General features: G+C 33.4%; 14 protein-coding genes and 2 non-coding genes across 18 annotated transcripts; 5 read left to right on the plus strand and 11 right to left on the minus strand.

Annotated features, from left to right (window-relative positions):
• Nucleotides 1-1,162: 1,162 nt before the first annotated feature.
• LOC122581908 (acyl-coenzyme A thioesterase 2, chloroplastic) lies at nt 1,163-6,232 on the minus strand. The gene is made up of 5 exons (XM_043754225.1): nt 5,612-6,232; nt 3,933-4,110; nt 2,850-3,313; nt 2,035-2,163; nt 1,163-1,546 (listed from the first exon to the last, which is right to left on the minus strand). The coding sequence occupies exons 1-5, from the start codon at nt 5,981-5,983 to the stop codon at nt 1,385-1,387; spliced, it is 1,305 nt and encodes a 434-aa protein (XP_043610160.1). The 5' UTR covers nt 5,984-6,232; the 3' UTR covers nt 1,163-1,384.
• Nucleotides 6,233-7,653: 1,421 nt separating this feature from the next.
• On the minus strand, nt 7,654-12,498 carry LOC122581248 (probably inactive leucine-rich repeat receptor-like protein kinase At5g48380). Its single transcript, XM_043753431.1, has 3 exons — nt 12,330-12,498; nt 9,277-10,180; nt 7,654-8,860 (listed from the first exon to the last, which is right to left on the minus strand). Exons 2-3 carry the CDS (start codon nt 10,120-10,122, stop codon nt 7,844-7,846), a joined length of 1,863 nt encoding a protein of 620 aa, XP_043609366.1. The 5' UTR covers nt 10,123-10,180; nt 12,330-12,498; the 3' UTR covers nt 7,654-7,843.
• Nucleotides 12,499-19,911: 7,413 nt separating this feature from the next.
• On the plus strand, nt 19,912-27,345 carry LOC122581300 (FRIGIDA-like protein 3). The gene is made up of 4 exons (XM_043753502.1): nt 19,912-20,065; nt 20,801-21,821; nt 25,905-26,077; nt 26,673-27,345. Exons 2-4 carry the CDS (start codon nt 20,813-20,815, stop codon nt 27,096-27,098), a joined length of 1,608 nt encoding a protein of 535 aa, XP_043609437.1. The 5' UTR covers nt 19,912-20,065; nt 20,801-20,812; the 3' UTR covers nt 27,099-27,345.
• A 1,730-nt stretch (nt 27,346-29,075) lies between these two features.
• Nucleotides 29,076-32,215, minus strand: LOC122584035 (glutamate receptor 1.3-like). The gene is made up of 5 exons (XM_043756393.1): nt 31,918-32,215; nt 30,419-31,566; nt 30,004-30,304; nt 29,531-29,916; nt 29,076-29,420 (listed from the first exon to the last, which is right to left on the minus strand). The coding sequence occupies exons 1-5, from the start codon at nt 32,213-32,215 to the stop codon at nt 29,103-29,105; spliced, it is 2,451 nt and encodes an 816-aa protein (XP_043612328.1). The 3' UTR covers nt 29,076-29,102.
• A 2,949-nt stretch (nt 32,216-35,164) lies between these two features.
• On the minus strand, nt 35,165-38,174 carry LOC122583979 (glutamate receptor 1.4-like). Its single transcript, XM_043756347.1, has 5 exons — nt 37,877-38,174; nt 36,540-37,687; nt 36,147-36,447; nt 35,668-36,053; nt 35,165-35,544 (listed from the first exon to the last, which is right to left on the minus strand). The coding sequence occupies exons 1-5, from the start codon at nt 38,172-38,174 to the stop codon at nt 35,224-35,226; spliced, it is 2,454 nt and encodes an 817-aa protein (XP_043612282.1). The 3' UTR covers nt 35,165-35,223.
• Nucleotides 38,175-40,205: 2,031 nt separating this feature from the next.
• LOC122583075 (glutamate receptor 1.3-like) lies at nt 40,206-43,352 on the minus strand. The gene is made up of 6 exons (XM_043755514.1): nt 43,055-43,352; nt 41,445-42,598; nt 41,060-41,360; nt 40,575-40,960; nt 40,352-40,489; nt 40,206-40,304 (listed from the first exon to the last, which is right to left on the minus strand). The coding sequence occupies exons 1-6, from the start codon at nt 43,350-43,352 to the stop codon at nt 40,206-40,208; spliced, it is 2,376 nt and encodes a 791-aa protein (XP_043611449.1).
• Nucleotides 43,353-50,518: 7,166 nt separating this feature from the next.
• Nucleotides 50,519-60,124, minus strand: LOC122583076 (glutamate receptor 1.4-like; the record flags this gene model as incomplete). The annotated part of the gene is made up of 5 exons (XM_043755515.1): nt 59,842-60,124; nt 58,378-59,531; nt 58,000-58,300; nt 57,558-57,908; nt 50,519-50,544 (listed from the first exon to the last, which is right to left on the minus strand). Coding segments are annotated over exons 1-5 (2,115 nt in total), but the record flags the coding sequence as incomplete, so codon positions are not given.
• A 2,427-nt stretch (nt 60,125-62,551) lies between these two features.
• On the minus strand, nt 62,552-65,716 carry LOC122582974 (glutamate receptor 1.3-like). The gene is made up of 5 exons (XM_043755408.1): nt 65,413-65,716; nt 63,956-65,109; nt 63,571-63,871; nt 63,092-63,477; nt 62,552-63,015 (listed from the first exon to the last, which is right to left on the minus strand). The coding sequence occupies exons 1-5, from the start codon at nt 65,714-65,716 to the stop codon at nt 62,695-62,697; spliced, it is 2,466 nt and encodes an 821-aa protein (XP_043611343.1). The 3' UTR covers nt 62,552-62,694.
• Nucleotides 65,717-72,035: 6,319 nt separating this feature from the next.
• LOC122582468 lies at nt 72,036-72,993 on the plus strand. Its single transcript, XM_043754862.1, has 2 exons — nt 72,036-72,187; nt 72,378-72,993. The coding sequence occupies exons 1-2, from the start codon at nt 72,180-72,182 to the stop codon at nt 72,910-72,912; spliced, it is 543 nt and encodes a 180-aa protein (XP_043610797.1). The 5' UTR covers nt 72,036-72,179; the 3' UTR covers nt 72,913-72,993.
• An 865-nt stretch (nt 72,994-73,858) lies between these two features.
• On the plus strand, nt 73,859-73,930 carry TRNAP-UGG. Its single transcript has one exon. It is a non-coding gene; the product is annotated as a tRNA-Pro (tRNA).
• A 9,266-nt stretch (nt 73,931-83,196) lies between these two features.
• Nucleotides 83,197-83,268, plus strand: TRNAP-UGG. The gene has a single exon. It is a non-coding gene; the product is annotated as a tRNA-Pro (tRNA).
• Nucleotides 83,269-83,368: 100 nt separating this feature from the next.
• On the minus strand, nt 83,369-86,921 carry LOC122581530 (uncharacterized CRM domain-containing protein At3g25440, chloroplastic). Of its 2 annotated transcripts, none has more exons than XM_043753759.1 (4): nt 86,605-86,921; nt 85,341-85,656; nt 84,545-84,952; nt 83,369-84,026 (listed from the first exon to the last, which is right to left on the minus strand). In XM_043753759.1, the coding sequence occupies exons 1-4, from the start codon at nt 86,700-86,702 to the stop codon at nt 83,505-83,507; spliced, it is 1,344 nt and encodes a 447-aa protein (XP_043609694.1). In that variant the 5' UTR covers nt 86,703-86,921; the 3' UTR covers nt 83,369-83,504. The 2 variants fall into 2 exon arrangements, with proteins under 2 accessions (XP_043609694.1, XP_043609695.1); XM_043753760.1 differs by having other exon boundaries at nt 85,341-85,634; nt 86,605-86,663.
• Nucleotides 86,922-91,139: 4,218 nt separating this feature from the next.
• LOC122583887 (calmodulin-like protein 3) lies at nt 91,140-91,721 on the minus strand. Its single transcript, XM_043756259.1, has one exon. The coding sequence runs from the start codon at nt 91,622-91,624 to the stop codon at nt 91,151-91,153; it is 474 nt and encodes a 157-aa protein (XP_043612194.1). The 5' UTR covers nt 91,625-91,721; the 3' UTR covers nt 91,140-91,150.
• Nucleotides 91,722-93,612: 1,891 nt separating this feature from the next.
• Nucleotides 93,613-99,458, minus strand: LOC122581827 (serine carboxypeptidase 1-like). Its single transcript, XM_043754124.1, has 14 exons — nt 99,217-99,458; nt 98,841-98,986; nt 98,392-98,459; nt 98,149-98,271; nt 97,538-97,640; nt 97,424-97,461; nt 96,904-97,005; nt 96,412-96,492; nt 96,068-96,313; nt 95,293-95,358; nt 95,095-95,216; nt 94,318-94,431; nt 94,164-94,209; nt 93,613-93,894 (listed from the first exon to the last, which is right to left on the minus strand). The coding sequence occupies exons 1-14, from the start codon at nt 99,360-99,362 to the stop codon at nt 93,811-93,813; spliced, it is 1,485 nt and encodes a 494-aa protein (XP_043610059.1). The 5' UTR covers nt 99,363-99,458; the 3' UTR covers nt 93,613-93,810.
• A 1,420-nt stretch (nt 99,459-100,878) lies between these two features.
• Nucleotides 100,879-106,827, minus strand: LOC122582655 (monocopper oxidase-like protein SKU5). Of its 2 annotated transcripts, XM_043755078.1 has the most exons (10): nt 106,797-106,827; nt 106,506-106,576; nt 104,714-104,823; nt 104,371-104,641; nt 104,144-104,282; nt 103,094-103,448; nt 102,327-102,692; nt 102,155-102,233; nt 101,777-101,967; nt 100,879-101,288 (listed from the first exon to the last, which is right to left on the minus strand). In XM_043755078.1, exons 1-10 carry the CDS (start codon nt 106,810-106,812, stop codon nt 101,180-101,182), a joined length of 1,707 nt encoding a protein of 568 aa, XP_043611013.1. In that variant the 5' UTR covers nt 106,813-106,827; the 3' UTR covers nt 100,879-101,179. The 2 variants fall into 2 exon arrangements, with proteins under 2 accessions (XP_043611013.1, XP_043611012.1); XM_043755077.1 differs by lacking the exon at nt 106,797-106,827 and having other exon boundaries at nt 106,506-106,725.
• Nucleotides 106,828-120,710: 13,883 nt separating this feature from the next.
• On the plus strand, nt 120,711-122,294 carry LOC122582656. The gene is made up of 2 exons (XM_043755079.1): nt 120,711-121,228; nt 121,879-122,294. Exons 1-2 carry the CDS (start codon nt 120,764-120,766, stop codon nt 121,942-121,944), a joined length of 531 nt encoding a protein of 176 aa, XP_043611014.1. The 5' UTR covers nt 120,711-120,763; the 3' UTR covers nt 121,945-122,294.
• The last annotated feature ends 21,885 nt before the right edge of the window (nt 122,295-144,179 follow it).

A 144,179-nucleotide genomic window follows, 5' to 3' on the forward strand; every position in this document is an offset into this window, starting at 1 on the left:
TACCAAGTTATGTCAGAATTATTGAGAGTGGTTAGTTCATGCATGATACATACTTGTATTATATTGTTTGTATATACTACATATATATATATATATATATAGTTTGATACTTTGATACATTTCATAAGCATATGTATCATGTATGTACATATTATGGCGATACATGCACATGTATAAGGATTAGAAAAGACAAATAAAAAAGGGGAGAAAATGACCACATGATGCATCCACCAAAAAGATTTGAAAATTATATCATATCATAGATTAAAAGAAGGGGACATTTTACCCTTGATGCATGTGACTCACAATTCATCATTGTGTAATGATGCTTTTTTAAAAATATCTTGGTTCACTCATTTGTGTTTGAATCATTTTTTATATCTTTGTGTATTATTTTTATTTTCAAAGAAATACTATTTTTTTTACAGAGGAGATTGACTCATGTCTTCGAGTTATATTTAATTATTAATGGATTAATATAAAAAGCTTACTAAAAAATAGAGATTGGCGCTGTTTTGAAAAAAAATGTAGGATAACAAGAAGTCAAGTATTGTTGTCTGTTGAGGCAAATGTGGTGCCTGTCATATTTTTTAAAAAATACTAAAAATATCTTGTTGACACAAATGGACAATTTTGGACCAACTGTTAATAGTTTTACAGGCATTAAAACTTAGTCCACTACCCTCTCAGTCACAGAAAAATGTAGCTCAAATAACAGGCTAAAAACTATTTCAAGTATCACAAGCTACAAAATTTTAATTTTGATAATAAAAAAAAAACTTGTCATGCGTTATCATTTACACTTTGATGCAACAAACAGATTTGGTATTATCAGTTTGGAAAATAACTGTGGTATAAAATGATTCATCAAATTAAAAGTGTACAAGTAGAGTACCAAAACACATGTCGGTATTAGAATCCTTTCTCCTGGAGTACTTTATTAATTTTGAAACAAAAAGAATCTCGTATGACATTTGTTGTCCAGACAGGAATATATAGGAGGGGGATCTTTTATAGTACATCTTTTTTGTAAATCTTTTCCTGTTGATAACGTTATACAGCAACTAGCTCTTACGAATGTGCCTAAAAGACAATAGGCAATTATGAGCACAAAAATTGGGTAATTTCAGAAGTAGCTATGGAAATGATATCAGTACAATGGTTAGAAAGCAAATTACTTTATCTTGCTTGTATTCATTAAAATCCAAAAGACAAGAATCTCATAATCTGATGTTAGTTAGTACATTATTTCCTATTCAATGGCCTGCGAGTGCAGTACAGTTCTTATTTCTTCTTAATAAGTCAGTATTTTCGTATATAATTTCTTTAATACTTATTTGATGTTTTGAAGTATGTGAAGGGGTTCGTGGATGTGATTCAAAATTCAGTTACTTTCTTTTGAACCCAACGAATCAGCATCCATACGTTCAAGGATCCTTCGTGCTTCCTCTTCTGTGGCTGGAACCACTTTACGAATCCTAAACCCATTGTTATTGGCTTTAGCTTCTGGCCGGACTGTGAATGTGAAGTAGAATGTGTTTGAAACCTGCAAAGAAACGAGTAGACGAATGCTTTGCTAAGTAAAATTTCAAACCATTTAGTCTAGTTCTCCAAAACTATCATTTAGGTAGAGGCGGCAAACTGTCAGGTCACACAGGTCCAGTAATAGGTCAAAATTGATAATGATCAAACGGGGTCATATATATAAGAAACTGAATAATGATGAAATCTACTCCTATTCTTTTTATAAACAATCTATCTAGGAGCTATAATCACGCGGGTGCACAATCTTAACTAACTCTTAGTAAAAGCAATTTTGGATAAACCATAATGGTCCTTTTGCAGCTATAGTTCTGCATTTTGCCATTTTGCTCAAGACCCCTTATTCTTGGTAAGCATGATGTTTTTAGGTATATTATGATTACTAGTATGTAATGAAAAAAAAAAACTAGTAAATAATGCTAAAAACTAGAAGGGCAAATAGTGCTATACATATTGGGAATCTAAATTCAAAAGTTTTAGGGTGAAACCAACCTCACTAGACCTGAGCTCGGGCCGCGTAACATGGGCAACAACTTCAACATTAATTAAAGGTTGTTCTGCATGTTCGAATTCTGTATATAGAACACATGACTTGAAACGTAAGAAATCACCAACGTCCACCTGAGAAAACAATCATTAAACACCGCTAGACACACAAGCATAACTGAGGCAGCGGAAAACATGTGAAAATAGAAAACTTATGGCAGTGCAATATTGCAAACTTGCAATGCAAACAAAATCAAGAGTCCACTTGGAATTTTATTACAGTTAACAGTAGATATGGCAATTTTTAGTCAAACTTATATATGGGGTGATTTCGGGAATGTTTTATCTTTAACAAGTCAATCAGATAACTTGGCTAAAACGGGAAATAAGTCGAAAGTCGTCCAAAATGTATTTTTAGCACATCACGTTGCTAAATAGGTTTTGTTCAAAAGGCTGGTTGGTTACTGAAATAATGTAATTTCTTTGATCACATGCAAGTATGTAACACACTAGTTTACAAAGTTTCGCAAAGGACCAAAGGTGTTTCGCGTCAAATATATACTCGTTTGGCCTGCTACCCAACCCATTTCTAGTTGAAAATGCTTGAGTTGGTAATTATTAGATATGATCATTATACACATCTATCACGGGCTGTTGCCATGAAATGTATAATATCTCGAGCATATTAATAGTTCACAGAGGATAGGAATCAGACTACATATCCAACACAAATAGCTTCACTTTAACTGAATGGATTCTTAACAGCTTCAATTCTTTCAACATAAGCGGTAAGAAGTAAAGGGTAGCAATAAGCTACTCACCGGTCTTAGAAAGTCAACATGGTCAACTTCAAGAAAATGTGGCATTAATCCAGCAAAAGTGTAAGCTGTTGAGAAAGCCAACTCAAAGGCTCGATGCATCAAAAATCCTCCAAAGATACGTCCATGTAAGTTTCGTTGTTGGGGTTGGCATATCAATGAATTTTCAAGCCGCGTATCTTTAAGAAGAATGGTATCTCGATTTGCCAACGCAGGCATGTCACAGAAAATACGTCCTTCAGCCAATAATAAATCAAGTCGATTCTTTTCTCCATCAATCTCCTTTCTATTCACGTTCTTTAATTTTCTCAGTTTGTTTCTTGCTTCTGCTTCTTCAAAGAGTAGTTTTTCTGCCTCGGTTTGTGGTGTTAGCCGATTCACAGGAGCAGCTTTCCCAGTTTTGGAATCACGGGCCACAAATATGAAGTTAGCTGTTAGAGCTACTGTTTCTGTTATGTCAGTGCTATCTACAACACCAATATCAGATTGTCAGATCAAGTTGATTCCATACAAAAACGTTATAAGAGATTTGATGTCTGTAAAACCACCAAAATGGGTAATTTTTGTAACGTTAAAATGGGCCAGGCTGAACGTCTAAAGTTGGCCTAGAAAATGCTTTTTGTTTATCGTTTAAAATATTTATTTAGGAAATAATTAGCGTGTCAAATATTTTGGAGATATGATTAAAGAAATTATATCATTGAAATGTAATCTAGCTTTTAGATGGTTTATGAATTAGAAATATATTTTGGGCAATGTTTGACCCGTTTCACTTTAAGCTACTTTCACCCCTTTTGACCTGTTAAAGATATAACATAACCGGAATCCAGCCATTCATAAATCAATGAGAAAAAATGATCACCCCAGAAAAAAGAAAGGTAGAATTGTTCATGACCATTGTCTTTAAAGTCATTTGTTTCATTGGAGTAAAGGGTATGACAGGGAAAAAACCAAAACCATGTCACGAAGAATCATTCCATTTGAAGAACTCAATCCCACTAAATCTAACTTAAACTCTATTTGTAAAACTGACTGTTAAGATCAATAATTTTAACCACATGATGATTGACACATACGATTACATACCAGTTGACAGTTGAATGACTTCAAGTTGAACCTCAATAGAAGACCGCCCAACCCATATAACTGCACCAGCCATTTTGAGATCACAATCAACACTAATTGTTTTCTTCAAGACCATCTTGTCAACAGATGCAGTAACCAGCAATAGGGGCCTTGTCATACTATCGTCATCAGAGCAATGCTTCATTCACATGCAAAATAAACTCAAGATCTAAACATAAAGCTAGAGGTGGCATTAAGTTATGACAGGTAATGTGAACCACGGCATATTTCACCAAACATATAGATTCATATTATATAAAGAAGTTGTCTAATAGTGTGCCAAAGATGATTAAAAATTTTGTTTCTTTTAGCAATAATCTAAATGTATTGCAAAAATTTATACAACAATCTACATTAGGGTTATAAAAAAAACCTAACTTGATTCAACCCATTCACAGAAAATGGATTGAAACTGCCACCTACTCATCTTTACATCATTACATGATGCTGAAACCCCAATATACTCTCTCTTCCAACTTGTTATATAAGACAAGATCGAATAATCTGATGCTCGCTATTGTACTAATACCACCAGGTCCAACCATAGAAAAATGAAAACCTCGACTACAATAACTGTTTAGAATCATAATTTGCTCATTGGAAAATGTTTCACCCCCTCCCCCTCTCTTCCGTTGTTTGATAAGCGTGAAAGACAATTCATAACGGTTTCACAGTTATCTCTTATACAAAAACCTATCACTTAGACAAACTTTGAACACAAAAGGCTTTCAAGAATTATAATTGTGGGATAGAATGTCATAAAGGTTTTAGGAGTTGTTTGGTTCACAGAATGCAATGGAACTGGAATTTTTACCTTCAAAATTGTTCCTAGTTAGGTAACAAAGGAATTTGAAATGGAATGAATTCTTTTAATCACTAGAGTTTTGTACTAATTCAGCATTTCTTAGAAATCCTTCATTTTAATGAAGAAAGTTTTAGAGTCTCTTCCGAATTCGGGAGTCAAAAAGTTTTATAACACGTTCCTGGTGGAAAAAAAATGTGAATGAAAGATCCCACTGAACTGAATTGGGTCCAGGAATCTAAGAAATAGTGAGAATGATTTACAGAAGAATTTTGAAGGTAAAAACTTCCAGAATTTTGAAGGTAAAAACTTCCAATTCCATTAGATGCCACGAACCAAACGGCTCTTACAGTTTTGACCGCCAATGCAACAATTCCACATTCAAATCGATCTAAACCACCCCCTAAATTGCCACATAGAAATATAGAACCCATTCGGAGATTTAAAGTAATTGGGTTACGAGTTTGAAAACGTTAGTCGAAAGTATATTGGTATGTATCTAACTTAAAACGCTTCGTGCTTCCAGCTTTCAAATATTGATAAAACTATCCGGTGGTATTTTTGCTAACTTGACACCTTTATACAGATGCCATCTGGCGACTTACATGGATGAAAAAAACCTATCACGTTGACAAACTTAAAGCACAAAAGACTCCCAACATTCCATTTCAAACCAACGTCAAACCAAACGTCATAAAGATTCCACATTTTTGACCGACAACACAACAATTCATATCCAAACAACCACCCCTAAACTCCTACACAAAAACCCATATGCAAAAACACAAAAAGCAACAAACTTTATAAAAAAAAAACACAAGAATTTATCCAACAATACCTTAACCGAGATAGTACCGGCTAATGCATCAAGATCTTCAAGCAATTTCCCAATTCTAACCTCATTCCAAGGATCCCTATACTGTTCTCTCAATATATAATCAGTAGAAAAGTTATACAAAATTGTTGTCCTACTTTGAGATGGGAATCTTGTAAGTAATTCACTTTGTGGGGGTGCATCTTTTGGTGGGTCAAGAAGTCTTTCAAAGATTTTTGATCTTGTTTCCCATAAAGCAGCAGTAACAGGGGAATGATACATACCTGGCCATAAACTTAGGGGCTTTCTAGATGAGGCATTTCCATCATCTGCCCTTGGTGAATTTTCAAATGGGGATGTGAATGTTGACTTTATTTTTATTGGGCTGAATTCCATATGTATGATATGTATATTTTTGGTTATTAAAAATGATCTTGATTAGGGTTTGGAGAAATTTGGGAAAAAGATTGTTGCTTTTGTGAGAAAATTTTATGGGGTTTTTGTAGGGATATGATTTGGGGAATTGGAGATTGGTTTGGTGAAAGAATTTATTATGGTTTGATCATGCCTTTCATGGCTTTTCTGAAAGAAGAAACTATTTGGTGATAAAGATTCGTTGGTGAAAACAGCATGGTCTATGTCATTTTCGATCCTTCACATCGTATTCGAACTGTTTTTATATGGAATTTTTCACACCAAACGTTTTATATCCACCCAAACTCAATCTTAATCCGTCCGTCATCGTTAGAAATTAGTTAATCATGTTTTTTCGAACATTTAATTTAATAAAACATTATAGGGATCATCGTATAATGATAAAATGTTACAAAGTATTTTAAACAACGAGATATTTACAATGGGATATTACAAATATTTTTACATGAAACTTTTATAACAAATGTTTTTATTTCCACCGAAACTCAATCTTAATTCGTCCGTCATCATTAATATTTAGTTAATCATGTTTTTGCGAACATTAAGTTTAATAAAACATCACCATATAATGATCAAGTTTTACAAGTACCTTAAACAACGAGATATTGACCATGAGACATTACAAATATCGGAAGAAAAAACCCTAAGACTAGCAATCTCTAAAAATCAAATTGAAGACATTGGATAAAACCTGAAATGTCTTTGACCTGGTCATCATTGGCTAATTATACATGTTAGTTAATTAGATAAAATACACTTCATTAATAAAAAAGTTAAAATACATTCTTTAATCTGTAACTACTTAATAGAGGATCAGTCACGCACGATGTAGCGACGAAGGTGATGATGACAACATGACAGTGGACTATGTAAAAAGAGTAAAAGATATATTTTAAAAGTTAAGATATAGATGATGTAAATTTATAAACAAATATGTTTAAAATAGTAAACAAAATACAGTAGTAAATAAAAGGTTGAGAAATATTTTTGATAGATGAGGTCATTACACCCTTACAGTGTTACATGATTTAGCTTAATAATTGATTAAATACTCAAACTTTGATTATTTTGTTATTATATATTAGTTGATGTTTGGAAAATTTTGTTCGGGACTGAATAGTTTTGAAGTCATAAAATAGGATTTGTAAAAGTTAGAATTTTTTTATTATCTTTTATATGAACAATCGATCCATAAAAAGGGAAACAAAAGTATATATGATTTAATTTAGATAAAATCAATTGTACGTTTTGAGGTTTTTATCTTATTATTTAATGTTTTATATACTAGCTTGATAAAATAGAATTGTCTAGTAAAATATTTTAGAAAGCAAGCAAACAAGAAACCCGAACCAATAATCTTACCTAATGGTTTTACATCTTGTTAAGGGAACACGATGTAATTGAATGTATACTACACTTAGGAATAGTTCCACTCGTTTGGTCATCGAGTTTGAGAGTAGTACACTACACCAAGCCATCCAGGCTTAATCGCTTAGCGTCTAGGCAGCAACTAAAACGATTGCAAGCAGAAACTTTTAAAACACCAAGGCGGGTGAATTACCATCTCCTATACCTATCAAAACCTTTTAGGAACTACCTCACACGTTCATAGCAACAACAGTAAGAGCTCGTGGTTTCAAATACATATTCATATTCATCTACGAGTTCTGCCGTTACATACACAAAATCGAAAACCCTATAGTTCCTTAAACTGATGATATAAGCACTATATAACACTTATTCCAACATAAGATCAAAGAAGAAATAAAAACTTGTAATTACATATAGCTTACATAAATCACTTGGGCACTACATTACTGATCACTTCTTTCCTTTTGTCTCACGAGCAACAATGAGTTCTATGTCACCTACATCACCGGTATCAGTTGGCATCAAAATCTCGTCATCCACGGTAAAGTGGTAGTTTTGGCCAATAGCCCGTAAAAGTTGGTACACTTCAAACATTGTGGGTCGTTCCCTGTGAGAAGCCGGTAAAACACAATTACACGCGACTTTAAGAACCTGAAAAACCTCATTATCGCATCCTTTCCCGGTCAATGATTGGTCAATTGACTCATGAAGCTTTGACTCTACAGATAACTCAGAAATCCATTCGACTAAATTACCCTTAAAGCTATCGGGAGCTTTAGCTACATGAGTCGGTTTTTCACCCGTTACCAACTCAAGTAACACCACCCCGAAGCTATAAACGTCCCCTTTAGGGGTGGCCACAAGAGTACGCGCATATTCGGGTGCCACATACCCAATGTCACCAAACTCACCATTCACGAAAGTACTCAGATGAGTATCAACCGGGTTCATAAGCCTGGCCAGCCCAAAATCCGATATTCTCGGCTCGAAATCTTGATCCAATAAGATGCATTTAGAGCTTATATTTCTATGAAGGATCCGAGGGTTGCAGTTATGGTGGAGCCATGCAAACCCTTTGGCTGCACCTATAGCAACTTTTAGCCGTACTGACCATTCCATATGTTTTTTGTCATCGGCTACAAAATGCAAATTATCGTGGAGAGTGCCGTTCGCCATGTACTTGTAAACTAAAAACCTTTCCTTTTTCGTGACACAAAACCCTAGAAGCGGAACAAGGTTACGATGCTTCACATTGCCAAGTGTTGCCATTTCTGATGCAAATTCTTTTTCCGAGTGTTGAGTGTCTTGCAATCTTTTGATCATAAGTGAGCTTCCATCTTCAAGTGTTGCTTTATATAAAGAACCTGTTCTTCCCGATCCAATGATGTTTTCTTTGCTGAAGCTATTGGTAGCCTTCATTAGATCACTTAATCTCATCTTTGAAACTGGGTTATCAAACATCGAAAGCTGGAAATATATCCAAGTTAGTAAATTTGAAAAAATAAATATCAGAAATGAACAGATTTCTTCACCAATTTAGGTCGAGGTAGATCAATATTAGCCCATTTACTTGTGATCGGGTTGATTCGGGTCCTGTACTGTCTCTACGGGGTATTATAATTAAAAAATGGAATAATATAAAAGGAATTAAAAGGAATTGGGACGAAAGTTGCCCAAAGTGTATTGAGATGATACAAGTTTTGTAATCATATTTAATACGTTACATATTATAGATATTAATACGCGTACTTTTATTTGGAAAAAAAGTGATCCGGGTCAATCCTACCCGATCCGTACCAACCTTCCCATAAAGTACCATTTAGACCCGTTACCTAACCCACACCCGCTTTGCCACATGTAATTTACTTAGTCAATCATCTTGCCTTGATTGTTTTAGTTCCTTTGATACTCCGAGCCCATTTATTCTCATCAGGGTCTTCTTCTTTCTTTCTAACCACTTTCCGCATAAAGAATGTCATACCGATTCCTACCACCAATGCGGTGAAAGTAGCACCCCCAATTGCAGCCCCAATAATCACACCTGTGTGTGATTTGTTGCTACCTCCTTGACAACGACGCAAAGGCCCCCCACATAAACCAGGATTTCCTGCATAGGCATCTCGCGTAGCGGTATAATTACTAAAATAAGGCACTTGGCCAGTCAAAAGGTTATTTGCAACACTGAAATCCTTTAACCGATTAAGAGCACCCAATTCTGGTGGAATCTGACCCGTAAAATGGTTGTTTTCGAGCTTAAGGGTATTAAGAAACGAACAGTTTGAAATGCTGGCTGGGATCAGACCTGTAAAGTTGTTTGATGAAAGATCAAGACTAACTAAAAATGGAACAACATCAGTCATGTTGGACGGGAGAGGCCCTTCAAGATTATTGCTTGAAAGATCCAAACTGGTCATTGAGGTACAGTTTTTAAGCCCGGGAGGAAATGGACCCTTCAACCCCATGTCGGAAAGCCGGATATTTAAAACTCTGCTCTCATCAATATGCCAACATTCAACACCTGCAAATCTACAAATGAAACCTTCTGTACTGTTGTTAAAATCCCATGAAGATAAGAGGTTTTCTGGATCTTTAAGTGATGCTTTAACAGATCTTAAGCAATCAACATCGCTCTGAACAGCATTGCTGCAGCTACTAGATATAAGTATCCAGAGACAAACTATTATTATTGTTTGGATATTCAGCGGCATTATCATCGAAAAACAAGCCATTATGTAAAAGATCTTAAAAAGTTTATGTATGGGAAACCTCAGTTTTCAGTAAACAAACCTGGTAAGATAGCAAAATAAACAACATTATTAGCTCTTTGTTGCAAAGTAACAATCTTTCAGTCAGAAATGCCTCACAAGGGGTGCATAAAGTTGTAATAATCATAATCAAATAGCAAGTAGTAATAAAGATGTTGTAGCTATTGGTATAAAATGTAAATGTAATTGTAACACCCAATCCCTTCTTCCACGGGTTTTGGGTCCCAATACCTCGACGGTGTATGGGGGAGGTTGAGATGTAGGCAGCCTTACCTCTACCTAAGTAGAGAGGCTGCTTCCAGGTTCTATCTAAATGATAGAAAAGGACCTCCAGCCATTGCATGGAGTGAGGATTTGCATGAGATGTAGCTATTACTAGTAATTATCTAAATCTATATAATGGTAATTACTAACAGTAGCCTTGTAGGAAATATTGTTTGGATGTGCTTAAAGATGTAATAATCACTTTTGATGGTGTTGATTGTTTGGAAAATGTTGATTATTTGAGGAAGAAAATAAATGAATTAAGTGTAAAAAAGAGTATATAATAACTTCTGTTGCAACTATTTTTCCATTGATTACTCAGAAGTCACTATATGTCTATATGCCGACTAAATAACTATATAACCATAAGCAGAAGCAAGTCATCCAAAAACTATTTAAGTATTAATTAAGGTTACAATAGTCAATAACCATGTTCAAAACACCTGTCCAACATTACCCTAAATAACAAAACAATTTGCAAGAGTGAATCAATTGGTACGAACTACGCACATGTAATGCCTGACAAAAACATTCTGCTTGAAACTTTTGTCCAAAAGTCATTCAATCTTGTAAGACCCAAATATTTCTCATAAAGTCAATTAACTAAAACTACCACCACCAAGGTGGCACTAGTCGCTAAACGTCCTGATGTCCAAATCTCAAGTTTGAACCTCTCTAGGTAAACATCTTAGGGTGGCCAGGAAAAGGGTTCGAAAAGGTCACAGGGATACTTTGGTTCGGCTGCATGAATCTGAGTCAAAGACGCCCTCTCAAGGTAACCTGGGACATGAAGAACCTCTTCCGTTTACCAGGTTTCGATTATTATTAAAAGGCAGATTAAAAAACAAATTACGCTCATCATCTACACTTTCTCAATACTTACATCATGAATTATATAATTACACAATTTAAGATATCATAAACTTTAATTAATAACACTACATCCCCACACAATTAGTAACACAACTAAAAAGCAAAAAGATATTGTTAACTCAAATAATAAAAGGAACCCAAGCAAATTTCATCAAGTTTCATATAAATTCAAGATTTTTACCCGCTATGAACCCTTAATTAGCTCCACAAACTCAACAACACACCAAGAAAACAAAGAACACCATCGGCTCAAACAATTAACATCCCATGTGAATTCCATAAAACCCACATCATATTTCCAAAAGGTCAAGGTTTTAACAACTATAAACGCTTGGATCAAAACTATATTCCCACAAAACTAACAACATATCCAAATAATATATAAAAAAAAAACATTAAGACATCTTTAGTTCAAATAACCAAAAACCTGAACGAATTACATCAAATTTCATATAAAGTCAAAATCTTTACAACTATAAATGCTTAACCAGCACTATATTCTCACAATAACTGATCACCAAGGTGGCCTAGTGGTCAACCGTTTTGATGTTCTCACAAGAGGTCTCAGTTTCAAACTTGACTAGGTAAACATCTGACTCAAAGACTCGGTATCAGACCTCATTCGTTTACCGGTTTATATTCACACAAAAACTTATCTTCAGCTATAATAATCAAAAAACTCATATGACCCACATCAAATTTCACATAAAGGGTTAAAATTCTATACAGCTATGAACCCTTCAGCACTATATTCCGACAAAATTAGACATACACCCAGAAAACAAAACATCATCTTTAGCTCAAATAATCAAGAACCCATATAAATTCCACCAAGCCCACATCAAATTTCACATAAAGTCAAGACTTTTACCAACTATAAACACTTAAATCAAAACTATATTCCCACAAAACCCAGAAAAAAAACACATCATTTTGACTCAAATAACCAAAAAAGCACATCAAATTTTACATAAAGTCAAGATTTTTAGCAATTAAAAAGAACCAAAATGACTAAAAAAAGATGAAAAACTTACAAAACAAGATTCAAGATCTTCAACATGAATGGATGAGAAGGAAAAAAGTGAGTGGATTGTAATTTAATCAAATGGGATGTAAGGAAAAAATGATGCAAATCGGGTCAAAGAAGGAAATATAATGAAGTTCCAAGCGACGACCAAGAATGAGTGGTATGCTTGACTTGCAGTTTCTTTGTTACTATTTGACAAGGAAAGTGATATTCGTGTGTGAAACTCATGACTTTTTTGTGAGTGATGTTAAATTGTAAGTTTGACACTTTCAAAGATGTGATCATTTTCATTTTCAGTGTAATTTACAAGGCTAATTTAAGAAGTTCATATCAGTAGTTTTTAATGTTAATTATTCTAGGTCTACCGAAAAACCCTTTAAAATATTTATAAAGAAGCAACATTTGGTCTAATGAAATAGAGGTGATTTAGTAGTTAGATACGAGTATTACTTTTTCTTTTTTTTAACAAGAAGCTATGGTTAAAATTTCATCTTAAAAAAATGTTTTAGTACTCGTGTCGGATCTTTTTTTTTTAAAGGTGTATTTCGACTCAGACGTGATTGAAGACAATTTTAGTCAGCTATCGTTGGAACTCGCGAGATGCTGCAGTCTCTCAGCTCCCCTCCTTGTGGAAAATTTCTAGATGGGAAACCCAAGTATTGTGTCAGTCGAGACTCGAACCCACAACCTTAGGAGAAAACCCATCGGGGCCTCACATAGTGGGAAGTGTAAACACCCCTAGCCACTGGGGTTTAAGCCGATGGTTTAACATTTTTTTATGGAAGTACAAAGGTGAGTAGTTAGCTCGATTCAAACGGTATTTGACACGTTATCAATTTAACAAATAAAGTATACTGATTTTTAGATTGTTGCTTTTATAATTGATGTTAAAAACCTTTTATGTTGATTCAACTATGTAGTAAGCTTGTCATTTAGTTGCCTAATGATAAAAGTAAGACATATTTGTAGATTGAATTTGTTTTTTTATTTTATTCTAAACTAGATTATTAACCCGCGTAATACGCGGGAGAACATATAAAAAGTATACAAAGTATTCCAATAGAAGTACACTTTATGACGAAACCCTTAAACATAAAAAAAACTTCTCTTGATTAGAATTGAACCTATAACTTTTTGTAAATTAATTAGTAATTTTTTAAAATATCTTAGAGTTCACTTTTTTAAAGATGCAAAACTTTATAAATTAAATATCTAAATTGAAGGCTTAATAAGCCGCATATATGACTATATGTATTTGTTTTATATTTTACTAATAAAAAAACTCATGACATCCTTTTATATACTAAAAGATAGTTGTTCTAATGACTTAAGATCAATCACAAATTTTGATTATTTCCTAAGTTATATATTATCTTTTTAATAATAATTTTTTTTTTTTAAATTATAATTTTTTCGTGTGTGTGTATGTCTTAAAGAAGGGCTTTCGGTTTTTTTCACCGCGTTTTGTGGTCTTGCAGCTATTTAAATAAATAAAAATATAATATAAGACTTTTTTAGATCAAATTAAGACTTTATATAATATTTTTATCATATAACATAGTAAATATTAGTCATAAGTATTTAATTTTACATTTTGATATTCAACATCTGTTATTTATGTTTGTTAAATTATGATATTATCTATATTTAACATGTCATATTCAACATATTTTGTATTTGTCATTTTATAAGTGGTTCTAAAATCACGTTAATGATATCTATCATATAATCAAAAGAGGTTTGAGATACATTTGCACCCCTTAAAACCCTTAAAATTATATTTTTCCGTTCTCTTTCCCATACTTTTTTTTTTAATTTTTTTTTCTATTTCCATCTTTATCTTTTTAAAAATATACCTTATTATTAACAAATTATCTAAAGTCCAATCTATTACATTTTATAATCACTAAAACTATTATTTTATCGTTTAGTTCCTTTTTTTTTGTTTTATATCTGTAAAATTACTATCAATATTATTTTTGTATAAAAATACTGAAACAAATTCATTCTTTTAATATATGAATTTTTTTTTCAAATTTTAGTAATTATCTAACATCTAAATATTCTAATAATTTGTTTCGTACAAAAACTATAAATTATGAAAAGTTAAACGGACTAAAAAATGATTTTGGTTTTTAATTCGGGTAAAAGTTTATTCTTATACAAGGTTTATTACCAGCACGATGTGCGGATGTTAAAAAATTATCTATACTATATTATAAAAAGAATAGCTTCCATGTTGAAAGTTACATGGGGAGAAATGTCTAAAATACCATTAATTATACTACTAGTCCTTAATCTTTTAAAATTTTTCAATTAACTCTTTACATTAATTGCTTTTACATCAATTATCAATATCACTCGATGCCGTCTCTACCATCAACAGTCGTCCACCACCAACACCTCGCTGTCACAAACCCCGCTGCATAGCGCGGGTACCGTGCTAGTTTACTAAAAATTGTGTACAAACATTTTTATTTACAATTTTTTAAAATTGTTAATACTTTTTTTCTTTTTCTAATACATAGGAACAAAAAAAATAAAATATATTTGATACATTGAGCATTGTAGTAAAAATTATATGAGGTAAAATTAAGTACTTGCAACAATTTGATTGAAGAAGGAATGTCACATGCTTTATGAATGAATGACAATAAAAACTTATAGATGATTAATTCTCTTAATTTATAAGCGTGCAGATTTCCTTAATTTATAGGATGGTAGCATGTGCAATAAGTAAGATTTAGAAAGAAATTAAGTGGAAATCCACTTATCACATTCATATTGTTTTGAGAGAATTTTTAAGTTGATTTTTAAAAGGATTAATCATTTTTTCAAGAACTTGTTAAATAAAGATAAAGTATAGTGAACACTATAAGTTTTAATGTATGACCTTAAAATCCTTAGCGTATAGATTTACATAAAAAAATAAAAAGTAAACATACACGCCTGGACAATTTTATAAATCAACAAATTAATTGTATGAAATATAAATATGTCCTCTAACGAAAATCATTTTCATCCGTCACAAAAAACTTACGATCAACTTGACAAAAAATCGAAACTTGTTTTCTAAACCTACACGATGGGAAAAAAAATACTTTAAGAGTAAAAGTTAATAAATCTGTTTCGTAATTATAGAGTTTGTTATGTTTTTTAATTGTATATGTAAAAAAACAATTTAAAAAAATATATACATATACACATATATATAATATATAGATATAGATATAGATAGATATAGATAAACTTTTGTGAATAGACAAAAACAAATCCTATATAATATAATGCAGATTTAAGTACTTAAGTTTACACGAGAAACATATTGTCGAGATTTTTTATTTAGGAGTAATAATAATTAAAAGATTATGAAACCATATTTTAAATTATTCTTTTAAAAAATGCTTGTTACTTTTATAGTTTTGTGAATAGATAAAAATAAATCCTATATATAATAATGCAGATTTAAATACTTAGGTTTTCAAGAGATATATATTGTTGAGATTCTTTATTTTAGAAGCAATAATGATTAGAAGATTATAAAACCATAGTTTAAATTATTCTTTTAAAAAATGCTTGTTACTTTTATAGTTTTGTATATAATTTTGTATATAAAATAAGATAAATATTGTCAAAAATATATGAGGATGCCACATAGTATAAAATCTTATGTGGCAATTTTTAAAAATACCTTTAAATTGAAAAGGACTTTAAAATGTTAGGATTCTTATTGTTTTAATATGTATATAGATATATTTCTATTTTTATATATTTTTCTTGTGTTTTAAATATTTTGATTACATCCTTTTAACATTTTAAAATCTACATTATAACTATAACATTTATATACAAAATTTTTACATCAAACTAAATTAACAATCTATAAAAGTGATTTTAAAAATCTACTAAATTATATATGTGCATTCGTATAACCCTATAATTTTGGTTTACTCAATTTCCTTTTATCAATATTCTTTCCTGTTGTTATTTTTATACTCAAAATAAGACTCTTAACAAACATGAACCAATTTCTGCCTTGTTTAGAATTATTCGATCTTCACATATAATGTAACCATAAGTTTATTCAATAGAAAATTGTATTAGTTTAATTAAAATCTAAAAATGGTAAATGAGGTAAGCAAATCAATCCAAAGGCTAATATTCATCTTTGCTTTTCATCCTAGGGCTATAGTTTTTTCAAAAATGAATTTAAAAGGCTCTTTTATTATTATTGAGAGATAATATTACTATACACTAAAAAATTACAAAGATAAAGATATGTAAACCAAACTTTGTCCGATATCTAATATATAAACAAAACTAGTGCTCTTTAATGGACGAGTAGTCTCAAGATATATAAATCTTATAATAATTGTGAAACAAAAAGTATATAACCAATATCACAACTTAATGAATACGAAACTAAAGAAAAAATATATAAAAATTAGCTCCATATAAATATTGATTTCGGTCGACCCTTTTTTTTTCAACTTTAGTTAAAATGTATATGACCAATATCATAACTTAATCAATACGAAAGGTAAATAAGAAACATATAAAAATTAACTCTCTATATATTTAGATTCTAGTTTACCCATTTTTTCCCCAACTTTAGTTAAATAAAAAAGAAACAAAAAGTGTAGAGTATATAATTTGAAAAATACATATCAATTTATCAACAAAGACCATCTCGAATGTTTTGATTTTATTCGGGTTGTTCCACTCCGAAATAATCAATACATGCACAACACAGAGTCCTAGATGATGGTTAACATGTGTTGTCTTAAGATCTTCAAGATGAACTAATGTGGTTTTATTTTTTGTTGTTGAAGAAGAAAACATAGTGAACCTATAATGGACAACAAACTAAATTAAAAGAGATAATACTAACAATAACATAAGAATTCAATGTTAAATAATAATAATAATGATTAAATGTGAAAAAATATATAAATAAAAAAAACCTTTTTGGTAGTCGGTCGTAGCTCTTTTTTTTGCTGTAGGTTTTTTCTTAGGGTTAAGAATATATGAGAGTTTTTTCTATGTGGTATATATATATATATATATATATAGATAATAATAATAAAAATTTTATAAGATTTTTTTTATTACAGGTCGACCATTTTTTATTAAATAAATATTAAAAAAAATAGAGGATTAATAAGGAGAGAGTATTATTAGGGGTGTCAAGTGTACCCCCAACATTCTCTTTTAGTTATATTATAGATTACTCAACACACCGTATAAAAGTTTGATTGTTTATTATGAGCCATTGATAGAGAGCAAGGGATGCTAGTGGTCTTCTACTCATATTCTTTGCTTCGTTTGTTTCAGGAGGCATTTTTTAGTAAAAAATTACATTGTGTATATAGGGTAAAGCTCTTGTAATACAAATATGAAAGTAATAAAATAATATAGAATAAGATATTTATGATAAAATTGATGTATAAAGAATCATAGAACACAAGTATATAAAACTAATGCACAAATAGAGTTAGGGGAATGAATAACAAATTGGTATTAGAACTAATAATTTTGTGATTTATATTTTCAAGCGCACGTATATAAGACAAATAAAATAAACTAATGCATTAGAGGTAAAACCAATTAACAAGATGATTATTATGATTTATTGGTACTGAATCATGATTTACAATAGTTTTAAGTTAAAAAAGAAACAACTATTTTATTTTTTTATTATAATATATGTTTAATTTGAATCAATGCATATATATTTAAAGGGGATGACAACATATGAGTGGTGGGTGTCATCACTCAATACAACACCTCTTGCGTTGATTATGGTGTGGTGTGGGTTTGAGTGGTAGAACCACTCATTGATGCGTGGTTACCTCTTGCGTACCTTTTTTTATTTTTTTATTTTTAAATCTTTTTTCTTTTTGTTTTTTATTGTTAATATTTTATAAGGTATATTATGGTGTGAGTGGTAGGTTGACAACAAAAAAAATAAAATGTACAATGAGTGAGCGGTAAATGATAGGTGACATAAAAGGATTGATTGATAGTGAGTGATGAGAAAGTCGACAAAAGGTGGAATGCCAAGTTGCCAACCCTCTAATTTTTTTTTAAGATTTGTCTATTAAAGATTTATCATTCATGAGTTTCTAGTTATATATCATCTTATTAATTAGTTTTACCTCATGAATGATAAATATAGTATAATTATGTAAAGCATAGGGTGTCTCGTGAAGATAAGTTACAAATTAATTGGTATTTATTTTCATAAAGCCTATAAATCATATGTTTGTTTTATGGGAAAATAATGGGTACAGTAGGTTGCATCATGGCTTAGGTATTGTAAACACAAAAAATTTTAAATTTTTACATTTTGACCCTTAAACTTATTTATATATCATAAATGCCCTCTGATTTTTTATGGTGTTGTACTGAGAATACGTACAACGGCTGTATGTATGATATCCCCTTATTTTATACATGTTGAAAGAGGATTTATCATCTTATTTATACTATATAATACTATCTTATAAAGCATTTTATTTTTTTCAAATTCTCAATTAAGGATTTGAATTACCTAAATTAACCCTCTTATTTATTCATTAATACATTAATACCTTTAAATTTCAACAACTCATTTTCCTCTATCTCATCAAATCTCAACCACTTAATTTTTCTCCCCCCTCCATAAATCATTTTATTATTCATTTAATATATTCAAAATCTTTTATTTCAAAAACTGTATATCGATAAATAATAAAAATTGTGTGGGTGTTCTTAAAATTTCATGCTCTTTCATTATAAATGCCATTCGACGAATTTTTAAATCTGAAGACGGACCCCGTTTGGCTAAAACATTTGGCTATCATACTCTATGACTTGACCTATCACATCCACCATCTCATCGCGGCAACGCGCATACACTATCTCTCGTATTATAAAACAAATTTCCCCGTCTAAATTTTAAGTTTCAACATTTACTTTCCCAAAATGCCCCCAATTTATTTTATATTTACCAAAAATAAGTATAATACTCATTCTCTCTTCTTAAATCTCAATCAATAATTTTTTTCCTCTCTCATTCATAAATCATTTATTCCTTCAATTAATTAAAAATCTTTTATCTCAAAAGTCATACCTCGATAAATTATAAAATTTATACGGGTGTTTTTAAAATTTCAAGCTCTTTAATTAGAGATGTCATTCGATATACTTTTGACGAATTTTTAAATCCGAGGTCGGAACTCGTACGGTTAAGGCATTTGGCTATCAGAGTCTATGACCTATCACACTTTATGACCTATCACCCCCACCATCTCACCATCACAACGTGCGGGTAATTACTCTCTTAATATAAAAAATCATACTGGTAAATGAGATGCATTTCTCATTGTACTAATTTACAATTTAGGGCTTGATTAGAAAGCAATGGCAGTATGTCACTGTTCACTTTGTATAATCTAACCCGCCAAATACGATCGCATAATTTTGTGTCCAATTTTTGTTGTTATTGACGGAGAAAAATGAAAAAGTGAAAAGGAAAATACAGCCCCCTACCACCTAACCAAAAGCGCGTGCCATAACTTTAATTAGAAATAAATCTGGCATTAGCAAAAACAGGACACAAAAGTACTACTTTGTGTCAGAAACCCACTTTCCCTTTCTATCTTTCTTTACCTTCCACACAATGACTTGATCAAAACCCACAATTCTCTGTCGCCGCCGCCGCCGATCATCATCATCCGCCGCCGCCGACAACCCACTTCTGTAAGTTCTATCAACTACTTACTATATTTAGTCCAATTGTACTAATAATAAAATGCTATTATTAGTATTAGTATTACTATTTATATCTTGATTAGTGAAAAGTTTTGATTTTTATATGAAATTCTGTTAAATTGTGTACTGGGTGGGTGTTTATTGTTGCTATAGATGATTAAAAATGTTTCATTTGTATGAATTTCGACCGAAACCATGTGTCTTGGAAAGACAAAAAACATTTAACTTTGGTGAGGTGTCACATAAGAAAAATGATAGATAGGAGTAATTTGTAGGCCTAAATAGTTGGTTCTTACATGTGGCAAAATCGATGGTAAACATTGAGCGAGAAAGTTAACGACTTTATGCATTCGACTTTTCTATTTTTTGCGTGTGCCGGAATTAGTATAAATGAAACTATATATATATATATACTTGGTGGACTATAAACTAGTGTAGCTTAATGGTTGGGGGCTTGGGAATCTCTTAGTGGAGACCGAAGCTCAATCTCCGCAGGCTATAGGATAATCGCCAACCTTGGCCTTATGCCTTATGCATGTGGCTCTGTCGGTTCCTGCTCTGGAGAGGAAGTATTTGTGAAATTGGTTGTGTTTTTTTAGTATTGACAGACACTTTCTTTAGCATCGTGTACAGGCGATATGTAGTATAACTTCAACATTGTCTTCCACATATAATATCCCTAGTACTAATCTCGCTTTTTTGGTTATATGTGGTGGTTTATAGGGCTCACCGGTCATGGAAGATATGGATTCAGTTGCTACAATGTTGGAGTCTACGAACTCCAAAATACAACAACTTCAGAAAGCTTTTGCGGAGCTAGAAAGTCATCGAACTGTAACACTCAACTTTAAATGGAAACAAATTGAGGAACATTTTCATGGGCTTGAAAAGTCGTTGAAGAGGCGTTTTACTGAGCTGGAAGACCAGGAAAAGGAGTTCGAAATGAAAACAGTTGAAGCTCAACGAGTGTTGGAGAAGCGTTGTGCTGCTGTTATGGCCAAGGAAGAAGCTTCATTGGTTAGGCTTCAAGAGAAGAGAGATGTTGCAGTTTCTGCTATCTTTAATGTTCTCGGGAAGAAGAAAAATGGACACATGGAATCTGTAGCAGCTTCTGTTATGGACGAAAAACCATCTGATTGTGAAGTAAATGGTTTGAAAAAGTTATTCGAAGCTGGTGACGTGAAGCTGCTATCAAATCCCCAGCTTTCTAAGTTATGTGAGGAGATGGATGCAGAAGGACTGCACAGATTCATATCAGATAATCGCAAGAATCTTGCTTCCATAAAGGAGGAGATTCCAATTGCGTTGAAGGCTGCGGGTGACCCTGGTGGTTTGGTTTTAGATTCACTCAACGGTTTCTATGTCCCAGAGTTGTCAAACTTAGATGGGAAAAAAGATTCGAATCTGTTGGGTATTCGCCGAACATGTATCATGCTGATGGAATGTCTTAGCGTTCTGCTTGAACACCTTGATGCAGGCACTGTTTCAAAGGTGATATCTGAAGATGTGAAGGACAGAGCAAAGATTATTGCACAAGTGTGGAAACCGAAGTTAGATGATCTTAATTTGGATGATAGTAATGGCAACTCCTTGGAGGCTCACGCTTTCTTACAGCTTGTTGCAACTTTTGGTATTCATTCCGATTTTGTGCATGAAGATTTATCCAAGTTGATACCGATGGTTTCTCGGCGCCACCAGACAGCCGAACTTTGCCGCTTCCTTGGGTTGTCTGATAAGATGCCAGGTTGTTACCTTTTCTTGTTTCCTAAGCTTTTATGTTCGAAATGGCTGTTTTGTTTCATTGAACTTATGCTTTGTCTCTAAGGGTCAGATGGGGTTATCTAATTTGATGTGTTACCCAACTTGCCTGACGTGCCCAATTCACTGCATCTACAATGAATGGAATATACATAAAAACAGTGAGTGTGAGAGTGATATTAAGTGGCCTGAACCATCACTCTTTTTCTTTCAGATAGAAAAAAGAATATGAAAGATGGTAAATGAGTTGTAGTTTTTCTTTGTGCAAACTTTATTTGTCTTCTCCATATACATAAAAACAGTGTGTGTGTGTGTGTGAGTGAATATTAAGGAGCCTGAACCATCACTTAGCAAGGCTAAAGAAAGAATGCCGGTTTGAGAGTCGGCAAGATAGCAAGAAGGGCTGATCAAAATCAGCAAGGAAGAAAGAAAGCACGACAGAAAGCAGAAAGAAAGAAGGGATCCCGCAAGAAAGAAAGCAGGTAGCAAGTAGCAACAAACGCGTCATAGCTAGAGCAAGAAGCAAGATATGGGGCTGCAGCGGTATAGGCATTAAGTTAGCAAGCAAGAACAAGAATGAACGCAAGCAAGAAAGAAGGAAAGTCTCGGTTGAAGTTGTCTCTTAAATTAAGGTCGTGATGTTGAGTTTTTGAGTAGTAGAAATAAGATGATGATCGTTCAATTAAAACATCAAAGTTCTCGACAAAAGAAGAAGCAACAAAATGGTAGGAATCAAAAGAGGATGTTGTGATTAAAGTTGCATATAATTATAATCACAGGTTGTCAATTAGAAGACATCGGTTCTAAGGGATATTAAAAGGTTAAAGACGACCCATGATTTTGGCTATCGTGGGCTTGAAAACCAAAAATAATAGAAAGGTGTATGTATTTGGATATTTTGATGGTGTTAGTAAAAAAGAAGGTGAAAGTATTATTTTGTGCTTAACCTGGTTGTCACATGCGAATAGACATCCAAAAGCTATGATGATGCATATAGTAAGTATGTTAAAAGGTGGGTGTGTCTATTGAAATACAGGTTCTATCGATTATTTGAAGGTGGTGCTTGTGAGAGCTTGAAAGAAATGTCATTACTTTAAGAAGCACATGTGTTGTCACTTTCAAAGGCAAGGGAATAGAGTTTGGTATAATGAGATGTAAGTGAAATACTGAGTTTCTTCTTGCCAATGAAAGAAGAGACCATATTTCTTTTTATTTTGTAGGAATTAAAGAAAACCGAGACCAAAGGGGTTCATATCAAGATCGAGAAGAAAGATAGACCGTAAACAAGAGACCGAAAGCGTTCAAGTTAGAAAGAGAAAAAGGGAAGACGGAACCTTCATAGTTTGTATTGCACGACCGACATCAAGACATCAAGATCAAGGGGGTGAATATTGGGTTAATGTTGATGTTTATGGATCAAATGATTCCGGGTCAAGCACAGGTCAAGTCTAGTCGCAATGTAGCATGGGTCAAGCAAAGATGGACATGGGTTTTTTACCAGTTAGTTTGCATGTAATAAGTTGTTTAGTAGTAGCATTTCTGCATGTTTTAATTAATTAAGTAGTAGTTAGTTTAGTTGTTTTCTTTAGTAGTAGGTAGACTTGTTACTTGGTTTGACCATAGAAAGTTGAAACTACCATCACACATTTTAGGCCATTAGTACTTCATTCCTAGTTGTTTGCATTGGCAAGTTTGTGTTCAAAGGCTATATATCGGCCTTTTGTTTATATGAATGGAAGTATGAGTTGTAGCGTTTCTTCCTGCAAACTTTATTTTTCTTCTTTATAGAATATTAAGTTTGCTTAAAGAAAAACTACAACTCATACTTCCATTCATATAAACATAAGGTTTATATATAGCCTTTAAACACAAACTTGCCAATGCAAATAACCAAGAATAAAGTACTAATGGTCTAAAGCATGTAGTATTAGTTTCAATTTGCTTCTTATTACTTGGTCAAACTAAGTAACCATTCTATCTACTACTAGATAAAACAACTAAGCTAACTACTACTTAATTAATTAAAACATCAGGAAATACTAAATACTACTAAACAACTTATTACATGCAAACTAACTAGTAAAAGGGTTTAGTAGCTGGGGGTGTAAGTAACTTTTACACTTTTTCTATTGTGTGAATGTAACTTTCATTTGGTTCGTAACTAACCCACTAAATTGTATGTAACTAACCCACTAAATTGAACGATTAATGTAAAAGTGTATACGTGGCACATGATGAACTGCCACGTAGAAGTTTTTGATTGGTCAACGTAAAATTTTTACATTAATCGTTAAAATTTAGTGGTTTAGTTACATACAATTAACCAAATGAAAGTTACATTCACACAATAGGAAAATTGTAAAAGTTACTCACATTTCCAGATACTTAACCCCTAGTAAAAACCCATGTCCATCTTTGCTTGGCCCATGCTACATCGTGACCCGACTTCACCTGTGCTTAACCTGGAACCATTTGATCCATAAACATCAAGGTTGACCCAATATTCACCCCCTTAATCTTGATGTAGGCCGTGCAATACGAACTATGAGGTTCAGTCTTCCTTTTTTCTCTTTCTAACTTGAACGCTTTGGGTCTCCAGTTTACAATCTGTCTTTCTTCTTGATCTTTGACGTGAACCTCTTTGGTCCCTGTTTTCTTTAATTCCTACAAAATAAAAAGAAATTAGTTCTTGTCTTTCATTGGCAAGAAGAAACTCAATATTTCATTCGAGCAATTTCATTTTATCAAACTCTATTGGTCATCTCCTTGCTTGAAAATGACAACACATGTGCTTTCTACAGTAATGGCATTTTTTGCTAGCTCTCACAAGCTCCACCTTGAACTAATCAATACAACGTGTATTTCCATACACACTTTCTAACATACTATATGCATCATCATAATTTTTGGATGTCTCTTCACATGTAAACCAGATTAAGCACAAAAAAAAAAAAAATTCACCTTCTTTTTGACTAACACCACCGAAGTAAACCAAATACATACACCTTTCTATTATTTTTTTGTTAACAAGCCCACTTATCTGGCCAGAATCATGGGTTGTCTTTAAACCTTTTGATATCCCTTAGAACCGATGTCTTCAAAGGCAACCTGTGATCATATGGAACTTTAATCACTACCGCCCCTCATGATTCCTACCATTTTGTTGCTTCTTCTTTTGCTGAGAACTTTGTTGTTTTAATTGAACGATCATTAGCTTATGTCTACCGCTCAAAAGCTCAACATCACATTGTTAAATTAAGAGACAACTTCAACCGCGACCTATGTTCTTGCTTGCGTTCATATCTTGTTCATGCTTGCTAACTCATTGTCCATACTGCTGCAACCCGGTATCTTGCTTCTTGCTCTTGCTATGACTGTCTTTGCTACTTGCTCTTGCTTTCTTTCTTGCGGGATCCCTTCTTTCTTTCTTCCTTGCTTGCTGATTTTGATCGGGCCCTTCTTGCTATCTTGATGCTATTTTTGCCCCAAATCCATGGTCTGCTTTATTTCTCGCTATTGACTCTCAAACCGGCAGTCTTTCTTTAGCCTTGCTTGTAGGAGTGATGGTTGAGACCCATTAATATACACTGACACACTCACTCTTTTTATGTATACGGAGAAGACAAATAAAGTTTCCAGAAAGAGAAAACTATAGCTCATACTTCCATTTATATAAACACATGGCCTATATATAGCCCTTAAACACAAACTTGCCAATGCAAACAACAAGGAATAAAGTACTAATGGCCTGAAACTTGTAATGGTAGTTTCAACTTGCTCCTTATTACTTGGTCAAACCAAGTTACCAAATGACCCACTACTAAATAAAATAACTACACTAACTCCTTAATTAATTATAACATGCAGAAAATACTACTATCAAACAACTTATTCCATGCAAACTAACTAGTAAAAACCCATGTCCATATTTGCTTGACCCATGCTACATCACGATCCGACTTGACATGTGCTTGACCCGGAACCATTTGATCCATAAACTTCAAGGTTAACCCAACATACATTTTTATTTATAACCAAGTATATTTACTTTTTCTTCTTGGTTTGTCAGGTGTAATTGATGTGTTGGTCAACAGTGGAAGACATATTGACGCTGTTAATCTAGCCTTTTCATTCGAACTCACCGAGCAGTTTTCTCCTGTTACGTTATTAAATTCCTACTTGGCAGAGGTGACGAAAGCTCCTTCCACTGTGAAAGCAGGAAATTCTTCTCCAATGGCTCAGGTTTTTCCTTTGTTCTCTACTCAACTAAAAGGCGGAAGTTTGATTCTTCAATGGGTAAATGGGTTGCAGACTCGCAGTTGGTTTATAATGGGTTGATTTGGGGTTATACACTTATACCTTCTTTATTATTTATCTATTTATTTATTTTTATTTTAAAATTTAGATAGGTAAATTGGAAACAAGTTGAATGGGTCAAGAGGGTTGAGAGTCACTTAATCAACCTCATGAGTCCTTTTCTCTTAAACAATAGGTTAGCAATTGTAATATTTCAGTTACTTTGAACACCTTAAATGCATTAATCATTTGTAACGTTCAACAAACGAAATAAAAAGTAGTGTTTCTTAGGTAGGACAACCCAAATCAAATAGTTGGGGAACATTATCAACCCTGCTCTTTCTGTGCAGTTTGCTACCTCCAGATCAAAAGTGCATCCATGACCTGATAATGCATATTAGATTGGTTTTGGTTAAATACATTGATGTAGATGTTTTGAAACAGTTTACGATTTATGTTTGTCTAAATCTCCGAACAGCACACATTTGGTAAAGCTGCTGGATATTCTTTTGATTTACATCTTCCATCTTTTAAATCGCAGATTGATGTCAGCGAAAGAGAACTATCTGCCTTAAAGGCTGTCACCAAGTGCATTGAAGAACACAAGCTTGAAGATCAGTACCCTTTAGACTCACTTCAAAAACGGATCCTTGAGCTAGAGAAAGCCAAGGCCGAAAAAAAACGAGCGACAGAAGTTGTTAAACCTCAATCCAAAAGACCCCGGGCCAATGGTGTAGTAGCAGGATATGGCTCCCGCAACACAAACATCACTGCTGACAAAAATCTCTACGCCACCAGGTATGCACCGCCAACTCAGTATATGTATGACGGCAGACAACCCTATGCTTACCCTGGACCACCCGAAAACCATGTTCACTCGTTTATCGGAACTCCTTACAACATAGCTCCAAACCATGGAACCTACTTCGGAAATGGTTATCAGTACCAAGCTCCTTATCTTCACTAAGTTTGTAGGCATGATAAGAAACTTTGATCATGATCCTTCTTAACTTCTAGGTCTTAACCCTTTTGAGTCATTCCTATGTTGAGCTCAATTTGGAAAAACCATGGAAAGCCGAAGAAAAAAAAATGTATGTTAGCCCTGTTGATTTTGGTTTGTATAATTGGACAACCGTATAATACATGTATTGTTAATGTTGTAAGTTCAGTTTGTATTGTATCGTATACGTCAACAAAAAGCACAATTCCACTAATTTTGTTATTTAGTTTAGTTCCTAACCAAATCGTCTGGCTGCGGGTCTTATATCTAAATCTGCCAGACTCCAAGTCTTGGAGCTTTAATCTTTTTATAGTTACATCTCTAACCGTGTTGAATGCTATTTGAATCTGGGTGTGACTAGTTTTGTTTCTACTAGTTTTCATTAAATGTTTAAGCTTAGTTATTTCCAAAACATACTACAATCCAATGACATGTAAGAGTGACAAATGATCAAGGTTTATGCAATCGAAACTTTTCAACTTCATCGTATAAATACTTTCAGATATGCTTTGGATCATGCGTGTGGATGTATCCTGGTACTAATATCATATATTTGTTATGAATATATCCCTATACATCGCGTAAAACGATCAAGGATGGTGAGGTACGTAGTATGTGCCACCACATTTACAAAACCAACGCGAGGCACCCCAGGGTATGAGCACGAGGATGGAGGTGCAAGGGTTGCAGCCTTCACACTGATTCGTGCAGTCGACTTTGGGAGGGATATCATCATTGTCATACTTGGCAGATGAGATATCTGTACTTGGTGCGATGGCTGGAAAAGAACAAACAAATGATAGAAAATATGTTAAAAGCAATTCATTCTGGATATACAAAGAAATATCAAAACACACGGTTCAATGGAAAACATAGACTCGAGTATAGATACACAGCAAATACCTGTACCAGAAGCGTTGTCGACATGGATGTTGATAACAAGACAGACGATAAAGAAAGAAAAGATGTAAATCTGAGAATTATTCATGCTGTTTTTGAGTTATTTCGACCTGAACAAACACAAGACAAACATGAAATTTTTCGAAAGAGTTATTTACAAAAAATTATCTTATATCATAACAAATCTAGAAATGATTTTGATTTTTGATGTTACTTACCTTCAGTGTGTGATGAGAAAATGGGATAACAAGCCATATATTTATACTCAAACTTGTACAGTTTTAACTTAAAACATTCAATATGGTATTTATTACTGTATAATTCTTGATTAGCATTTTATAAACGTAATATTTCTGATCAGCAATTTAAAAAAGTAATAAATTATGTACAATCTATTTTTGAACCCGACCCGAATCATCTTGTTCGTACATTAATGAGTCGAAATGGCTGTATCTAATTTGATCAAACATAGTAATATGTGGAAAACAAATTACATTCTGTTCAATAATGGGCTCAAAGAGGCTTATGCAACAAGAAGCATCATTATTTGTTTTTTTTTGGTAGAACCGGGAAGCACTAAGCATTATTTGGTAGGGGTAAGACTATTTACATCCCAACCTCCCCCATACACAGTCGAAAATGGTATTTGGGACCAAAACTTATGGAAGACGGCATTAAGAGTTACTTTACTGTTCTCACAAAACATCATTTTTATCAAGTTTTTTTTGGTAAAATTACACTTTGCAACAAGAAGCAGAGTTTTAGACAGAAAGCGTCAATTGAATTCTTAATTCTCAAGCAAATAGAACAGCCAAATATATGTCATTGTTATTTTGACATAAATATATACATACAACATCTATATTTATACATGACTTATAACTTACTGGAATAAAAAGCAAACATGTCCTTACTCGAATGCATGATGAATATGTGAAGAAATGACTTCTATAGGATACATTCATGCTAGCTTGTATGTTGAATAAAATCCATTAAAAGCATCTTTTCAAATGGTCACATACTTACATATATATTTTGATAGAACTTTGCAAACCGAAATACACAAGTTGACTAATGAGTTTGAGGCCTCAAAGCAGCTATCGTGTCATGCTGCAAGACGAAGAACATGAAGGCATGGAGCTCCAGATTTGCAAAAAGTAAGCGAACCAAGGATATCATAAGTGCTAAAGCCGAAGAAACCCCACTAATAAGAAACAAACCTTGAAACCTGCCAAAGTTCAAGGTTCGTGGCTTAGGCAGAGTATCTTGGGATGATGCCGAGTGTTTCCTGAACCAGTACTTCTCCAGATCTCCCAGTGTTCCGTTTTCTCTTAGTTTGGCAATTTGTCTTGACATCTCTACTACTAATGGTGATCCTTTTTTAAATACCTAAATTAAATAAATACCTTTAACTTCTAACAGAATACATTGATTGTATATATAATATACAGAATGTTTTTACTCGCATCTATCAGAAAACGAAAAGAAGAGGTACTTACAAAGCCAAAACCTGAAGTAGTAGGTTCAGACGAAACAAGGGCGTAATCAGCAGAGTACCTTCCTAGAAACATCTTAATGTAAGGGATTTCATCGATGATAGCATCAGCACCACCATGTTTTCCACCTTTTGATAAAGCATCTGCATAAGCTTCGTATGAATAGTATTGGCTATGTTTAAAACTCTCAAAATCCAAGTTCATAACAGTCACTCCAGCCACAAAAGAGCCGCCATGAAACCCCACAGTTCCACCTTTTGATGCTATTTGGAACTGTTCAAAAGTTAGTAGTGAAGCCAATATTGCAGTGTAACTCGAGATAAGAATAAGGACAACTAGTAACCATATGAACAGAACAAACTTTGACAGATTACTTGACAGTCTCTCTCCTGCACCACAAATTTCCATAAAATGGTTAGAATATGTGATTGTGGTTCCATATTATTTTATATGAGAGAAGAGAGAAGAAAGAGAACTTTGAGTAAAGAATAGGGTCATTAGGATGAACCAAAAGGTTGCTCCAATTTGCTGAACGTGTGATCTTTGGGACCCTTGATCCATAGACTCGATAGCAAAAATTACTATGCCAGTGATGATGGCAAAAGAAACTGTGCATAGCCAAAGATCCAAGTCGAGTGGCTTCATGAAGATCCACATGTCATTATGGTTAATTCTTGCAAGCGTTCCTAGACCTATGTCGGTGTAGGTAGCTGTGAAGTCAACATACCGAGATCTGTTTTCAAGAATTGTTGAATCGCCCAAGACCGCATCAATCTCCTGATATATATGTACATATATACAAGTTAGACTTTTATTTCAAACAATACATTACAAGTTAGATAACTTGCATATGTTAAAGCACTGACTTTGATATTCATAAAATCTGCATACCTGAGCATAAACCCTCATTACAAGATTGTTATAAGTTTCATTGGCAAATGGAACTAAATCATACGATACATTTAAAGCTTGAATGCACCTATTGAAGACGTCATAAGAGTATCCGGTGGCAGTTGTAACATTTTTCAGATTATCATACTTTGCATCTATAAAGTATGTGAAGTTTCTTTGTGTTAGAACCCCAACTTTCAGTCTTTTATCACTAGTCATTTGCAATATCCGACGTTTTGGAGAGATTGTAGACCCTTTCCTTTCTCCATTTCCTATAATGTTTCCAACCTTGAATCCATTGGAGACTAGCTTTCCATCAATGAGTCGATACTCACCACTTACACCCTTAAATCTTGTTTTTGAAATCTCATTTAGAAGCATGGAATCAAATCGTGGGACAACAAATGAAGACTGAACCCCAACCCTTTGAACAGATTCTGCAAATGCCCAAATTGTGTCGTATGCCCATATAGCAAGCGCACTTACCTCTCTTGATGATAAAGTAGGGTACTTTGTAGTACATTCATTGTACCATCTTAACGTTAAATTTAGCAACATGCTTGATGCTGGAATGTAAGGTCTCACACATATCACTCCTTGCAATGACTCGATGACTTCATTATCCATGGATTGCAGTATGTCAACCGTCTTATAAGTTACAATCCAGGAATATGCTTCACTCACTATTCCCAACCTTTGCGCATTTAATAAAACTCTGGATGCTAATGAAGACGACAAATGTACAATAATGACCGTTGTGAGGCCCATCTTGATCTTTTGCAACTCTTGATTGATTTGATCATCTGTGGCCCTGGCTTGAACTGCACTTCCACGACTAACTTGGATGTATCTGTCTTGGAAAGATTCAAGAAAATATGATAAGCTCTCCCGCCCCCAATCAGCGTCCTCATATAAAAATATAACATCTCTCCATCTAAAAGATTCCACAAGGGTAGTAATGCTTTTGGACATTATTGATTCATCTTCTTTAATTTGAAACAAGTATGGATAATCCATAGAGGGAGAACCCGCAAAGGAAAATATCGGAACTTTAGCTTTATTAGCAATTGGGGCCATTAACTTTGCTTCAAGATATGTTTCCGGGCCTATGATTGCTTGCACCTTTATGTTATTCAAAAGATCAAACACTGCATGAAAAACCTAATGAAGTGAGAGACTTACATGTAACAGGAAACTTAGTAGGTCCTTGGCTTTTAACATGTGGAAGGAAACAGAACACCGCAGTTGGCAAAACATTTTAGGACAGGTTCTATATGTTCAAAAGAGATGAAATATGTAACGGTGTTAAAATTTTATAACTTTTATACTTACAGTAAACATATATGGCCAACAACAACAATCCAAGGCTGGATTTAATCCTATTTGTTTCTTTTGTAATAAACTAAAACACCAGTAAAATAGTGAACAATCAATTGTCAGTATAACAGCTGACAATGGTGAGAAATGAAAGACGAGGAACAAAAAGAGACCGCACGTACCAGCTGTAAGAGCTTGTAAAGGGTCACCTTTGGAGTCCCTCGTGTGGAAAACGATCCTCGTACTGTAATTGTCATTAAGTGCATAAAAATCAGAGATTGCCATTGTTATGAAGCTGTGAATGGACCTTGCAATCCATGACTCTATGTCAAGAACGATCCCCACTCGTATAACAACTTGGTCATGCATGAGGATGCCATTGTTTTTCGATGGAAATGAGTGCGTACATAAATCCTGGTTTGAAAAGCTCAAGGATATGAGAAGCAATAGCATGATTTCCCTTTGACTCTGGTGCACCATCTTTGGAAGAAGCAACAAGGAATGTGCAACATTTCATTTTATGGGAGTATTAACTTAGAAAAAGTCAACTAGCCATGTAGATACTTTAGAAGGTCAATTAACCTTGAATGAATAATGCAGAAATTGGTTAATGAAATTGAAATGTAAGTTTGGAAGTTCCACAAAAAGTCAACATCAGATTATTGTAGCCTTTCTAGTATTATTCACAGCTACTAACCAACAGAGTCATTCTAGTTACGAATTTTTTAGAGACTGAAGGACGTCATTGTCTGTAAACTCTATGGTCGGCTATTGCGTAGAAAACACTTACGTTTATGAAACTTCCGATCACTTGGGAGAAGAAATTTAATATAAATGATTGTGATTGCATAAGTCAGTGATAGATGACTGATGTATTTTTTAGTTCAAGTCTGCAAGTCATATTTGAGTTTTAGTAAGACCAAGTCATGCCTATTTAAGGTTACCTTTTGAATTCGATGTTGCATTGTCCCCACATATTGTTTGTCAAATGCATATATATAAGATATTAAACAAAAAAAACTGAGATTCTGAATCAAGTTATTAATAACTTGTTCACTACTGTCTAAATGAGAAGCACATGTGCCTTGTTCTCATGATAGACTCAAAGGCACTAACTAAGTTCGCGATGGAATGAAATTATTTTTTATTTTAAACGAAAGTAAAGTAAGTAACTCCCAATGGTGTCTCTCACGGGTTTTGGGTCTCAATACCGTCTTTAACGGTGTATGGAGAAGGTTGAGATGTAGACAGCCTTACCCCTAACAAAGGTAGAAAGACTGCTTCCACGTTTATAAAATAGGACCTTCAGCCTTTTTCCAAGGCTCCAATCACTGATCCAATCCAGTTGCTTTTAAATTATTTTTTATTTTAAGTTTTCGGTATGTTACCATTTTTATGAATAAAGTTTTCAAATTCTAGTTTTCAAATCCGATTTAGGGTTTATTTTCCTTTCTGTCAGAAAGTCTCATATATGAAGGTTTGTTGACATCATGAAAAAAAAAAACCGCTTACTGAGAACTAGTTATATAAATTAAAGTACTCACGTTATGGGTTTATTCAGCTTTTCTTATTTTCTCAACATTATTGCAAGAAGTATGATTTGTGTGTAGCAGGAACACAGGTAACCTTTTAGTAAGTACTTCATTATACAAGTTATCATCTGTTACCGACTGATTATGGTCAGCCGCAGCCTTCAACGTGCCCCACCGTGTTAGGAAGGTTCCCAAAGCTCATCTTTTTAGAAAACTGTAGCAACCTTTTGGTTCATCCTTATGACCCTGTTTATTAATGGAACCGTGATAGGGAGACCTAAATTAGGCCTAATTTTTAGCCTGCCACCTGTTATTTTCATTTCATTATGACCCAAAATTTATATTCCAATTTTACCCTCAATATTAATTTACGGAATTTGGTCATTCTAATCCATTCGTTTTTCATTAAATGCAAACTCCAATTATATTCTCTATATATCTGTCTACTAATGTTTTACGCAGCAGTTTTATCTATTATGTATTTTTAATAGCAAAAAAATTCAGACTTTTATTAACATGTAGATTATCCAACATCTTCAAAAGATGTGCTGCATGTTTATCCAAAATAATAGTACACTCCAGAATCAAGATAAAAAGTAACTCATGCTGTCTTTCACGGGTTTTGGGTCTCAATAGCGTCTTCGACGGTGTATGGGGTGGTTGATATGTAGACAGCCTTACCCCTACGAAAGGTAGAGAGACTGCTTTCAGGTTCTACTATAGGTTGAAAAGGACCTCCAGCCTCCAGCCTTGCTGGGCATGAGAATCGAACCCATGGCTGGGCATGAGGATCGAACCCATAACCTCTGTTTCCAGAGACATAAGCTTCAACCACTGATCCAACATCAAGATAAGTCATTTTATTAAAATTTACATGAATGCAGTTGAGTACCTGCTGTATGATATATGCGGAAGAGATATTTAGTAAGGGAAAATGATCCATACTGCAGACTTTACCTAAGCTTAGGTACTGCCACTTTAAAAAAAGTTACATATTAAACCCTTGAATTTAATAAACATACATAACCCCCTGAATTTTACATAAACTCTCCTAAATTTTACATTATCACCCCCTGCTTTACTTAAGATAGGTACTGCATGCTTTACCAAACCTTTCCCCGTTTAGTAAATCAATGACAAACACTATGCGGTTTACAAGATATATTGTATACTAAATAATACTCCATTTTATCTATTCATAACAAATACAATAACTATTACGACAACACCGATTATATGTACTAGATTATCTACTTCAATTTATTTTGTTTAAATAAATAAATTAGGTTAGAGAAGAGATGAGACTTTGTAAAAATACAATACAGTGATTACACACGTAAAAGGATGTTGGTTTGGAAGTAAGGTTTGTATTTATAAAGATTAGGGGCATATTAGTAATAATACAAATTAATTAATGGAGCTCCAAAATAAAAGTACAGATGTCATCCAAATCATCAGTGTTATTAATGTCATCCACAATAATTAAATTTTAATTCCATCAGGGTTTTTTTTTTGTTTTTTTTTTTTAATGACAGCCCATAGGTTTGTCAGTAAAAACTAATTGGGTGCATTAAAAATTTGTACCTTGTCGTTAGAAAAATCAGGGGGCGGTTTTTAATATATAATGTGCAAGTTTTTAAGCATGTAATATGTTGTTAGTAACAGCCCTTAAGGCTGTCATTATCATTTTCCTTTTCTTTTCTAGATAAAAGTGAGTCATAAGTAGGTTTTCATTTTCTAAAGGAGGACTTTAAAGAGTTCTATGGTGACGCAGTTGTAGGGGTGTCACAATGGGTGGGTTGGGTAATTGATGCTAGCTTGTATCTTGAACGATATCCATCAAATGCATCTTCTTAAATAGTTACATATATTTTTTGATAGAATTCAGCAAACCGAATTAGACAAGTTGATTAATGAGTTCAACCTCCACTAGCTCATTATATCCCAATGGCATATTTAAAAAATAGATTGACGCCTCAAAGTAGCTATCGCTTTATGCTGCAAGACGAAGAATATGATGGCATGGAGCTCCAGTTTTGCGCAAAGTAAGCGAACCATGGATATCATAAGTGCTAAAGCCAAAGAAACCCCACTAATAAGAAACAAACCTTGAAACCTACCAAAGTTCAAGGTTTTCGGTTTAGGCAGAGTATCTTCAGATGATGCAGAGTGTTTCTTGAACCAATACTTCTCCAGATCTTCCAGTTTTCCATTTTCTCTTAGTTTGGCAATTTGTCTTGACATCTCTTCTACCATAGGTGATCCTTTTTGAAAAGCCTAAATGAGATAAATACTTTACTGTGTTATTCTAACCAATCGAATACACTGACCGTTCACTTAATGTACACAATACTTTTACTCACATCTATTGAAATACGAAAAATAAAAGGTACTACTTACGAAGCCAAAACCAGAAGTAATTGGTTCAGACGAAACAAGGGCGTAGTCAGCTGAGTGCCTTCCTAGAAACATCTTGATGTAAGGAATTTCATCGATGATAGCATCAGCACCACCATGTTTTCCACCTTTTGATAAAGCATCTGCGTAATCATCATATGAATAGTATTGGCTATGTTTAAAATTCCCAAAATCCAAGTTGCTAACAGTCACTCCTGCCACAAAAGAGCCGCCATGAAACCCCACAGTTCCACCCTTTGATGCTATTTGGAACTGTTCAACAGTTAGTAGTGAAGCCAATGTTGCAGTGTAACTCGAGATAAGAATAAGTACAACTAGTAACCAGATGAACAATACAAACTTGGACAGTTTACTTGACAGCCTCTCACCTACATCATAAAGTTTCATAAAATGATTAGTATGTATATGTGATTATTGTAGTTCCACTTTAATTTACACGAGGAGAAGGGGAGAGAGAGAACTTTGAGTAAAAAATAGGGTCATTAGGATGATCCAAAAGGTTGCTCCGATTTGCTCAGCAGGTGATCTTTGGGACCCTTGATCCTTAGACTCAATAACAAAAATTACAAAGCCAGTGAGGATAGCAAAACAAATTGTGCATAGCCAAAGATCCAAGTCGAGTGGCTTCAAGAAGATCCACATGTCATTATGGTTGATTCTTGCAAGCGTTCCTACGCCTATGTCAGTGTAAGTAGCTGTGAAGTCAACATACTGATATCTGTTTTCAAGAATAGTTGAATCACCCAAGATAGCATCAATCTCCTGATAAATATGTACAAAACATACAAGTTAGATAAAGTTATATAACTTGCATATGTGAAACCCCTGACTTTGATATTCTAAAATTTGCATACCTGAGCATGAACCTTCATTACAAGATCGTTATAAGTTTCATTGGCATATGGAACTAAATCGTAGGATACATTCAAAGCTTGGATGCATATATTGAAGACATCTACAGAAAATCCGGTGGCAGTTGTAACATTTTCCACATTGTCATACTTTGCATCTATAAAGTACGTGAAATTTCTTTCTGTTAGAACGCCAACTTTCAGTTTTATATCACTAGTCGTTTGTAATATCCGACGTTTTGGAGAGCATGTAGACCCTCTCCTCTCTCCATTTTCTATAATGTTCACAATTTTGAATCCATTGGAGACTAGCTTTCCATCAATGAGTCGATACTCACCACTTAAACCCTTAAATCTTGATTTTGAAATCTCATATAGAAGCATAGAATCAAACCGTGGGACAACAAATGATGACCGAACTCCAACCCTTTGAACAGACTCTGCAAGTGCCCAAATTGTGTTGTATGCCCATATAGCAAGCACACTCACCTCTCTTGATGCTAAAGTAGGGTACTTTGTAGTACATTCATTGTACCATCTTGCCGTTAAATTCAGCAACGTGTTTGATGCCGGAATGTATGGCCTCACAGATATCACTCCTTGCAATGACTCGATAACTTCATTATCCACAGATTGCAATATGTCAACCGTTTTATAAGTTACAATCCAAGTATATTCTTCACTTACCATTCCCATTCTTTCCGCATTTAATAAAACTCTGGCAGCTAATGAAGATGACAAATTTACAATAATGACTGTTGAGAGACCAATCTTGATATTTTGCAACTCTTGAGTGATTTGATCATCTGTGGCCATGGCTTGAACTGCACTTCTGCGACTGACTCGGATGCTTTTGTCTTGGAAAGATTCAAGAAAATGTGATAAGCTTTCCCGCCCACAATCTGCATCCTCATATAAAAATATAACATCTCTCCATTTGAAAGATTCCACAAGGGTAGTAATGCTTTTGGACATTACTGATTCGTCTTCTTTAATTTGAAACAAGTATGGATAGTCCATAGAGGAAGAACCCGCAAAGGAAAATATTGGAACTTTAGCCTTATTAGCAATCGGGGCTAATATCTTTGCTTCAAGATATGTTTCTGGGCCTAGGATTGCTTGCACCTTTACGTTATTCAGAAGATCAAGAACTGCAAGAAAGGTACTAATGAAGCGAAGATACTTACGTTGGATTTAATCTTAATTCATCCATATATTTATTGGACTTTCGTAATAAGCTAAAAAAGGTACGATAAATAATAATCATTTGTCAGTTTTTCACCATACCAGATGATCGACAAGAAAACAAAAGGGATAAAGAAAAGGAGATGAGCACATACCAGCTGATAAAGCTTCTAAAGGGCAACCTTTGGAGTCCCTTGTGTGGAAAACGATTCTCGTTCTGTAATTGTTATTAAGTGCATAAAAATCAGACATCGCCATAGTTATGAAGCTGTGAATGGACTTTGCAGTCCATGACTCCATGTCAAGAACGACCCCCACTCGTATAAAAACTTGGTCATGCATGAGGATGCCATTGTTTTTAGATGGCAATGAGTGTATACATAAATCCTGGTTTAAAAAGCTCAAGTATATCAGAAACAGTAGGATGATTTCGCTTCGACTCTGGAGCACCATCTTTTGAAGAAGTAACAAGCAATGTGCAACATTTAGTTTTTAGGGGTTTAACTTAGATAAAAACAACTAGCCATGTAGATACTATCAAAGTACAACTAGCTTTGAATTAAGAATGCAGAGAAAAGTAAATGAAGTTGAAATGTACATTTGAAAATTTTATAATTATTATAAAATCTCTTGAGAAATGATGTAGAAAGTGTCACAAAAGGTCAACATCAGATAATTTTAGCCTCTCTATTCTTATTCCTAGCTACTAATTTTAGCTGCAATATGTAAATGAGGTTAGTTTGACCTGTTGGGAATTGCTATTCCATCTGTTGGCCATTCTTTATTATCACAGGGATATGATGAGTGTGTGTGTGTATATAAGAGAACGAATAAACAGAAAGATATATAAATTAACTGCTATTCGAATGGTTTCATATGTACAACATCTTCTAATATTATTGTTTTGATAATACCAAGTTGTATGTTTTTTTCCCCTCCCAGTGACAAGATTCTTGTTTTCAGTTGTGTAGTTCTAAAAAAAAGTCAATTGTCATTGAATGTAACGAGAACTTTTGACTATGATAAATATATATCTAAGGGAAATGATTAATCCTCCTAAATAAATAACCTAAAAATCCTCCTAATAAGAAGATGATATGCAGATTGGCAAATAGTTCATATTGACTCGTAACGCTTTCCATAAAAGAAAAGGGTGCAATTTTATTGACAAGATTTAGCATTAGTTAAAGAGAAGTTTGTCTTATCAATATCCAAAGATGATCTGAAGCATATCAAGATCAGGATCTTCCTTTTGCTTATGATATTCTTGAGTTTCTTAAATCAGGGACTATGGGTGTTCTATTGTTCTAACAAGAAGAAACTCTCACTTCTTAAGTACTTTATAGATGCAAATCATGACATTCAGAATAGTAATACAACTGCCACTGGATTCTCTGTCGATGTGTTCAATATTTTGTGATCATGCAAACTCTTTTGACTCATTACCCAACTCGCCTAACGCCCTAACTTGCCTATCTTGCTACCTACAAGCGAAAATTGTTTCATTGGGTTAGGTTAAAATAAATGTACTTTGTGGCATATCAGGAGCTGATGCTATTTTGGGTGATTCAACGATTCTTGCGAACAGATCTCAATATGTTGACTTTACAGCAACTTAGGTTGGCTTTTCGATAGAGGAATCAAAATAGGTTGGTCTTTTCCTAGGAGGAACCAAAAGATTACTGTGGTGGAGCTGTTGCAGAGGTGGCATAATGGGTGGGTCGATGGGTTGGGTAACAGGTTATAATGGCTCAGAAGTACTGAAACGACCACAATATGCACCACTTCCAATTGAAAAACAAAATTTAGTCCTTAGCAACAGTTACAGTTTGCAAAGAAGACCTGTACGATAAAGCAAGCAGTTCATCCTCACTCGCCCTAAGACATCTCAAGATCTTGACCTTCGTTATGTATTCTGGCTTTCATTCAGACTTCACTAACCAAAATGATCTTCAGATAACTTTCCTGTTTCAGATCCAAAGCTTGTACTTGTGAACTGTTGCTGAGTCTGGTTTAGGTATAATCATGTGGGTGAGATGGCCAGGTAGGTTAACCCAAAAGATTTTATCCAATTTTTTAATATATTTTCGACTGATAGTTAGTGTGTCAAGTTCAAATTGGATGGATATTTCGCATTACAAACACACTGGATAATTTATCGACTTGTTTGACCATTTTTATTTTTTAGTTATTACAGTAGTTTTTTCTTGTTTGACCCTTTAGAAAGAAAAGACAGCCCGAACCAACCTGTTCATAAGTGACTGGGTCGAGATCTCCACCCCTACTTTGTTGCTTTGTATATTTTTTGTACTTCTGGTGTCTTTTAGGAAAAAATCTAAAAAAGAATGAACATGAAATTCTCTATGTATCTGATAATATATAAAGAAGAAATGACTTCTATAATAGATAAAAACATGTTTGTAATTATTCATATCCCAATGGTATATCTAGGTAAGAGATCGATGCTTCAAAGTAGCCATCAAATTATGCTTCAATACAAAGGAAATGATGCGATGGAGCACTAGTTTTGCACGAAGTACGCATATCACGGATATCAGAAGTGCTAAGGCTGAAGAGATCCCACTAATAAGAAATAAACCTCGAAACCTATCAAAATTCAAGGTTCGTGCCTTAGTCAGAGTATGTTGCGATAATGATGAGTGTTTCTCGAACCACTTCTTCTCCAGAAGTCCCAGAGTTCCATCTTCTCTTATTTTGGAAATTTGTTGTGACATCTCTACTGCCATAGGTGACCCTTTTGCAAAGATCTAAATGAAATAAATATATTACTTGTACTATGTTACTCTCAATGAATACTTGCACTGTTCATTTAATATGGCGGAAGGTACTTACGAAGGCAAAACCAGAAGTTGTAGCTTCAGGAGAAATCAAGGCATAGTTAGATGAGTGCTTTCCTAGAAACATCTTGATGTAGGGGATTTCATCAATGATTGCATCAGCACCATCATGTTTTCCACCTTTTGATAATGCAACAGCATAATCTTCATAAGAATAGTATGGTCTATGTCTATAATCCTCAAAATGTAAGTTGCTAACGGTCACTCCTGCCACAAAAGATCCTCCATGAAACCCCACAGTTCCTTCGTTAGATGCTAACTCAAACTGTTCAACAGTTAATAGTGAAGCCAATGTTGCAGTGTAACTTGAGATCAGAATAAGGACAACCGTTAACCAAACAAACACCACAAATTTTGACAGGTTACTTGACAGCCTCTCTCCTGCACCACAAAGTGTCATCAAAGGATTAGTAATAGTGCATGTCATTATGAAATAGTGAGTCCTACTTACTTTTCATGAGGAGATACAAGAGACAGTACTTTGAGCAAAGAACAGGGTCATTAGGATGAACCAAAAGGTCGGTCCAATTTGCTGAGCAGGTGATCCATGGGACCCTTGATCCATAGACTCAATAGCCCAAACGGCAAATCCTGTAAGGACAGCAAAACCAACAGAGCTTAGCCAAAGATCCACATCGAGCGGCTTCAAGAAAATCCACATGTCATTATGGTTGATTCTTGTAAGCATTCCTACGCCCAAGTCAGTGTAAGTCGCTGTGAAGTCAACATATTGAGATCTGTTTGCAAGAATTGTTGAATCACCCAAGATAGCATCAATCTCCTAATATATATATACACACATGCAAAAAGTTAGACCATTTTAAAGCATAAGCGCAATCACTTTGACATTCAGAAACCTACATACCTGATCATAAACTTTCTTTATAAGGTCATCATAAGTTCCATTAGCATATGGAACTAACTCATACGATACATCAAAGGGTAAAGAATGAAGGCAAGTGTTGAAGACATCTACAGAGAATCCGGTGGCAGTTGTAATATTGGTCAAATTGTCATAATCTGTATCAATAAAGTACTTAAACTTTCTTCTTGTTAGAACGCCAACTTTCAGTTTTTTATCACTAGTTGTTTGCAGTATCCGACGTTTTGGGGAGATAGTAGACCCTCTTCTCTCTCCATTGCCTATAACATTTATAATCTTGAATCCATTGGAGACTAGCTTTCTATCAAAAAATCTAAATTCACCACTTACACCCTGAAATCTGAATTTTGAAATCTCGTGTAAAAGCATGGCATCAAAATGTGGGACAGCAAATGTTAACTGAACCCCAACCCTTTGAACAGACTCTGTAAGTGCCCAAAGTGTGTCGTATGCCCATATAGCAAGTACGCTTACCTCCGTTGATGCTAAAGTAGGGTACTTTGTAGTCCATTCGTTGTACCATCTCGCAGTTAAGTTAAGCAGCTTCCTTGATGCTGGAATGTAAGGCCTCACACAAATCACTCCTGGCAATGACTCCATAACTTCAGTATCTACTGATTGCAGTATGTCAAGTGTCATATAAGTTACAATCCAAGTGTACTCCTCACTCACCATTCCCCATTTTTTTGCTATTAACAAAAATCTAGAAGCTAATGAAGATGGTATATTTACAATAATTACCCTAGTGTAACTTATCTTGATCTTTTGCAACTCGTGAGTGATCTGATCATCTGTGGCCGTTGCAGGAACTGCACTTCTGTGCCTGACTTGGATACCTTTCTCTTGGAACGATTTAAGAATATATGACACGCTCTCCTGCCTACAATCAGTATCTTCATATAAAAGTATAACATCTCTACACTTGAAAGATTCCACAACGGTGGTAATGGTTTTGGACATATTTGACTTGTCATCTGTAACTTGAAACAAGTATGGATGATCTATGGACAGAGAACCCGCAAAGGAAAATATTGGAACTTGAGCCTTATCAGCAATCAGGGCTAATAACTTTGCTTCAAGATATGTTTCTGGACCTATGATTGCTTGCACCTTTATGTTATTCAGAAGATCGAGAACTGCAAGAAATAAGAATGAAGTGAATATACTTACAAGTAGAGGGATATTTAATTTGTATTTGGCTTTTAACATGTTGAAGGAAAACAAGAACACCGCAGTTGGCAAAACATTTTTGGAGAAACTTGACAGATGCTATATGTTCAAAAGAGATGAAATATGTAATGGAGAGGCGGTACCAGAAAAATATTTAAGAGGGGGCAAAATTAAAAGAACTTATGAAATACAAATCCAAAAGGAGACAATGTTTAAAATTGAATACTAAAGTTGTAAAAATCCATGGTAAACTTTCAGTTTTGAGCTAGGCGGACATTGGACCCTCTTGCCCCCGCCCCCCCTCTTTTGGTAACAAACTAACCATGAGCAAACGAATAATGAATAATCAGTTGTCAGCATACCAGCTGATAGATTGGTGAGAAATGAATAATGGTGAACAAAAAGAGACAACATACACGTACCAGCTGATACAGCTTGTAAAGGGTCACCTTTGGAGTCCCTTGTGTGGAAAACGATCTGGGTACTGTAATTATTATTAAATGCATAAAAGTCAGAGATTGCCATTGTTATGAAGCTGTGAATGGACTTTGCAATCCATGATTCCATGTCGAGGATGATTCCCACTCGTACAACAGCTTGGTCATGCAAGACAATGCTACTGTTTTCGGATGGAAACGAGAGTGCACATGAATCCTGATTTAAAAAGCTCAAAAATATCAGAAGCAAAAGAATGATTTTGCAATGATTATGGAGCATCATCTTTCGAAGAAGTTACATAAAATTAAAGAGCAAGTTTTTAGTTTATGGCAGCATGTTACCTTAGAAAATATCACCTAGCTAGTCATATACATACTATAATAGTCTAACTACCCATGAAAAAATGCAACTTTCATTTTGACCAATAAAAATATAAAGTTCTTAAATATACTTTTTTGAACAGTAGAAAAAGAAAATAGTAAATATAAATATATATATGTATGTAAAAAGATCAAAATACAATATGAGGCAAAAGATACTTCTCGGAAACTGGTTATAATTAGTGTAGATGAAGTAATAATATGGTCGTTGGAGAATTTGTTTGAATAATATATTTTAGAAGTCTTGATTGAGCAAATGTTTTTCTATAATACCTATTCTTAATTTGAACGGCTAACTTTTATTACTGAAGGACCACTAGAGTATCATCGCACCAGTGGTATCACTCTATCATATTCCGACACCAAGTCACCAATTCAGGAGGAAACCCAATATTTAAAACCCCTTTGTGAGATTCAAACCTAGGACCTTATAGTACATCCCATCACCAAGATGGCACTTGATCCAAGACCAAGGACAGATAATAGGTCAGTTATAATTATAGTTACTAAAAGTTAACAAGTAGTATGTGGGGACAGATTATGGGCCAGTTTCTTTAGACTTTCCGGTCCATCCTACTAAAATAATAAGTGTCACTAGAAAGGTGTATTCACTAAATGACTATAAGATTTACAAAATGATGTGGGAGTAGATGTGTTTTAGTGATAGTACTCACTACTGCCTAGATAACACTTACATTTGTGCAGTTTCGTGTGAATTGTCAACTGTGTAGTATATATGCTTGTGACACCATAAGTCCGTATTGACTATTAATATCTTTTCATAGTATGCAAGTCATTTTTGAGTTTTAGTAAGAGTAAGTCATGCTTGTTTAAGATTTCCATTTTAATACGAACTTGAATTTGTTTCCTTCATTTAATAACTCACCATATTTAATTTGTCAAGTGCATAAGATGTTCAACCTTTATGCCTCAAGATCCTCAAGCAGAGAAACTAACAATTCTGGCCCTACATAATTTTCGTGGTTTGGTGGGATTTTTTTGGGTTTGGTACCTTTCGTGTTCTTGATTCGTTTCATCTATGGATATGCATTTATCATCGATTTGCCACATCATGATGTTTTTTTTACCTTATTATTGTATTAGTATTGCTTTTTTCATAGTAATTACATGTGGATCTTCTTGAGTTCACTTAATTTAAAACTCTATCTAAGCATTTCTTGTTTTGCTATCCTTAGTTCCTTACTGGCTTCGCCGTTTGGGCTGTCGAGTCTATAGTTCAAGGTTCCCAAAGCTTATCTTCCCTGACAACTGTAGCCTGTAGGAACCTTTTGGTTCATCCTTATGACTCTATTTATTAATGAGATTAACAATAGCCAAATTTTTTATTCCACCGGATTTTCTTTATTAGATAAAAATGAGTCATATAGGTTTTCATCTTCTATAGGAGGAATTTAAAGAGTACTATGGTGACGCTGTTGTAGGGGTGTCACAATGGGTGGGTTGAGGGGTTGGGTAATAGATTAAACGGTTTATGGCATACAAATGTAACCACCTATGACCAAATGGTTATGTAATGTAGCGACCTATTCATGTGGCTATGTAATGTATGCACTTATGTTTTCTTGGCTATACTATGTAAAATATGTACGGACTTTACATAGTATAGCCAAAAAAATACGTAGGTTCTTACATTGATTGACCCAAATAAAAAGAACCTTACATAGTATAGCCAAGAAAACATAGGTGCATACATTACATAGCCACATGAATAGGTCACTACATTACATAACCATTTGGTCATAAGTGGTTACATTCGTATGCCATTATCCCGAAAATAGCCAGAGTTCATTTTTTTTTTTTATTTTCACAAATAATTAGAGTCAAATTCATTATTGATAACCAGTATCATAGATTTTCAGTTACAATAACATAACTGTTTGAATAAAAGAATTTAGGATGTTTTATGAATTACAATTTACAGATACACTTTGGCCGATTGTCGGCCTATATGACACTTTTTAGGTTGACCCTTTAGAAATATAACATAGCTCATTTAAGTGACTAGGTCGGAATTTCCACCTGTATTTTGCTCAACAACATTCATGACTTAAAATGTGGATGACAGAAACATTACTGTAAAGACAAGTTTTCAAGTCAGTCTACGGTTGTAATCGACCAATTAGGTAAGTAGACAAATAACTATTTTATCTGTAAGACCAAGTCATACTAGTTGTTTACTTTTTTAATTTCAAGTTGCATTTAACTCGATTACGCTATTAGACAACTTCTTGGAAGTTCCTTGTAAGATCATTTATGGATCCAATAAGTCACATTTAGTCAACAAATTAAGTACGTAGCTCAGTATTCTATTGAACAAGGATGTTTCAAATTAAGTACTTGCTAGATGCTAATGTAAGGCCTCACACATATCACTCCTTGCAATGACTAGACAAAATACTCGTAAACGTGGCTAAACAAACTCGTAGCCAGGGACGGAGCTAGCTTGGGGTCAGTGGGCAATTACCCCCACTCCTATTTTGATACAATGTAACTTTTTATCATTTTAATGGTATTTTTGGAATTTTGCCAGTAAAAAAAGAGAGAAAAGTAACTATAATGAATACATACAAAACGTAAGACTATCTTTCTAAATTTGCCCCCTCGAGATAAATGTTTTGGCTCTGTTTCTGCTCGTAGCTACATTGGATTTAATCCTCATCCATTTATACGTTTAGTTTTTGTTATAAGCTAAAAAGGGTACAATAATTAATAATTAGTTGTCATCTTGTCACAATACCAGCTGACAAGAAAACAAAAGAGGATAAACAAAAAAGACCGTACATACGGGCTGACAAAGGGCAAACTTTGGAATCCCTTGGGTGGAAAACAATCCTCGTTCTGTAATTGTTATTAAGTGCATAAAAATCAGAAATCACCATAGTTATGAAGCTGTGAATGGACTTGGAATCCATGACTCCTTGTCAAGAACGATCCCACCTGGTATAACAACTAGGCCATGCATGAGAAAGCCATTGTTTTTAGATGGAAATGAGTGTATACATAAATCATGGTTTAAAAAGCTCAAGAATATCAGAAGCAATAGGATGATTTCGCTTCGACTCTGGATCACCATCTTTTGGAAGAAGTAGCAAGGAATGTGCAACATTTAGTTTTTAGGGAGTGTTAACTTAGATAAAAACAAACTAGCCATGTACTACATACTTTAGAAGGTCAACTAGCCTTGAATTAATTAATAATGCAGAACTTGGTAAATGAAATTGAGATGTAAGTTTGAACATTTGACAAAAAGTCAACATCAGATCATTGTAGCCTTTCTAGTCTTATTGCTACTAACAAGCACAGTCACTAGAAAGAAGTATTTGCTAGATTTCTATAAAATCTTCAAATAGTTTTATAGTTACGGATTTTTAGCGACTGAAGGATGTCATTGTCTACTGTAAACTATATGGTCAGATATTGCATACAAAAAACTTATATTTATGAAGCTTCCGGTTAATTGGGTGAAGAGATTTAATTTAATATAAATGATTGTGATAGCATAAGCCAGTGATTAGTGACTGATCTCTTTTAGTCAAGTCTGCAAGTCATTTTTGAGTTTTAGCAAGACTGAGTCATGCCTAATTAAGGTTAACCAACTGGGTTGGATTGGTGGTTGGAGCTCATGCCTCTGGAAACAGAGGTCATGGGTTCGATCCTCATACCTAGCAAGGATGGAGGTCCTTTTCTACCTATGGTAGAACCTGAAAGCAACCTCTCTACCTTTGGTAGGGGTAAGACTGTCTACATATCAACCTCCCCCATACACCGTCGAAGACGGTATTGGGACCCAAAACCCGTGGAAGACGGCATTGGGCGTTACTTTACTTTACTTTTTTCTTTTAATATGAACTTGTATTTGTTCCTCATATTATTTGTCAAGTCCATATATATAAGATTTCATTATCCTACAGTAGTAAACAAAAAATGCAACTTTGTTGCCTTGTCGGTATGTATGGTTTCAAACTTTACCAAAATTGCTATTGTATGTATCACTGAAAACAACCTTATTTTATATTATATGTAAAAAACTTTGAAAACTCATCTTTCTAGGTACAGTATTATTTTTCCACAAATTTATATTAGATGTGTTGTAGTTGGATAATCCCTAGTTTCAAGTCATGGTAATTGGTATATACAAATAGTAAGTTCTGAAATTAAAGATACATACAATAGGAAATTTTAAAACTTAAATACACATAACAGGAAAATTTTGAGACTTTAACCATACAATAATAGCTTTGGTAAGTATCCTGAGACACACATTGTAAAGTTGGTATTATGTGTCAGGATTTGGATTTGTTTATATTAGAATTTAATATGGTATCATATTACGTAAAATTTAAAAACAGACCTGCAACGTTTCACGACTTCAATCGTTTAGTCATTCTAGGACCGTATAATGTGTCAACTGCAGCCTCCAGTTTGTCCCATTGTGCCAAGGGAGTTGCGTGGAGCTATTCCTTGTGAAGTGGACAATGGTTGGAGCCAAAAAGGCATTCGGGGTCAAGGGTATCCTCGCCAATCTTCGGAGATTATGGTCAGCTGCAATCTATAAATGGGTTAGTTTGACCAAGAAAGTCAAAGTTTGATATTTTGGCTTTTTCTTTCTTGGTAAGGGAAATGTCAAGATGCACCACCACTCTACACATGATAAAACTAACAATTTTCTTGCAGAATATGCCTTAAGTTACACACATAATGTAACATCCCCAACATTTTATGTCGACCATTGACCATGTCGTTAGTCAACATTCGCCTTCCGTCAGATTTATACGTCTTAATAGTTAACATGTTATGTGATAATGACTATGGTTGTTATATATGATTAATGTGTCTACGTGTTAATGATTAATTTCATTAAATGTGTTCAAATGGAGAGTTTAATATGTCATATGACAAAGTAATATGTTAGTAAAGTGATTAATAATAATGATACGTATTCCCGACTGAGTTAAAGTGATGAAAAGTGTTCTCGTAAGAGTTTAAGGGGCAATAAGTGAAAGATATAAAGTACAAGGGTATAGATGTTAAGTTTTGGAAAGTTGGTCCAGCAGATTTAGGGCCATATCACGTTCCATAAACCCCATAATCAGATTGTAATCTCAAAAATAATTCTACCTCAAGAACCCTAGAGCCTCTCTTCAAGTTTTGTGCGATTTTGGATCTATTCGGTGGTGATTTCTTCTAGGTTTTGATCCCTCAATCCTTCGTACAGGTAATTCTTTATTCTAAGATCATAGGGTAATGGTCTTTATTAGCTTTTATCCACCCATATCTGGTTGTGAGGGTTGGGTTGGTTTAATTGCAATCCGTTAATTGATTTCGAGTCATTCGGGTGATTAATCGGTTGTATAATGATGGTAAATGATTCAAGGATTACTTGGTGTTTTCAATGAGTGATGTTGGTCTTATTTTAAGTGTATTTGATGTTCATAAGACCTGGAGATGTGTTAGAGTCGTTTGAGATGTGTTTGGTTAGGTTTTGGGGTTGTTTTTCACGACTGGTCGTCGTAACTCCCGTTAGCTGGGTAATTGCGATAACACCCCCACTGTAATTCCCGTTACAAATTTTCATAACTCCCGTTAGGTGCGTAACTCCCGTTACAAATATTCGTAACTCCCGTTAGGGACTGATTTTTGTTAACATTTTTAAACGACCATAACTTTTGAACCGTAACTCCGTTTTTGAGGAATAAGCTATCCACGGAATCATGAGAGAGTCTACTTTCTAACGGTAATGCTTTTTAAAGTTGAGGATGATGTCAAGTTTACAGAAAGGTTAATTAAGTGAGTGATTTCCATGTTCTGTCGAGTTATGTAAGCTCTAAAGTATTAAACGAACCTCCGATGCATCAAGTCTTGTCATGGGTGATATTTATAGGTATCTAGGCTTGAGTCATGACCATAAATAGTGGGTAATTGATAGTTCATTACGTTGTTTAATGATTATAGGTAGTCGGGAATACTTGCAAAGCTCGGTAACTTACGTTATCACTTGTTGTGTGCTTCTACGAGTTAAGATACACTACTTTGACATGCTGAGGGTTCAACAAAAACATAGTTTTCATATAATAACTTCCCAAATGGTATCTTGTTTGCTTATGGGTATTCGGGATTATACGGGAGGTGATATGGGCTATGTAGATGCATATAAAAGCCTGAAATGCTACCCCAATGATATGATATTATATGATATGCAATGAAATGTTATGCAATATTATGATATGTAATGATATGCAATGTTATGAGATGTAATGATATGCAATGTAATGTTATGCAATATTATGATATGTAATGATATGCAATGTTATGAGATGTAATGATATGCAATGTAATGACATGCAATGTTATGAGATGTAATGATATGCAATGAAATGTTATGCCATGTTATGAGATGTAATGATATGAAACGAAATGCTATGTAATGTTTGAGATGATTTGAAATGTGATATATGATGATGATATGTGAAATGTGCATGATTACATGGCTTGTTCATCTAGTTCACTAGACCTTTTAAGTTGCCATGACACGTGCACGTTTAAGGGCCCAAACATAAAAGATGTATATGTGATGATTGTTTAGGTTGTGTAAACACCTGAACTATATGAGATGAAATCGAGCTCGTAATTTTAGATGAAAGTGTTAAGCTTAACCCGTACTTGCCCTAGCCCGGTTAAGTGCGTAGATGTGGTTGCTTGGGTGGCTCCTTGCAACATGGTCAAAGATGTGAAGAGTAATACAGGAGGTCTGACCCGCCCCACTTGTCTTGAACATACGGATTACTCCGGGATTGGCTTGTCATTCCTTAACAACAATGATGTACAACCGTAAGGTTTGTTCATCCAGTCGGGTGTGACTTATGTCACACTTATTAAGATGCATATGTTATATGAGATGCGTGACTTATGTCACAGTTATAAAGATGTTTAGATGTGATATGTGGAGATGCAAAAGATGACTAGGCACATTTAGGATGACACATCCTAATATGAAAGATGATGATGCTATGATTCGTATGTGAGATGATATGTGCCTTAACGATTTAATGCGACTTTTATATAATGTTTTAAATGGACAAACGTTTTATAAACTATGTGTTATCTTACTTAGCTAATTCGTTAGCTAAAACTTGCTCTTTTAAATGTGTTGTGCCCTCAGGTCCAACAATAGTGAGCAGGTAGATGTGAGAAGATGTGAGACATGGGTAGATGATCTTGAAGCTGACTATAGTTTACTCATAGTGGCTGCTCGCTTTAGACATTTGCCTTATGTTTAAATAATGATGTCTTGTATTGATATTGTACTCGGTTGTTTAATGTTGGGCAACCGATGGATTTTCATTTAGACGTATTTTGATGATATGGCTAGTAACACCATTTAATGAATAGGCCAAACAGATTTTACTGGTTTGGACTTTTAAAGTTATTTCCACTTCTTTTAACGCTGTTAGGCAAAAGTTTTTGGAAATCCTTGTTTTCAAACTACGGGTGTTACACATAATTCCTCTTTTTGACATAGTTTCAATAAGAACTTACCTATTTGTTTAGTAATAATTGCTAAAAAGATTGTGTATCGTTGATTTTTGTTGCAAAATTCAATTAGATGAATATTTAATAAAAAAAATAATACCAATAACTTTTGTTGTGCGTTAGTGTTGTAGATGATTATTTAGGATGTTTCTTAATTCTTATGTTATCATACATACATTTTGATCAAACTATGCATACACTTCATATATTAGAGGAATGAGGATTATGTCGATCACCTAGAAATCCTTAATTGTTGGTGGTTTTACGTCTTGCTATGAAAACGAAACTATCATGAAGCCTGGCTTAAAAGTTTTGAACTTTAGCTAACTGCATTGACATTTTCGATCAAGATGAAGAACAATGAACATTCTAGAGGCAATCCCAATTCATGCTAGGCAATATGCCAGGATAATAATTTTGATAATACCAAGTTGCATATTTTCTTTTTCATTCCCAATGATAAGATTCTTGTTTTCATTTGTGTATTTTTAAAAGAAGTCAACTGCCATTGAATGTTAAGAGAGCTTTTGACTCTGATGGATTTATATCTAATGATGATAATGCAAATGTACAAAGAGTTCATTTTGACTTGTAAACTTTCCATAAAAAAAAAAAAAAAAAAAAAAAAAAAAAGATTTCATAAAAGGAAAGGGTGCAACTTTTATTGACAAAAATCAGCATTCTTAGTTAAAGAGGAGTAATATCCAAAGATGATCCCGAAGCACATCAGGATCAGGATATTCCTCTGGCTTCTGATATTCTCAAGCTTTCTAAACCAGGGGTTATGTAAAAATTTAAGAGTTGCCGTTCTAACAAGAAGAAAGTTTAAGTACTTTATTGATGCAAATAATGACATTCAGAAAAATATTACAACTGCCACCGGATTCTCTGTAGATGTGTTCAACACTTGCATACATGCATTATCACATGAAGTGGAACGTATGACGATCTTATAAAGAAGGTTTATGCTCAGGTATATTAGTTTCAGATAAGCAAAACTAGAGGGGGACATTTCAACCCATTTAATTGGGTTGAATGAGTCAATTTGGTATTTTTTTTCCGTTTTCTTTCTATCTCAAATATATCATATGGCCAAATTTGAAAGTTGCCAAACTCTATTTTTTCATGCATATAGCACGGCAGATCGTTTTACAAAGATTCAGATTAGCATATAAAAATGTAGTTTTATAAGGTAAATAAAAGGGTTGCGGGTTAACCAAACCCTGCCCATTTCTACCCATGCTAAAAGTTGACATTAATGTAAATTATTTTGTTATCATGCAACCTGTTTTGACTCATTATCCAACCCGCCTAACGCCCTAACTTGCCTATCTTGCTACCTGGAATCAAAAAGTATTTCCTCTGATGAGGTTAAAAAAAAATGTACTTTGTGTTCTGCAGGAGATTGATGCTGTTTTGGGTGATTCAACGATTCTTGCGAACAGATCTCAATATGTTGACTTTACAGCAACTGACACTGACTTGGGCATAGGAACATTAACTAGAACCAACAATAATGACATGTGGATCTTCTTGAATCCACTCGATGTGAAACTTTGGCTAAGCATTGTTTGTTTTGCTATCATAACTGGCTTCACCGTTTGGGCAATTGAGTCAATGGATCAAGGTTTACAAAGCTCACCTGCACAGCAAATTGGAGCAACCTTTTGGTTCATCCTTATGATCTTATTTTTTGCTCAAAGTTCTCTCTCTCTCTCTCTCTCTCTCACACACACACACACACACACACACACACAAGTTAATGGGACTAATAACAGCTAAATTTTAATTCATCTGGATCTTCTCTTCTTTTCGTTTTCAAATAAGAACTCAAATATAGCTGTTGTATAGGTGGCATAATGGGTGGGTCAAGGGGTTGGGTAACAGGTTAAAACTACTTATTTATGGTGTGGCTGATGGCCAGGTGGGCTAACCCAAAAGATTTTGCCCAATTTTTGAATACACTTTTTCACGAATATCTAGTGTGTCAGATTCAAATTTAATGGATGTTTTCTGCATCACAAACGCAATTTAGATGCCTTCAACCTCTTGTCCATCTCTCCTACATAATCATTAGGATCTAAAACCCGAACTAGTTGATATTAATGATTACTTAAGGTTATACGAGCTCTAATAGTGGTTGAACTCATCCAACGAGCTTGGAGTCGTCAATGTGAAATCGTATTGTACGACTCAAAATTGTCAACTTGTTTGACCATTCAATGAAGATCTCAGGTTATGTAATGTATTGTGTGTAGGAGACAAGTTGTCGAGTAATCTATCAAAATTTGTGGTGTTTATATGGTTACTTGTCGTACTAATTCTGACTTCGAGCTACACTGCAAAATTGACTTCACTATTAACGGTTGAACAATTTGAGTTAGCATCGAAGGGTGGAACTGTGGGGTTTCATGGTGGCTCCTTTGAGGCTGGTGTGTCAGGAGTGACCATTAGAAGATTATGCTGATGCATTAACAAGAGGTGGAAAGCACGGTGGTGCCGATGCTATCATTGATAAGGTCCCTTATATCAAGATATTTCTTGGCAAGTACCCGGCTGATTATGCAATGATTTCGTCTGAACCTTCTACGTCTGGTTTTGCCTTTGTAAGTACCCTTTTAATTTTCTTTTCAACTTTGAATCATATAAATCAAGTTTCACAATTAATCAGGTTGCACTGAATAGAAGCTAAAAACAACTGAATACGTTCTTTTTGTCTGAAATATTTTTCCAACTCTGACGTTCATTTCATTCAGATCTTCCAAAAGGTTCGTCATTGGCCACAGAGATGTCAACACACATTTCCAAAATAAGGGAAGATGGAACTTTGAGACTTCTTGAGAAGAAGTGGTTTGAGAAAGCGTCCATATCATCGCAAGATTCTCCAACAAAGCCAGAAACCTTAAGTTATGAAAGGTTTCGTGGTTTGTTTATCATTAGCGGGACCTCTTCTGCTTTAGCGTTTGTGATATCAGTGATATCATTGCTTCGTGCCAAACTAGACGTCCATAGTGTCATTTCCTTCGTAATGAGACGGAATTTAATTGCTAATTTAAGGTATTTATTATGCAACAGGGCCATTAGGATATTAAGAACTGCATTAGAGGTTGAACGTTTCAGAATTTTTTTTTTAATTCTATCAAAGTATGGAAGTAAATATAGTGAAGATCATTTTGTAATACTAAGTTGTTCCCATTTAATCATCTATAGTAATTGTAACTTTTTTGTATTAGTTAATGAGTCTCATATCCTGTCTTAAGTAAATAACGTGTTATGGAAAGTCTCAAAACTGAGATCACGAGTCATTAGATTACAGTCTTTTTTCTTAACAGGAATTTGAAATGATGTTCAAAAATATACTCCAACCAAGTTTTGATATCGATTATGCTAGTGACCGATTTCTGAAAAGTTTTTTTTGTGAATAGTGATCTTCTTTCTTGCAATAAACATGAGAATGCTTCTTCATGTCATGTAACAATCCAATGGAATATATGATAAAAAAGAGGTTTATTTAGCAAAACTAGAGAAGAAATTTAGACCCATTTACTTATGAGTGGGTTAATATAGGTTGTGTATATATCAAACATAAGATATGGGTCAAATAAAAAAAGTTTAGGCAAAAGGGAATGGTGGAACGGGTTGAAAGTTGCCCAAAGTCTTAATAGTATATACAACACTCTAGATGTATTTTTCCCCTAAGAATGATATTATTGTTATAGTACTTCTTTAATACGGAGTAATTAATAGTAGATAAGCATTAATCAACATTTTTAAAGATAAACAAAAAAGGGTTGAGGGTCAATCCAACTCGCCCATTTTGACCCATGCTCAAAGTTGCCACTTTTCAACATGCACTTGTTTTGACCCATTACCCAACCCGCCTGACCAGCCCAAGTGCCCATTTTGCCACCTTATTGCCTTATCTTGCTAAAGATGTGTTGAAATTAATGTAAGTTGTGGTATCATAATATTAGAAGAAGGATGCTATCTTTGGTAACTCAGAGAATCTTTCATACAGATCTGAGTATGTTGACTTCACAGCAATTTATACTGACTTGGGCATAGGAACATTAATAAGAATCAACAGTAACTATGTGTGGATCTTCTTAAGTCAATGTAAAACACTGTCTAAGCATTGCTTGTTTTGCTATCCTTACTGGCTTTATCGTTCGGGCTTATGAGTCTATAGATCAAGGTTCCCAAAGCTTATCTGCTCAGAAAACTGCAGCAACCTTTTGGTTCATCCTTATGACCATGAGATCCAAAATAGCTGAAGTTAAATTCCATCGGATTTTCTCTTCTTGTTAGATAAAAGTGAGTCATAAATAGGTTCTCATTTTATATAGGAGGAATTTAAAGAGTACTATGGTGGACGTTGTTGTAGGGGTGTCGGGTGTCACAATGGGTGGGTTGAGGGGGTTGGGTAATTGATTAAAATGGATAATATTTGCTTTGGCTCAGATTTTTTAAATATGGCTCAGTTTAAGTGATTATATCGAAATTTCCACCTCTACTTTGTTCAACAACATCCATGACTTATAAAGGCAAAATTTTCCAAGTCAGTCTTCATATGCAAGACACTTAGATTGCTTAAGAAGACTTTTAAATGATAGTTTCTAAAAATTCGATTTAACTCGTGTACTTACCTAATTTCTTGGAAGTTCCATGTAAGACAATTTATGGATTCAATAAGTCACATTTGGTCAACAACGTTGTACATAGCTAGGTATTCCATTGAACAATGATATATCTATTACTTAACATATTCATTTAAAGGGTGTCTTTGGTTTGAGGGTTTTGGGAAATTGGATTCAGAAAGACCGCAATACCTGGTGTTTGTTTTAAGCAGATGTATCTGAGCAAACCCATGAAACATAGGTTTATGTCTCTGAAGAGAAAACAGATTTGTTTAAACACTTATAAAGATTTGAGTTAAAACACAAAACAATAATGAAAGAGCAGGTAGTTTTATTCATATAAATTAAAAGGGTTATAGTACAAAACACAAATCTTGAAACATCAACCAGATTGTGAGGAAAAAACACATAAAGGATCTACATCTTGAGTAATTTTGAATATCAATATTTTCTTATGATTTTCTGGTCTAAAGAAGAAGCATCCTTATGCTAGTGTAAGCAGATATCTATCTCTATAATCGAACGTTGTAGATGATCCAAGTACTAACGGGTGGATTGGATGTATAAGACTCACTCATATTTGACCCTTTATCTTCAAGTGAACTACACTTTTAGCCCTTCAACTTGATCATGAAAAACATACCGTGTACACACTTTGAGTTGAAACCGAAGCTAAGATTGATGAAAGCACGATCACTTCTCAACAGTCTCGTACTTAAGAAGTACATAAGTTTCATTCCCTGCATACAACATACAACTTTCATTATCCATAAAACCATCAATTTTCAAAAATGACTTGATAAATTAAAAAAGTAAGGAGTCCTTTAGACAGTTTTTAACACGCGGTTATTGCCGGCGCGAAGGGCTGAACACACCGGGATCTCGGCGTGGTGGGTTAAAGAGGCCTTCATCCAGTGTGGTGGCCACTGCGTAGTGTGTGGCCACTGCGTCGTGTGTGTCAATTGTAAGTAAAACTTGATTTTATTTTGTGTGTGTACAACAAGAAGAAAATGAAGTGGTGAACACTCAAGGGCACATAAATAATTACATTTATATAAGATACATGGATGTGATATGTATCAGACCAGAAAACAACAACCAATACAACTAAGAAGAAATCAAAGAGAAGACTATGAATGACACAAACAATAACCAACCGAAGTTGGCTGTTGAATTAAAGATAATCTGGTACAATGCTCCAGTAGCCCTAATCTGATATAATGCTCCAACAACCTGAGTTACTAAGAACAAATAAAAATAATCTCCAATACCTAAACAATTGGTTGTGAGCCTTATTTGAAGAACCACACAAAGCCCTAACTTGTCCACCAAGAGATTACTACAATGAATTAACTAATTATTAAAAACGACAATTAACCCCCTGACTTCTTTCTATTGTAACTTCTGATCTATCTATATCAGGATGCTTGTAACTTGGCTGAAGTCAATCCAAATTATTCTACAAACTGCAACATAGTTAGTCATATCCCAATGGTATGTCTAGGTAAGATATCGACGCCTCAAATTAGCTATCAGATTATGCTGCAATACAAAGGAGATCATGCTATGGAGCTCCAGTTTTGCACGAAGTAAGCAAATCACGGATATCATAAGTGCTAAAGCCGAAGATATCCCACTAATAAGAAACAAACCTCGAAACCTAGCAAAATTTAAGGTTCTTGGCTTAGTCTGAGTATCTGGCAATGAAGATGAGTGTTTCTCGAACCACTTCTTTTCCAGAAGTCCCAGAGTTCCATCTTCTCTTATTTTGGCAATTTGACTTGACATCTCTACTGCCATAGGTGATCCTTTTGCAAAGATCTAAATGAAATAAATATACTACTATGAGTCTATGACTCTAAATGAGTACTTGCATCTACTGAAAACAAAAAAAAAAAAAAAGGGGGGGGGGGGGGGGTAGGTACTTACGAAGCCAAAACCAGATGTAACATCTTCACGTAAAATCATGGCATAATCAGCTGAGTACTTTCCCAGAAACATCTTGATGTAGGGGATTTCATCAATGATTGCATCAGCACCACCATGTTTTCCACCTCTTGATAAAGCATCTGCATACTCTTCATAAGAATAGTATGGTCTACCTCTATAATCTCCAAAATGCACATTGCTAATAGTCACTGCTGCTAACTTAAGCTGTTCAACAGTTAGCAAAGAAGCAAATGTTGCAGTGTAACTCGAGATCAGAATTAGGACAACCAGTAACCAAACAAACACCACAAACTTTGACAGGTTACTTGACAGCCTGTCTCCTACACCACGAAGTTTCATCAAAGGATTAGTATTTTCCATTATGAAAAAGCGAGTCCTACTTACTTTTCATGAGGAGATACAAGAGAATACTTTGAGCAAAGAATAGGGTCATTAGAAGGAGCCAAAAGGTTGATCCAATTTGCTTAGCAGGTGATATTTGGGACCCTTTATTCATAGACTCAATAGCCCAAATGGTGAACCCTGTAAGGATAGCAAAAACTATAGAGCCTAGCCAAAGATCCACATCGAGCGGCTTCAGGAAAATCCACATGTCATTATGGTTAATTCTTGTAAGCATTCCTACGCCCAAATCTGTGTAAGTCGCTGTGAAGTCAACATAGTGAGATCTGTTTTCAAGAATTGTTGTATCACCTAAGATAGCATCAATCACCTGATATATACAAGCAACAAATTAGATCATATCAATGTAATAAAAGCAATGACTTTGATATTCAGAAACTTACATACTTGATCATAAACTTTCTTTACAAGGTCATTATAAGATCCATTGGTGTATGGAACTAACTCATACGATACATCAAATGGTAGAGCATGAATGCAAGTATTGAAGACATCTACAGAGAATCCGGAGGCAATTGTAATATTGGTCAAATCGTCATAATATGTATCTATAAAGTAGCTAAACTTTTTCCGTGCTAGAACGCCAACTTTCAGCTTTTTATCACTAGTCGATTGCAGTATCCGACGTTTTGGGGAGATGGTAGACCCCCTTCCATTTCCGTTGCCTATAACATTCACAATTTTGAATCCATTGGAGACTAGCTTTCTATTAAAAAATCTAAACTCACCACTTAACCCCTGAAATGTGGATTTTGAGATCTTGTGTAGAAGCATGGAATCAAATTGCGGGACAGCTAATGACGACTGAACCCCAACCTTTTGAATAGACTCTGCAAGTGCCCAAACTGTGTCGTATGCCCATATAGCAAGCACACTTACCTCCGTTAATGCTGAAGTAGGGTACTTTGTAGTCCATTCCTTGTACCATCTCGCAGTTAAGTTAAGCAGCTTCCTTGATGCTGGGATGTAAGGCCGCACACATATCATTCCTGGCAATGACTCTATAACTTCATTATCCACCGATTGCAGTATGTCAAGTGTCGTGTAAGTTACAATCCAAGTGTACCTCTCGCTCACCATTTGCAATCTTTTTGCTATTAACAAAAATCTAGATGCTAATAAAGACGGCATATGTACAATAATTACCCTAGTGTAACTTATCTTGATCTTTTGCAACTCTTGAGTGATCTGATCATTAGTGGCCATTGCAGGAACTGCACTTCTGAGGCTGACTCGGATACTTTTGTCTTGTAAAGATTCAAGAAAATGTGATAAGCTCTCGCCCCCACAATCAGCATCCTCATATAGAAATATAACATCCTTCCATTTGAAAGATTCCACAAGGGTGATAATGGTTTTAAACAAAATTGATTTGTCAGATGTAATTTGAAACAAGTATTGATAATCCGTGGGGGGAGTATCCACAAATGAAAATATTGGAACTTTAGCCTTATCAGCAATCGGGGCTAATAACTTTGCTTCAAGATATGTTTCTGGGCCTATGATTGCTTGCACCTTTACGTTATTCAGAAGATCGAGAACTGCAAGAAAGAGACATATTATGAAGTGAAGATACTTGCATGTAGATGGATATTCAATTTGTACTTGGATTTTAACATGTGGAAGGAAACAGAACATCGCAGTTGGCATAACACTTTGGAGAAACTTGACAGGTTCAATATGTTCAAAAGAGATGAAATATGTATTGGTAGTAAAATTGGACAAATCTTTTATACTTACAGTAAAATGGCCAACAACAAAATAACTATTAAAAGGGCCCTTTATAGGGAAACCCCTAACATTGATCGAAAAAGAAAGCGAAAGACAATGAACAAAAAAGAAGGCACGTACCAGCTGATACAGCTTGTAAAGGGTCGCCTTTGGAGTCCCTTGTGTGGAAAACAATCTTCGTACTGAATTTGTAATTAAGTGCATAAAAGTCAGAGATTGCCATTGTTATGAAGCTGTGAATGGACTTTACAATCCATGTTTCCATGTCGAGAATGATTCCCACATGTACCACAACTTGGTCATGCAAGACAATGCTACTGTTTTCAGATGGAATCGAGTGTGTACATAAATCCAAGCATATCAGAAGCAAAAGAATGAGTTTGCAATGATTATGGAGCACCATCTTTGGAACAAGTAACATGAAAATTGAAAAAGAGCAACTTTTTACGTATTTTATAGCATGTCAACTTAGTAAAAGTCAACTAGCCATATACATACTATAAAAGTTCAACTACCCATGAAAAATGCAACTTTCACTTTGACCAATAACAAAACAAGATGCATGTCGTAGATATATGCGTATATTAGTAGTACGTAAAAAGATCATATTACATTACAATAGGAAGCAAAAGAAACTCCCCAGAAATTAGTATGCAAGTCATTTTCGAGTTTTAGCTAGCAAGACTAAGTCATGCTTGTTTAAGATTTCCATTTTAATACCAACTTGCATCTTTTCCTCCTATTAATAACTCACCATATATAATTTGTCAAGTGCATACAGATCTCAGTGTGTTGACTTTACAGGAATTTACACTGACTTGGGCATACGTTAGCAAGAATCAACAGTAATTACTTGTGGATCTTCTTCAATCCACTCAATGTAAGACTTTGTCTAAGCATTGGTTGTTTTGCTATCCTTACTGGTTTCGCCATTTAGGCTATTGAGTCTATGGATCAAGGTTCCTTAATCTTATCTTCTCAGAAAACTATACCAATCTTTTGTTTCATCCTTGTGACCCTATTTAGTAATAAGATTAAAATTGAGTCAAATAGGTTTTCATTATTTACAGTAGGAATTTCATACCATTTTAATTGTCCTATTTTGACTGGTCAAGTCTTTTTCTTCCGACTTTGACCATTAAATATCTTTGTTTGGGTTATATATTAATTGATGAAAGTTATATCAATGAAAAATACATTTAAAATTCAATTCATTTATATATGTTATATCAAGTGAACACAAACATAAATATTTATGGTCAAAGTTGAAAGAAAAATACTCAAAAAGTCAAACTATAACACTTTATATCGGACGGGGATAGTATTGTGTTGTGGTTGTAAGGGCGTCAATATGGGTGGGTTGAGGGGGTTGGGTAATAGATTAAAACGGGTAATATGTTCTGTAGTTCAAAATGGCCAGGTTGGTGCACCCCTAAAACATTATGTTCTAGTTTTTTATTTTCACAAATAATTAGCGTCAAATTCATTTTTGATAACAGTGTTATACATGTTCAGTAATAATAATATAAAATGATTGATGTTTTATGAATTACAAATACACTTTGGACGATTTTCAGCCTATTTGACACTTTTAAGGTTGACTTTTTAGAAATAAAACATAGGTCTTTTAAGTGACTAGTTCGAAATTTTTACCTCTACTTTGTTCAACAACATCCTATCATCCATAACTTATAATATGGATGACAGAAACATAATTGTAAAGACAAGTTTTCAAGTCAGTTGTAATCGAGCAGTTAGGTAAGTCAGGATAATTCTTCAAACAAGTATTTTATTGGTAAGACCAAGTCATACTAGTTTCTTACTCTTTTAATTTGTTACCCAATTTCTTGGAAGTTTCTTGTAAGATAATTTTTGGATTTAATAATCTATGGTCAACAATTTCTTCATAAAAATATTAACTTGTGGTTTGTGAATAATGCTATAAGTTAGAAGTCATGGTTCTAATCTTGTATTTGTCTTTTACTGTTAAAAAAGAAACAATTTTGTACATAGCTAGGCCTTTGTTTGAGGGTTTGGGAAATTGGAATGAGAATGACGGCAATAGTTAACCAGCCCAATGGCCACCTGCCCCCTTAAAAAACGTATTGGTAGGAACACCATCCAGGTTCGAATCCTTGCATAAGTATATTCAACCAGCCAAAGTTTCTGCTGTCTCATCACCAGACAACGTTGCAGGTTCGTTAGCTTGTGAGGAAAAATTCCTCTACGGGACTAAGAGGTTTTTAAACATTTACCCTTTTTTTTAACAGGTTTTTAGACATTTACCTTTTTTTTTAACAGTTGATGTTTGTTTTAAACACATGTATCTGAGCAAATTCATGAAACTTAGATTTACTCAAACCTTATGTGAGTCATTTTTTTAATCACTCGTACTTATTTTTCGAACTACACCCATGTTCAATTCTAAATTTAAACCACACACGACATTAAAGATCTATGATTGCTCATTAGACAAAAAAAATAAATAAAAAATACAGTATACAACAATGAGTTAGATCAAAGGTAAAATTGTCAATCAGTGTCGTTCACCATAAGAAATTAAGTAAGTTTCATTACCTGCATAGTACATACAAGTATACAACTTTCATTATACAACCATCAATATACGACTAAATAAATAAAAAGTCCTCACTCGAATTCATGGTGCAATGCATCCCTTTACCCACACGTAAATTAAAAGAAAATCCATGATGTGTGTGTATGTGACAAAGAGTTGTTGCACAATTAAGAGTACATAAATCTTCTATGTAACTGATAATATAAACCTATAAAGAAGAAATGACTCCTGTATAAGATACATAGGTACTTGTAATTCGAAAGAAATCAATCGAAAGATCTACTCAAATAATTACATCTATATAAGATACATGAATACTTGTAACTTGAAAATAATAAATCCAAATGATTCTACAAAGTGCAATATAGTTAGTCATATACATCCTAATGGTCAATCTAGGTAAGATATCGGCGCTTCAAATTAGCGATCAAATTATGCTGCAATACAAAGGAGATAATGCCATGGAGCTCTAGTTTTGCACGAAGCAAGCAAATCACGGATGTCATAAGTGCTAGAGCCGAAGAGATCCCACTAATAAGAAACAAACCTCGAAAACTATCAAAATTCAAGGTTCGTGGCTTAGTCAGAGCATCCTGCGATGATGATGAGTGTTTCTCGAACCACTTCTTCTCCAGAAGATGGAGAGTTCCATTTTCTCTTATTTTTGCAATTTGCCTTGACATCTCTACTGCCATAGTTGATCCTTTTGCAAAGATCTAAATGAAATTAATATAAGTTAATATGGTACTCTAAATGTATACTTGCATTGTTTAGCATTTGGGGGGTACTTACGAAACCAAAACCAGAAGTACTTGTTTCAGGTGAAATCATTGCATAATCAGATGAATACTTTCCTAAAAACATCTTAATGTAGGGGATTTCATCGATGATTGCATCAGCACCACCGTGTTTTCCACCTCTCGATAAAGCATCTGCATAATCGTCGTAAGAATAGTATGGTTTATGTCTATGATTCTCAAAGTTCAAGTTGCTAACAGTCACCCCTGCCACAAAAGAGCCGCCATGAAACCCAACAGTTCCGCCCTTTGATGCTATTTGAAACTGTTCAACAGTTAGTAGTGAAGCCAATGTTGCAGTGTAACTCGAAATCAGAATAAGGACAACCAGTAACCAAACAAACACCACAAATTTTGACAGGTTACTTGACAGCCTCTCTCCTAAACCACAAAGTTTCATTATAGGATTAGTATATGTGATTATAAAAGGGTGAGTCTTACTTACTTTTCATGAGGAGATAGAAGAAACGGTACTTTGAGCGGAGAATAGGGTCATTAGGATGAACCAAAAGGTTGCTGATATTTGCTCAGCAGGTGATCTTTGGGACCCTTGATCCATAGACTCAATTGCCCAAACGGCGAAGCCTGTAAGGATAGCAAACCCAACTGAGCTTAGCCAAAGATTCACATCAAGCGGCTTCAAGAAAATCCACATGTCATTATGGTTGATTCTTACAAGCATCCCTACTCCCAAGTCAGTGTAAGTCGCCGTGAAGTCAACATATTGAGATCTCTTTTCAAGAATTGTTGAATCTCCCAAGATAGCATCAATCTCCTGATATACATATATAGACACACAAAAAATTAGATCATTTCAATGCATGCAAGCAATGACTTTGACATTCAGAAACTTACATACCTGATCATAAACTTTCTTTATAAGATCGTCATTAGTTTTATTGGCATATGCAACTAACTCATACGATACATCAAATGGTAAAGCATCAATGCAAGTATTGAAGACATCTACAGAGAATCCAGTGGCAGTGGTAATATTGGTCAAATTGTCATAATATGCATCTATAAAGTAGTTAAACGTTCTATGTGCTAGAACGCCGACTTTCAATTTTTTATCACTGGTCGTTCGCAGTATCCGACGTTTGGTGGAGATAGTAGACCGTCTTTCCTCTCCATTGCCTATAACATTCGCAATCTTGAATCCATTGGAGACCAGCTTTCTATCCACAAATCTAAACTCACCACTTACACCCTGAAATCTGGATTTTGAGATCTCGTGTAGAAGCATGGAATCAAATTGTGGCACAGAACATGATAACTGAACCCCAACCCTTTGAACAGACTCTGCAAGCGCCCGAATTGTGTCGTATGCCCATATAGTAAGCACACTTACCTCTCTTGATGATAAAGTAGGGTACTTTGTAGTCCATTCATTATACCATCTAGCAGTTAAGTTAAGCAGCTTCTTTGATGCTGGAATGTAAGGCCTCACACATATCACTCCTGGCAATGACTCTGTAACTTCACTATCCACCGAACAGACTATGTCAAGTGTCATATAAGTTACAATCCAAGTGTACTTCTCACTCACCATTCCCAATCTTTTTGCTATTAAGAGAAATCTTGATGCTAATAAAGACGGCATATGTACAATAATTACCCTAGTGTGACTAATCTTGATCTTTTGCAACTCTTGAGTGATCTGATCATCTGTGGCCATTGCAGAAACTGCGTTTCTGTGGGTGACTCGGATACTTTTGTCTTGGAATGATTCAAGAATATATGAGACGCTCTCCTGCCTACAATCAGCATCCTCATACAAAAATATAACATCCCTCCGTTTGAAAGATTCCACAAGGGTAGTAACGGTTTTGGACAGAATTGATTTGTCTTCTGTAATTTGAAACAAGTATGGAGAATACATGGAGGGAGAACCCGCAAAGGAAAACATTGGAACTTTAGCCTTATCAGCAATCGGGGCTAATAACTTTGCTTCAAGATATGTTTCTGGGCCTATGATTGCTTGCACCTTTACGTTATTCAGAAGATCGAGAACTGCAAGAAAGACTAATGAAGTGAAAATACTTACATGTTGTGGGATATCTATCTAATTTGAACTTGGTTTTTAACATGTGGATGGAAACAGAACACCGCAGTTGGCAAAACATTTCTGGAGAAACTTGACAGGTTCAATATGTTCAGTATGTAACGGTATTAAAATTGGAAAAAAGTTTTATACTTGCAGTAAACATGGGTAACAAAAAAGTAGTAGTAACTATTAAGCTGCATATAGTCCTAATTAATTATTTATTTACCAGCTAACAGAATAGTGAGAAATGAAAGACGACACGCACGCACCAGATGATAGAGCTTGTAAAGGGTCACCTTTGGAGTCCCTAGTGTGGAAAATGACCCTTGTACTGTAATTGTCATGAAGTGCATAAAAATCAGAAATTGCCATTGTTATGAAGCTGTGAATGGACTTTGCAGTCCATGACTCCATGTCCAGAATGATTCCCACTCGTACAACAGCTTCATCATGCAAGACAATGCTGCTACTGTTTTCGGATGGAAACGAGTGTGTACATAAATTAATATTTAAAAAACTCAAGAATAATATCAGAAGCAAAAGATTGACTTTGCAATGATTATGGAGCACCATTTTTGGAACAAGCTAGCTAGTAACATGAAAATTGAAGTTTTTATTATATAGCATGTCAACTTAGAAAAAGTCAACTAGCCATACACATACTAAGAAAGTTCAACTACCATGAAAAATGGCAACTTTCACTTTGACTATTAAAATGAATGTAGTAAATATATATACGTAAAAATTAAGACCAGATTAACAATATGAAGCAAAAGAACCTTCCCTGAAATTAGTTATAATTAGTGTAAAAGAAGTAACAATATGATTGGATAAATTGTTTATATATTTTTTTAAAGTCTTGATTAAGCAAATTAATGATCAATTGTAGCCAATGACCACTGTTAGGCACTCGGGTTTTTCTCTTTAAGTAGAAATTCGAATCTTGCCAAGTACAAGCTAGCCTTACACCTAATAATCCCCAACTTGTGTGTTCAGTTGTTCAGCTTGTGATAACAGGATCCAGTTTAAATTAAACAACCGAATATCTATGGTAGAGTTAGGAGATAGACTTAGGACCTCACCATGACGGTGATATATAGGATATGTGTCTATTAGAAAGTTGCTTGTAAAATTAAAAGAAAACAACAAATGAATTGTAGTACGTCTAAATGACTCAAGATCTCAGTTTGAAACTTTCTATAATATCTTAATGTGACATATATACTTTCGATAGATAATACCTTAATGATTGTGTCATCCGTCATCAATATATATATATATATATATATATTTTGACTTTGACTTCATTGACACTCATACGACACACTATGTGAAAGAACTTTAGCACAACGAGGATTTGAAGTGTTAAATAAGTGTTAGACTATGGCTAAGAGATTATACATATATAAAATAAGAAAGTTTAGAACCCCATCATATTTATATATGTGTACGTAGTACGTACTCATCATATCAAAACTCATTAAACTCGTTAACTTATTATTATTTTTAGTTAACTTATTATAATTTCATAACCGTGTTACACAAGATAATACCAATGAAATTATAATAAGTTAACTAAAAATTCGATATAACGCATAAGTAATAAATATAATGAACTGATATTAACTAAATTATACTCGGATTATTACAATTTTAAAGTTAATTTTTTTTATTTGTAGCCCAATTCGTATGTTTTTATTTAGTTACTATTTGTATAAGCATTTTGTACGCTCGTTGTGTGATTTGGATGCTTATGAAGCGAAACAAGAGTTAAAACTAGATAAATGACGACTTAAAGATATAATCAACTAAAAAATGATATTCCGATTGGTTCGCAAGGCAAAAAAAACTAGACAAGTGATTAAAGGCTAAGACCGAAATTGATGATGTTGTGCGGCTGTGAATAACTCGAAACACACACCTCATATTATAATTACGATATATGGAGGTCTTATTTTTCTTGGTGGCTGGCCGTGCAGAAAAGAACACGCATACGCATACAAGACCAAACTAGTTGTCGACCTCATCAATCTGGCATACTTAATTTGGAAGCATTATTTCATAAATATCATAGATCGAAATACTTTTCAACACTATGTATATTACTAATTTTTTATTTTATTTTAGAACATATTGACATGAATATATCTTCGGATTAAATGAATAACAGTGGCGGTCATGAGAATTTTAACACCCTGACCGAACAAATAAAAATATGCCCCTAAGTTTAGCCGAATTCAAATATATAAACCTTTTTTTTATATAAACGATGACTAACATTATATCAAAATATTATACATACATTATATGATCATAATTTTAGAATTACATACTATAGTAGTTACTTATTTATATGGTGATCCGTGAAGCTCTCTTAGCATGCTTCATGGCAAATTGGTTAATTAGCTTTTCACAAATTATGTTCTCTAAGATTTTGTTCTCAATAGCTATCATAACCAATCCACTAAGTCTTTCTTGAGACATTGTTGATCGTAAATAAGATTTCAATAACTTCAACTTAGAAAAACTCCTTTTTGCAGATGCAACTGTGATTGGAATAGTCAACAATATTCTGTATCAATGGTTGCATTTGGAAAACAACCAAACTCTTTCGAACGCTTTAAAACATCTATAGGGTTGTGAAGTTCATCAATTTGTGACGTCTCAAATAATTTCAACTCCATATAAACTCTTTATCTTCAATTCCCCTCAAGTTATATGGAAACAAAAAACCAAACAATTTCTCAAACTCTTTGAATTGCTCAGTCTCAAGTGAAGAACGAGCTTGATCAACAATGTATAAGAAATAACTGACTCTAAAGTTCTCTTCGGGTGTAAAAGAAGTTTTTTGGCTACTTGAACCTTCACCAAACTATTTTTTCCTTTGAATCACACGCTTTTATGGAAATACCGGATGAATACCCAATTCACTATCAATCACCTTTGTTTCTTCAGTAGCTTTTGAATACTCCTTTTCTTTATAATCCTTGAAATATTGTATCAACATATTTATTTCTTTAAGAGCAACATCGAAATACATATCCTTCATCTGTAACTTCTTGCTCACTATATTCACCTCCTTTAACATATAATCTATATATAAAAAAATTTCAAAAATTTATGTCTCGGCTGGGAATCGGGTTTGCACACCTTCTAGGCCTCCACTAATGAATAATAATTAATCTACAAACAAAAAAGAAGTCAGCATATATCTTTTTCAATGCTCTAATATATATTCCCAAAGGCAATTATTATTATACGAGTATCTTTTGAAACGAAAGAAATAGAGATATACAAATATATGGGAGGAAATTAAATGACGGCCTCTTTGATCATAAAATTGTCATGTATGTAATATGTATGTTAGTATAATAGTATATATGTAATATATGTATAGATAAGTGTAGTTAATGTTTTGATGGAAATATATGAATGTTAACGTTGTAAGATGGATGGTGATGATAGATGTATTCTTTGACTAGATTGATAGCACGCACAATGCAGCGGTGGTAATGACGATGATTATGGTGTGGTTATTAACGTAAAAGTAATTTCATTGCGGTCGGAGATCCGATAAATTGTGTGAGATATGAGAGGGGGGGGACGAATTTTGAGTTTGGGTTTTTGTTATGTGTTTTTACGTAAAAGATAGATGTTGAATTTTTTTTAAGGACATTTTAGTCACAGTCTATAAAATAGAACTAAGGATGTATTAAGATGGAAGGTAAATGTGTCATTTCAAATTCTTAAAATTAAGAAGGGAGATGAGAGTTTGTTTTATAAGGAAGTATAGATTAGATGCAGTTAACAAATGTGGTCTCGTCCACCAACATTTTGATTTATTGAATCAATTCATGATATTATGCAACAACAAAAGAATAGAGTTGATATCGTGGTTGTGATTATATATAGAGTTAATTACTGAAATGGTACCTTATGTTTGCGCCATATTACTGGTTTCATTATCTTTCCTTTCAAAATTACGCTGATCATACCCAACGTATGCAAATCTCCACTCGGACCATACTGGAGGCTAACGCCGTCAGCTGGCCGTTAAAACCTCCCCCACGTGACTTGCACGTGAGGGGTAAATATGTAATATCGCGTCTCCTAATTATTAAAATGGTACCTAACATTTGCACGATATTGCTGGTTTATACCTATATGTTTTTTAATTACTTAAATGGTACCTAATGTTTAGTTATTAATTTATTTTATTTTTTTAATTTGTTTTATTTTTCTTTTATAAAAATTCTCCAAAACTTGTTACAATTTAATGAAAATAGTTAGAATACACTTATAATCCACTTAAAAATAATAAATAGTTATTTCATAACAAAATATAAGTTTTAAAGTTCACGAATAACCAAAAATAGCAATAAAGTATCATAAAACAATTTTAAAAAAATTTGCGAGGAAAATTTTTTTTTTTTTAAATTCCGGAAATACCGCAATGGTAATACCAGAAATACAAGTCAGTATTTACTGCGACACGAAGCTTAAAGCAATGTTTTAAATACCCGTAAATACCGGCTGATATTTCTAGTAAACCTGGATATTTTTGGTATTATCGTTGCGGTATTTCTGAAATTTTTATAAAAAAAATTTATTTTTTTTAAAAATTATTTTTATGATGCTTTATTACTATTTTTGGTTATTCGTGAACTTTAAAACTTATATTTTGTTATGAAATAACTATTTGGTATTATTTTTTAGTGGATTATAGGTGCATTTTGACTATTTTCATTAAATTATAACAAGTTTTGGAGAATTTTTATAAAAGAAAAATAAAACAAATTAAAAAAATATAAAAAAATTAATAACTAAACATTATGTACCATTTAAGTAATTAAGAAACATATAAGTATGAAACCAGCAATATCGTGCAAACGTTAGGTACCATTTCAGTAATTAGGAAACGCGATATTACATATTTACCCCTCACATGCAAGTCACATGGGGGAGGTTTTAACGGCCAGCTGACGGTGTTAGCCAGTATGGTCCTAGTGGAGATTTGCATACGTTGGGTATGATCAGCGTAATTTCGAAAGAAAATGTATGAAACCAGTAATATGGCTCAAACGTGAGGTACCATTTCAGTAATTAAGTCTTTTATATATATATATATATATATATATATATATATATATTTCAATTTATGAAATAAATATTGTCTAATCTTTTCCTTTTATCTAATTGAATTGGAATTGTAAGGATAAGGGTATAATGTAAGAGTTTAAACATAATTTGTCAAGTTATGATATTGTCTCGATTCTAGTACAATAGGAGGTAACCGGGGCCGGCTCAAGGGTTTTTGAGGCTCTAAGCATGACTAATTTTAGAGGCCTCTATTGAAAGTCTCGAACAACCATTTGGTAGTTCTACACGAGACTAGTTTTGGAATTTTCGTCACTAACATATTAAACCACCGCTAATTAGGGGACATGCATGACACATAAAAGGGTGTTTGGTATGAGTGAATCAAAGAGAATGGAAATGTAATAGAGAATGAATATAGTGGGAAAGAGAATGAGTATTTGGAAAGAGAATCGATTACGTCGTTTGGTACAAGCAGAGAATGAATATATAAAAAATACTAAATTTTAAATAATAATCAAATTTAATACATATAACATCACTAAAACAAAAAAAAAATTATAAAAATTTTCATTCCCATCAATTCTCTACATTTCATAGAAAATTGAGGGAATGGAATCGATTCCCTATTCTCGATTCTCTTTCCCATTCTCCATTACAACCAAACATGAGAAGTATTTCTCATTCCATTTCCACCCTTTCCATTCCATTGTACCAAACACCCCCTAAGAGCATACAAGTCCTTTTTATGACTAAAGCCTATCTATTATTGATGTTTTCATGTATCTTTTCTCTAATTGAAAACTAAATCCAATCACTAATCTATAAAAGAAAATACCCACTAGTCCACCACACACATACACATGTACATAGGCATATTAACATTTGTATGTATATACAAACAAAATCCACATCACAAATCAATAGAAAAAAATACTCAGACAATCAAAACTTATAAAATCAGTAGAGTAGTCTGATTATTTTATTAGCCCATTAAAATTTCGGGGCCTTAGGCACCTGCCTAACCTACCATACATATTCACCCAGCTCTGGAGGTACCGAATTCCAAGTAATACCAAAATCATAATACACTTTTATTAGTTTGTGATTTGGAACTGCAATATTGAAATGGTACCAAATTACATATGGGAGTGAGATCTCCGTCATATTTTGATGATTTTCAAGACCAATACGAAATATTAAGAGTATTCCTAAACCCTATCCTTCATATTTCTTCCTAATTTGATTTGTTTTTGCAAAAATAAAATATAAATTTTAGAAATGATATCAACTAGGGATGTGCAAATAGCCTGACACGCGAAAATCTGACCCGACCCACGACCCGCAAGTGCATGAAAATTAGGAACCGTGACCCGGCCGTGAAGGTTCGGTTCGGGTCGGTTCGGGCGGGTCACGGGTTTCCTTCATTTTTTTTGGTTTTTGGCTTGATCCGGCCCGACCCGCGCAACCCGAAAACGCCACAAAAGATTGACCCGTGAACCGGCCAGCCCGTTATCCCTACGGGCTGGCCGGTTCACGGGTCAATCCCTACGGGCAGGCCGGTTCCTGATTGGGTCACGGATCACTTTTTTTTTTTTACTCATCCCTAATATCAACTATTATCCAAAACATTAAAGTTTCATTTATCAGAGAAGAAATATTTAAATAAAATCCCAAGATACGTTATCTTACCTTTTTTAACTTAACAACAAATTTATTCAGTTCCTTAAAAAAAAAAAGAAACCCGATAATATCGGGTTTCCGGTCCAAAAAGTATTTTTTGCAATTTTGGTCGAACCCAAATCTCAATCAACACTTTTGCTTTTGCTTACACTCTATGTTACCCTCATTCTCCCCCCAAAAAGAAAAAACACCAAAACCCTAACCAAACAAATCCAAGTCAAATCAAATCAAATCCAATCCAATCTTCATCATCATAATGGCAGAGTAAACTCCATCCTCTTTATTTCTCGTTTTTTAATCCATCTCATTTTCCTATTGTTATTATTATTATTATTATTTATATTATATATATATATATATATATATATATATATATATATATATATATATATATATATATATATATATATATATGTTTTAATTGATGTGAAATATACTCGTATATATTTGACAGATCTGAAGTATACCCAAAAGAGACAAGATCAACAACAAGCATTCACGTAACAGCATTAGACGGTCTGGTGAACGTAAACTCGTTATTCACCATCGCAGTTTTCGTCGGTCTTTCACTGACGACACCCGGTCAACGCAGTCTCGAAAACAGGACATCCTGCGACGCCGACATTTCTGTCGCTAAAAAACTCTTGGTTTTTGAAGTTGTTTCCTTTAGTTTTTTCCTGTTTTCGTCACTAGTTGCACAAGGACTAAAACTTGCTATTAATTTGTTAAATAGTAAAGATGTGGATGAAGTTTTTAGAGCCCATATTAACTTGAAAGCGTTGCGATTCGGGATGCTTGGTTCGGCCGTTGGGTCGGTAATGGGGTGTTTGTTTTTGATGCTTTCGATGGTGAATGTGATCGAAATACGATTGGGAATGTTGAGTTGTGGGAGCAGGTCGACTGTTAACGCGGTTGCGTCTATGATCGTTTTGGTTACTTCTGCGCTTTTGGTTTATATTTCGACTGCTGTTTATGCGTTTTTGCATTGAAATTTGGTTTGATTTGTTGAAGTGATTAGTGATGTACCATGTTTCAAATGGTGAAATGGAAATGTGAATCTTGATGTTTTATATGTTATTTTGTTTTGGTTGGTTTTTTGTTTGTTTGGTACATATGGAGAACATTTGGGGATAAAAATGTTGTTTGGTAACTTATATAAATGGTCAAGAACAATGAACTTGTGTTTAAGCCATTGATAAAACATATAATGTATGTATACTTGCAACGTTGTTCGTCTCTACACTTTTCGATTTCAAGTAAAGCCTTCTCTTGGTTACATTGTTTTCGATGTGTGAAATATCATCCAGACCGTTTTCGTTAGGAAATTCTTGTCAATTGATTCATGATGTCTTGTTATTGAAAGTAATGTATTGATGATCCTGTAATTAAGGTTAATGTCAAGAACGACGGAAAAGGTTTATGAAGACAGCAATCACAATACTCTACCCCGTATGATCAAATGGTAATTAGCGTTACAGTAGCCATTACGAGGCAATGTCATGGACTCATGGCTGGCTTTTTGCAGCAGAATATGGCAGCATACAGACCTTACAGAATGATATGTGATGTTTATTTGGCTTATAGATGATGTGGGCTGCTGATACCATAAGTGCAATTGGGCAGTCCTTTTGATTTGTTCCTAACAGAACTCACAAAGAATGAGTTGATATAAAACACCAACCACACCAGTTATTTTTAAATATCCACTTGATGAGATGTATAACAGAAAATGTATTTAGAACTACTTTTGGTTGGATTGGAAATGACCATAAGACAGAGACAGCAATTAGTTCAAGATTGCCGAAGGCAAGCACCACAAAACAAATTCCATTTTTAACTTTTACAAATTTAGCTGCACGATGTGCAAACCCTCAAAGAGTATACGAAAGTATTAGTCACCTACTTAAGCATTGAAGCAAACATAGAATTACATAAGAATCCGAGGCGCAATGGGTGCGCGTCTGACTTGGAATCAGAAGGTTGCAGGTTCGATTCCTGCCGGGTTCATTTTTCATTATGTTTTGTAGACAAAACCAAGCATGCACAGGCTCTGATGATGAGAAGAGTAGTGCTTCTCACATCATTTCTTCAATGTGATCAATTGAACAATCAACAACATGCAACAATAGTAGTTGCGGTAGCTTTACAATACCAACGACGATGCCTGGACTTGAGAAAACTACACTTATTCGTGAAAGCAATAAGCGACCGATAAGGAGCCTCCCAACGGTGCTCGGTTCTCGTCGCTTAACTGACGCCATTGGCATTGTCCGTTGGTCTCCTCAGTTTACGTTGGCGGTTAAGCAACAAGTATGTGATGCCCTTGCCTGGGTCCACCCTCAATCCGACCATTTATTCAGTTAACAGCTAGAGGATAAATCTAAGTTTATGTGGCATTTACGTTGCTTTGAGAACTAGGATTTAGCAGAGGTGGCGTTTGTTGATTTCTCATGTAAACTTGGCACATCAATACATCGATCGATACATTGACTATTTCCAAGACTAGAGTAAGACCGTGGAGTTTGTTACCTATCTATACCCCTTTACAATAATTATCATCACTCCTATTATTAGAAAGTGTTAGAAAATGATTAGATGCAAAAGTACTAAATTACCTTTAATAAACAACCCTTATGAAAAAAGTTATTAAATATTACCAAATTTGTCCTTAAAGAATTAATGTACACTTTAACCTCTTATCATGTTAATTTATACTCTAAGTTCTTATCTTCTAAAAATATTTCCACTATCACCATTACGTCAACTTACACGGTTACACCAGTCGACACCAACTGTCGATGTCATCACCACCGTCACCGACACCACTAAACCACCGTCGTCGTCACCGCCGCCACATTACGCGGATACAATGTTAGTTTTTGGTAACAATAGCTAGCTCTTAGCGAATATTAACAAATCACATTTAAACTAGTTACCAAATCAATTAAATTTTTTTATCCGTGTAATTCATAAGTTTTAAACAGTTATGGACATAGGTTCATCCAGAATGCAGAACACTATTTTTTCATTTTTCAGTGTTGCCCGTGTATGGATAATCTCGATCAACAAGGTGAAAGGAAATCGATCTACTGGTTCTGATTTATGAATATTCCTTCTTCCTTTTTTTGAAAAAATAAAAAATCGAATACCAAATCAAATCAATTTAAAAATGAAAGATTTATATAAATTCCAACTTATGAGAGACATCAATTCTGGATGAAAGCTTGGTATGTATAATCTTGTTCAATATGTTTAATTTCGATATGATTTTTTACTCCATTATATATAATTAAGTTGGTCTTTACAACTTGTGCATCATGATCTACATATTTCAACAATTTAAGATTTAGTTTTAAGTTAACACGTACTTAATTAATTTAATTTTAAATTGAGTTATTAAGTAAAATAAACTTGGAACACAAATTATATGGATTAATATTTGCAATTTTACATCATGCTCACTAAGATTTGTGCTAGATTTTTTTTTTTTAACAGCAGTGGTAGCGGCATGCCTCTTCATCATCCGGTAGAGATCAACCACGTCATCAGCACACTCAATCCGAGGGCATGACTAGCAGTGGAAGTCACACTACCGTTCTGAAGTAAACCGACTAAATGCTAGAGAAAACCCCTATGGCCCACCTCATTTGTAAGAACTTCCCATTATGTCTTTAAAAGGTTTTGAACCCGTAACCAACATTTTGCTGAAAGACATATATAAGGGGCATTAAATGTCCAGTTGGGCTAAATCCCAAGGACAAGATTTGTGCTAGTTGATAACTTGATATGACGATGCTATTGTTGTACTCATTTGATTCGCATAACGCTCACTAAGATTCGTCGTACTTAAACCCTTGGGTATTTTGGCCGGTCTTTATAAAATTGCCGAGTTGATGTCCAACATGAATTAATCAAATCGCCCATTATTTTGCTTAACTGTGTAATGAAATGGTTCAGATTCACTTAATTATATGTTGGTAAACTTATTATGGATGCATAATATATATACCAGCTGGGCGAATGGGAAATGATGGCAGAACCGTGTGTGGGTATATGGAGTTAGGAATATTCAAAGGAAGATGCTAAGAAATTTTATGATGAATATGATATATATGCAAGACGTGTTAATTGGATTCAAAATGAGAATTGATCATCAGTACTGCTGCAGGTTGATAAGAAAATAATTTCTCGACGACTTTCAGTTAAGTACAATTAACTTTTATCGAGAGCGCATCTACGCACATTTTTGAATTTTGAGAGACCATTAGTATAATAGCAGATCGACAAAAGTTCTGTCTGCAAAAATACAAGTTATTATTATTATTATTATTATTATTATTATTATTATTATTATTACTCGTATTACTACTGTATTACTCGTATTATATTGGAGTTAATTGCAGGATTTGACCATTTTCATGATTTATGTCTTCTAAAAGTTAAAAGAAATCAACCTAATTGGTGTGTCTAAAGATATGTCTAATAGTAAGATGATGAAATGTGGAAAATTAGGGGCAAGATAAAAAAGAGAATTAGTGGAATCCACGTGTCAGATTATTAAAGCTTTAGGTTGATTTTTAGGCATATGAGTTAGGTTAATTAATCATTTTCTAAAAAGGATAATCATTTTCCAAAAAATTTAGTGATATAGCTATATAGGTTCAAACTACCCAGTTTTGTTGCAGGTTACATTAATTATGATTTATTCATTTTTATGGGTTACATAATACATACTTACATCCCTTTTCACGGTTGTAACTCACAAATACCAACTACCATTAAAATTCTTGAGGATGTATATATGGGGACGATTGGACGAATCCTACAATTAACACTTATTATTATATTATTTATTTATTACGGAATATTGATAAATATATTACTCGTAATATGAAAGACGTACATAAAACCAAATAAGACCAAAACAGTCATTGGTTACACCAACTGCCCATGCATTTGGGTATATTTGGCACAAAAGCTTGAAGCTGAGGCTGTAGTTAAAGGTTTGGCGCTGGAGCTTGACGTTGGGCTAGGGGCTGGGGCTTTTTTTTCAACTCTCTTCCTACGAGCTTTTATTTTAAAGACCTTTTAAGGCTTTTAGGAGTTTTTTGGGACTGTGGCTTTTGATTTCTTATGTATTACCAAACAGGGCTATAATTTTCAAATGAGCTTATTTTTAAAAGCTAAGAACTTTTAAGCCCTTAAAAGCCTCTAAAAACCCCTTGCCAAACAATCCAACTCTAATAGCATTTCAGGTAACAATTTGGAAACACCAAATAAAACTGTCAAAAGGTATCATAATTTTTTTTTGATATAGATCTAAAAGTTGGAAATTTTTCAATAATAAGGCAATCCAGTCCGGCCAATTAATGAAACGTTCATATCGATCCATAACTTTTACTCTAAGTTGGTAATTAAAAAAAGAAAAATGCTAAACAAAGCCCTTTGGCTTCATTTAACGTGCATAAAAAGATTGTACATTTCCATATTAAAAGTCTACCCCTTGAGTTTTATGGTAAATGTACAACTAATTAATGCACCTTAATGAAAACCTTTAAGACTTCGTTTATCAAAATCCTTAAAAAAAATAACAGAATAATTAATGAAAGATAGCCAAATTTGTACCACATACAACTTGTTGAAGCTTTTTATTATTATTATTATTATTTTCTTGTGTAACTTTTGTGAGTGGTAGTCATATATTAAGTTAAAAATATAATTTAGGTTGGATTGTTAGAGGTTGGCAACCCACCTCCCACTTCTTTTTTCACCACTCATTTCTAATCAATCACCTTATGCCACCTTAACTCCACCTTTCACTCACCACTCATTCAAATTTTATTGGCATCCGACAACTCACTTCACCATTCACTACTATTTAAAAAAAGTAACTTAAAAACAAAACAAAAAGTCAAATCACATGTTAATGATCGGAAGAAAATGGATGGTCGACCGTGTGGTCACACCATGCATTTCATGCCACCACTCATTTTTCGTATGTTGGCGACGGTGTTGAGTGATGGTGCCACATCCATAATCCGTCCATCTTCTATCCGATGCAAACCCCCTTAATGAGTTTACAAGATTGATTTAGGTTAGGTTATTTAAGTATAAGAAGAAATTTATTAAAGATTATTGAATTAGTGTAAGTGATATATATGTAATGCGAAATAAGACTCCACACCCATATCCCAGTAGTAGTTTTACATCTATTTTCCTTTTTTCAAAAACTTTAAATTCTTTTAGCATTATGATATTGATATTAGTGTTATATCCTACTGGCCTAATAAATGGAAAATAATAATTTTCTGTTGTATATATATGTTTAATTTTGCCACCTATTCTTTAACATTTACACATGTAATTAGAAATTAATCTAGTAAACATTAATATATAGATAAATTAACTTGAACATGCATGTATTCAATACATGGAATTAGTAGCTAGAAAGTATGATATAATTATATTAATGTATTCGATACATAAATAAAAGAAAAGTTCAATCACTGTTTTAGTCATACATACTAAAGTTTTTAGATATTACTCCGTATATATAACTATTATGTGTATACATGCAGAAAGAACACGATCATCGATCTTGCTCGCAGCCACATGTGGCGCACGCCGGCATTTCTTGTTATTTGCACATGAGGGTGGTACAGCTGATCAGTGGAAGGAATTGCATGCATGCCATAACAAGAATTCAAAGTTAGCAATATTAATTATATATGCATGAAATTAAGATGAATTACAATTAATTAATATTGAAATCTAATAATAAGTACAGTACTATTCATGAAATTAAATTAACTTACGGTTCTTTCTTTCCAATACAAGAGTAGTCACCCCAACATTTCCAGCTGCCACCCCAGCTGCGATCTAATCTGCCTGATCGCATTGGCATTACTGCTCCTTCCCTTGCTTCAACAACCGCCGCCATATATAAAATTATGAAGGAAAGCAGTGCAATAAAAACTGTCAAGAGAAAAGAAACAACCCCCTCATAAGATCTCATTTTCATATATTGTGCGTAATTATGATATGCCAATTAACAATATGAGAATATTATTGTTTGGTCTTATATACTCAGAATTCTTGTTTAAGAGTCAGTGTGAATGCTTTAGTTCACATGCATGTAATAATTTAGTATTTTAACTATACGTATTGATCAATATTATACAATTTTTACCAAATTTCCAAGGAAATACAATAATACATATATATGTTTTTGTTGGGATGTGAGGAAGTACGCGTAAGTGTTGGATATATTATAGTATAATTCGATTAATTTGTTTGATCATCGGTAATATCATAATAATACATCATATAGGATTGGAGGTGCGGAGTGCACACCTGTTTGGATTTATTATGACCTTAGGGGCTTACGGGGTCCGGGGCAAAGCCCTTGACTGGGGTCGAGCTGCCATGTCATTCCATTAAGTTGTAATGGTAAAAATCTCTCAGAAAATTTATTTTCAGAAATAGAGGGACTGATTTTGCCATTCGAAAAACTTATGTAATTAACTGTCTTTTTGTCAGTTGATGGGCCTAAAACAGATTAAATAACCCCGTTCATTGTTTTGGTCGATCATTATTTTCATTTCTTTCTTCTGGTTCAAAACGCTCTCAAACAAAACCACAAAAATTCTTAATCTTTGAATTGTATCCGATTGAATAGTTTGGATGAACCGTCAAATACATTCAATTTGAAAATGACTACACGCCTTTCAGATATTGTATTTATCCAGTTATCTATTCGTTATTTCCAAAATTCCACAACACGTAGTTATATTCGGAATTAATATTAGTCAATTTACTTTAATTATTACTATTAGCTAGTTTTAGCTCTCATCCGATATATTGAAATGATGCTTTTCAATATATCGCAGCAATATAGAGAAAAAAAAAAGTAAACTTATTCTATTTTTTTTTCTTTTTCTAGTTAGGCATTCTAATCTACCCCTACTCTTAAATTACGCGCATACCTGAGATGAAACTCATGACTCTCGAAAAATCCCTATTAATCCACCCCACAAATGTGGGAAGTGAGACTCGAACCCAGGTGGACTTCTCAAGGTCAAAGATCTTACCAATGGGCAACTAAACCCATTCAATAAATAGATATTTTAGTACTATGATTCGCTGAAGACGACTTGGTTGTTGAGGTGTGTCATCAATGAATCACTACTTAACAAATAAGTTTGTTGATCTTATCTTATATATGTAAGTTAAGTATAAAGGGGAAAGAAGAAGAAAAAAAGATGGCTTGGTTCTAAAAGGTCATATAACTCACACCGAGCAGTCATGTGAACTACTTGATTTATCCATTCAAGAAAAAAGACAATAGTGTATAAGTATGCAAAAAGACCTATTTTCATCTAAAATGGCTAAGGAACTAAAAATAACATTGGTAAGGTACTGCTACCTTAGGTTTCTCACCAAGGTTCAAATCTTAATAAGAGTTGAATATATTCAAGTATTTTGGTGAAAGTTATAGGTTTTCCTAGGCATTTGAGTTGGTTTTATAAATAGTAGTAGGATAATTTGTCGTTTAAAAAAAAAAAAAAGCAGAATTTATCAATCATGAATGTTGACAGCCTTCACGTTAAAGTCCAAGAACTCGAAGAGTGTTGTCTGTTTTCGCCTACAAAAAGCAACACTTTGTGAAGACAAATCTTCTTATTCGTCTAACTCTGTGCATTTTCCTTACCTCTACAATTTACATAAGTTAAATTGTAAACTGGTTTAGAATCTTAGAGTATACTTGATATTAAACGAGCATGGTACTCACGCAATGCGACGGCGATAACAGTGACAGTTAGTGGCGGTAAATGCATCAAGTGGTATAGGTATTTGATATAAAGATATTTGATTTAAAAGAGTAGTGCATATCTTTTAAAAGATACTGAAACAATTATTGTGTAAGTTAATTTATTAAAGGTAAAATGGTAATTTCACGTGTTCCAAAAATGTAAACTTTTCAACATGGGGTATAATTTTTATATAGAAGTATAAAATTATAGAAGTATAGATAGGTTTTGAATATATGTTATCATTAATATGTGATGGTTTCAGCCGAAAACTTTCTGTTGAATTCAAAGATTGAGAGCTCAAACGTCCATACTTACTAATTTTAATTGGAGTGTCTAAAGACACTCTATACATGTTAAAGTCACACCTATCTAATCATTACCCAACTAACTATCTCATTAAATGTATTATTAATCTTGTTAATCATCAGTTTAATTAATTATTACATTTATTATCTTTTATCTCTTTCCTAACATTACATGAATTTTATTTTTTTTCTAGTTTTATTTTACTCATACAATAATTAACGTTGGGGAAAAGTATAACCAAAAAAGAAAAAGGGTATGAGGCAAGCAACTTACACGGCTACTTCATTAAACATAAGGCCGTTTTAAAATTTATGTATATGATAATTTGAATAATGTAAAAGAATTATTATTTTCATGTCAATAACTTTTAAGTAATCAACTTTTTTTTTTAAATTTATTTTGTGTTGGATGTGAGGGAAAGAGAAATAGTAAAATAAAAATCTATCAATAAACTAAAACAGAACTGTAGCTTTATTATTGTTAAACGTGTGACGTTGTATTAAAAGTTATATATAAAATTAATAAAGCAATATGCGTCTCCTTTTAGTCATATTCATTAAAAGAAACCTATTTCAACAATAACACATAAAAAATCATGATATCTACAAATTCCTATTCCTAATATTAATACACAATTAATTATACTTCAATTAAAAGTTATATACTCCTATAAAATTTAAAAAAGAGACAAGCAGTTCAGTTGTCAGTTGTAAAGTGATGTTTGGAAAAATTCGGAATACGTTGGGTTTAGTTTATATAGATATGATGATGAAGAGGATTCTCGAAGAAATGGGGTGTTTTTATTTGATGCTTTCGATGGTGAATGTGATTGAAATAAGGTTGGGAATGTTGGTTTGTGGGAGCAGGTCGACGGTTAATGCGGTTGCTTCTATGATTGTTTTGGTTACTTCTGCTCTTTTGGTTTATATTTCGACTGCTGTTTATGCGTTTTTGCATTGAAATTTGGTTTGATTTGTTGAAGTGATTAGTAATGTACCATGTTTAAGTTGGTGAAATGGAAATGTGAACCTTTGATGTTTTGTATGTTATATTTTGTTTTGGTTGGTTTTGTAGTTGAAGCTTTTGCTAAGAAACAAAGCAATTACAGTTAAAAAAATAAAGTTAGGACTCATTGACCATATGGGTCATAAGATAGTAAGATACTAATTTTCTACATGTATTCGAGATCCACAAATAAGAAACCAAAACAATGGAAATGAATATCTCTACACTAGACTTGAAAATCACCTTATTTCCACAGAACCACCACCAAGCGAATAAGTCAATAAGATAGCCTCTGACACGTTCCTATTTTTACACGACGTCTTCAGGTTGTCTAACCATTTCAAAATCTGATTTGGCCGGGATGTCTAGGCCTTCTTTACTGAGATTATCTTGTTGGGATTCTATCACGGATCATATGCTAGTTGAGGCAAAATGGACATTTCACTGCACGACCTCAGGCTCCAAAGTCCAAACCGAGATATCCAAGTATCCATTAAGGTTCCAACTCTAAGTATCATTCCTATTTTGCAGCTCATCAGCTCAATAAAGGCGAGCATTTCGATTAATTGCTGAGTTTCAGCACCTGCCCGAATTGTTCTTTTTCAGTTCCAGGATCATCCAAACTCAGAAAAGCATTTACTAACCATCTGATCTTTGTTAGAAGCCAAAGCAAACAAAGGTGGAAACCTTTAGGCCAAACACAAGAAGTTGCACCAGAATATCGGAGCATAAAGATTGAGATAAAACAAGTTCCAGAACAAGAAATGAAAGTAAGTGGACAGACATCGAGCCCGTTGGTGAGCAACCCCAGACAGGTCCTGGATCTTACAGAATGATCTGTGGTGTTTATGTGACTTGTAGATCCATGTGGGCTGCTGATACCATAAGGGATATTGAGCAGTCCTTTTGATTTGTTCCTATCAGAACTCACAAAATGATTTCATATAAAAAACCAACACCACCAGATATTTTTAACTATCCATTTGATGATATGACCAAAAGACAGTGACAAGTTTTAGATGCCAAGCACTACAAAACAAGTACCTTTTTAGTATTTACAAATTTAGCTGCAGAATATGCAAACCTGCAAAGCTTATGCAGAAGTATTGCCCGAGTACTTAAGCATTAAGCCAACATTTATTAGAATTAGAATCCGAGGCGCAATGAGTGCGCGTCTGACTTGGAATCAGAAGGTTGCAGGTTCGATTCCTGCCGGGTTCACCCTTTTTATTTTCTCTGCATGACCTATTTGGTTTGTTGTGTTGTCATGAACAAGCTCTAAAGATTTGGGAGTTTATTCTACGATTGTGAACAGAATTTATATGCCAAAATTGAAGAACTTGAATATAGTTAGTATTTTATGTTTAAAAGTCATTTAACATTTTAACAACTTCTTATCACTGCTCATCGAGACAGTTTTCTTGAAAAGGGTACACCGCAACAGTCAGCACAAAACTTTATAGATTTCTCTTCTTTAAAAGTGAGGCAGCTTTCAGAATAACACGATCAACCTCATCAAAATCTGGTCCCTTATCCTTTTCCCTTTTTGACTTGGCAGATATCCGCCTTAAATGCTCCTCAAAATCTTCTTCGACCTCATTACTTTCCGCAGGTAGTTTTTCAAATTCATCCAAATATAGTGGTTTTTCATCCTTCTCTTCATCTGTTTCACAATCTGTCTCAAAAATATCCGACAAATCTTCTGAATCTGAAACTAGTTCTGAACCCGTCATAGAATGATCATCTTCATTGAATTTTTCATTTCTTGCAACAAGTTCTTTGAGTTTTTTTGTAGCTTCAAGTTGAACGCTCGATAGTTCTTCAGGTTCAACAATGTCAGTGTCGGATATTTGTGTCTCGAAATCAACCCCTGGTTCATTTTCGGCCTTTGCACGAAGAAGCTCAAGATCTTGCTCAAGTCTGGGAATGTATCTCCTAACAGCCCGAAGGGCGTCTGTATATTTTGATTTGTCTAACGCCTACAAGATACAAAGTAAAATGGAAGGAGTAAACTTAAGTGGGTAGTTGGATGTGCACTATAAAAGCTCATCATCTAATTATTGCAATGTCCTTAACATCTGAATAAAGTGATTATGAATTATGATTCTGATTAGTTATGCATCAAAAGATCTATTTTCAATAATCTATATTCAAATAATTCTAACAGTTGCAATATATAGCACTGTTAATAACAAGAAACCTAAATTACTTATTGACCCTTCGTTATTCTTATTCTAAAGACTTGGCCACAGTTAAGAAAGATAACAAAACAAAAGGTGTGGCAAATCAGGTGGATTGGAGCAAAGTTTGAACCAAAACAGGGAATTTTTACCTTGCGGGTCAAGATGAATGAAGCTGCCAAATGAATTTTGTCTATTTATAACTTTAACCTTTTATAACTTTGACTAAATTTCTAAACTGTAACCCTTTAGCAGTAAAATACAACCCAAATCAAACCGTATCTCTCAATATTGGTTTGAATAGGATAACATCATACCTTTTTCCGAGGGAGAGTGACCCTAGGAGACATTATCTCAGTAGGAGGCTGTGAATAGTTCTTCCCTCTATACATAATGACAGTGTCATTATCTTGAATATCGAGCACAATTCCTCCAGTTAATCTCGCAAGCTCTACAGCCATCTCCTTGACCTCCTCTGGTGTAAACGTTTTTATTATCACTTGTAGTGTCTCGTGTTTCTTCCAATGCAAATGCATGTTTAGAATAACACCTTGATATATCCCTCGTCTTCCAACAGGCACGTAATTCTTGCTCTTCATCCCCATTTTCAAGAAGTAAAAATGTTCTTCAGGAGTTAGTATTTCTGGATCATGGGTTGTTTCTGATGACTCTTTAGGTTCGATTTTGTTCAGAGCTGTAAGCAACTGTTCCTCCTTTCTTCGAGCCTAACAACGGAAAAGAAAAAAAAGTTCCTAAATGCTAATAATAGAAAGAGTTAATTACTAGTGCTTTTTAACTAACAAACAGAAGCTTGAAGTCAGAGTAACAAGTTTTTGGTAATTGGTAAAGGTGATTATGTTAATAAAATTCTAAGCAGACTTGAAGGGAAACCGGTAGGAATTATAATCATGCAAGACTTCCTAGTTTTAGGGTTGGATAGAGGTTTTGGAACTGATTATCTAGTTATTATGAGTTGTAGTTGCAATACATAGTCTTTATTGTTTGGATACACATATTTGATTCTGATTACTTGTTACTGAACACTCTGTTTCCCGCCAAGCTCCAACAAATTTGAAAAGTATGCAACTATCTACACGTATAACCAAAATGTACCTTTCTCAACTTAAACAAAATCTTTTCTTCTGCAGTCATTCTAGCGTAATCTTTCTTTTTCTTGAACCTAAAAAACTTCAACCACCTTACAACTGCTCGTTTTCCCTTCAACTTCTTTCTCTTAGGTTTAACTTCACCTGAAGCATTAACTGCCCCATCTGTTTCACAGCTGACCGTTGCCTCTACATCCTTATGACCCATGTGCACAGGAGACGAATGACACCACAAGAGACCCCCGGGAAGGTATCTTTCATATCCATATGACATTCTAAAAGCCGATTCACAATCCATAACCTTATGTATAACATGAGAAAAACTACTAGACAATGAGATTAGCATAGATACAAAATACTATGCAAAACAGCTCAACCATATACACTTTCGAGCTAGTAACATTAACACACATATAATGTTCCTAGAGACCTAAACTACACCAGTTATCATATGTTATTCACGATTGGGTGTTTGGGAGTGCATATATTTAAGTACTTATGCCTTACAAAAGTGTGTTCAAAGTAAGCACCAACCTACCAGCTTAACCTCCTAAAATAACCCAAAAGGGTTAAGTTCCCGAATAAGTATCCAGCAATAGCAGGAAATCTATAGCATGTATCAAGCTTTAAACGTCATTGTGTGTATCCGCTGATTTTTTTATGTGGCAACATATATGGATGACACATGACAACTTATATATGGATGTCACATCAACAACTGGGTCATCAAATTCACACAAAAACCATATTCCAAATGTGAATAAACATAACTGAAGCATTCCAAACCGGCAAGGTTCGATAAGTGGTTAACACCCTTGTTTTTGGAAATAAAGGTCAAGGGTTCTATCCTCATTTCCTCGCAAGGCTGGAGGTCCTTTTCTATCTTAAATAGAACCTGGCAACACCCTCTCTACAGCGTCGTGGTATTGGGACCCAAAACCCATGGAAGACGGGATTGGGTGTTTACTTACTTTTTTTTTATAACCAAAGCGTTCCAAGTTAGATACATACATAGACTTTGGACTAAGGTTGTATACCCAAGCGTTCCAAGTTATATACATACATGGATTTTTACTAAATTTAAATAGATTCCGAAACACCTAAAACCCCAACAAAAATAAACTTATATGGTATATAATAGACAGTGTATATAGATACAATCCTATATATATCATAATAAAATTCAAATAACAAAATCAATCATATTAAACAGAATCAACCCCATAATAATCAATTATAAATTTGAGGTCAAAAATCAAGAAAATATGTACCTGGGTTTATGAAGAAACCGGCGATATGAAAAGGGAATAAAGATTAGATTTTTAAGGTGCTTTGATTTGCATAATGCCATTGAAGCAACACCACTCATTTCTTTGGAAATAAAAAAACAAAAACAAAAGTTAAAAAAGTTGTTTGCTTTGTGAATAATTTGGGGTTTTGGGTGAACAGAGGTTTGGGGGAAAGGTTAATTTGATGATCAAACACAACACAAACTTCACTTGTTTTCAAATAAAGCCAAACCCTAGTTTTCCTTTCACCTCACTGTCACAAGATTTGGGTCTGTATATGGGGAGATTTGTAAGGAGGTGTTTTAAAATGTGGTGTCATCAATTTGGTAACTACAAATGTTTGTTTTACTCTACATTATAGATAAGAAAAGAAATAATAAAAGATTTTTTTAAATGGTTATTCTTGAGTTTTTTTTATAAAAGAAAAGATAGAAAATGATAGAAAAATTTAAAGGTTTTAAGTCCAAAAATTTTCTTATTAATTTTGGCATGATTGTGATGAAAAAGAAAGGATATGTATATAAAATTACCATTTCACTCTTCAAATTACATTTAATACTTATTTTATAAGGGCTATATGTGTAAAATTGTATCTTTTTTTCTTTTCCTTTCCATTCATTAAAACTCAAGAATGTAACTATTTCTTTTCTTATCATATCTTTCATTTTTTTAAAACTCAAGAATGCATTATATTTATGTAGTTTCTTTTCTTCTCTTCCCCTATCTAATCTTATAATTTCTTTTCTTATCAATATAAACTCGAGAATATAGTGTTAAGGTTTTGGTTAATGGGTTTATCCAATCTCACACAGTCACTTTCATTTTGGCATTCCCTTATCACTTTCATTTTGGCATTCCCTTATCACCCAGTCTTTTTATAAAGATTGGTAGGGCATAGTTGTCAAACTCGTACGAGTCAAAACAAGGGGTAAACGAGGCGACTTCATGGGATGACTCGCTTTACTCCATACTAGGCATGAGCACGGGTCAAAACCCGGACTGGACCGACCCGAACCAGGTTGACCCGAAACCCGAAGTGGCAAGATTCTGAGAACCGAAGCCCGGCCCGTTACGCTGTCGGGTGGTTCGGTTCGGTCCCGGGTTAAACCGGGCCGGGTTCGGTTTTTATGGCTTGGCCCGAAAAGAACATATTTTGAGATGAAGAAGAATCTGGGGAAGAAGAAACTGATTTAACAGCTAAGAATATACTTTGAGATTTGTTGTAACCAATTCTTTGATCGTCTTCAAGATAATCCCACGAAGATGGTTGCCAGAATCCTATGGAGGACTAATAGGATAAGTCTATCTATTCAACCCTTTGATTTACCTATGAATATTTGGAGCCGGTTTAAAAAAAGATTATTGAGAGAAACTTTAGGCTTTGAAAGACTTTCAAACTAATGTTAATACGAGTAGTTTATTGATTTGAAGAGTTTTGAAAATTGAGAAATCACGTGTATGTCTATATATTTGTACCTATAATAATAATTTATTTAAAAGTCTTTTTTTTTGCTTTGAAAGTATCAATTCTCTGTACTCTTAGTTGTCATCACAAAATACATAAATATATATATTTAAAATCATTTTGTATCGATAGATATCAAATATATTGTACCTATAATATTAATATAATATATGAAAATAGTAATATTCCTGTATAAATATTCACACTATCATATAGTGCTTGATAACCTTTGTACTTATCATTCTCTCTCTCACCAAGATAAAAAAAACCCCACTGGTAATTTGGTATGCCCATCCAAAACTTACAAAAAGTCTCACAAAGACTTACGAAAGGTTTTTAAGAAGCAGCAATGGACGGGTAGGGTTATGAAAATGGTTTGAAGACATCTTCGAAGACATCTTTATGAGAGACTAATGGACGTGCTTGAAGATGGTTTGGTGTGTTATATCTCAAAGTGAAGATGGAATAACATTCAACTTAGAGTATATCTTCGGGTTTTCGGGTTAAACCGATTTTTTCCGGGTTTGGACCGAATCGACCCGAAACCCGAAATGGCAGAAAATGGAGAACCGAGAACCGGACCGTATGGCTGTCGGGCGGGTAGGGTCGGTCCGGGTTCGGGCTGTTTGGGGTCGGGTCTCGGGTTTCCGGGCTATATGCTCATCCCTACTCCATACTCATAACATAACTCGTGTTTTGTGGTGCGAGTCGGTCCGAGTCATGTTATGAGTCACGAGTCGAGTCACGAATCACAAAATAATTTTTAAATTTTTTTATTTTTTTAAATTTTTTTAAACATACTATATTATATGCTTTTATATTTGATTTGATTTTAATAGTATCTTCTATTTTTAGCTTAATACATTAACACATTACAATATGTCTACAATAAATACTTGCACATAATTATAAAAAATACCATACTTTCAAATATCTCAATTCTTACGATTCGAGTCACGTTTCGAGTCACGAGTCAAAAAACTAGATTTCGAGTCGAGTCAACAACTATGGTACGGGGTGTTTTGTTTAGATGAAAAATAATTAACTAAACTTTAACACACACACACACACACACATATATATATATATAAAAGGCTATTAGAAAGCGCTCACGTGGCTCTCTCTAAGCCCGCCACCTCAGCTATTTCTTACGTGGCATCACGAGAACAATTCAAGTGACAAGTCATCAGCCACGTAGACAACTTATCCGATGATGTGGAGTGTCTACTTAAACATGTATATAAGCCAATAAATCATCTTTAAATTTTTAATTTAAACATTACACTTTTTTACGGTAGCTAGCGTCAATTTCGAGTATACTTTTACACATTGTTTAGTTAAATATGTGGTCAATATATCTCATGATACTAATATAAGTTAGTAAAATAATTGACACCATCCTAATAAATTGTTAAAAGTAGCATTAGGAAAAATATTTTAGTCGTACTGAAAGTCACAACTCACAAGGACCGAGTATATATATGATCACTAAAAGAAAACTTTTTTAAAAGAGTTAATTGCAGGATTCATCCATGTGGTTTGCTCGTTTTCGTGGATTACATTCCCGCTCAAGAATTTTAATCAAATAGGTCCAAACTACTCGAATCTGTTGTAATTTACATCCTTATGGCTGATGGCGACAAATTTTTTCCGTTAAGTTAGATCACATATGGTCCGAGGGAGATTTGCATACGTTGGGTATGATCAGCGTAATTTCGAAAGGAAATGTATGAAACCAGTAATATGGCGCAAACGTGAGGTACCATTTCAGTAATTAACTCTATAAGTTATCTTCTCTTAGGGAGACCTCATACAAGCATTTGACAATCCGTCCAAACTGCAAGAACTGACGACCGAAGCCCGAAACACCTATAATTTAGTAGAACAGATCGATGAAAATCAAAGACAACATGTATAGATAACCAGTCGCAGGAATTTCTAGAATCTATGATTGAAGGTGTGAATCCAAGAAAAGACTACTGCTGAAAAATGTAAAAAAAGCATGACAACAATTAATAAATAATGAAACTCAAAAACAAGTTTATAGAAAAATCTCTGAATGGATGAGATTGAATAAAACTATCATTGAAAGTTTTCTTTAAAGATCTTGAAAAACCTCATATACTTACTAGAAAAAAAAAAGCAACTATCAAGTTATAACATAATGAGAATACTAAAAATAAACATATATAAAAATACAATTATGGAAATATGCATCTAAAAATAAGAGTAGGAAAGATTTTAGTACCATTTTGTAATTTGAAGTGTGGTATGAACCATAATTAAAGACATGAAATTGTTGTTGTTGAATTGGTGTGCTCACACAATAATGGTGTTTGACCAAATATCATCAGCTATTGTTATATTTTTTTTTAGGTCAAAAGATAATTAAACTACCATTTACATCCATTTATTTTACATCAATTACTTGGAGAAAAAAAAAATAACTTGGAGAGGGGAGGAGTAGCTCTATTACCACAAGAATATACATCAACCCATATGAACCATTTAATGTCGGTATCTTCACGGAATCTAATTGACTTATGCATTCTATGTTTCTAACCCAATTATGCGATCAATTTACCAGATAAAAGTTATTAATAAGTTCTGAATATTTACAAAAGTCACTGTACACACACAAGAGACTGCACAACGACGTTCATCAAGTTTTAACATGCATTTTAAGTTTATAATACAATTTGGTATTCAAAAGACGTGAAGGGATCAAGTGACAAAAACATATATGATGGGAACCGTGAGAACCACTAAAACGCCATCTCTAAGGACAAAGCCACACAAAAAAGGAGAAAAAGGATGGGAAACCAGTGGTTCTCACGGTTCTCTCCATATTTGTTGTTCTCACGTCTTTCAAAAGACAATGCAAGCATGAAAAAACACCGATAGTAATAACCAAATGCATGCTTTTAATCCTGATTATTACATTAATGAATATTTGATAAGAGGGTAAGATTAAATTAAGATCTACACAATGTTCCAAAAAGAAAAAGATACATAAAATTGATAACGAGTTAAAACTATCTTAATTCGGTGGAAAATATTCAATTAAGTTTCCAAACCAGCAAAACCACCAGCTTTCATCATTTGTTTAAACTCTTTGTAGTTAACCATTCCATCACCATCTTCATCCACCCTTTTGATCATGAGCCTACACTCCTCGATTGACCGGCCTTGTCTTAGCCCGAGTGAGCTCAATACTGACCTCAATTCCTCAACGGTGATAAACCCGTCTCTATTTTGATCAAACACGTTGAACGCCTCTCTCATATCCTCTTCCTCATCCCTCTCTCCTAATATTGTTTGGTAAAGCTCACCGAATTCCTCCATGTCCACAAATCCGTCCTTGTTCACATCAATTTTCTCGATCATTTGTGCAAGGTCATCATCCGGGATATAAATCCCAAGATTTTCGAGAGATTTTGCTAGTTCTTGTTTTGTAATCTTGCCATCACCATTGCGATCAAACATATGAAAAACACGACGTAACTCAGCTGGGTCCATATTGAATGGAACTAACATATACGTTAATTTATTTGATCGAATCCAATACCTATTGACGTTTGATAATAAACTTATGTATGATGGAAGGGATTAACACGGATAGTCCGGGTTTATAAAGAACATAATGATTAAATTATGGTTGAAGAACTCAAAAAGAAATAGAAGAAAATATGCACAAAAAAGAAAAAATGTAAATATGGTATTATGAAGGGTTTAGTAAAAAGGAACTTGAATAATTGAGGGGGTTTGTGGTTGAGAGAAAAGTAAGGAGAAAATATATGAGGAAATTTTCATGGATGTCCTTCAGTTTCGTAAATTTTTAGTATTTTGTTTATTTAGTCTACAATATTGGTGTTTTTTTTTCTCCAGGTGAGTTTCGATTCAGACATGTTGGAGGCAATTTTAGCTAGAAGTTTTCTGGACCTCCAACCCCCTCATGAAAAATTCATTTGAGATGAGAACCCAAGACTCGAACTTAAGACTTTAGGTAACTCACCTTCGGAGCCCACATAGTGGATTTAAAAGATACCCATGGCCACTAGGGTTTAAGCTACTGGTTTACAATATTGTTGTTAAATTTTATTTTTTTGCTTTCGTTGTTATTTAACTTTTAACATATCATTATAGTAGAATTTAGCCTTTATATATTTAGTCATAAAAAAAAATGATGAGAATTTATGGGATTAAGTCCCAAAAAAACTATATTGTTAACTACCTTAACTAAACAAAGAAAAACACTTTATGATATGTTTAATCCTTATTTATTTAAAGTCATAGAAGCATCATATACTTCTCCAAAAATGTTCGTTTTTCAGTAAAGTAGTATTAAAAATGGTCATTATAATCACACAAAAACGCTATTAATAATGAACATTTTTAGATAAGTACATGACACTTCCATATCTTTAACCCTTATTTAATAAGTACAATGTAAACGAGAGTAAGTACCCGTGCGTTGCGGCGGTGAGATGATGAGGGTGATAGGTCATAGAGTGTAATGGGTCATATTTAGTGATATGTCATACAGTGTCATAGCCAAATGTCTTAGCCGTACGGGTTCCGCCCTCGGATTAAAAATTCATCGAAAGTATATCGAATGACAACTCTAATAAAAGAGCATGAAATTTTAAGAACACCCATATAATTTTTATAATTTATCGATGTACGGTTTTTGAGATAAAAGATTTTGAAAGAGTTAGAAAAATAAAATGATTTATGAAGGAGAAAAAAAAATATGATTGGTTGAGATTTGAGGAGAGAGAAAGAGTATTATAGTTATTTTAGGTAAATATATAATAGATGGGATAGAGCATTTTGAGGATGTACTTAAAATCAATATTGAAAATTTAAGTTAAATGTTGAAAATTTAGAAATTTTTTACTTTATAATATAGTATAGATATAGATATAGTTAATACTATATAATCATGCTTACTTTGACGAATTTGCAACAGAGAAAAACCCTTTCATCTATACTACCTATATAAACAAACTATCCCTCCCCATTCAACTCTCTACCTTTGAATTACCTAATATACCCTCTATATTTAAACTACATCCACACACTTTATTCCTGGTATTCCGAGATTACCCTTAATAAAAAAAACCTTACAATTACCTAAAACCTCTATTGTTATAAAATCCCCATTAACTCTAAAATTATTGCTGAAGGTATTGCTACGGATAAGAAAAAATTTATAACTCACGAAATTACGAAACAATTACGTCTTTTGTATATTCGTATTAAATTTTAATCTTTGACTATTTATTTTTTTAATTGTCTTGGTCTGTTATTTTCATGATTAGTGTTTGCACTTCATTATTTTTTGCACATAATCCGCGACTTATTTTTAGAATGATATATACGGTTAGATCTTGCATTGACGCATCTCATGAAAGTAAACTGAACGCTATAAACTGTTAGGTGTCTAAAGCGTTATAGACCGTCGTCGCTGCAACGCGCGGGCACCACTCTAGTAAGACTATAAGAGAGCATTACTTTCATACTTTTAAGTTTTAACATCATTTCCTTGTAATATTAAACACGTGAATTATAAGAGATCATAATTCTTTGACAATATACTTTTGGATTTTCACCATATCTATGACATTTGCAATGTTATTTTCCCTAACAACAAATTATTCTTTAAATTAACAGTACGTGATACATTACAAACAACGTATTAAAGCGATCAACGCAATTTCCTATATTTTCTTCCCCTCCAACCAACGACTGTAGAACGCCAATGCTTCCTTTGGTTTGTACTCAGGTACCGTATGCCCTGAACCCTGCATATACATTAACATATAGCTAAGTTTAAATGAACACATGAACAAATATGTATACACATTAACAATAACCAATTCTGTTTTAGATATGCACTTGGGACGTTTAGGTGAGACTTAACGTAACGACTCGCCTGCATCTAAACTGTGTGTGAACAAAACACGATCTAAATACTGCTTAAGATGCATGTCTTAAAACTACGTTTTAATGCAGTTAGCCAGTAAGAGAATATGCTTTTCTGTAGCTATATACACATGTATGCATTACAAACCTTAACCGTTAGAAATGTGAGGTTGTTGTCATATCCTTGTATGAACCTGCAATCACAGGAAATAATTCTACATAAACAAATATATCATTAAAAACAAACTAATTTTTACATAATTATATAAATCAAATCTTTCTGACCAACAATTAAAACGTACCCTGAAACTTGACCATCGACCTGCCATTTCCTCCACTCATCAACGACTTTGTAACCTAATGACCGCGTCCACGCTTCACTTCCAGTGAATGGAACACACATATCATGATCCCCACTGCACAGGCATAGGAAAGTGATAAGAATTTATTTTATGGGTCCATTTATATGATGCAAGAAGAAATGTATCTACGTCTCATGTAATGAACATTGTAAAACAATTGAAAAATGACAAAGCTCCTATCTATATCCTTTCATTTCTCTTTTTTTTTTCCCTTAAATGTACACTCAAATGCTACCTAGTCTGAAACAGGAAGAGTAAATGCAGCATACAACATTTCAAGATATAGCTCCAAGATGAATGGGATTGTAACTAAAGCACTTTTACAATGTAATATAATGTAGAGATAGTTTTAGCTGATTATGTGAACACCTGTAAAGTTAGAGGGTTAGAAGTGTAATGTTATACCCGAACTCTGTTAGAAGACTAGTTAGGTCGGTTTAGTAGTTAAGGGTAAGTATAAATACGTTAATTATGTATTACTGTAATCAGTTTTTTCAATATACAAGAAATTTCCCCCAAAACTATCTCTCAAATTTATTTCTTTATACTAATATAGGACCACTCCTCCATAAAAGGGTGGATTTAATAAAAGGTCAAAATGGGTAAAATTATAGGACGGTTAGAACATGTAGAATTGCGATGACCTGCTACCGTGATAGAATTGGCTCAGAACACATACACCAATCTCAATTTTTAGGGTTAAATAGAGACACATACCTGAAAATAAGAGCACGATAACCACGAGCAGTGAGGTTTTTGTGGTATGGGATCATACTTCCGGCATCATGATAATATCTTAGCTTCTCAGTACATAGATCCCAATTGCCGGCCACACTAATCTAAAAAATCGTTTGACTTCAATTTTTGTAAAGTTTAGTTAGTGTATCTTACAAATAGAAAACTACTATATCTTACCGGTTCGGCATGAATTGCCTTCCTGACTGCTTCATTGTTTAGCCATTCAGTTGCTACTTCATCGTCCTACAAAAATAGAATAAAAATGTGTAACAAAAAATTAAAAAATTGTAGTCAATGAGCTCTCGGTTTAATGGTCCAAGGGGGAGTTGGAAGGTTTGCCTCTCTAGAGGTCACGGGTTTAAATCCGGGCATTGGCACATAATTACTTAGGGAAAACTAACATTTAACAAGTGACATTTGTCGTTTAAAAAAAGGTTTAATTAAAGTACATTGCTACTTTCTTGTCCAAAGAAAACACAACATTTTCTAAAATGTCACCTGTCAATTAAAAAGTATTTAGTAAACATGTGTACCAAAATTGGATGTAATGATTCATAGATGTTTAATAAGTTCAAAATTTAGTAAAGAAAATTCAAGTCATATTACATTATTACCTGAGACAGCCTAAAAAAGAATATGTTAACTGTTATATAGGGAAAATTGGGTAACCATTTGAAACGGGTGGATTGGTTTGACCCGCCAACACTTTTTTTTTTTTTGTTGTTATATTGTGTATACAGTTAACTTCACAAAATAACAATTCTTCGAATACCGATGTCACTTCTTCTAATATTGGAAAATTATATAGTTATAAACACTAGAGTATCGTTAGACAACTATTTAACTGTTTGACCCCTTTGTTTTGTAGCTAGTTTTTTCAATATTATCACCCATTATAAAAATATATATATCTATAAACCCACATTGACCCATTTAAACATGAATGACTTACAGTACATGGGACATTCTCTGCACTGTTGAGAATCTCAGGCCAAGAAGGAACGTAACCAGCCTTCACCGGGGCTCTAAAAGGCCAAGCACGGCCAAACATTCTGGTTCGAACCGGAAGGGGCCTTTCAGTCTCGCCCAATTTCCTGAAGCTCGCTGGCAAGTTTGACTTCCCAAGTCTAATCTTACTAGAACTATCACCATGATAGCACGGTTCTAAAATGTCATATATGTTTATACCATCAACATCCTGGATTTATGAGTTCAAAATCAAGATAAGCAAAAATACTGTATGATAGATTCAAAGTTTTAAAGGGACCCAAGAACAAGAGAAACACAAAGGATTACTTGGTCAACTTGCTGAAGCTTGATTTCACAGTCATCGTTTGAAGGATTGTAGTAGTTCCCTTGACATTCCTTGGTAACTTCCTGCATGTGTTTACGACAACCTTTGTTCATAAAGATGCAGTTTAACTTTACAAGTCAAACAGAACAAAGAAACTTTGTGGCTTGTTAAACTATATAGGAATATATTACTCATACAAAAGATATTTGTGTCTTGTTAAAAGACTTTTGTAAGAAAATGAAGAACTGTAGTGAATAAGAATCTTGAAGATAAAAAGGGTTTCCGATTAAAGTTTGACTCATTTAAGTCAAATAGGCTAGTTCCTGACTTCCTGATTTGAAACTTGAAAGCTATATGATCTTTTCTGCAACTATGATGATGTTAAAGTCTAGACATTTTGCAACAGCGAAAAATTGATAGTCAAATTCTTAACGAAATCCATATTAATGTGGAACTTGAACCTCATATATTTGATCTCAAAACTCCAAGCATACCTCATACAGGTCATCAGAAATGAGGCCCATCCCATGTGCAAATGGAACGAGAGCATTCCCATCGAATACGTCATCTGTAACTCCATTTCCGACCATGTATCCCTATATTTTAATGAATTTAGATTGCAGCCAATAGTTTCCTATATATCAGGCAAATGTGATGTTGAGCAACGGGTCATGATGGTTAATTTGTACAGGATGTGTCGGGTGGACTTGATTAAAGCATTTTTGACGAAAATAATTAATTTCCTATTAAAAAAATGATATCATTTCAATATGAATGTAAATTTTTTCAATAGAATGATTTAGGTGTTATTATGCATTCTAACACAGATAGCCAACTTTCAACCTATTTGACCTTGTTTCCAGTTGATCTATCTTATTCTACTTGTGCTTTTACCATTGAGTAATTAGAGATAAAACTATACCCGAATCGACACATTCACAACTCACAAGTTAATGGGTCGAAGTTGTCATATCTAGCATATATACATCTTGATGTTTTTGAATGAGGGTATACCTTAAAGTTGAGAGTGGGTTTATTCCCAGCATCAAGTCCTGAAGAATATTAAAATGGGCATTATGAAAATTTTCTCAAGCTGGTGTTGGTTGAGGTTTAAGAAGAGATGGTTACCTTTAACCACTTCATAAGACAATGTAGGCACGTAAACTCCAGCATATGACTCGCCAGCAATGAAAAATGGATTTGAAAGGTACTCGGGATATAGCTTGAACCACTAATCACACAAACAGGAAATGTTGAAATGTATATGTGTTAATATCAGTCAAATGTCAAGATACATACATAAGAATTCTTTGATAAAAATCATAATATAGCACAACTTTGAAATGATTAAGATGTTCTGAATAACTAAGATGTTTTAAATAATTAAAGACTGTATTATCTAGTTATCACGTTGAAAGAATAATCTGGTTTTATTAAGTATTTTGTGTGGAACATTTAAACGGTTAACATTTAGCATTCACCCATGACACAATAAACATAAAAAACAATTGCAATAATGTATTGATAGGTTGATAAAAACTCGTTCTGATTATGAACCAATGGTTTCAGCAAATAGTGTTTAGCAAATGCAGCCTCTTAAACTAGGAATCTATCAAGAGTGCATTAATTCACTATTCAACAACACATTAATCCCAACAGGTATAACTTACATGATGGGTAACATTTGTATAATTAGTTTTACAGGTGCTTTTTTTTTGTTTCTTTATTTTTAAGCATACCTCAAGGAGAAATTTGTGTGAGTCTAAAGCCGTTTTTGTATCCATAGTGGTGTAGTCAGATCTATTCCCGGAGTAAGACATTCCAACTCCAGCAGGAGAGTCCAGATATATCACATTTGAAACCTAACAATATTTGTTACAAACAGAAACTACAATTAGAACCTTTTTCATTGATCAATTTTTTTCTATTATAACATTATTATATTCCTTTAATTGGACTCAAAAACATGAACAGATATAAACCTTGGACCATGTATATGGATTAAGATGAAGCTTTGGCAAGCTTCCAGTTTTTTCAAAATTAAATGGACCTGCAAAAAGACATATTGTTGTTCTTTAACAACCTAAATAAACAAACAACCATCTAATCAAAATAATCAGAATTTAACAAGCATCTTATTCCGTTGCTCGAAGATACAATACTTTCAAAACATCCTCCTTAAACTCAACAAGTCTAAATACAGTAAATCAAGTTTATCGTAGTCCATTATCAACTTTGTTTTGCTATAAAAGTAATCAACCTTATCGCTTGCCGAGCGTTTATATGATCTTAAAGCAAAGAAATTATCAAAAAAAAAAAAGAAAAATTATAACAAAATACATAAAAAGAATTATCAAGAAAAACACATGATTAACTGATGATTATGATAAACAAAGTAAATATGAAAACTATAAATAAAAGTGAATTATACCATGTTCATAAACAAAGCCATCAAAACTAGAGCAACCAGGGCCACCATTGAGCCAAAGAACTACTGGATCCTCAGAAGGATTTCTTTCTGATAACACATAATAATAATACAATTTCTTCCCATGGTTTTCATCTATTGTCACATACCTATCAAAAATCATCATCATAGACAGTAAATACAGAATCAACCACCTAACAAAAATCATGCAAATAAAACCAACCCATAAAAGAAAATCATGCAGAATAAAACCAACCCATTTTAGATTATACAAAATAAAACCAACCCATTGAAGATTATGCAAATTAGACCCATACCCATTAATAAAGATCAAATCTTTTTCATGAAAACATCAATAAAACAATGAAAGAAAGAGTACCCAGCATAGTGTTTGGAAGGTATAGTGCCATCAAACCCAGGAATTTGAGTAATTATGGCATTTTCAGGTGCAGATTGTGCCAATAAAATGGTAAATAAGAAATATATTGATAAATATAAATGAATTGAGTTCATTATTTTGATCATTTTTAAAATATTTGGGGGGTTTCAACAAGTGAAACCAATGAAAGATAAAAGATTCTTGAATCTGTTTAGTGTGGGTTTGTGTGCCTAGATAATATAAAAGGTGGGAGTATAGAAAAGAGTGAAATTTGTCAGTTGTATTTTTGCTTATAAGGCAAGTGAAGGATAATGGGTTCCTATACAGCCATCAACTATACATACTTTCTACTTCTAGTCAATCAAAGCCAGCCTCATTTTTAGGACTCATATTCATTAACATCTCTATCTTTATGTTTTAGCTTTAAAGATTTACTATTTAAAAGCCACTAAAGAAATGTTGAGTAAAGAGATCCTGGCAATTTAATGTAAGATTTATTAATAAATTAAAAAATATTACATCATTATCGAGTGGTTAAAGCTCTTGCATCTAAAAGTTAAAGGTCTTTTTCTATCTTTGTTAAATATTGGAAGTAGTTTTTGTAACTTTGTTAGGAGTATTCTCTACATCTCAACCTTCTCATACACCATCGAAGACGATTTTGGGACCCAAAACTCGTGAAAGACGACATTGAAAAATACTTTTTTTGCATTGTCGGTTCAATACTACATACTTGGTCACATTATTATACACCACTTTACAAGCAACTCATCATAATTCATAAGGTGAAAAATGGAGTTTGTGGCTCACTCACAAGTTTTCTTGTTGCTTATACCCTAAACTCAGCAAACATTTTGTTTGATAAGTCATTCCATATATGCTCATATATGAACATGTCTTGTCAGTGAAGATTTCAGTTTTGGAACTTCACCTTTTAGAGTCAACTTAAAAACTGTTGTTAACCAATTTTACAAGATTTTACTCAAATAGGCTTTTGTAAAAGCTTAACGAACACCTTTATGTTGAGTAATACAACTTTTCTTTTTCAGAACGCTTCATCCCGGACAACTTTATATTACCATTACATTATGAATTGATGTTTACGATCTCATTTACCTTTGCCTCATTTCAAGAGATTAAAAGCTAATCAAGTCTTAAATAGTAAATTTTTTAAATGCGTGTATATTTTAGAAAAGGTATGCCTATATGTCATATCAGTCTATCAAAGCTTGTTAAACTTGACTACTTTTGTACCTCTGCGGTTCATGTGTCTAGGCCCGGTCAGTTTTGTTAACTTCAGACCACCACATATAACTATATAAGTCTGCATGTTCTTTCATTTCTTGCAAGGTTATCTTTGGTTCTATTGTTGGTGTACGTATTTCTTGCAAGTTTGTCGTTGTTGCTACTGTCCCCGTGCATATATACGTCTTCTACAAGGATGTATTCTACATGTACTAGAAAGTCTAGAAGAAAATGATATTCAAAGTTTGTTGTTGCTTTACTATAAAAAGACTAAAAGAGTCATGGGTGCATTATTTTTTCTTTTTCAAAAAGATATGAACTTTCTGTTGTTTTATGGCAATGGCAGTATGCTTTCTTGACATCATCTTATCTTCAACATTAAAACCTTTAAAGTGCGGTTAAAATGACAAAGAAAAGAAAAGCAAAGCTCACAATAGTACATACGCCAATGCACAATATACAAGCCAGCCAGTAGTTAAGCTGATACTAAAGACTCCAATACAACAGTGAACATATCTTGATGCCGTGCCACGGTTTACAGGGGCAATCATGACTTTTCACTAAGGAATGGAGTTTAGGTTTAGTTACAATTAGAGTAATGATAACAGAGCTAGCAGCATCATGGGAACAATACAATCTAAAAAAATTCCCTATGAGTGTATCAAAATTTAACTCTTGTGATGATGTTTTGACTGCTCAACCATGGCTGCCAATGGTGTTACCTCATGAAAGTAACAACAAATGTGATGATCAATGCGATTAAGACTCTTGTGATTACCATGGGAACCGAAGGTGCACCAGAAAATCTAACTCTTTGAGCCTGGTCCCTGCATTCAATTAATAGCCATATTAGGAGATCAGCAAATCTCTACTGATCTAAAGGATCATTTGTTAATGTGCAAATATTTAAGATGTAAACAGAGAATTGAAGTATACATGAAACATGCTTAAGTAGTAAAGGTGGTGACTTTGACCGATTAACTTATAATAGGGTCGAATTGACAAAATACAATTTATAATTTTAGCTATAAGGGGAATGAATGGACTGGATGGGATGAAAGTGTGTAATTAATCCTGAATCATTATATTCAAAGATTTGGCTATTACTTCAATGATATTATTTTTTCACGTAATAAGCATTTGTAAAAAAGTAATAATGGACTAACAAAAGTGATTATTCTGGTCAATACCTTCCATTTTAACCCATAATAAATTAAAACTGGTATAAATTGACCCTGTTTAGACTAGTTACACAACCTGACCATCTTGCCACACTCGACTACCTAACATAAGAATCATAATGTACATTTCTTACTTTTGCAAGGATGAAAGTACCCCACAGTAGATGGCATTCTCGGGCAAAGGAAGCTCGTTGTTTTCAGGGTTAACCACATTCAGATAAACTTCTTGGCCAAGGTACCATGAATCTAGATTTTGTGCTCGAAGGTTCCACAACCCGGCGTTATCAAGGTATACCAAAATTGCAGTCCATGATCCAGGAAAAACCTGTAAAAAGATGAAAGCGAAATGAATCAAACTAAAACTAATACGACTCTTTTGCTTCATTTAACATCATTTTTCCTAATTGAACGCTTCTTGTATACTCTGATGTAGGGATCAATGATCAACCATTTTACTAGCAAACTAAATCCCAAGGTAGAAACGTATAGATCCTTATAAAATCCAAGATTACCTGAGTAGTACTGCGAGCCACTCCGTCCCACTTATTGTAAACACTTCTGCTGTTTTCTGTCCAAACTCCATAATCCATCCTAACATTCATATATAAAAAAATTATGAAGCTTGTGATCAAAAATTCATAATCATATACAGTGATAACACATTACATAAACATGTAAACATACCCGACTACAAAAAATGCATAACCATCCAAATGGTAGCTCTGAACGGTGGTATCATTGTTTTGGAGTATAATTTCAATAAAGCCTTTGTATGTACCATTAATTACAGACGTATCGATTACCGGAGGGCGGTTCATTGGTCTATTTGGAAAATCAAGCTTGAAGATTCCCAAAACATTAAATTGTTGAGCAAGCTTCAATGGTGTTGAAGGAACAAAAAAGGAAATACCATTTAGAGTAGTACGCCTTTTTCCATTTATAAGCTCGGGTGGCCTATTTTGGAGCACATATACATCTGTTACTGTAATTTCACCATATTTGAAAGACCCTTGTGGATTTGGACGAGCTGCTCCAGCAGAAACGTTCATTCTTCATACACATAGAATAATCATATATAACATTAACAAGAAAATCTTGGAAAGACACGGAAAAAGAGAGTATTTTTAGAGGTGACCATTTTCTTTTCAACCCATTTAGATATGAACGGGTTAGAATTGAATTATGTCATGATTTATATCTGACAGTTAAAATAGAAAAAGAGGAAACCGGTTAACAGCTGTGTATAAAACTGCCCAAGCCATTTTACTCAAAAGTTAATGAATACTGAAAGAAAATAAATTGTGCAAACATACTTGACACACTAATAATTGCTAACATAACAAACTTATATATACTCATTACCCAAGCCAAACGTTTTGCCACCTCTTATTACATACTCAAGGAAATATTAGAAAGAAAGGGAATGAAAGAGTGTCGTGTTAAACAAAAACCTTATGGATCTTGCTTGATTCATTGAGAACGATGAGTCGGATTCGTTTGGAAGATCTGGAAGCGGGCCAGAAGCGGGCCCTTGAGAATTCGAATAGTGCAAAATGGCAACTCCCGAAGCTTTTGTTGAATTTTCAAACCGTGGACTGGCAACGATGTAATAATCGTTACTGCCACCTTGATCCATAGTCACCAAAAAAGAAAACGATTGGCCAACATGAATATCCATGTTTGTATAGTTCTGCTGTACTGTGTATGAACCTTCGGTTTCTACAAGAAGCATGTTATGGTTCTGAATTCTGAAGTTCAAACTTGTGGAGATACCAACATTGTGCACACGAAATCTGTATGTTTTTCCTGTTATTGATATAAAAGAAATCAAGGTAAGATCAGATGACAGTATCTCATGCAAAATGTAATGCTAACTAAAGGAATGTTTGAATGTGCTGATAATCAGTTTTCATATAAAAAATCTGCTTCACCGTCTCTAAATATGTTCACCCTAGATAATCAGAAAATTAAAATCACTTTCACTTTTACTCAACCACTCAAAAGTGATTATTGCAACTTTAAGGCGCAATTCTCAGATTAAACTAGAGGTGGTAAACTTAAACCATTAATTTGAAAACGGGCCAATATAGGTTGTACTTTTACTGATAGTGGGTCAAATTGGTATATAAAAGCAAATAGCTATCAAGGCAGAGGGTCAAATGGGTTAAAAAAGCTAAGATTCAATAGGTCCATTCAAATGTTTATAATCTCCTAAAACATTATGCTTATTAAATAATAGAAAATTTACTTCAGAAAAACGACTTTTAACTATATCTAATATATTTGTTATGATCAACTTTTTGAGCAAAGGGTAAGTAAAAGTCACACAGATCAAACAACACTTTTTGACCCTAATTTGGAGACGACCCATTTTGACTTTTGACTCAACCTCATTTTGACCCATTACTTGGACATCCCTTTTACCATCACTGGTTTGAAAGCACATCCAAACACCCTACAAAAGATCTGAACTTTATGCTTTAAGAACCTCAAGAACTCACCTGGTTCAACATTTATTACCTGATATGTAATACCATCAGGAACAATGGTACTATCATAGCGATACGGACCTAGCCCGTTAATTAATACGCCATCAGGAGATCCAAGATTGACCCCGTTTTCAATATCCTTCCTAAGGTCCTGTTCCACAATAAAAACCCTTTATTCACCTAGAACATACTGTATAAGTTACGCTTAAAAACCCAATGATGCTTATAATAATGCTAACCTTATGACTCTTTACAAACCAGTCCCCGATAACAAGTGAAATGTCTCCGTCTGGAGTTCCAAAAGGTACAGCAATAACGTCTCGATTGTTGACAATGATTCCTCCATACCCACCTGCAGCCCGTTGGAAATTTGTTGATGGAAAGTAGGAAAAACTGCCAATTTGATCCTTGACTTGAAACTGATATGTCCAATTCCAACCAGCAGGAATTGGACAATTTGTCCCCAACACACCATCTTGCCATGAGTTCTTTCTGTGTTGAATCCCATTCCTATAATGAAAACAATTATGTTACCTGAAAGTCGTATTCTGTTATATCACATTTCATAACACAAGAAAATACCATGTGAGAAGGACAGGCTCATCGAGATCATTTTTTACATTGACAACAACATTCCAATTTGTTGTTGCTTCAAGAAGCGGTCCTGGAAAGTGCCCATCTATCGCAATCACCTACAGAAGATTTGCAGGTCCGAGTTACAAATCTTGAAATTAAGGGATTCATATCTAGGGGGTGTTTGTTTGTACTATTGAAACACATTCACGATGATCAACAATTTAGTATTTAGAAACAATAATTATAAAATTGATGTTTTCATTACTTAAGGTGATATCTTTAAATTTTGATAGGCACGGAAGGAATAGCTGGAAAAAAAAACCTATTTTCAAAACAAATGCAAATACTATTACAACTATAATCAAGTGATTATTGGATTCTGATTCTTCAAGTCACTATAATCACTCGAAAACACTAGGTGGCATATACAACTCATTTACTTATCAAAAGATCTTTAGCAAGTCAATTGGGTTAAAGAAAGTTAGCTAAGAAGGAAAAGGTAAACAAGAAGTCTAAAAGTGTACTTTTAATGCATAGACACTAAATCATATTAGTAACAATAGTGAAAAAACTAATATTGAAATAGTATGCTTTTTAATCATATTTGGCATACTAATCACTTGGGGGGATCCACCTGGGTTCGAGTCCCACTTCCCACATTTGTGGGGGTGGATTAATAGGGATTTTTCGAGAGTCCTAGGTTTCATCCTAGGCATGCGTGTAATTTAGGAGTAGGAGTAGATTAGAATGTCGTTCTAAAAAAAAATCACTTGGTCACTTTGAAGTCATTGAACTTTTCTTCGTCCCGTATACTTCATTAAACCTTTTCCCATTGCATGTAAGTCATCAAACTTTTCTTTTAGGTTCCGATTATAGCATTAAAACGCGTGAATCAAAGAGGAAATACATAAATAACACAATGCCCATTTTTAAACTATCGGGTGACCTAATTAGGTCGTTGAGAAAGTTTGATGACTCCTAAAAGACAGAAACAAGTTCAATGACTTAAAATGGAGAAAGGAATGGGCAAAGTATATATTCTAACCCATAACCATAAGTTCCCCAAACTACCGGCTTTGTCAACTCTAAAAACCACACATCCAAACTCTCTTGTAACATATATCCACTTAAAGATTACAACCTAAACTTTTAACTATATGTTAGGGCACAAGAAGTATAATTTTGTCAAAGTTGAGAGCTTTAGAGAAATGTCCTTCAGCTAATAGCACCAATACTCAATATAACTTCCCAACACAGTGAGGTAATAGCTGACACTCATTTATCTACGGTCGACGGTTTCTAAGAACACTTTTTAAGCCCAAATTAAAGACAAGTAAATATCCCCAAACCTTAAAGAAACCTACTCTCTTGAATAATAGCTTAACTTCTCTGTTTCATAAGCATGTAAATGGATGAGGTTTTCCATGTTCAGGTCACCCAAGGAAAGCGAGTCTTTGCCTCAGACGCACGCTACCTAATTGGGGTATCTTGTGATCATTTCTAAATCTTTTCCATGGGCACACCCCAAGAGGTTTACATAGGGGGAACCTGTCACCTCTTGTAACCACTAGGTCTCCTTGGTGATGATTTAACTTCACTGTTTGATGTATCATTAAATGGTAAGAATCATAATTTACAGGCCATAATCAAAACAATCATTTTTATAATACCCACTTCCCTAATCACACAAACAAGCATATATTCATGATCATCAAGATCTAAACAATAAAAAGATCAAAACTTTAAGAAAACCTGTGGGCAAGTTTAACTCCAATATTTATAGATAGAAAAAGAAAACCTGCTGTTTAACTCCAAGTGGTGAAGCAGTGATGTAAGATACAGTCCAGTCATAATACACAAAAGGGTCTCCTGCAAATCCAAAATTAAACAAACCCACAACAAAATTCAAGAAAATCAACCAAGATTTCGAGTACATTGCATAAACACACACACACAAAGATTTCAAGATTTATGTGGGGATCTGCAAATTTGAATTATTTTGGCAGAAAAGTAACATGGAAAAACTGAAGTAAGCAGTGTGTGTAAGCATGTACAGCTTAATGAGTAAGAGATGTGAATGTGGATTGACCTTTTTTGGGGCCCATTGTTGACAAATTGTGAGCAAGTTGAGGTTAATTTATTCATATTTACATTCTTATGTAAGTTGTAGAATCTTCTGATTTACAGTTTCTCCAGTCCTGTTTTACCCTGTACTGTAGTCGCCGACATCAAAAAGATGCTGAGGAAAAGAAGGTGACAATTTGCTGTTAAAAAAAAAAGGTAACACCAGGAAAGGAAAGGTTAACCCGACCAGGCCATTAGCGTCACCGTTAAAGGGCGTTAATTTCTCACCCAGATTTATCATTACAGACATGGGACATCTCCCTGGTGGTGTTACACTTTTTTGCTTAGAGGTGTTAAGCGCCTTGAAAAAAAATACATACATACTTTTTTAACTTATGAATTAGGGAAATCTCACCGTATGATGGTGAAGCCTTGCACGTACTCTAGATAACGGGATGTTAACCATGGGTCGTTACAAGTATTCGGAGGAAAAAACCCCAATACTTGTCATCCCTAAGGATCGAACTCAAGACCTTGGATAAAACCTGGGATATTTCTGACCAGTTGAACTAGTCATCATTGACAAATTATTTTACTTTTAAGATAGGATTTTTTAATATAGAATTTATTTTATATTGAGTTTTTTTTTTGTTGTTGAACGGCATTTTATCCTACTCATACATTACACGTATGCCTGAAAACCATAACTCCCGAAAACCCCCTATTAATCCACTCCCACAAATATAAGAAGTGAGACTCGAGCCCAATTGGATCTTCTCAAAATCAAAAACTTTGCTAATATGATTAAGATACTTTTTAAATTTACTTACCCAAAATTTAAATTTGTGACATATATAGATAAGTTAAGTTAATAATCAGACTGGTGGCTATTATAATTAATTACTGTATAATACAATTTTATAAATAAATGATTTGCATTATATTTTCACATAAACAAAAGACAATATTTATTAAAGGGAAAATTACCTCCTTAGACAAATAGAAGAAGGTGGGTCTTGCATTGGACATAATTCTAAAAATTTTCCAATTTAGTCCAAATAATCGTGGGATACAGTATTAAAAATCACGGATGGAATTTAGCCAATTAAAATATTACACGTGCCCTTCTTTTAGTCTATCTTTATTTTCATCTTTTCAAGTTTCCGAATTCCAACCTTTCCTTGTTTTCTGTATTTCTTTGATTCAGTAACAAAAAAACGAACATGGGATCAATTGGATTTTTAATCTCAATTCACGTTTTGTAATCTATAATTCTAAGACTTTGTTATAAGAATAAATTTGCAAAAGATTATGCATGCATACGAATTGAATAACCCATTGGTTGAGAAGACGATCATCTATTTGGTCACATTACATGAATGAAATTGGTTATGGAACAACCAAATTGATTAATACAAGATATCAAAGAACACATTGCTACTCAAACAACCTTGTAGAGCAAGAACACATTTCCCGTCTGTTTAAAAGAGACTTGAACAGGCCACACAAAACCAGCGAGAAACAGTCCTCGAGGAGGGCTGAAATCAATACTTGTTACCCTCTGAAGACGTGACCAGCATCCCTCTTTTAGCCTCTGATTCGAGCAGCCCATGAGACTTGGAAATCATCATGAAACAACCTATTTGGAGAATCGATGAAGCTGTAAAACTGCTCTGAATCAGCCTTTCGCATTATTTTTGAGCCATGAAAGGTTGTACTCGACACCCTCTAATTAATCATCATCTCTCATTCATGTTTCGATCTCTGTGACAACTCGCTCACTCTAGTTTATGTCCAAAGTAGCTTCAATAATCAGACCCAGCAGATCCAAATCCATATATATGTACGATATTATTCATGCATAAAAATCTATTTAAATTGAGCCATAAATACGATGAATACGTTTCTGTCTCATAAAGCGACAAGATACATATTGGCTGATTTTTTGAGTCAGATTTTTTAAACGCCGCCACATAATAATTTGAAAACTTATTTCCAATCAAGCACTGCACTTGCAAGTTACAACAAGTGGTAACTAGTCTCAAAGGTTTAATTATGCTTGATTGAAACCCCCAAACACTCTGATAAATCTTAGATGAACTAGTTTGTTTTTTTTGCTTTCAAACGTGGTGTTCGTTTCATTGTTTTGTTAAAGAAGAGAATTGAAGATGAGATCACAGAGGGGAAAACATCGAGAGAAGAAAAAGGAGGATACGGAAAAACAAGGACACATGTAATATTTTGATTGGCTATCTTTTATCCGTGAATTTTTATACTGTATCACACGGCTATATTGACTAAATTGGGAAAATTTTAGAATTATGTCCAATACAAGACCTACCTATTTCTATTTGTCAAAAAAGGTAATTTTCCCTTTATTAAATTTAAAATATAAGATAACAATATCAACGACAATGTATACATATGTATACTTATTTATTGAAATAGTAAATATTATTTACAAAATGTAGTTATTAATAGATAAACGTACGTTAAGGGAAGTTCAATTTTAGTTGCATAAAGCTTAAACAAATTGTTTATTTATTTATTTATTATTATTATTTCTTGATCTAATAGTAACCATTATAACTAATCTAAACTATCAAATATATATCTAGCATATCTATTATTATTATTATTATTTCTTGATCTAATAGTAACCATTATAACTAATCTAAACTATCAAATACATATCTAAAAGCATTAAACTATCAAATACATATCTAAAGGCATTGTTTTTGTTAGACCACCATGTATTTGACAATTTTGAAGAATATAGTAAAGCAATGAATTAATTTCATTATGAAAACTGATTTATTGACTACCTTTGATTAAATCACTATTTGAATATTAATATTATAATAATAATAATTGTCTAAATATAACTAGATTCAAATTGATTGTTTAATTCAACCTGAAAGAACATCACTTGGATCAAGAAGCAATAAATCATAAACACATATATTAGATTTTATTTTAAAAATCGAAACAAATATATCTCTTGCTTAGTCTATATAAATAATCTCAGTTATAACTAACTCTTACTAAATATATATAACAGAATCATAGTTTCTAGCTGGATTTTTAATTGTATGTGAAATTAAAACATATATGTAAGACATGTTTGAGGAGAAAAAAAAATGTATATCTTTAGCAATAGGTATCTAGATTATGCTACCTGCGTATATATTTAAAAAAAAAGGACATGATAGTTTACGGTTTCAAAAATACAAAATAATAATAATAATAATAATAATAATAATAATAATAATAATAAAAAAAATTTGAATAAACAACTAAAAAATAGGATGAATTAACAAATAAGCTAAAATCTTTGTGGTAATCCGCTATGCCAACTAAACCTAAAAATATCTTCTCTTTGTTATATAGAGAGATGATGGAACATAATTAGGATACTCAAAATCTTTGGTTATCCAAAGCCAAACACTACAGCGCATTTAGTTATACAAAATGTTTTTTAGTCTTTCATTTATAGTGTTCTTAAAAGTAGAAGAAGTTTTTCAACTCTAAAAAATGAATAAAAATTTGAAAATGTATTCAAAACTAAAAAAAAAAAAAATTCATTTTTCTATATTGAAAAAAATGTTCTAATATACCTGGTTAAGTGTGAGGCGATAACTCTAGAGAGGAAAAGAAGTTGAAAGCTTGAAACAAAGAAAGGGAAATGGGGGCAAGGGGTGACGGGGCTAGAGGACGGGAGCATCAGGGAGAATTAATATAATTTGAGGTTTTTTAAATTTAAAAATTGGAACCTAGAAAATAGAAAAAAATAATAAAATTTAGTTTCACATAGAAAATTTTTTTAAAAAACTATTATTTGATTGTGTTTTTTATATTTTTCGTACAAACAAACTAATCTTGACATCCTTTAATGGGCCAAACTTCAAACTGGGCTTATGGAAGCTAAGAATAACATAAGAGCATAAACAGTTTATTTTGGGCTCGATCGATATCTTTTAATAAGACCAAGCATATGAGGCTCATAAAGGCTCACCTGTTGTTTATGAATAGGGCTGTCAATTTCGACTCAACCCGAAACCCAACCTGAAAAAAATCAGGTTAGGGTTGAGTATTTTTGACCCACCAACCTGATTTTTTCTGGGTTGGGTTGTCAGGTCGACCCGTCAACCCAATATCTTTAAAATAATTGAATTATATATAATAGTTCATACTCCACATTACACTAATTCATACGTCATATTCTCATTTTTTATAATTCTAACCTAAAGTAACTTCAAATATGAAATAAAAGGAGAATTCAAAATTATGTGAGATGATAAGTGATGTAGGATGAAGCGGTAAGTTTGTTAACTTTGTGCCAAGTATTAACAATACCCTCGTATTTCTTTCTTTTTTGTATCTTTCGTTTTCGGCTTACACCATCAATGATAAAGCTTTATATTGGTTGATTTATTCCATTTTATATTTATATATATTTGCTTCTCGGGTCACATGGGTTGGGTCATGAGTTGGCGGGTTGTGGGTCAGGGTTGAAATTTCTGACCTGAAACTTTTAATGGGTTGGGTTAGGGTCGGAGTTTTTCAACCCACCAACCCGCCAACCCATTGACAGCCCTATGAAATAGGCGATTTAGAGGTGTGATGACAAACATACTCACAAGTCACAACATATTGTTACCATTTACAATAGGTAAAAACAAATTATATAATGCATAATGTACAGACTGTTTATAGATGATAAAAGTTCATTGTAAGTTTATCACTATCTATACTGTCATAATCAATTGGTTTGAACATGAACATATGAAAACCTGCTAAAGCCAAGGACATCTTAGGGTGTTTCAAGTTCGATAATTCATATCACACACACATAAAATCAACCTTTTATTTAATTTGATTTAAAAAAAAAAAAAAACGGGTTGGACGGATATAGCGAGTTGCCCTATGTGTTCGCTAGTATTCGTGCATTAGGATTTGGGTAACAAGCCGATTATGATATGAACTAGTGCGAATTATAGTTTTTTAATTTAAATTAGCTAGCAGGACCCGTGACGATCATTTTGTAAGACATAGCATGAAGGATCGAAAAGGTATTACAAGGTTAATGCATGTGTTAAATGATGCATGTTGTTGATACTTATGAAAGATGCATTGATTTGATGTACAAAACGTAAGAAGAAAGCTCAAATTACTCATCATGTGTTTAAGTCAGGTTTTGGGTGAATGGTAATTAAGGTTTCATTATAATGATAGGCGTGCCATTATAGCAATTAATTAAATACATACATTGTGATAACTTTGATTAGCAAAAAGTTTATTCATAAGAAACTATATATATATACACACACTAGACATATCCTTTGGTTGTAGTTATACATATAGCCACTTGGGCACTTGATACTTATAATGTGAATTCTGTGGTTAAATATTATTATATTAATTGACATATTAATCTTTTTCTTGATAAATCCGTTGAGTTAAAATAATGCCAATCAAATAAAATATTCAAATGATTTATAAATTGGTTTACAAAACTCTCGACTATTCTAGTTCTTAGTAGACCTTTATGATACTATTAACTAGAAGTAGACGCCTATGTTATGCACCAAAATAAGCTTTCAAGCAATAGTTTTTCAACAAATCAGAGAAATGACCAAAATTGATAGAGATGGTGGTAATTGACTTGGCTTTGCATGTAAGGCTATCTTTAATGTTGGTTTTGCATATAAGGCTATCTCTAATGTTAAGAACGTTTTTAGGCGTCCTTTAATTGTCACGTCATTACAAATCTTTAAAATCTTTGTAAATATTTATAAAATTTTTAAATTTTTTAACTTTACCTCCTGTCATTAAAAAAAAAAAAAGCAAGTTAAAGCATGCCTCTAAGTAAGGGACTAAAATTTTTTTGGTTTCGGACAAGTTCTAATGTTATAACTTAAAACACTAAAATGGATTGTATTAAAGATAATAATAATAATGATAATAATATTTTTGATAAAGATCGATAATCATAATTGAAGTTTTGGCCCTTGTTATGAAAAAATAATAATAAAGGTCATTCCAGCTGGTCAGATACACTCCCGGTTTTATTAAAGGTCTTGAGTTCGATCCCTAGGGATGGTAAAACATTAGGGTTTTTCCCTCTGAATACTTGTAACGGCTCATGATCAACATCTCGTTATTTAGGGTACGTGCAAGGCTTCACCATTGTACGGTGAGGTTTTCCCAATATCGTATACCGATTGAATGTTCGGAAAAAAAAAACACAACACAACGATATTTAAGATCCGATATGAAACCAAAACAGATTAAATAAGTGACCATTGAATTTTGATAAGCATGTGTATTATTATTATTATTATTATTATTATTATTATATTATTATTATTATTATTATTATTATTATTATTATTTATCTATAATATAATTAAAAGAGGATATTGGGAGTACATTTGGCACCCTTAATCCCCCTTCTTTAGTCTTATACCCCCTCCTTATTAATCCTGTATTTTTTTAATATTTATTTAATAAAAAATGGCCGACCTTTAATAAAAAAAAATCTTATAAGCTAACACATGTTAACCATGATCTACGACTCCGTGTTGTGAACAACTCGAAGAAAATCAAAACGTTCGAGATGGTCTTTGTTGATGAGTTGTTATGTATTTTTCATATTATATATTCTACACTTTTTGTTTCTCTTTTTATTTAACTAAAGTAATTATAAAAATAATAAAAAATAAACTGGAATCAATATTTTTATAGAGTTGATTTTCATATGTTTCATCTTTAGTTTTCGTATTAATTAAGTTGTGATATTAATCATACACTTTTTATTTCACAATTATTATAATATTTATATATTTAGAGACTACCGGTCCAATAAACGGATCTGAGCATTAATAACTAAATATGCTATGCAACAACACGGTCAAATGTATTGAAATATAGTTTCATCATTTTTGGTTATTTAACACTCGTGGCGGTATGACTATGCAACGAAGGTAAAGCCCGGCAAGGAGGATGCCACGACCCTTAATTTGAGAGGAAGGCAACATGTAGGGTCAACTAATTAATCATTATAAGCTTGAAAGAGTAAAAATTAATTTATCATACATATTTTAACTAAGATCATTCTCAACCGAGATAAATATATGAAGATTTCATAAATTGTGTTTGTAAAAGTTTGTTTCATAAATAAATTTTTACCAAGATAACTTCTACAATTTAAATCATGTTTATTTATTTTCTCATTTTTTTTACCACCTCACATGACATATGCATTTGTAAAAATTAATTGGTAAAATGTTTGTCTAACTTACATTGCTCAGTAAATTTTAGTGCAATACATTAATGAAGATGGATATAACTATAATTTTAAAGATTCTTTTTTTGTGTCAAAATGGTGCAAAGATGGAGACGTCGTGATATATATGAACTTCCATGGTCCAAAATTTTATGTTTGTTCTCTCATTTGGATAATTAATGCAATTATTGAAGGCATCTATACTTACATAGTCACATTATTAATCGAATAATTTCTAAGTTTTAACAAAAGACGACACATATTGTAATTTAGCTTTTTATATTGAAGGATTATGCCAAAAAGAGAATAGAGCACAAAGTACACGTGGTTATAGTTCCAAGATGGCATAATGTGGTCCAGTGTGTGGAAAGAGATGTTTGCATTTACATACTATCTCTTCTGTTCTCTTCTCCTCTCTTATATAAACAAACATAATACCCGCATAATGTGACGACGATGAAAGTGACAGTTGGTGGCGACAGATGCATCAAGTGTGTAGGTATTTGATATAAAGATATTTGATTTAAAAGAGTAGTGTATATCTTTTAAAAGATAATGGAATAATGATTGTGTAAGTTAATTCATTAAAAGTAAAATGGTAATTTTACGTATCCCAAAAATGTAAACTTTTCAACATAAGGGTATAATTTTTATATAGTAAACAATGATTGTGTAAGTTAATTCATTAAGGGTAAAATGGTAATTTCGCGTGTCCCAAAAATGTAAACTTTTCAACATAAGGGTATAATTTTTATATAGAAATATAGATAAAATAAAGTTATAATGATATTTATATATTTTTTTTAAATATTACTAGGTATCACCAAGCATTTTCTTATTAATTATTTATATTTTATCTAATTAATTTATGACATCATATTTAATTAAAATTTGATTTTTTTTATTCCTCTATTAAATATCTCCACTTTTTAAATATTTCAGTTTACTATATGCAAATGGGTTACATGCTATCTTTTAAGTTACATATATTTTTTTATTATCGGACTACATGACGTTTAAAAACTTTTTCGGTAAATTAAAGTAAAATTCTTTTTGTTATGTTACGCGAGTTACCGAGTTTTAAGAAGATTGTTGATCTTACGTGTACATTTGCAATTATTTATTTCATGACAAGAAACATAAAATCTTGCAATTGCAATTATATTGTATGAATGAATTCACACCAGGCCCCCTCGGGCTCATGCAAATGTCTGCCTCATGTGCGTTAATATATACACATGACAAATATATATATATATATACACACATGGGGCTTAGACATAGGACGAAATGGACGATCAGTCGAGGTCTGATTTTTTAAGGGGCCAAACTTTTTGTTTTTTAATCTATATATATATAAAATTATATGTTGTTAACCAAGATCGTTACAAATTTTAACAATTATCCAAAAATTAAACAATAGTACTTAACAAAAAAAGCTCAAATAACAATTTGATATAACATTTATCATCGTTTTTATATTTTAGTTTATATAATTATAATTGTTGAATCTATCCCCCAGACTCTTTTTTTTTTTTGCTCGGGCGAGTTTCATAAATCCTTAGAGACGACACTATATATATATATCCATGTATTGATATATTGAAACCTACTAAATTTTAATGACATTAATTAAATTAGTGAAATGAAACTAGAGTATTGGTCGATTATTATATATGTTATGGAATTAGAATGATTGGTATAAGAATGTGTTAAGTATTATGTAATTATCTATAATCTTTATTTTTATATTAAATAAAAAAGGATTCTTGTGATATCATCATTCTATAAATATTGCTTATTTGTCACATCCAAATTATTTCTTAAAATTAAGTTTTATTTTTTAAAAAAAATTTATTTATGATGTCATAATCACTTTTCTTCTTACAATTTATTACATTTTTATTTTTGTTATTTTATAATGTTATTTTTAAAAATATATATATTATTTAATTTTTTTAATGAAAAAACACTAATAAATTATACATTGTCTTCTAAGTTTCATCATCTAAATAATTTTGTCATAACAGATTTTTAATTATCCACATATTATGCAAGTTAATAAACTAATTATAACTTATAAGATGTACTATTTTGACTTTTGAGGATACGAGTATTGTTAAACTATCGCAACTTCGGTGGCGAAAATGTGTTTTTATAGAACTTTGATTGATATGCCCAGGTTAATTAGCTAGTATAATTAAAAGAGAGGGTTGAGGATACACTTGTCACCCTAATCCTCCCTTTTTTCCCTCAAAACTCTCTTCTAATTAATCTTTATTTTTTTATATATTTTATTTATATTTTTTTTAGGCCGACATATGTCTTCTATATATTTTTTAATCCTATTTTTTATTTTAATTTTACCTTTTTATCGTTCATTCAAACTCCTGACAAAATCCATTTTATACTATTCTAAAGCTCCAATCGATCATATCGATCTGCACACCGAATCCGTCCTCAACTCCACATATATTAAATTAGAATGCAGTTTTTAGGAATGGATGATTTATATATCCATCTGCTACCAAGTGGTTTGATTATATTATTCAAAGCTTTCTACAAGGTATAATTAATCGTCCATTAATGTTATTCTTCTAGATATTATTTGTTTTTTTTAAGTTAAAACGTTTGAGATGGTTTTTGTTGATGAATTAATATGTAATTTTTAAATTATATACTCTATACTTTTTGTTTCAAATTATAGTCTAAAATTGTTGTTTTTGTTTGTCTTAAGTTTAGATATAATGAACTACAATATTTTTATTTAACTAAAGTTGAAAAAAAAGGGTTAACTAAATTCAATATTTATATGGAGTTAATTTTCATATGTTTCATTTTTATTTTTTATAATTATAGTCTAAAATTGTTGTTTGTGTTTGTCTTAAGTTTAGATATAACAAACTATAAATTTTTTGTTTAACTAAAGTTGAAAAAAAAAGTTAACTAAATTAAATACTTATATGGAGTTAATTTTCATATGCTTCTTTCTTTAGTTTTTCGTAATTATAGTCTAAAATTGTTGTTTGTGTTGATGATTATAATGTTTAATATAAACATTGAACCTTGGTAGTGCAATCTGCCTATGGAGAAATACTGAACCACGAAACTTAATTCATGAAAAAAATTCCCATATAGTATCAAAAACTAAAACAAGAAACTTTCAAAGAAGGCCGGTTTTCCAAACCCCTTTTAAGTCTTCCCAAAAAGAATAATTTATTACGAATTACTTCTTTAACTTTTTGCCTTATTTGAATCGTTTTACGTTTTATTTGTAGATATTCTAATTTTATTCAGTATCTATTTAATATACTTGAATTCCAATTTTTTAAGTTTTGATTAATATAGTTTAAGATTACCCGTCCATTGGACGGGCCTGAGCACTAGTATATCTATATACTTGTCCTTATGACAATTGCTTGTCACACAACTGGATGAACCCACAAATTGAATGATTTTTTAATATTTTTTTTAACGACTATCTGTTTTATTTCTACTTTTAAATTACACATATGTCTGGAAATTAGGACTCTCGAAAAACCCTTATTAATCCACCATCATAAATGTGAGAAGTAAGACTCAAACACGAATGGATCCTCTCTAAGTCAAAGACCTTATCATGAGCAAATTTCATCAATAATTATATATCAAATATGGAACTCAACACTAGTTCTACAGCATTTGGGTCAATATTCACTGCAATTAATGAAGATGATGAACAGCTTACTCGACCAATTTGCCGCTCAATAAAAAAAGAGTTTACTCGACCTAATTGAATATACAACTCAATATCGGCATGTCATATCGAAGATTATTTCGAAAATGAGGTAACATTCCACAATCTTGTCTCTATCATTTGATAATTTCTTTGAGTTTTCTTTATCGCTATGTTCTTGAGTTTTTTTTTTAAAGGAAAGAGAAAGAAGAGAAGAGAGGTGAATGGAAGAGAAGGAGTGAATTTAATTTTTCTTCCTTCAAAATCATCCCAAAAGTGGAAGAAAAAAATTATAACCAAAATGTATTGATTTCTCCTTCCAACTCCTTTCTTTTCTTTTCTTCTCTTTAATAAAACTCAAGAACACAAATATTTTAAAAATCCTTCATATTCTCTTAAAAAAAAAACTCAAGAACACAACCTATGAGATGCACCCAAGAGCACCATTTTTTTTAGTTAAGTCTATTTCTTACCATTTTTTCCAATTTTTTATTTTTAATTTATTTAAACCAAAGTTTAACAAAACTATTAATTTTATAAAAATATAAAACTTCTACGTAATTTAAATGTAATAAACTAACTTAATATATTTTATAAAATATTTGTATATACATAAGATTAATAGTTAAGGGGCTAAAGCGAAACTAACTAAACACATATGTATGATATATTAAACTTGCAAGGACCAAACATAGAAACATTAAACATGTTATCTCTACATTATGCAAACATTATAGATATTTGTACATATCTCTTCCCCGCCCCCCCCCCCCCCCACCCCAACCCAACCCCCCAAAAGAACTTTTCCTTCCTTGTCGAACGATTTTTGGTTATGAGAGAGCATCAACATCGACCCTCTTGACGAGGGTGCTTCCTTGTCGACAACCCTAGTGGACAAGATGTCGACAGGGTCATTAAGAAAGGCCTTAGGAAAATCAAATTTGAATTCAAAGAATACAAGTAGGGGTGAGCAAAAATCGAAATCCGAAAAAAAAACCGAGAAAACTGAATGAAACCAATTGGATTGGTTCGGGTTTCAGTTTCATATGCAAAAAAATCAATCAAAAATCGAACCGAGCCAAACAATTTTTTTCTTTAATTTATTTTATATTTATAACATATAACACATATATTTGTTACTTATAGTTAGCATTTATGTTAATATATATAGTTTTTTTTGTGTGCCTTTTTAGTGTAAAAATCATTATAAAGTGTATGTTTAAATGAAAACACATAACAAAATCAATTTGTTTTATAAACAATTATATCGATTTTAACATTCGTATATTTTAATTTTTATATCATAATTTTTCCTTAACAATTAAAAGTTAAAATTATAGCATAATAAACAAAAAAAGAAAACAAAGAAAAAACCAAAACCGATCCAAACCAAACCAGAAAACTGACAAACCAAACCGAATAAAAACCGACTCCAACGGTTTTGGTTTTATAAAAACCGAACGAAACGGTTTGGGTTCCAGTTTTATGGCAAAACCGACCCAAACGGACCTATGCTCACCCCTAACAAGTAGTTTAGTGAGTTATAGTATTAAATATTTTTACTTTTCAAATTTGATAATTACATAAATCAATACAAACAAAAATAATAATAATAAATTGAATAAGAATAAGAATAATTTTATAAATATTTAATCTTAATCATTTAAATAAATATTGAAAATACCAAACTCATAGTAATACGTTACACTTCCAAACTAATTAATAATATCTAATGAACATCATATTCATTCATCATTAGAAAAAAAAAAATAGGTTTGATAGAACCTTTGATATTTAATATCGTCTAGTGGCGAAGCTTGAAAATTTCCAGTGGAAGGTCGGGATCTATATTTTTTTTTCCATAACGCTAAAATGGCGGGTCGAAACCGAATATATCGGAATTTTTCTATACGAAAACAATATACCCTTTAAATCGCAAAAAAATTCGGGGGTCGGCCCCCTCGGGTTCCTTAAAACCTGCGCCCTTGATACCGTCTTGATATCCATATTCTTTATAGGCTATGATATTAGTACTAAAGGTTTTTATTCATCTACCACATCCATGTATTATTAATCTGTACAGTGTGTTGTAATGCTAATACAATGTAGTAAAATAATAAAAAACTATGGTATTAATGTGATTTCTCATTCTTTATCTTGCAAGAGGTGGCCGAGGTTCTGCCAATAAAATATTTCCTTACATATCCACATATAGGCTCGACCTAAGCATCTTGTTTGCCTTTGACATGATAGACCATTGGATCGCAAGTGACGGGTGATTAATTTAATCTATGACCATATGGTTTATTCATTATTATTAAAGGAGCTAATTTTTTTGTTATATCCTTATCATACGACACATCAACAGGTCTAATGTGATCGAGAATTCGAGATGTGATTGCACTAAACCATGTTCTCATGCTATGTTCCAAAACGACATGCCAATATTGTCAAAGGACTTGTATATCTTTGAAACATTCAACAAGTTTTATAATTTTTAGCACTACATCAATATGACATGTGGCTTGCCATGGTTGGTTATTAATAACCCATACAAACACACACATGACAATATGACATAAGACAACCCTAAAGCCAACGTGAAACAAATGGAAAATGATAAATCCTGCTAACCAAATAGCCTAATAATTTCTTTAACACATTAAGAAAGTGACATGTGGTATCCACTAATTATCTTTCTTAATATTGATCCCTGATTTTTCCATGTGTCATTATTAAAAGAATTAATAAACTATTTGGTTAAAAGGATTAATTTTTTTTTTTTTAAAAAAAACAATTGCCATTGCCTGGGGAGGACCCATTCCAAAAACCCAATCATTGTTCTTACACTCTCCTCTGTTTCCAGTTTCCACCCTCTTCTTCTACTACTACTACTTCCCTTAAACCCTACCCCCCCCCCCCCCCACCCCAACCAACCCCCCCACACCCACACACACAAACGAAACCCATTTTCACAATCGCAGAAAGGATGAATCTTGAACAACTTTCAACACAAATCTTTATTCTTACACTTTTTACTTCCTCATTTTTAGTCAAATTTTGTGTTACATATTCTCAAGAAACAACACCAACAATATATGAAATACTAAAGTCAAATGGATTGCCTATGGGCTTGTTTCCAAAAGGTGTGACAAATTTCAGTGTTGATGATTCAGGCAGGTTTGAAGTTTTCTTGGATCATGCTTGTAATGCCAAATTTGAAGATGAAATACACTATGATAGAAATGTTTCTGGGAATTTGACTTTTGGTCAAATTGGTCAACTCTCTGGTATTTCTGCTAAAGATTTGTTTTTGTGGTTTGCTGTTAAAGAAATTTGGGTTGATGTACCAAGTTCTGGTTTGATTTATTTTGATGTTGGTGTTGTTTCAAAACAATTTTCTTTATCATCTTTTGAAACCCCAAGAGATTGTTTGGCTTCCCCTGTATCTAAGGTATGTAAAGTTCAAAACTTTTTCATGATTGACTTTAATGTTTAATGTTCATTTGTTGTTGCATTGACTTTATATTGTTTTATATTGATCTTAAATGTGTTTCTCCTACATGTCAGTTTGAATTGGTGTGTAATTGAACTTCAAACTTTGTTTTTTCAAAGACTATTTTGCATACATTCACATGTATATACAGTTGGTCTACAATGGGATTAAAAGTACAAACTTTTTGGTTGATTGATCACCTTGATATCATAAGGTCAAAGACCCACCGTAACCTCGAATTATCTTGTGTTCAAGTCTTTGTCATTTGTTAAGTTCTTTATATTTTAAGGTAATGTTTGTTTGTTGGTTTTTGCTATTGAATTCATTGAATCGGATACTGGTTTTAAATGGGTTTCAGTAATTTTAGTTAAAGTTTGAAACTTTGATCAATTAGAGGTGAAATGGCTTCAGGGTCAAAGATCAATTATTGGATTCTTGTAGTTCCCACATGTTGTTTATACTTTTTGGGGTTTGTATGTATTAACTGATTGTTTAGAATCTTGGTTGATAAAGTTGTAACCATTATGCTTGTGGACTGCATTGTTGGAGTATTTTTCTAGATAGAGGTGAATCTTGATTGATAAAGTTGTAAGCTTTTTACAATGCAGATCGTATCAAGGAAACTTAAGCGCGATGAATCCTATCATCAAGAACCAGGGAAGGCAGTTTTGTAAGTTTAAAGGGTATGTAAAGAGGATTCAAATTGGTACACTTGCTCAAATCAAGTTATGGGCATTTCCATTTCTTGTGTATATCTCAAAGATCAAAACTTTATAGGTTAGACAGTTCTATGCTTCATTGCGGGTGTGCATGCTTTACATTTTTCTTTGTGTAGTATATGCAAATATGTTTAAAATGATTGAGATTGAGAAGAAGATGATACACAAAACACAATGTAGAAGCAACTGAAATCAAGAGAACTGTAAGTTATCGTATAGGATTATTTTTTATTTTTGCATTCATTGTGAATCTGGACAAAAACCATTTCAAGTTTTGGTATCTATAGTCTTTAAGTTTTGGTTGATAAGCTGCCTCTGGTTCTTTTGATCAAAGAAGAAAGAAACAAGGTCGAATTTTGTCGTTTGTTTATTTTGTTTCTTTAATCTTTCCTGCGAGCTTGACCTTAACAACCCGGTTTTTCGAATTAGCGAATTGTGGTGTGCTTCATCTGAGCATCACTCGTACGCTAATATATGCGATCCAAGTAAAACAACACGGCTGTGATCAAGTTTATTGATCATACACCTATATTTGATGTTTCTTTTCTTAACTCTAGCGCTGTAAACAATTTGCTGCTCTAATTCAAATGTCTGCTCAATATAAAAAAAGTACCATTTGTCAAATAATCAAATCAGTATGAGGATTTCATTTGATCACTACAAATTGAAAAGGAGATTCCCTTTTATTGGTATGGTTTTTGTATGGACCCTCTTGGTGCATGTTTATTCTCCTTAAAGAAATGGGGTTCATTGTCTTTTATTCCTAGAAGTGACCTTTTGTATAGTAATGATTTGAATGTTATATAAAAGTTAGAGCATGATATTTTTCATAACTTTCTTTTAAGTAACCTCCATCACAATGGTCTAGAGGTTAAGTGTCCTCTAATCTAACAAGAGGATTCAAGATTGAAACCTTCTTAGGTAAACATCTTGAGAAGTGGTCAAATACGTTCATGGAGATATCCTGGTGAGATTGTGTACAAGGAAAAACCTTATTGAAGTGGTCAAATACTTCATAGATATCTTATTGAGTGTTGTTAGTGATATCTAAAGTTTAAAATCTTGTTTCAGTAACAACATTAAAAGTCTGCTATATATATGACCTTAAAATTTTCATTGACAACATATGCATGAAAGGGTCAAATCAAGAAACCCACTTATAGTCATGCAAGACCTCAGTACTATTGAAATTGGCACGATAAAGATGAATATTTTGTCCTGGGTCCTGTCTAAGGTTTTTTTTTCCTGAAGAGTAACTTTTATTCGCTTGTTTGCCCAAATCAGACAAGCAACCCTTCACAAATATATACAATATTTTCACGGTTAAATTTACACCCTTTTTACCACGTAATTCTTTTGTTCTTTGTTCTACTCGTATACCACAGGAAGCCGAGTGTCTTGATATTGTGCATGATCTTCTCTAAGCTAACTTCCATACCCGAGAAAAGTTTTTCGTTCCTAGCTAACCATATACACCAACATGCCACCATAACTAAACCTTCAAACACCTTCTTGGTCCTGTCTTAAGTACTTTCAATGATCAATAGAAATTCACAAACAATATTCGAATTGCAAGCAAGTTAGTAGTTAGTACATATTTGGACGCCGTTTTTAGTTATGATTCATATTCTCAATATCAGCATTTTAGGATATTTGTTTACAACTTTTAGTTTTAGGCTTATTGGTCTAATTTATTGATTTGTCAAGTCTCCGACTCCGAGTCAGGAATCACTAATTAGGGTGCACTTAGACTTATATACAAAAAAGAATAATAGCATGAACTGAAGCTGCTCAAATATGTACCATATTAACCAAATTGTTTAACCTTATCCTTAAACATAAAACTGAAAACCACTAAAGATACTACTATCTTGCTTTGTGGATCAAAGCATCTTTTAAGTTTTAAGTCAAAACTTATTAGAGCCTTTACAGGCTTACAGCGTTATAAGCGGGTCCCGACTCATGTTTTCTCAAGGACTGATATTTGTTCGTTAATGGGCCTTTTTTAATTATAAATTGGCCTTCTAAAAGATAAATTTGTGTCAATCCAAGACTTTAGTGAACATAATACTCGTAATATTATAGCTAGTCGAAAACTTTTATTGTAGTATATAAGAATATTGTAGCTTTTATGAGAAGAGAAGACGGCTTTTTTAGCCAAAAGTATTCAACTTATAGTTGCATGTTGTCAAAGGGTGTTTGTTCGAACTTCGAACTACCTATACTAGGAATAGCACTCGGGATTTATTGAGTATCAAACCTAGTATAAGGTAATTCCAACAACACCCTTGAACCGGGTAGACTCGTGACTCAGTGTATGAAAAACGGATCCGTGACTCGGTCTGTGAAGGTTCGGGTTTGTTTGGAGCGGATCACGGGTTTTCTTCACACTTTCTCGGTTTTTGGCATCACCCAGCCCTGCCCGACCAATCCGAGAACCGAGAACGCAACAAAAACTTGATCCGTGACCCAGCCCGTTAGGGTTTCAAGCGGGTTCGTTCGGATGGGTGCGGGTGGGTTTTGGGCGGCTCGCATGCTTACGGGTCATTTGCACATCCCTACCCTTGACAACATGCAAATATATATTTGGACACTTTTGGCTAAGAAAGACGTCTTCTCTTCTCTTAAGAGCAACAATATCCTTATATACATTTTGTTTGCCCCCGTTCGGCCGTCCCTTGGAATTTCTGGATCCGTCACTTGAGTCATGGTTGAATAAGCTCATACGCTAGTACGTGTATTTGAATTTGTTAGATAATCGTCAATAGCAACTATACTCGTAATATAAAGATAATAATAGAAATTTGCATAGGCTATCTAGTTCGCTCAATTTATAGCTGCGATTATGTTGTATGATTAACTATTTCTTGATTTTATTTTAGGATTTTTAGCCTGGCTATTATAAAGTCGATTATTATAATCTTCATATCTGACAAATAGTTATAGATTTTCTTTTTCTGTTCAAAAGAATTCAACACTAACCGGTTGTGTAACGGACTAAACGTTTAAGGCAAGATCCTGATTTGGTCCGGCCCAAAATGATTAAACAAGTCAAAGACTGAAAACATTACTTGAACCCAAGCCCGTAACAAGGAGGAGCCCTGTAGTATATTTTTGGCCCATGCCCAAGAGGCAGACTTAGTCGCATAGCTCATATAACTCATAAGTGATAACAATAAGAAAGCGTAGTTGATGAGTTAAGATTTCTTCTTTGTATTCTCTCATGTGTGTTGGTAAATTGTGAGTGGAAGAAATTCGTAATATTAAGTACATATAATTGTTTTATGATGATTGATATTAGAAGGGAGATGAAAACTAGCATGGATAATTGAATTTAGAAAAATAAACTTAAAATTAAAAGGTTTTGGTCTAAAAACTGAAAATTTTGAAATAGTCATATTATTTTATAAATAAGCTCACAAGATAGTACAGTATTAGTTATTTGAAGTTTTCAAGTTATGTTTTACTTTAAAGTAATACGTTTAATGAATAATTGATAACCCTAAATAGAAAAGTACAATATATAGTTTACACTTTGGTTTGTACAGTGTATAGACTATAGAACATAGAATCCCAGAACTTGCAAGAAAATGGCAAGTCATAATCCTGTTTAGGTAGTCTGTCTTTTACTTTTTACACTATTTATGTATTCCTTGAAATATATAAATATTATATACAATTATACATGACTTGGCATGTATAGTCCATTTATCATTTTTTTTCATTATCTCTTTTGATTTTTTCATTTGTTTTGATCTTATGTTTAAGAACATTATTAGGTTAATTAATAATTAAGATAATCTATCATAACTCATAGAAAATTAAAAAAAATATATATGTGGAAATAAACTACAAAATAAATGAATTGAGAATGAGAAATTTGATGTGCCAAGACTAGAACATCAAAGTACACAAATTCAATACAAAGCCTGACTTGATGTTTACACTCCCGTCATCTTCTTTTCAACTACTCCATATATGTTTGATGTATCATGTATCTATACATTAAATGTATGTATATGTATAAATAAATAAATAGGAATAAATAGAGAATTTGTAATAAATTCCAAGAGAAATGGGTATGGGTCAAGTCTTTAAATGCCCCCGTCACATTTGATATCTGTGTCCCTGCAGTAAACAAAGGGGGCATAGGGGAACTGTTCCATACTTCCTTTTTTACTGTCGTTCCTTTGACTTGGCCTACTAAACTATACAGTAAAAGTTTACGTTAAAAGTCTCGTAATTTAGATTTGGTAAATTTCGTAGTTTGTTTCATCATTCTATTTTGAAATCATCCCTTTAAGAGTAATGTTTTGGGATACATTCTTGTGCTTTTTATATTGGTCCCTAGCTACTCCAAAGTTGCATAAAATTCATTCAAATTCTTTATATATTATGAACTTGAGGCACCTAAAAAGAGCTTAACTATCTAAAATTTGGGATTTTTAGGATAGAAAACTTTTAGGGATTCATATTGTGTAGATAATGAGAGACTTGATAGTTAAAATGAGAAGCAAATCATTACATCACAATTTTGTATGAAATATACAACGAAGCATTTGACACATTTTCCAAATAATATTCCGTAGAAAAATATATATGGAAATCAATATTTAAAAAAGTAAGTAAGTAACTGTTCAGTGCCGCCTTCCGTGGATTTTGAGCCCCAATACCTCGACGGTGTATGAGGGAGGTTAAGATGTAGGCAGACCTTACCTCTACCTAAGTAGAGAGATGCTTCCAGTTTCTACCTAAATGATAGAAAAGGCCCTCCAACCTTTGCATGAGATGAGGATCGAACCCATGACCTCTGTCTCCAGAGGCAAAGGTGTTTACCACTGATACTGTTTTTTATGAAAATCAATATTTGTTATAGTTAAATTCAAACTTGTTCTTTTGAAATAAAATCATACACAAAACTTTAGTAATGTCTTTTGTATATATGGTATTTTCGTATAACAAGATCTATATACAATGAAAGAATACATCCTTTCCTTCAAACAAACATACTATATTTCTTTGGGAAATGTAAGGGTTGTATTTAACATGCATAAAAAAACTTGTACTTTCCATATTAAAAGTCTGCCCCATGATTTTCATGGTAAATGTACAAATAATTTATGCACCTTAAACACAGCCCTAAAGATTGTATTTAGCAAACCCCTCTTTCTTTTTCTTTTTTATTTAGTAGTATCTATTTTTAAGATTGAAGATTATGCAACTTGGTTATAAAAAATAGGAAAACGATAATAGTATCCGTTCCGACAAAAATGGGGTATAGGGAAGGTAAATCGTAGACAATTTACTTTTAATTAGAGATAGAGACTAATTCTAAAAAAACCTCTTACTTATGGCTTTACCCATGAAAAAATATTTTCGACGACAAGACAAATCCAGAACAAAAAAGGTACGATCATTATCTCTAACTCAGTTCTAGATCTCTTTAGAGATATAGGAGATAGACCAACGTTTTTTTAGCGAAAAAGAATACATAAACGTTATTTTAATTTTCTGCTAAAAAATAAATTAAAGCAGAGGGTAACACCACCAGGCAAAAGTCAACCCGACCAAGTTATTAGCGACGACGTCGTCGCTAATACTCTGACACTGACAGGGCCCCACTAATTTCTCGTTTAAATTTACCATTACAGACATGGGGCCCACAGTATTAGTCATGGACGGCTCTAAAGTGGGGGCAATTAACTCCACCCCAAGTTTTATATAATTTAATTTTTTTTTATCTAGGGGTATATTTAGAAATTTGCCCACACAAAAAAAAAATTAAAAAATAAAATATATCTCCTTATCAGTGTCACATACGGATTCTAATTTTCATTTAGATCTCAATCTTCTGATGATAGTAACTATGAGAGCAGATAATCTCCATTCTCCTACTCCATAATATTTTCTTTTTCAACAGATAATATTACCTTTATTTGTTCTATCTTAATAAAAATATCTATATATCAATATATGTTTTTCCCAATTATTAGGTTTTTTCTTATTTTCTTTTGACTTCAATTGAAAGGTGAACTGTGATGATAAAAAAGAAGGGTCGAACATTCAAAGGGGGGGTTTTGGTTTTGGGAAATCTGAGTATCTCACACAAAACACACTGAGGAATATATTATATGTTATCTTTTATTGATTTTATAGAACTTATTATTAAATATATACATGAGTAGATATATTATAATATAATATTATCAACTAGACAGCTAATTATCTAAAGGTTGTGTATGAACTTGGATTGTTGTTTTAGTGCAGTTTATTTATTATTATGTATTGATTTTTTAAATGTATTCTTTTTTATATTTATTATTCTTACTTATGTGTATGTTTTATTGTTTATATTCTACAATAACTAGGTTAGTTCGGTTAGTGATGGATATATTTCTAGTTAAAATACCCATGACATATTCTGTACAAACACCAATTAATGAGGAAAGTTTGAAAAGGACAGTGACGGTTATACGACGAAGTTGTAGTTAAATCGTTATGTCGTCTTTTGGCATGGTTAAAGAAAATGTTCACATGGGTTATCTAAACTAGTGAACAGTTAGTGCTTTTGGTTATACGACGAATTGTAGTTGGATCGTTATGTCGTCTTTTGGGTACGCATTTTGGTTGTAATTGGATGGTTATTATTTTTGCAGTATATGAATTTATCGGAATTAGATCGTTATATCTAAAAAAAATTTTTACCCACATAATGTTTTAAATTTGCCCCCTTATAATAAAATTCCTGGCTCCGTCCCTGATATTAGTGGCGACGTCGCCGCTAATACCCTGTGTAGTGGGGTTACATATTTTCCCATGGTGGGGTTACACATCCCGTAAATTAATCATAAATCTAAAATTAAAATTATACTCCGTAATTATTTTAAGGATCACATGCTAAAAGACATAAATCATCTAAGGTATATGTGTTAGCCCTGTTGACAAAAGCCCTTGCTGGACCCCATTTCAAAAGAATGAAAAGAAGTTTGTTGACTTTATAGGTAACTCATAGCCTAAATAGGAGTTGCAGTATAGATGGAATTGCATAACATACATCAAATCCAGTTTTTTCCTTCTTTTACAGTTTTTCTTGTACCTTTTCATTTATTCATTCTACCCAATTTTGTACCCAACATGCTTTTAATTAATGATGAGTGTTTGTATCCCTCATTTTTAAACTTCTTCTTACGATAAAGAAATGCTTAGAATGATTTTACAGATTATTATACTAAAAAAATATTTTGATCAAAATCAATCATCAATAACAAAGTTATGTATTTCCACAAAAAGTTTTCATTTTTAAGGTTTTTGATTTATCTTTTTTAAGGGCTAACATTATTTAGTTGGGATAGAAAGAATAGTCTCTCATGGCCTCTTTGAATGATGAGTCTTTCTCTTATATTGTAATTGTAATTCTTCTTTTTTTTTGCCTACGCACATTGCCAAAGCATTATAATAAAAGCAGTTTAAAAAAAAAAACTTCTAAAAATATATAAATAAATAAATTACTCGTATTCACATGACCTATCAAATATGCAAATCATTTGGAATTATATTATGCAAGAACTATGTATTTTGATCTGTTACAAAAAGTGACTTTGTAAATTACATGTACACTCACAATAAGATTAACTTTACGTATTCCTGGCCATATTAAACTATCTCCAATGCAATGCTTTTAGATTTAGTTGTCCATTAATATCTTTTAGAAATTGAAGTTTGTTCAAAAATTAATTCATCAAAACAGAAAAGAAAAAAGAAAAAAAAGAATTGTGTATGTGACTTTTTGGTAGATATAGAAATATTTATATAGATGGAGATAAAATTAAAAGATTTATAAAGATGAGCATCCTTAGCATTGGAAATAATTTTATGATTTATGATTTTGATGTACCACATATTGTCCAAATATTTGAAACGTTTTTACATTATATTACCACTTTAACTTTCCATAAAAAAAAATACATTATTGGATAACTTCTACTTTTTTTTGAAAAGTAAACTTCTATTAACTCATACCCCGGCAAGTCGCCAGCGGCCAATATTTACAAAATTTACACAAAATTAAAATCACACCATTCTTACCATGTTATATTCTTATGCTTTGATCGGTTTTTAAACCAAAGATAGCTAAGGGTCTTGATGCTATGAATAATTCCGGTGATTTTTGCCTCCGCATTATTGAAGATCTTCGCGTTCCTCGCTTTTCAAATACACCAACAACTAACCATGATGATACCTTTGATTGCAAGCGACTCCACTTTGCCTCTTCCTTGATGTTTATGCACACTTAGAACGTCTTCCAGGTTGAAAACAAAGAATGGTGCTGACTTGCACCAGACACTTATGAAATGCCAAACTCTAGCCGATATTTCACATTCACAAAAGAGATGTTGAGTATTCTCTTGCCCCTCACCGCAGAGTACACATGTTGCGTCTCCATTCCAGATATGGCGTAACATTAGAGCTTCCTTTGTGGGTATTCGATCCTGCATAGCCCTCCAGATGAAAATAATGCATTTTCTGTGCACCCATTTACATTTATCGATAACAATATTGCTGCTGTAATCGGTTTCCTTAACCAAAAACTTCTTCACATCCTTAACAGAGAATGGGTCATCATTGCCTCCTTTCCATGCCCATCTGTCCTGTTGGTTCCTACACACCACCCCATTCAACATCAAGGCCAAATCCTCTCATTCTTTTGTTTCTTGATTGTTCATAGAACCTTTTGCCCATTTCCACTTACCTGTGAAGCTTCTTTCCTCTGCATTATAACCATGCTTTTTTTCTCTTTTTCAAGTTTAAAAAGTAGCGGAAATTTCTCCTTGAGTGGCATATCACTTATCCAATTATCCAGCCAGAATTTTATATCACTTCCATTAACAAGTCGACCCCTTAGCTGCTCCATTATTCCCCCTCCAGCAACTTTAATTGAATCGACCCATTTGACTAAGTTACTCCAAACGCCCGACAAGTATTTATTGTAAGGAATAGAGTTCCAGCCTCTCTTTGTATCATGTAACGAAGTTATCCCTTTTCTCCAAAGATTATTTGGTTCCGTCTTATACCTCCAAACCCATTTAGCTAGAAGAGCCATATTAATATCCCGTAATCTGTTAAGACCGAGACCACCTTTGTCAACAGGCGCTGCTACCTTTTCCCAGGCAACCCAATGGATCTTCTTCCTCGCCTCACCACCACCCCATAAGAACTTTCGTATACGAGACTCCAACCCCTCAATCACCGATTTCGATGCTTTAAAGATAGAAAAATAATAGTTTGGGAGGCTTTCCATTACCGATCTTATCAACGTAACTCTTCCAGCCATTGATAGATTGGCAGCCTTCCAATTTGACAATCTCGACTCGAAAATGTCAAAGAGGAAGTTCCAATTGACTATCCTATTCATATTAGCCCCAATCCAAATTCCCAGATGTAAAAACGGTAACCTTCCATCCGCACATTTAACATCCTTTGCCATATCTTTTACTTCCGAACTGTTGACCCCAACCCCAAAGAGTGTGGACTTCCCCATATGGATTCTGAGCCCAGAGCAGAAGTTAAAAACCTTCAGCACCTTAGTGATGAAACACAGATTATCTCTTGACCATTCCTCCGTTATAACGCAGTCGTCTGCGTAAAACATGTGCGAAATTATCGGGCAACCAACACCCAAGTTAATCCCTTTGAACTTTCTAGCCTCATTAGTGCTTTTAATCATCGTGGAGAGAGCTTCCATGATAATAGTAAACAAAAATGGTGCTAGCGGGTCCCCTTGTCTCATGCCCTTCTGGCATTGGAATTCAAAAGTCGGGGATCCATTCACGAGAACAGAAGACCTGGCCGAAGCTAAAATCCCGTGAATCCATCTACACCATAACTTCGGGAATCCCATCCATTCCATTATCGAGATCAAAAACTTCCAGTTTACATTATCATAGGCCTTTGCAAAGTCGATTTTAAATGCAAAAAGCTTCTTATCTTTTTTCTTTGCCCACGAGAAAATTTCGTTAAGAATTAATGGCCCGTCTAAAATAATTCTTCCTTCAATAAAAGTCGTTTGATCAGTGGAAACCACCGACCCCAGAACCTTTTTCAACCTATTGGCTAGAACCTTCGATATTGTTTTGTTGATAATCCCAATAAGGTTGATAGGCCGATAGTCATTCAAACTACTCGGGTCGCTCACTTTGGGTATGAGAGTAATGAACGAACTCCCACAACCCCTACTAATACTGCCTGAGACGTAAAACTCATTCATTACCTCAGTAAAATCTGATTCCAGGAGATTCCAGAAGTGCTTGACGAATTTAAAGTTGAATCCATCCGGCCCGGGGGCCTTGTCATCCCCACACTCGAACACAACCCTTTTGATTTCCTCCGGCGAAAATCTCGTAATTAAAGTTGCTGCTTCCAAGTCAGAGAGTTTTGACCCGGCCCAACAGTCAAAACTGGGCCTATTCTCCCAATATTCTTTGAACTTATCACGAAAGAATGAAAAAACCTGTTTCTTTACCCTATTCGGTTGCTCCACCCATTCCCCGTTAATCATGGGGCCCTGAATACAATTGCTTTTCTTTCTTTGGTTAATGAAACCATGAAAGAACTTTGAGTTTTCATCCCCGTCAATGGCCCATTTGACTCTAGATTTTTGTTTCAGATCCATTGCCCTTGCATTATTCATCTCCATAATTTTCCTGAGACATTCCTCCCTCACCCAGTTTTCTTCTTCGTTTAATTAATAATCTTCCATTATAATATCCATCTTTTCCATCTCTTTCTTGCAATATTCTAATTCCTCTTCATCCAACAGCTTACTTTTCGTTCTCCATTCCTTAATCTGCTCTCTTATGTGTTTAAGCTTCAAGAGAAGCTTAAGATTGGCACTACCATCAAAAGCAAAATTCTCAGCAGCTTTAATCACAACCTCACCAAAATCGCTCTTCTCCGGCCAAGAATTAAAGAAACGAAACGGCTTGGGACCATAAACAACATCTTTGATTGTTAAGGTGACCGGGTTATGATCAGATAATAAACGAGGCATAACCCTTAAGCATGCTAAAGGCCACTTCGATGAAATCTGAACCCGCCAAGAATCTATCGATTTTACTAAACTTTCTCCTGCCATTTTCTTCCTTCATGAATGTGAATTTAAACCCCCTCATCTCATATTCATCCAAGTTGGCATTATGAATAAATTCATTGAACACCCTAGCACAATTCGGGTTAAAGACAGACCCCGACCTATCCTCGGGAATTCTAACCGCATTGAAATCCCCCATCAATAACCACAAACCGCCTTCATTCCTTTTTATTTCTAGTAACTTGTCCCACAACCTTTTTTTCTCTCGAAGTTTCTGGGGTGCGTAAATATTTGCTAGAATCACCAACTCATTACATCCCTTTATCTTACCTTTAACAATTAAAAGTTTGTATCCTTAACACATCCCTCTTTATTGAAGATCCCCTTATCCCACAAGCAAAGTAATCCACCAGATCGACCAATCGAATCCACACCCTCCCAACCCAAATTGTACCCCAGAATTTTTTAACCATGAATTCACTAATCGAGGCACATTGCATTTCTTGTATTGATATGAATGATATCTTTTCCTTGATTTTTATTCCCCTGATCCAATCCGCCTTCCCACAAACCCCCAACCCCCTTATGTTAATATTCAAGCAATTCATTGGAAAAAATCATTGTTACCTTCTTTGATGATCTCTTCTTTAACTCTATCGATGCACCCTTGCAGCTTCACTTTAGCTGTATCGCCGACTTCAATAATGTCTTGAACCTCTCCTTCTACTTGAATTTCTGGTACCTCGATCTCCACTAAATCTCCATTATTCACTTCCATCATAAATGCCTCCCCTCCTCTCTCCATTTCCGCACCTTCGTTCTCCAAATCTGGGCAATGGTCTAGGTCAAATCTCTTAGCATTTGCTTCATACCTTTGGTCTGCCTGTTCTTTTTGTGTTTCAATTTCAGCTTGATTATGAGTATTCAGTTCTTAGGTTAAAGCATCATCTGGGCCAAAAACGTTTTCTTCCCTTAAACGCTTTTTGGGCCTTGAGTTGCAGTCTGCCACCAAGTTGGCCCAGTTGCAAATGGAGGATTCTTTATTATTAAAACTATTTTTATTCCCTTTTTTCTTATAATAACCTTTTACTTCTTTTTTGGCAATAACTGAAGGAATTTTCGGCGGTGCACTACCACATGCTGATTTTGTGGGACCCGAAACCATCATACCTTGCATGGGGAGTGAAAATACATTCCCATGCATCGATGCGTCTTCCTAGTTCCCATGCACTCCTTCCTCTCTCTCCTCATAATTCTTTCCTCTTGTCTCTTCATTTTCCTTTCTCTCTCCACCAGAGAGATTTTCCGGCGCAGCGGTGCAGGCTCCATTCGGCGTCTGCTGTTCCTTAATATTACAATCTGGACTCCAATATATATCCTCTTCTTCCACCCAGACCTTGAATGCTTTATCCTTCCATTTGAGTGTTCTTGATAGGCCGATCTTGTGTCCTTCTCCTACTAGAACTCCCATTTTAACTTTTGCCAAATATGAACTTTTGTCCTTGATCTTGGGGATTGAGATCACCTTTCCAAAGCTACTTCCTATTTGATTCATCACTTCCGGTAAGAAAAGATGTAAAGGTACCCCCGAGATTGACACCCAAGCAATTCTTTCAAACGGGAGGATTTGTCCAGACCACGTTTCGACTTTAGATAACCATTTCCTCCATATATCTTTTTTGTCAATAAACTCCTCTGCCTCCTTTTTATTTGGAAAAGAAAGCAGATAGCACATACCCCCTACATAGGCTGCTTCCACCTCTGAGAATTCTGCCCTTCTGAGCATGGACTTTATGGAACATAATGCCTCAAAATCACTGCATCTGACCACTAAAGCTCTGTCGTGCAAATGTGACAAAGTTGTCTTCTCTGAGCTAACACGTATTATTTCGTCTTTCTTCTCCACTTCTTTGGAACCCGCAACCACATCCCTAAAAGACAGGCCACTTTTGATCCAAGCTGGACCACTGACATGGGTAGTCCTTGAAGGTTGTTCACCCATCTTCCTAAACCCAGGCGCCCTCCTATTTCTTTCTTCTAACATCTCATTTTCCATAGCAAATCTCGCAATCTTTAAACTCACATGAAACTTTCCAGCTCTTGCACCTTTTAGTTCTTTTTCAAGCTCACTACAGTTTCTTACCCCTTTGAACGAGACAAAACCGAATCTATCCCCGTCCTTATTTCGTTTCCTTGCGATATAGACCCCAGCAATCTCCCCGAACCTTCCTAGAGCAATGCCAAATCCCATGGTCTGCAACCATTAGGGATGTTGGTCACGTAAAATTTGACTAAGCCTTCCTTGGTTTTTTCTCCGGTGAATTCTTTGTCTTTTCGGGATAACTTCTACTAATATCCATAAATTCTATTATTTTTTTTCTTTTATAAAACAATTCACCTTCATCCTTTTTTAACTTTCAAGCCTTCAAAATACTTAAATTACCTCTCAACTCTTAACTTTTTCTTAACTCACACTAGATCGGCCCAATATATACTTTAATGAAATTATTGACAACATACGACTCTCAACCATATAAATAGTTACACTAACCCTTTTACATCAATTACTTTTACATTAAAATAACCATAACTCTACCGACACTGTTGTCGCCGCCCTTCGCCTTTATCATCGCCGCGTTGTACGTGCACCCTTACAGTTTTCTTGTATGTATTAAAACTAAAAACCATTGTATTAGTTTTTTTTTTTAAACAATGAATATAATTTTAGTTACGATTCAATTGTATTATATGCAAAGATACAGATTTTGTTCAATAAAAAGGGAAACATATATATCAATAAACTGAAGTAGTTGAAGGATAAAATAAACGATTAGCATATTATGTTTTTAATGAAATTTAACAATAGGTGTTGGTTAGAATAAAACAAATATTCAAGTAAAAAAAATATAATAAAAAAGTTTTCTCAAATCAAAATCATGAAAAATCCTTGTCAATTAATATATATTTGTGTTATATGAATATTCGCGTATCAGTTTTTTTATCGCAGCCTGTATTCCGACCCTCTTTTTTTGTATTTCGACCACTCACTTTTTGCAGCAAGGGAAGGGTCGTTGCAAAAGGGTTGCTGCAAAAAAGGTCGCTGCAAAAAGTGAATAAAACAAATTCATATTCATCTTTTCTATCTTTTTAATCTCTTAAATAGTTAACATATGTTAACTAAATCGACACACACACTAAATCACAACCCCTCTCTCTCATCGGATTCATCGCCACAACCACCGCCGCCGAATTCATCATCATCAACTAAGGTTTTTCTTTCTCTAATAAACGGTTACGTTTTCTTTGTTTGAACTCGATATATCATGGTAATTTTTATGGAGTAACACAAGTGTTTGCTTCGTAATTGTCATCGCATCCCCTCACATGTTTTGTATTGTGATCACTGTATAGGCGCTGCAATACGCGGACACCAGGCTATTTAGTATAAAAAGAATATTAAAGATTACGTAGAAAAAACGTATAAGTAAACTATATTAGGTATAAAACACAAGTAAATATATAAGTAAAGAGAATAAAAATAAAATTAAAAGTATAAAAGTTAATATAAATATATGGCTACTTATCATGTATTTTTAAAATGTGTATAATGTGATTTGAATTTTGCAGTATAAATGGCTACTTATCATGGCGGAGATGGTGGTAATGAAGACCCCTGATGTGCTAAATCGAGTTCAAAAATTCTTAAAATTACACTAGCATTAAATTGGTATTCACTATCATACCATGAACTACGCATATAAGACAATATTCACCATTTTGGCTACTCAACCAAGCCTTTCAATATTACACTAGCATTCCTAACCCAACCCTTACTTTTCAATTTCTTGAATCATAGAAGATTGTTATTGATCTTGTTGATGATTAGAAGATTTTTGATTTGTTTGAAGAATTGAAATTGATTAAAAGAAATGAGAAGAAGAAGATTAAAGAAAGAACAGATTAAGGTAATTGGAATATGACTCGTAAACTTGGGAGGATGGCTGACACTCCATAGAGATGCCACGCCCCTTTCTCAATTTTGTGGGTATTTTAACCGCTATCCGTTAAAATTCTGACTAAATTAACCCCATAACCAAAAATAAAATACTAGGAACTTAATTTAATGTCAAAACTACAAAAAATGTTAATTTATTACCTTAAAATTCTTAGGGTGTTACAACTTTTGGCCCAGTTGAACAGTTCTTCGTGTGAATTAAACACCTAAAATAGTTATTTTTAAAATTATCATAAAACTATACATACTTATAAATATCTAACATTTTACATATGCAATCAATTTAACAACGAAACACATATTAAATAGTATTAAAATATAAATTGTTTAATGATATTCGGTATAAAAAATTAAGCGTGTAAATAGGTGATTTTAAAAGTTAACAAGAATATCTCATCGGTGTGAAACGCCTTAGCGTCGTAGTCAAAATGAGGGCCTGCCTCCGGCATCTCAAATTCTTCATCGGGTTCTTTTAAGTGTAACTGAAAACCTTCCGCACCTATTTCTCCACATAAACTCTCAAAATCCATCTAGAATATATATACATATACATAAACGGTATGAAAAATTTAATAAACATATATATATATATACCTACTATATTTAAACATATATAACATATACCTGATGAATGTGAAGCGTCATAATGAAAACGAACTGAATGGGTGCAAAAATGCCACTAAATTGAATGAGACTGAAAATGAAAGGAATTGAATGCGAATCAAAATGAATGTGAAAGGTTCGTCGAAGTTGTATACATATATAGGGATTTATCCATACACTGTTGACTTGACAGACATTAGTGTAAATTTGTTTTATTCACTTTTTGCAGCGACCCTCGCTAGTGTGGTCGAGTTACTAAAATACTGGTCGGGTCACCAGACGCATTTTTTATTATCTAACATGATGCAATTTTATATGATAGTACAATATTTTGTAGTATAAAAATATAGATAATTATTAATAATAGCAATGTGACATTGTTATTGTTATTAAAGGGTTTATGATGTGTGTATATAGTGGCGGCTCAAGTCATGTTGGAGCGTAAAACAAAACTTAAAAATGAGGTGTATTTACGATTAAAATTTATTTAAGAGGGTCTGTTATAGAAATTCTTCAATTTAAACACCCATCATACAAGAAATATACATTTATTCTTACCATGTTTAAACATTCACCATACGGGAATTATACATAGATATTTTCCGTGTGGCACTTTGACTTTTATGGTCAAAATGAGTATCAATCTCGTGTAATAACAAATTCATGTATAATGGATGTTTATATCGAATTGGTGAGTGTGTTTATAGACATTACGATATTAAAAGGAGAACAAAAAAAATCAAAAAGTATCACAATTACCCGTCAATCAATTAAAAAAAGTAAACTTACTTAAGAATATGACTTAATAAGGTTCAAAAGTGTTTTGATTGTAAAAGTTAGACATAAATCTTTTAGGATAATGAAGGTGTATTTTTTGAACATATATAGAAGAAGTATTGGAAAACAAACAAGAAAACTTAAATATCGTTAAAAAAAAAAAAATCAACTATACTTTTTATTTAGGCCAAATAGTTAATAAATAGAAAGTTTTATTAATCTAATATCTTAGAATCTGTCTATAATGTTGAGAACTTTTTTGAAACAAGACTAACTTCTAAGCTTCTCTATTTTATTTTTATTTTTAAATTTTTTATACAGGATTATGTTAATATATAGTAAAGTCTACACATAAAATAAAATAATATATTTAACATAGAGAAATGATATTGCTACAACAATATTTAACCATCTACAACAACAACTGCATTATACAGTTATACGTTGTACAATAAAATTTGTACAATTATTGTAGATGCCTAATTATTGTTGTAGAAATATCACTACCCATTTAACATATGGATAATGATAGATCAACCTAATTGATATGTTTAAAAATCAACCTAAATATGAGATGTTGACACGTGTAAGACTCAAGGAATAAGATTTGGAAAGAGAAATTAATGGAATTTACATGTCAAATTCTTAAGGTTTAAGATTGATCTTTAGACATATAAGTTAGGTTGGGTCAGGTTTGGTTAGCTTGGGGTTGGGTCAGCTTGGAGTCTGGATCAGGTTGGGTCAGCTTAGTTAGCTTGGGTTGGGCCAGGTTGACACAATCTACACAAATGTAGATTAATCTACACAAATGTAGATTATGGGTTTGGGGTCAGCTTGGGATGAACTTGGGGTTTGGTTCAGGTTAGGTCAGATTGGGTCAGCTTGGTTAGCTTGGGTTGGGTCAGCTTGACACAATCTACACAAATGTAGATAATGGGTTTTGGATCAGCTTAGGGTTGGGTTGGGTCAGCTTGGGGTCTGGGTCAGGTTGGGTCAGCTTGGTTAGCTTGGGTTGGGTCAGCTTGACACAAAACTACACATAATCTACACAAATGTAGATCCCAAGTTGACCCAGATTTCAGGCTGACCAAGCTGACCTATAACCTAGGCTGACCAATATGACCCAACCAAGCTGACCAAGCTGACTAAACAAGCTGATTAGAACCTAAGCTGATCAGAACCCAAACTCACCTAGAACCCAAACTAACCAACCAAGCTGACCAAGCTTACCCAACCAAGCTGACAAACCAAGCTGATCATAACCCAAGCTGACCCAGACCCAGGCTGACAAAAGTTTGATTTATTTACAAAAATGCCACCGCGTTTTTTTTTTTAAATCCACATGTCACGTTCTGATTTGTTCATAAGACCTTCTCTCCTTAAGACACCTTCTTATTTGATCTATCTCTTATATATATATATATATATATATATATAATTTGAGGCCTTCGATCATAGGGTTTAAAGTCTTTTGTTTTATTTGCTTTACCTTTAAGTCACTACAGTATGTATAATAATTTCAGATTTAACGGTCGAGTAAAGTTTTATTGTAGAAATTTACTACCCTCCGTCCGATTTTAATTGTCCTATTTTGACTGGTCAAGTCTTTTTCTTCCGACTTTGACCGTAAATATCTTTGTTTGTGTTATATATTAATTTATGAAAATTATATTAATGAAAAGTACATTTAAAACTAAATCAATTCATATATGTTATATCAAGTGTTGTATAACACAAAGAAAAAAAATTATGGTCAAATTTAAAAGAAAAAGACTCAAAAAGTCAAAGGATGACATTTAATATGGGACAAAGAAATAATAAACTTAAAAATAAAAAATGGAATGTTGGAGAACGTGATGAGTCGTAAATTGTTGGACGCATCGAAAAGAAGGAGACAGTCGCAGGAGGGGTTTGACAGTTTGGGTGAATTCCACCTCCTATTTGATTTCAGGCCTATTCGAATAGAAGACCCCCTTCACTTTTTCCTTTCTACTGTATTTTGTTTCTTTCCTATTTATTTAATTGTCGCTTAAATTCTGTTTGGTCCAAAAATTATATGCATTCTTTATTAATTTCATTCATGCAGTTTGACTTTGATAATATTTGAAGGAATTATCTGGTTATTATATTATGTTTTTGATACCATTGAATAGAACTTGGTATATTGCCTTAGAAAAATACATAACTCGCTATCATAAGTAATTAAAAGTGTTATTTATGTAGTTATATGCATGAAACGAAAAAAACAAATTTCAAGGACATTAATTATGCATTATCTTATATATATCCTGAATAATTTATGATTTTCTGAGCATAGGCTTAAGAGTCACCTCGATTAGTTAATGAGCATCGAGGTCCAACGTTGAACAACCTCACACTCATCACGCTGCTTATTCCCCGACATATAATTGTCTTATACTCCTTTTCCTTAATTAATTCTAACCTAGTTACATTAATTTATACTCCTCTATAAAAATTATCACACTTCTCAATTTCAAAAAGTGTTACACAATAGTTACATATAAAAATACTAAATTATTATTGATAAAAGTTTTTATAAATTACCAAATTTGTCTTTAATAAATTAATTTATCATCTAAACCTTTATTTTAATAATTAATATTTTAAGCCCTTAGGAGGCGTTTGGTTGTAAAAAACACCTCTTGTTTTCTACTTTTGTTTTATTAGAAAATATGAAAAATAGAAAATGCGTTCTAATGATAGTTTTCTAAAAATGTTTTACAAGAAAACAAAAAACAATGTTTTCTACTTTTCAATGGCAAATTTGAAAACATCTTTTACTTGTTTTCAATTTTCCATCTCATTCCTCCCCATCCCCTCACACTTCTCACATGTTTTCTAGTTTTCTAATTATAACACGTTTTCAAAATTTTTATTTGTTTTCTATAAAATAAAAACTCCTTTCATTTTCTTGAAAATTAAAAATGACAAACTATAAACATTTTCTACAACCAAACGGACCTTTAGCTTCTAATTTATTTTACTATCACCTTTACATAAACGTCATCACTTGATACCGTCACCACACCAATAGTACCATCACCGACACCACTAGACCTTCGTCCCCACCAGCGCAGCCGCATCGCGCGGGTATCATACTCGTATCTATATAATAGTATTATTATTAGGGATAATGTCCATGGAGGCCACCCAAATATTCAACTTTTTTCTTTTAGACCACTCAATTATAAAAATTTACTTATGGGCCGCTATAATATATAAATTGTTTCGTTTCAACCAATTTCAACTAAAAAACTTGGAAGAAGTCATCTATCTATACTCCTTTGTAAAAATTATCACAACCTCATTTTTAAAAATAGTTACACAATAGTTATATACAGAATTACTAAATTCCCATAATAAACACTCACTATGGAAAAAATTTTTAAAAAATATCAAATTTATCCTTAGGGGATGTTTGGTGGGGAGAAGTGAAATTAGAGAAATGGAAATGTTTTCAATTTCTAATGTTTGGTAAGAGGAAATCGTGCAACACGGAGAAATGGTTTCTTTGAGAAATTGAATTTACACTAAACCTCATTTCTTTACCTTTTCTAAGGAAATCATTTTCAATCCTCTTTAGCCATTTTTCAACCATTTCATTTCCTTACAATTCTCTTCCCTACATTATTTCATTTATCTAAATTCTCCTTACTAAACACATCTTTAATGAATTAATTACACTCTAAACCTTTATTTTAATAATTAAAATTTTAAGCTTTTATCATTTAAAAATTTCTACTATCACAATTACATCAACCTACACCACTTTACACCACCACCACCACCAATAGTACCATCACCGCCACCACTAGACCGTCTTCCCCACCACCAACGCCGCATTGCACGGATACCATACTCGTGAAAACTAAAAAACAAGTTATCATTCTACAAACTCATAACAACGTAGATTAAAGTTTATATGTGTAACACCTTTTATATTCTTAATAAGAAGACAATATTTGTCAACTCGAGACTTTAAAATAGGACTTGACATGTATTATACATGTAAGTTATAACTTTAAACATTTTCAGAAGTAGAGATATTTTTACAATTTGATAAACTTAATTTTGATCAAAATTGGTAAAAATAATATGAAATAGAAACTTTGATGGCTTACACGAAATTTTTGATAAATGAGTGACCTAAAAGAAAAAAACTTGATAAATGGGTGACCTCCCCATATATATTATCCCTTATTATTTAGATATGTTTATGATATGTTTGTTTATATTATACTCCGTATGTAGTTTTATATAGTTTATTACTAGATTTTAGACCCGTGTCCAACACTGAACACGGGGTTTACAATGTTATACTTTGCAAGTTGTAATACAATAACCACATGCATGTTCGTCATTGTCATTATTAGTTGATACATATTCATGTGATTGTTTGTCATAGTCATTCCACAAGACACATGCTACAATAATTTATTTATTATATAATTTTTTTAAAACCAATTGTACTCATAATGTGATTATTATGAAAGATTATTAAGAACTAATATAAACATACTTATGATCCTGTACTTGACATTCAAGTATATGTGTTTAATCATGATACGACCCATAACATGAATATGTTTATTTTCAATTACTGTTATATGATAATTAGGTAACAATTAGGATTGTTTTCATATTGTTTGATAGCAATTACCACTTTTTATTTAAGTGACAATTGTAATTTTAAAAAATTAAATATAAATACTTTTGTAACGTTTTTTAAAAATTTAAGAAAAAGTTTCTTAAATTGATGGCTAAAAATAAATATAAACTAAGTATTTAAGGTTAAAAAGTGTAAATTATTGGTGGAAAACAAAAAAGTGTAAATTAATGAGACTTTTTCTACAAATTAATATAAATACCAATATAATAATATATTTGGATAATAATTATTAAGATTTTTAATTTATAGTTAATCTAAATAATGACATAAGCGATAGTCAATTTGATAAAATTAAACGATTTGATTGGTTAATAAGTCATTAGTTCAACTGTCTTATAGTATATATTAAGATTAAGATTATTATATTATAATAATAATATATTACTGGAAAATCTATTCAGTGTGAAATGTGAATTTATTATAATACTCCGTACTAAATTTGTGATTTCAATTGCGTATACATAATCCATATGACCGTATATTTAGGTATCCCAAATCAATTACGAGTAAATTAACATGAAATTGTTTGTTTAGAGTATATATAACAGTCAAATGATTTAGTCCATTCCTCCATGAGCACCAACAATTTTTCACTATCTAAACCGTACCATGAACAATTCTAACCACCGATCACCATGGATATGCCCATGGCCCTATGCAATTCTAGAAAGGGACATGAGGCATAATGTACTATTATACCGACTATATATATAGGCGTAGTACATATCTCATTTTGTCCTAGAAATAATGTTGCAACTGTTGTATGTTGTTCAACGCCCCGTATCCCAACAAAACATTTTTGGTATCTCGACCACAACTATTATTTATAGTGATAGTCGCTATAAATAATGTGAGCCCCCTATCTGTAATGGTAAATCTGACAAAATAATAACGGGTCCCCTGTCAGTAATCGCTGCAAATAGTTGGATATGAACAAAATACCACTATTTGAAGCGATAGTCTGGTTGAATTACCAAAAGTTTGGTCGGGATACCAACTGCCTTATTCAAAGCTAATTG

Source organism: Erigeron canadensis, chromosome 9, assembly GCF_010389155.1.
Source record: "Erigeron canadensis isolate Cc75 chromosome 9, C_canadensis_v1, whole genome shotgun sequence".
Classification (NCBI taxonomy): domain Eukaryota; kingdom Viridiplantae; phylum Streptophyta; class Magnoliopsida; order Asterales; family Asteraceae; genus Erigeron; species Erigeron canadensis.

What these genes read in the sequence shown, in the direction of transcription:
- LOC122581908 (XM_043754225.1), bottom strand. Translation starts at nt 5,983, where the DNA reads ATGGAATTCAGCCCAATAAAAATAAAGTCAACATTCACATCCCCATTT. An exon ending in CCGGTACTATCTCGGTTAAG is followed by an intron (nt 4,111 to 5,611) that starts GTATTGTTGGAT and finishes ATGTGAATGAAG; the next exon opens with CATTGCTCTGATGACGATAG. An exon ending in CCGAGCTCAGGTCTAGTGAG is followed by an intron (nt 1,547 to 2,034) that starts GTTGGTTTCACC and finishes GTTTCTTTGCAG; the next exon opens with GTTTCAAACACATTCTACTT.
- LOC122581248 (XM_043753431.1), bottom strand. Translation starts at nt 10,122, where the DNA reads ATGGCTTGTTTTTCGATGATAATGCCGCTGAATATCCAAACAATAATA. An exon ending in AAGGAACTAAAACAATCAAG is followed by an intron (nt 8,861 to 9,276) that starts GCAAGATGATTG and finishes ATATATTTCCAG; the next exon opens with CTTTCGATGTTTGATAACCC.
- LOC122581300 (XM_043753502.1), top strand. Translation starts at nt 20,813, where the DNA reads ATGGAAGATATGGATTCAGTTGCTACAATGTTGGAGTCTACGAACTCC. An exon ending in GTTGTCTGATAAGATGCCAG is followed by an intron (nt 21,822 to 25,904) that starts GTTGTTACCTTT and finishes TTGGTTTGTCAG; the next exon opens with GTGTAATTGATGTGTTGGTC. An exon ending in ATTCTTCTCCAATGGCTCAG is followed by an intron (nt 26,078 to 26,672) that starts GTTTTTCCTTTG and finishes TTTAAATCGCAG; the next exon opens with ATTGATGTCAGCGAAAGAGA.
- LOC122584035 (XM_043756393.1), bottom strand. Translation starts at nt 32,215, where the DNA reads ATGGTGCACCAGAGTCAAAGGGAAATCATGCTATTGCTTCTCATATCC. An exon ending in TTTACAAGCTCTTACAGCTG is followed by an intron (nt 31,567 to 31,917) that starts GTACGTGCGGTC and finishes TTTTTCATGCAG; the next exon opens with TGTTTGATCTTTTGAATAAC. An exon ending in GACCCTATTCTTTACTCAAA is followed by an intron (nt 29,917 to 30,003) that starts GTTCTCTTTCTT and finishes TTTGTGGTGCAG; the next exon opens with GAGAGAGACTGTCAAGTAAT.
- LOC122583979 (XM_043756347.1), bottom strand. Translation starts at nt 38,174, where the DNA reads ATGGTGCTCCAGAGTCGAAGCGAAATCATCCTACTGTTTCTGATATAC. An exon ending in GACCCTATTTTTTACTCAAA is followed by an intron (nt 36,054 to 36,146) that starts GTTCTCTCTCTC and finishes TTTATGATGTAG; the next exon opens with GTGAGAGGCTGTCAAGTAAA. An exon ending in TTACTTCTGGTTTTGGCTTC is followed by an intron (nt 35,545 to 35,667) that starts GTAAGTAGTACC and finishes TATCTCATTTAG; the next exon opens with GCTTTTCAAAAAGGATCACC.
- LOC122583075 (XM_043755514.1), bottom strand. Translation starts at nt 43,352, where the DNA reads ATGATGCTCCATAATCATTGCAAAATCATTCTTTTGCTTCTGATATTT. An exon ending in TAAAGAAAGTTTATGATCAG is followed by an intron (nt 41,361 to 41,444) that starts GTATGTAGGTTT and finishes TATATATATTAG; the next exon opens with GAGATTGATGCTATCTTGGG. An exon ending in CGCAACATACTCTGACTAAG is followed by an intron (nt 40,305 to 40,351) that starts GCACGAACCTTG and finishes ATTTCTTATTAG; the next exon opens with TGGGATCTCTTCAGCCTTAG.
- LOC122582974 (XM_043755408.1), bottom strand. Translation starts at nt 65,716, where the DNA reads ATGGTGCTCCATAATCATTGCAAAGTCAATCTTTTGCTTCTGATATTA. An exon ending in TAAAGAAAGTTTATGATCAG is followed by an intron (nt 63,872 to 63,955) that starts GTATGTAAGTTT and finishes TATGTATATCAG; the next exon opens with GAGATTGATGCTATCTTGGG. An exon ending in GTACTTCTGGTTTTGGTTTC is followed by an intron (nt 63,016 to 63,091) that starts GTAAGTACCCCC and finishes AATTTCATTTAG; the next exon opens with ATCTTTGCAAAAGGATCAAC.
- LOC122581530 (XM_043753759.1), bottom strand. Translation starts at nt 86,702, where the DNA reads ATGAGTGGTGTTGCTTCAATGGCATTATGCAAATCAAAGCACCTTAAA. An exon ending in CGGTTTCTTCATAAACCCAG is followed by an intron (nt 85,657 to 86,604) that starts GTACATATTTTC and finishes ATTGTCTAGTAG; the next exon opens with TTTTTCTCATGTTATACATA. An exon ending in TTTTGTTTAAGTTGAGAAAG is followed by an intron (nt 84,953 to 85,340) that starts GTACATTTTGGT and finishes TTCCGTTGTTAG; the next exon opens with GCTCGAAGAAAGGAGGAACA.
- LOC122583887 (XM_043756259.1), bottom strand. Translation starts at nt 91,624, where the DNA reads ATGTTAGTTCCATTCAATATGGACCCAGCTGAGTTACGTCGTGTTTTT.
- LOC122581827 (XM_043754124.1), bottom strand. Translation starts at nt 99,362, where the DNA reads ATGATCAAAATAATGAACTCAATTCATTTATATTTATCAATATATTTC. An exon ending in CCTTCCAAACACTATGCTGG is followed by an intron (nt 98,987 to 99,216) that starts GTACTCTTTCTT and finishes GATTTTTGATAG; the next exon opens with GTATGTGACAATAGATGAAA. An exon ending in TATCGTGCTCTTATTTTCAG is followed by an intron (nt 94,432 to 95,094) that starts GTATGTGTCTCT and finishes ATGCCTGTGCAG; the next exon opens with TGGGGATCATGATATGTGTG.
- LOC122582655 (XM_043755077.1), bottom strand. Translation starts at nt 106,643, where the DNA reads ATGTACTCGAAATCTTGGTTGATTTTCTTGAATTTTGTTGTGGGTTTG. An exon ending in GAGCCTGTCCTTCTCACATG is followed by an intron (nt 104,642 to 104,713) that starts GTATTTTCTTGT and finishes TTTTCATTATAG; the next exon opens with GAATGGGATTCAACACAGAA. An exon ending in AATCAAGCAAGATCCATAAG is followed by an intron (nt 102,693 to 103,093) that starts GTTTTTGTTTAA and finishes ATGTGTATGAAG; the next exon opens with AATGAACGTTTCTGCTGGAG.
- LOC122582656 (XM_043755079.1), top strand. Translation starts at nt 120,764, where the DNA reads ATGAATCTTGAACAACTTTCAACACAAATCTTTATTCTTACACTTTTT. An exon ending in TGGCTTCCCCTGTATCTAAG is followed by an intron (nt 121,229 to 121,878) that starts GTATGTAAAGTT and finishes TTTACAATGCAG; the next exon opens with ATCGTATCAAGGAAACTTAA.